This window comes from Ranitomeya imitator, chromosome 10 (genome assembly GCF_032444005.1).
Source record: "Ranitomeya imitator isolate aRanImi1 chromosome 10, aRanImi1.pri, whole genome shotgun sequence".
Taxonomy (NCBI): domain Eukaryota; kingdom Metazoa; phylum Chordata; class Amphibia; order Anura; family Dendrobatidae; genus Ranitomeya; species Ranitomeya imitator.
Genome location: NC_091291.1, coordinates 107,314,438 through 107,440,760, shown reverse-complemented (window position 1 = coordinate 107,440,760; position 126,323 = coordinate 107,314,438). Strand labels below are relative to the sequence as shown.

The following is a 126,323-nucleotide window of genomic DNA, read 5'->3' as shown; positions in this document are numbered from 1 at the left end:
AGCAAAACACACAAAAAGTAGTAAAATGCAGCAAAAACGCACCAAAAGCAGTAAAAATGCAGCAAAACACACACACAAAGTAGTAAATCTGCAGGAAAAAAAACACAAAACAGCAGTAAAAATGCAGCAAAACCGGCACTTTGAACACATTTTTACTGCCAAAAGAGCAGGTCTTTTATTCAGAAAAATATGCTATAAAACATGACACAGCCTTTTACAGTAAAAAGAAACCGCTACTAAGTTACTAAGCAGCTAAGTTACTTTTATACAAAAATATTTTCAGTCTGGTAGTTTTCTGTATGCACAACATACAAAAAAATGTCAGTGATTTACGGACTAGACGTACATGTAAGTGGCCAGCCGCTCCAGAACTCGCCCACTCACCTATACGGCTTGCATCAATACCTTGTTTCAGCACCCGAGCATGCTGAGATAACACCTTATCCGAGCATGTTCGTTCATCAATAGAAATAACCCTTTAAATTTCGAAAGACCTATGTTTATACATCACAGTACTTTTTTATCATTTCACTCGTTTTCAAGTTCTTTATTGTTTAGCAGATGCAGGCTTATATGTTCCATCAGAACGGAGAAGGTGGATTTACTTATTTTTTCTCTCCAAAACTGATGACACTCGGACCAAACTCTGATACAAATAATCAGTCCGAAAAATCAGACCTGTGAATGAGCCCACAAGCTGCGCATCCAAGATCCAGCTAAGTCATTGGCCTCATGCTAAGAAAGGCACAAGAGCGCCACCTGCTGGTCAAAAACTGCATGCAACTACTCTGAATTTTTATGAATTTTGCGCTGGATTGGTGCAGAGGGGAGACAAAAATGGTATCGTGTTTGCATGTGGATGTTACCATTGTTTGTACCAGCAATAACATACTGCCATGTGAGCCTACGTGGCTACAATTTCTGTTTCCACATTAGTATTTTTTGTTGATGATTGGTCAGACATAAGCTAATGACAGCAGAGAAGCACAGACACAAGGGTACACCATGACCTAAACAAGGGTACACCATGGCCTACACAAGGGTACACCATGGTCTTAAAAAGCGTACACCATGAGATACACAAGGGTACATTATGGCCTACACAAGGGTACACCATGGCCTACACAAGGTTACACAATGGCCTTCACAAGGGTACACCATGGCCTACACAAGGGTAAACCATAGCCTACACAAGGGTACAACATGGCCTACACAAGGGTACAACATGGCCTACACAAGGGTACACCATGGCCTACACAAGAGTACAACATGGCCTACACAAGGGTGCACCATGGCCTACACAAGGGTACACCATGGCCTACACAAGGGTAAACCATAGCCTACACAAGGGTACACCATGGCCTACACAAGGGTACACCATGGCCTACATAAGGGTACACCATGGCCTTCACAAGGGTACACCATGGCCTACACAAGGGTAAACCATAGCCTACACAAGGGTACACCATGGCCTACACAAGGGTACACCATGGCCTACATAAGGGTACACCATGGCCTAAACAAGGGTACACCATGGCCTACACAAGGGTAAACCATAGCCTACACAAGGGTACAACATGGCCTACACAAGGGTACACCATGGCCTACACAAGAGTACAACATGGCCTACACAAGGGTGCACCATGGCCTACACAAGGGTACACCATGGCCTACACAAGGGTAAACCATAGCCTACACAAGGGTACACCATGGCCTACACAAGGGTACACCATGGCCTACATAAGGGTACACCATGGCCTACACAAGGGTACACCATGGCCTACATAAGGGTACACCATGGTCTACACAAGGGTACACCATGGCCTACACAATGGTACACCATGGCCTACACAAGGGTAACACCATGCACCATGGTCTACACAAGGGTACACCATGGCCTACACAAGGGTAACACCATGGCCTACACAAGGGTAACACCATGGCCTACACAAGGGTAACACCATGGCCTACACAAGGGTACACCATGGCCTACACAAGGGTAACACCATGCACCATGGCCAACACAAGGGTAACACCATGGCCTACATAATGGTACCCCATGCGCTATGGCCTACACAAGGGTACACCATGGCCTTCACAAGGGTTCACCATGGCCTACACAAGGGTAACACCATGGCCTAATAAAGGGTACACCATGCACCATGGCCTACACAAGGGTAACACCATGGCCTACTTAACGGTACACCATGCACCATGGTCTGCACAAGGGAACACCATAGCCTGCGCCAAGGTTCATGGGAGAATAAATAGAAAAGCCTGACCAAATACCATGACACTTGGAAATTTGGGCATAGTATGTATATACTGTATATATATGATGATATATATATATATATATCTCATCATCATCATCATTATCTTAACAGTAGAAGTCCCAGAGAGGGGTCATTTAACATTTCTACCTTTGGAACCTTTGGAGCTCGAGATTTCTGGGACTTCTAGTGTTAAAGCATGCTCAAACAGGGGTAGGAAGGAACACAATATACATTTCTATCTCTCACATTCCAACCACAAGTTTCTAAATCTATTCTTCCAAGCTTGCATGGCCTTCGGCTAACGATATGTCGGACACCTGTCTGAGGAAGGTTTACAGATACATTGTCCTCTGACCTTATTCCTTGAAACTGGTTATTTCTCCAAATAGGTTTTTCTTTAAATAACAGCCAGAGGTTTGAGCAGAGCAAATCACGTTGGCCATCTTAGTCTATGTTCACATACAGCATTTTTTTGCAGTTTTTTTTTCCTTTTTAGTGAAAATTAAAAGCTGCTGTTGCAGTACCAGCAATAGCTGAGAGATTTCAGAAATCTCATGTACATTTTCTTTTCCTGACTGAATTGTACCCATGGAAAGTGAAAAATGCTGTAAAACACAACAAATGTTTTATGCGGTATTTCTGCTGCGTTTTTTGTTAATTAAACTTAACTTTATTAAACATGAACTGTCGACAAAGCAGACACGTAATTCACGCACAAAAAATGCTGTAAAAAATACTGTAAAACAGACAAGTGAGCAGGTTTTGGCTGTAGAAAAAAATGGAGCAAAAAACGCTGTGTGTGAACATAGCCTTAAGCGGTTTCTGCCTTTAAAGGGAATTTTTCACCAATTTTTCCCAATATAAACTACAGCCACTACCTTTAATGACTCTTTCATAGTAGCATCTTGTATATAAGCTCCCAACCCCCGCTGCATAGCCCCCCCAAAAATCTTTTTGCCTCCCCCCTATGACGTACTTATATGTGCATGCACCGAGAGAGGCAGAAGAGCACCAATGACCCATAAGTAAAGCCGGTGCCTTTACATTGTAGGACTTTGCTCTGCCCTCGATGTACGCCTGCACAGGAGTGCGATTGGGGCCGCTGTGTTGATGTAGGATATGTCATCCACATGTAGCAGGGCAGGAGGACGACAATTGCAGGGATAGAGGAGGCGCTGAGAAAGTCCAGCGACATTCATCGGACCGGACCGCACCATGTGGAGGGATCATAAAAGGTATTTTTGGGGCTATGCAGAAGCAGTTCGGGGCTTATATGGAGGTTTGCAGACTGCTGTAAAAGAGACAGCAAAGGTGGTAGGCGTAGTTTATAGTGGGAAATATATACATGCAATTAGTGCTGGATCCTACCTGCCCATTAAATTTATAGACTTTAGTCCCAGGAGAATCATGTTTGATGAATATTAGGTTTAGGGTCCCATCAAAGAAAGGTAGACCTTGTCACGACTGTTGGGCTAATATATATATAGAGAGAGAGAGATAGATATACAGTGCCTTGCGAAAGTATTCGGCCCCCTGGAACTTTTCAACCCTTTCCCACATATCATGCTTCAAACATAAAGATACCAAATGTAAATTTTTGGTGAACGAAATTTATTGGTTATTTTAAGTTTTTGGGGGAATTCAAAAACTGAAAAGTGGGGCGTGCAATATTATTCGGCCCCTTTACTTTCAGTGCAGCAAACTCACTCCAGAAGTTCATTGTGGATCTCTGAATGATCCAATGTTGTCCTAAATGCCTAATGATGATAAATATAATCCACCTGTGTGTAATCAAGTCTCCGTATAAATGCACCTGCTCTGTGATAGTCTCAGGGTTCTGTGTGAAGCACAAAGACCATCATGAAGACCAAGAAACAAAACAGGCAGGTCCGTGATACTGTTATGGAGAAGGTTAAAGCCGGATTTGGATACAAAATGTTTTCCAAAACTTTAAATATCCCAAGGAGAATTGTGCAAGCGATCATATTGAAATGGAAGGAATATAATGCCACTGCAAATCTACCAAGACCCGGCCGTCCTTCTAAACTTTCATCTCAAACAAGGAGAAGACTGATCAGAGATGCAACCAAGAGGCCCATGATCACTCTGGATGAACTGCAGAGATCTACAGCTGAGGTGGGACCGTCTGTCCATAGGACAACAATCAGTCGTACACTGCACAAATCTGGCCTTTATGGAAGAGTGGCAAGAAGAAAGCCATTTATCAAAGATATCCATAAAAAGTGTTTAAAGTTTGCAACAAGCTACCTGGGAGACACCAAACATGTGGAAGAAGGTGCTCTGCTCCGAAACAAAACAAAATCGAACTTTTTGGCAAAAATGCCAAACGATATGTCTGGTGTAAAGGCAGCACAGTTCATCACCCTGAACACACCATCCCCACTGTCAAACATGGTGGTGGCAGCATCATGGTTTGGGCCTGCTTTTCCTCAGCAGGGACAGGGAAGATGGTTAAAATTGATGGGAAGATGGATGGAGTGCAGGATAGCATAGGGGGTGGCAGAACCTAATGTCTCCCTTTTTGAGCACGTAGGCACTTATCTCTCTAAACAAGCAGGTCCCCTGATGATTGTCTTGGAGGAAATGCGTCGGGACTGACCACAGGGAGAGTGCAGGGCATGTTGATACAGGGGTAGCTGTGGACTGCCCTTGTAAGGGCAGGAGTTCTGGGGATAGGTTACTGATAGCCCCATAGGGAATGACAGGGCATTGTCATCTCTTCTCATCAAACTCCGGAGTATTCCCTTACCAGAGGTTTTTCGGTACTCCTGCTCATGCATCTTGGAATCGGTGAGATCGTTCCGTTTTCCATTTCTTATTTTATAAGTATTAGTGACACCGTGTCATAGGTGCCACGTCTTGTCATTCTGTGATAATTTTTTCACATGCAACCAACTGTATGGAGTATTGCTCTGCGACTCATATGTATTTGTTTCTGGCAGTTAGCGTTTGAACCATACTTTGGTCTGCTTTTCCTCCGCAAGTGCCTCTGCAGGCGGAGTGTTTTGAATCCTAATAGGGTTTTTTTGTGGGTTTCATAGTTGAGACCTTACCCCATGTGTTTTATATCACTTTTGGGTGACTTTGTTTTGACTTTTATCCATATTTAGTAAAAGTTATGTTTTATTTCCACTTGTGCTGTATTTATTGATATTCTTTAGTGGGTTTATCTGTTGAATATAATTGAAATACAGATTTTGCTATTTTTTGAAGATGGATGGAGCCAAATACTGGACCATTCTTGAAGAAAACCTGTTGGAGTCTGCAAAAGATCTGAGACTGGGACGGCGATTTGTCTTTCAACAAGACAATGATCCCAAACATAAAGCAAAATCTACAATGGAATGGTTCACAAATAAACGTATCCAGGTGTTAGAATGAATGACCATGTCAGAGTCCAGACCTCAATCCAATCGAGAATCTGTGGAAAGAGCTGAAAACTGCTGTTCACAAACGATCTCCATCAAACCTCACTGAGCTCGAGCTGTTTGCCAAAAAAGAATGGGAAAGAATGGTACAAAACTGATAGAGACATACCCCAAGTGACTTGCAGCTGGAATCGCAGCAAAAGGTGGCACAACAAAGTATTAAGATAAAGGGGCCGAATAATATTGCACGCCCCACTTTTCAGTTTTTGAATTTCCACAAAAATTTAAAATAACCAATAAATTTCGTTCAACTTCACAATTGTGTTCCACTTGTTGTTGATTCTTCACCAAAATTTACATTTGTTATCTTTATGTTTGAAGCATGATATGTGGGAAAAGGTTGAAAAGTTCCAGGGAGCCGAATACTTTCGCAAGGCACTGTATATATACATCTCTGGCAAAAATTAGGAGATCACCACATCAAAACCCTGTCATGGGCAGCCCAATCTCCAGACCTGAACCCCATTGAAAACCTCTGGAATGTAATCAAGAGGATGATGGATAGTCACAAGCCATCATTGGCTCGGTGGATAGCACTGCAGCACTGGAGTCCTGGGTTCTAATCCCACCTTGGACACCATCTGCAAGGAGTTTGTATGTTCTCCCCGTGTTTGCGTGGGTTTCCTCCGGGCACTCTGGTTTCCTTCGACATTCCAAAGACATACTGATAGGGAATTTAGATTGTGAGCCCCATCAGGGACAGTGATGATAATATGTGCAAACTGTAAAGCGCTGTGGAATATGTTAACGCTATATAAAGATTATTATTATTATCAAACAAAGAAGAACTGCTTACATTTTTGCACCAGAAGCAGTGTGAAAGACTGGTGGAAAGCATGCCAAGACACATGAAAGCTATATTTAAAAATCATGGTTATTCCACAAAATATTGATTTCTGAAGCCCTGTCAGGTTTAACAAGTGGGATTTCTTGCCTTATAAATGGGGTTGGGACATCAGTTGTGTTGTGCAGAAGTCTGATGGATACACAGCTGATAGTCCTACTGAATAGACTGTTAGCTGTTTTTTTCTTGCCATAATACAAATTCTAAGTAAAGAAGAACGAGTGGCTATCATTACTTTAAGAAACGAAGGTCAGTCAGTCCGAAAAATTGGGAAAACTTTGAAAGTGTCCCCAAGTGCAGTTGCAAAAACCATCAAGCGCTACAAAGAAACTGGCTCACATGAGGACCGCCCCAGGAAAGGAAGACCAAGAGTCACCTCTGCTTCTGAGGATAAGTTTAACCGAGTCACCAGCCTCAGAAATCGCAGGTTAACAGCAGCTCAGATTAGAAACCAGGTCAATGCCCCACAGAGTTCTAGCAGCAGGCACATCTCTACAACAACTGTTAAGAGGAGACTTTGTGCAGCAGGCCTTCATGGTAAAATAGCTGCTAGGAAACCACTGCTAAGGACAGGCAACAAGCAGAAGAGACTTGTTTGGGCTAAAAAACACAAAGAATGGACATTAGACCAGTGGAAATCTGTGCTTTGGTCTGATGAGTCCAAATTTTAGATCTTTGGTTCCAACCACCGTGTCTTTGTGCGACACAGAAAAGGTGAATGGATGGACTCTACATGTCTGGTTCCCACCGTGAAGCATGGAGGAGGAGGTGTGATGGTGTGGGGGTGCTTTGCTGGTGACACTGTTGGGGATTTATTCAAAATTGAAGGCATACTGAACCAGCATGGCTACCACAGCATCTTGCAGAGGCATGCCATTGCATCCGGTTTGCGTTTCGTTGGACCATCATTTATTTTTCAACAGGACAATGACCCCAAACACACCTCCAGGCTGTGTAAGGGCTATTTGACCAAGAAGGAGAGTGATGGGGTGCTACGCCAGATGACCTGGCCTCCACAGTCACCAGACCTGAACCCAATCGAGATGGTTTGGGGTGAGCTGGACCGCAGAGTGAAGGCAAAAGGGCCAACAAGTGCTAAGCATCTCTGGGAACTCCTTCAAGATTGTTGGAAGGCCAATCCCGGTGACTACCTCTTGAAGCTCATCAAGAGAATGCCAAGAGTGTGCAAAGCAGTCATCAAAGCAAAAGGCGGCTACTTTGAAGTACCTAGAATATAAGATATAATTTCAGTTGTTTCGCACTTTTTTGTTAAGTATATAATTCCACATGTGTTAATTCATAGTTTTGATGCCTTCAGTGTGAATGTACAATTTTCATAGTCATGAAAATACAGAATAATCTTTACATGAGAAGGTGTGTCCAAACTTTTGGTCTGTACTGTGTGTGTGTATATATATATATATATATATATATATATATATTTATATATATGTGTATATATATATATATATATATATATATACACATATATACATATATATATATATACACACACACACATTGCTCAAAAAAATAAAGGGAACACTAAAATACCACATCCGAGATATCACTGAATGAAACATTCCAGAGTTGCAAATCTTTGTTCAGTACATAGTGGAAAGCGCTGAGAACAATATAACATAAAAATGATCAATGTAACTCAAAATTAATATCCCATGGAGGTCTGGATTAGGAATGATACTCAAAATCAAAGTGAAAAATCAAATTACTGGCTGATCCAACTTCAGTGGAAAGGAAATGATGCTCAGTAGTGTGTGTGTCCTCCATGTGCCTGTATGATCTCCCTACAATGCCTGGGCATGCTCCTGATGAGGCGGTGGATGTTCTTCTGAGGGATCTCCTCCCAGACCTGGATTAAAGCATCAATCAACTCCTGGACAGTCTGTGGTGCAACATGGCGTTGGTAGATGGATCAAGATATGATGTCCCAGATGTGCTCGATTGGATTCAGGTCTGGGGAATGGGCAGGCCAGTCCATAGTATCAATGCCTTCATCATGCGGGAACTGCTGACACACTTCATCCACGTGAAGCCTAGCATTCTCATGCATCAGAAGGAACCCAGGGCCCAGTACACCTGCATATGGTCTCACAATGGGTAGGAGGATCTCATTCCGGAACCTAATGGCAGTCAGGGTACCTCTAGCTAGCACATGGAGGGTTGTGTCACACCATTACTGACTGACCCACCTACTGTAAAATCGGTCATGCTGGAGAATGTTGCAGGCAGCATAACGTTCTCCACGGCGTCTCCAGACTCTGTCATGTCTGTCACATGTGCTCAGTGTAAACCTGCTGTCATCCGTGAAGAGCACAGAGCGCCAATGTGGAATCTGTCAATCTTGGTGTTCTCTGAAAAATGCCAATTGACCTGCACAGTGCTGGACTGTAAGCATAACACCCACGTGGATGTCGGGCCCTCATACACCCTCAGTCTGTTTCTGACAGTTTGAGCAGACACATGGATGTTAGTGGCCTGCTGGGGGTCATTTTGCAGGGCTCTGGCACTGTTCCTCCTTGCACAAAGGAGGAGGTAACAGTCCTGCTGCTGTGTTGTTGCTCTCCTACTGCCCCTCCACATCTCCTGGTGTTCTGGCCTGTCTCCTGGTATGTGCTCCATGCTCTGGACATTGTGCTTACAGACACAGCTACCCTTCTTGCCACAGCTCGCATTGATGTTCCATCATGGATGAGCTGCGCTACCTGAGCAACTTCTGTGAGTTCTACACTGCCTCATGCTACTGTACAGTACCTCTATGGGTGAGAGCAATGACAAAATGCAAAATGACCGAAAAGTGACCAAAACAACAGCCAAAAAAGATGAAAAGAGAGAAATGGTCTGTGGTCACCCCCTGCAGAAGCACTTCTTAATAGAGGTTGTGTTGCTAATTGCCTATAATTTCCATCTGTTGTCTGTTCGATTTGCACAATAACAGGAGAAACTGATTCACAATCGGTGTTGCTTCATAACTGGACAGGTTTATTTCACAGAAGTGTGATTGACTCGTAGCTACATTGTATCGTTTAAGTGTTCCCTTTATTTTTTTGAGCAGTTAAATATATATGTACAGTATATATACATATATTACAGCAGCCGTCATGATATTTACTTGCTTTTTATATCTTATTGATGTAGAGCCTCTATCATTCATGCAGAAGGCGGAGTGTTCTACACTCAGTGCTTGGTCCCCACCAGCAAACAATCAGTCTCCTAGCAACCCGGTGCACAACCAATCACAGCTTCACCCTGACATTCCACAATGAAAGAATGTAACAAGTCTTATTGTGGAGGTGACAAGGCAAGTGGCACGTGGTCACCATTCTGCACGTACCAGATCGGCCCCGGGCCCCCTGCTCCGCTGCACCTGCTGCTCCTCAATGTTTCTACTAGTCCAGTGTTAGGGGGGCACACTTGATGCCAGCTGTAGATGCCTCCTGACTACAAGATGAGGTGAGACTTAAAGGGATATCACATTTTTGTTACTATAAAATTCCAAATTCATACAAAGAGGTTTCCTTATTCGATTAGCCAAAGCGGAGAATGACCTAGCATGCCGCATGTCCGTGCATTACATGAACATTACATTGATTTATTTGGGGACTGTGTAATGCTTTATTTCTCCTGAGGTGGCACTGTAGGAAAATTGAGCAGGTACTGCTGGATATCTTCACAGATCACAGCTGATCGCTTTGGATCCCAGCAGATTGCTGAACCCCTTAACAAAAAGAAAATATCCACGGTGCCAATATATATTGGGCGGCACGGTGGCGCAGTGGTTAGCACTGCAGCCTTGCAGCGCTGGAGTCCTGGGTTCAAACCCCACCAAATACAACATCTGCAAAGAGTTTGTATCTTCTCTCCGTGTTTGCGTGGGTTTCCTCCGGGCACTCCGGTTTCCTCCCACATTCCAAAGACATACTGATAGGGAATTTATATTGTGAGCCCCATCCGGGACAGTGATGATAATGTGTGCAACCTGTAAAGCGCTGCGGAATATGTTAGCGCTATATAAAAATGAAGATTATTTATTATTAGATTAGATTTGTCTGTTCTATGAGTTTAACAGCTTCGGACTCGTGTCCGGTTACATCTTGATTGCAGAGATGACTCCTCTGCAGATGTTTATGCTGTCGGCTTCGTTTTTGCATTTCTACAAAACTTTTTGTGGCAGTTGCAAAGTAACTTGTAATGTCGCAAGAGAGAAGAGAGATCGTGACGGTGTCAGACAAACCGATGGAAGAATAACATAATAACGGGGTTATGGTGTCTACATCAATGTATTACATAAGTTTTCCCACCTCGGATTTTACTTGTTTTTTTTTTTTGTTTTGTTTTTTTTTTGGGGGGGGGGAGGGGGCAAATAAAACAAAATCATAATGAATAATTAAGATGATACACAGACCTTATTATAGTAGTATATGGAGATTCTTAATGTCTAATGGAACAGAAACATTTTTGGAAATTCTAATGCGTCTCAAACCCAAGTTCTACGTGATAACATAATGTTATAAGATTACGCAACCTTTGGTTTGGAGAACATTAAAGTCTTAACCCTGCTGTTCTGTTCGGTCTGGGGAGACCTATTTTGAACTTTGGTATTTTTTGGGGTGTTCAAGATGCGGTTCTGAAACTTGTGGTTGATTGACTTAAATGAGGATGGGTCGGTCGGCCACGGGTTTCAGAGCCGCATCTTGAATATTTTAAAGAATATTGAAGTTCAAAGTCGGTCATTTTTGACCAACAGAACAGCAGGTAAAAGTGCCAGCCACAGTTCCCCAATAACAGTGCCAGCTACAGTTCCCCTATAACAGTGCCAGCCACAGTTCCCAATAACCGTGCCAGCCACATTTCCCAATAACAGTGTCAGCCACAGTTCCCCAATAACGGTGCCAGCTATAGTTCCCCAATACCAGTGCCAGCCACAGTTCCCCAATAACAGTGCCAGCCACAGTTCCCCAATACCAGTGCCAGCCACAGTTCCCCAATAACTGCCAGCCACAATTCCCCAATAACGGTGCCAGCTATAGTTCCCCAATACCAGTGCCAGCCACTGTTCCCCAATAACGGTGCCAGCTATAGTTCCCCAATAACAGTGCCAGCCACAGTTCCCCAATAACTGCCAGCCACAATTCCCCAATACCAGTGCCAGCCACTGTTCCCCAATAACGGTGCCAGCTATAGTTCCCCAATAACAGTGCCAGCCACAGTTCCCCAATAACTGCCAGCCACAATTCCCCAATAACTGTGCCAGCCACAGTTCCCCAATAACTGCCAGCCACAATTCCCCAATACCAGTGCCAGCCACAGTTCCCCAGTAACAGTGCCAGCCACACTTCCCCAATACCAGTGCCAGCCACAGTTCCCCAATAACAGTGCCAGCCACAGTTCCCCAATACCAGTGCCAGCCACACTTCCCCAATACCAGTGCCAGCCACACTTCCCCAATACCAGTGCCAGCCACAGTTCCCCAATAACAGTGCCAGCCACAGTTCTCCAATAACAGTGCCAGCCACAGTTCCCCAATACCAGTGCCAGCCACACTTCCCCAATACCAGTGCCAGCCACACTTCCCCAATACCAGTGCCAGCCACAGTTCCCCAATAACAGTGCCAGCCACAGTTCTCCAATAAGAGTGCCAGCCACAGTTCCCCAATACCAGTGCCAGCCACAGTTCCCCAATAACAGTGCCAGCCACAGTTCCCCAATACCAGTGCCAGCCACACTTCCCCAATACCAGTGCCAGCCACAGTTCCCCAATAACAGTGCCAGCCACAGTTCTCCAATAACAGTGCCAGCCACAGTTCCCCAATACCAGTGCCAGCCACACTTCCCCAATACCAGTGCCAGCCACAGTATCCCAATAACAGTGCCAGCCACAGTTCCCCAATACCAGTGACAGCCACAGTTCCCCAATAACTGCCAGCCACAGTTCCCCAATACCAGTGCCAGCCACAGTTCCCCAATAACAGTGCCAGCCACACTTCCCCAATACCAGTGCCAGCCACAGTTCCCCAATAACAGTGCCAGCCACAGTTCCCCAATACCAGTGTCAGCCACACTTCCCCAATACCAGTGCCAGCCACAGTTCCCCAATAACAGTGCCAGCCACACTTCCCCAATACCAGTGCCAGCCACAGTTCTCCAATAACAGTGCCAGCCACAGTTCCCCAATAACAGTGCCATCCACAGTTCCCCAATAACAGTGCCAGCCACAGTTCCCCAATAACAGTGCCAGCTATAGTTCCCCAATAACAGTGCCAGCCACAGTTCCCCAATAACAGTGCCAGCTATAGTTCCCCAATAACAGTGCCAGCCACACTTCCCCAATAACAGTGCCAGCCACACTTCCCCAATACCAGTGCCAGCCACCGTTCTTCAATACCAGTGCCAGCCATTCTTCAATACCAGTGCCAGCCACAGATCCCCAATAACAGTGCCAGCCACACTTCCCCAATAACAGTGCCAGCTATAGTTCCTCAATAACAGTGCCAGCCACAGTTCCCCAATAACAGTGCCAGCTATAGTTCCTCAATAACAGTGCCAGCCACAGTTCCCCAATAGCAGTGCCAGCCACAGTTCCCCAATAATGGTGCCAGCCACAGTTCCCAAAAAGCACTGCCAGCTATAGTTCCCCAATACCCGTGCCAGCCACAGTTCCCCAATACCAGTGCCAGCTATAGTTCTCCAATAACAGTGCCAGCCACAGTTCCCCAATAACAATGCCAGCCAGTTCCCCAATAACAGTGCAAGCCACACTTCCCCAACACCAGTGCCAGCCACAGTTCCCCAATAACAGTGCCAGCCACAGTTCCCCAATACCAGTGCCAGCTACAGTTCCCCAATAACAGTGCCAGCCACACTTCCCCAATACCAGTGCCAGCTATAGTTCCCCAATACCTGTGCCAGCCACACTTCCCCAATAACAGTGCCAGCCACAGTTCCCCAATAACAGTGCCAGCCACAGTTCCCCAATGGCAGTGCCAGCTATAGTTCCCCAATACCAGTGCCAGCCACACTTCCCCAATAACGGTGCCAGCCACAGTTCCCCTATAACAGTGCCAGCTATAGTTCCCCAATAACAATGCCAGCCACAGTTCCCCAATAGCAGTGCCAGCCACAGTTCCCCAATAATGCCAGCCAGTTCCCCAATAAAAGTGCCAGCCACAGTTCCCCTATAACAGTGCCAGCTATAGTTCTCCAATAACAGTGCCAGCCACAGTTCCCCAATAACAATGCCAGCCAGTTCCCCAATAACAGTGCCAGCCACACTTCCCCAACACCAGTGCCAGCCACAGTTCCCCAATAACAGTGCCAGCCACAGTTCCCCAATACCAGTGCCAGCTACAGTTCCCCAATAACAGTGCCAGCCACACTTCCCCAATACCAGTGCCAGCTATGGTTCCCCAATACCAGTGCCAGCCACAGTTCCCCAATAACAGTGCCAGCCACAGTTCCCCAATGGCAGTGCCAGCTATAGTTCCCCAATAACAGTGCCAGCCACACTTCCCCAATAACAGTGCCAGCCACAGTTCCCCAATAACAGTGCCAGCCACAGTTCCCCAATGGCAGTGCCAGCTATAGTTCCCCAATACCAGTGCCAGCCACACTTCCCCAATAACGGTGCCAGCCACAGTTCCCCTATAACAGTGCCAGCTATAGTTCCCCAATAACAATGCCAGCCACAGTTCCCCAATAATGCCAGCCAGTTCCCCAATAACAGTGCAAGCCACAGTTCCCCAATAACAGTGCCAGCGACAAATCCCCAATACCAGTGCCAGCCACAGTTCCCCAATACCAGTGCAAGCTATAGTTCCCCAATAACAGTGCCTGCCACAGTTCCCCATTAGCAGTGCCTGACACACTTCCACAATACCAGTGCCAGCCACAGTTCCCCAATAACAGTGACAGCCACAGTTCCCCAATACCAGTGCCAGCCACAGTTCCCCAATAACAGTGTGAGCTATAGTTCCCCAATAACAGTGCCAGCCACAGTTCCCCAATAACAGTGCCAGCCACAGTTCCCCAATAACAGTGCCAGCCACAGTTCCCCAATAACAGTGCCAGCCACAGTTCCCCAATAACAGTGCCAGCCACAGTTCTCCAATAACAGTGCCAGCCACAGTTCCCCAATAACAGTGCCATCCACAGTTCCCCAATAACAGTGCCAGCCATAGTTCCCCAATAACAGTGCCAGCCACACTTCCCCAATAACAGTGCCAGCCACACTTCCCCAATACCAGTGCCAGCCACCGTTCTTCAATACCAGTGCCAGCCATTCTTCAATACCAGTGCCAGCCACAGATCCCCAATAACAGTGCCAGCCATACTCCCCCAATAACAGTGCCAGCTATAGTTCCTCAATAACAGTGCCAGCCACAGTTCCCCAATAACGGTGCCAGCCACAGTTCCCCAATAACAGTGCCAGCTATAGTTCCTCAATAACAGTGCCAGCCACAGTTCCCCAATAACGGTGCCAGCCACAGTTCCCCAATAACAGTGCCAGCTATAGTTCCCCAATAACAGTGCCAGCCACAGTTCCCCAATAGCAGTGCCAGCCACAGTTCCCCAATAACAGTGCCAGCCACAGTTTCCCAATAGCAGTGCCAGCCACAGTTCCCCAATAATGGTGCCAGCCACAGTTCCCAAAAAGCAGTGCCAGCTATAGTTCCCCAATACCCGTGCCAGCCACAGTTCCCCAATAACAGTGCCAGCTATAGTTCTCCAATAACAGTGCCAGCCACAGTTCCCCAATAACAATGCCAGCCAGTTCCCCAATAACAGTGCAAGCCACACTTCCCCAACACCAGTGCCAGCCACAGTTCCCCAATAACAGTGCCAGCCACAGTTCCCCAATACCAGTGCCAGCTACAGTTCCCCAATAACAGTGCCAGCCACACTTCCCCAATACCAGTGCCAGCTATAGTTCCCCAATACCAGTGCCAGCCACAGTTCCCCAATACCAGTGCCAGCCACACTTCCCCAATAACGGTGCCAGCCACAGTTCCCCTATAACAGTGCCAGCTATAGTTCCCCAATAACAGTGCCAGCCACAGTTCCCCAATAACAGTGCCAGCCACAGTTCCCCAATACCAGTGCCAGCTACAGTTCCCCAATAACAGTGCCAGCCACACTTCCCCAATACCAGTGCCAGCTATAGTTCCCCAATACCAGTGCCAGCCACAGTTCCCCAATAACAGTGCCAGCCACAGTTCCCCAATGGCAGTGCCAGCTATAGTTCCCCAATACCAGTGCCAGCCACACTTCCCCAATAACGGTGCCAGCCACAGTTCCCCTATAACAGTGCCAGCTATAGTTCCCCAATAACAATGCCAGCCACAGTTCCCCAATAGCAGTGCCAGCCACAGTTCCCCAATAATGCAAGCCAGTTCCCCAATAACAGTGCCAGCCACAGTTCCCCAATAGCAGTGCCAGCTATAGTTCCCCAATACCCGTGCCAGCCACAGTTCCCCTATAACAGTGCCAGCTATAGTTCTCCAATAACAGTGCCAGCCACAGTTCCCCAATAACAATGCCAGCCAGTTCCCCAATAACAGTGCCAGCCACACTTCCCCAACACCAGTGCCAGCCACAGTTCCCCAATAACAGTGCCAGCCACAGTTCCCCAATACCAGTGCCAGCCACACTTCCCCAATACCAGTGCCAGCCACAGTTCCCCAATACCAGTGCCAGCTACAGTTCACCAATAACAGTGCCAGCTATAGTTCCCCAATACCAGTGCCAGCCACAGTTCCCCAATAACAGTGCCAGCCACAGTTCCCCAATGGCAGTGCCAGCTATAGTTCCCCAATAACAGTGCCAGCCACACTTCCCCAATAACAGTGCCAGCCACAGTTCTCCAATACCAGTGCCAGCCACAGTATCCCAATAACAGTGCCATCCACAGTTCCCCAATAACAGTGCCAGCCATAGTTCCCCAATAACAGTGCCAGCCACACTTCCCCAATAACAGTGCCAGCCACACTTCCCCAATACCAGTGCCAGCCACCGTTCTTCAATACCAGTGCCAGCCATTCTTCAATACCAGTGCCAGCCACATATCCCCAATAACAGTGCCAGCCACACTTCCCCAATAACAGTGCCAGCTATAGTTCCTCAATAACTGTGCCAGCCACAGTTCCCCAATAACGGTGCCAGCCACAGTTCCCCAATAGCAGTGCCAGCCACAGTTCCCCAATAACAGTGCCAGCCACAGTTCCCCAATAACAGTGCCAACCACAGTTTCCCAATAGCAGTGCCAGCCACAGTTCCCCAATAATGGTGCCAGCCACAGTTCCCAAAAAGCAGTGCCAGCTATAGTTCCCCAATACCCGTGCCAGCCACAGTTCCCCAATAACAGTGCCAGCTATAGTTCTCCAATAACAGTGCCAGCCACAGTTCCCCAATAACAATGCCAGCCAGTTCCCCAATAACAGTGCAAGCCACACTTCCCCAACACCAGTGCCAGCCACAGTTCCCCAATAACAGTGCCAGCCACAGTTCCCCAATACCAGTGCCAGCTACAGTTCCCCAATAACAGTGCCAGCCACACTTCCCCAATACCAGTGCCAGCTATAGTTCCCCAATACCAGTGCCAGCCACAGTTCCCCAATAACAGTGCCAGCCACAGTTCCCCAATGGCAGTGCCAGCTATAGTTTCCCAATAACAGTGCCAGCCACACTTCCCCAATAACAGTGCCAGCCACAGTTCCCCAATAACAGTGCCAGCCACAGTTCCCCAATGGCAGTGCCAGCTATAGTTCCCCAATACCAGTGCCAGCCACACTTCCCCAATAACGGTGCCAGCCACAGTTCCCCTATAACAGTGCCAGCTATAGTTCCCCAATAACAGTGCCAGCCACAGTTCCCCAATAGCAGTGCCAGCCACAGTTCCCCAATAATGCCAGCCAGTTCCCCAATAACAGTGCAAGCCACAGTTCCCCAATAACAGTGCCAGCGACAAATCCCCAATACCAGTGCCAGCCACAATTCCCCAATAACAATGCCAGCCACAGTTCCCCAATACCAGTGCCTGCCACAGTTCCCCAATACCAGTGCAAGCTATAGTTCCCCAATAACAGTGCCAGCCACAGTTCCCCATTAGCAGTGCCTGACACACTTCCCCAATAACAGTGCCAGCCACAGTTCCCCAATAACAGTGCCAGCCACAGTTCCCCATTAGCAGTGCCAGCCACAGTTCCCCAATAACAGTGCCAGCCACAGTTCCCCAATACCAGTGCCAGCCACAGTTCCCCAATAACAGTGTGAGCTATAGTTCCCCAATAACAGTGCCAGCCACAGTTCCCCAATACCAGTGCCTGCCACAGTTCCCCAATACCAGTGCAAGCTATAGTTCCCCAATAACAGTGCCTGCCACAGTTCCCCATTAGCAGTGCCTGACACACTTCCACAATACCAGTGCCAGCCACAGTTCCCCAATACCAGTGCCAGCCACAGTTCCCCAATACCAGTGTGAGCTATAGTTCCCCAATAACAGTGCCAGCCACAGTGACCATACAATTTGCATGACTTTCTCCACACTCTCCATGCTCAGGACTTGTCGTTTGTGCAATCAATAGCTTCTCTACATGTAGAAGTGACAGTTCAGAATAGACTAGATTGCTGCCATGTGATTCTGCTATTTCTAGTCACAAAAGACAGAAATTGCACACTGTGACAAAACACTCTGGGATCGCCTTTGCTGGGGTCAAAGGACACGTGGTTTGTGCATTGAATCTGAGGCGTACAGCAGGTTTCTGAGCAGGCTGACCTCAGGTCAGATTTATTAACGTGAAAGCAACACGAAAAACAAAACATAAAAATAAATCCTAGCCTGTCCGGCACTAACTAAACAAATACGTTGCTATCTCAACAACTGGGGGGGCTTCTCCCACCCAGCTAACATCACACAGATCTTGAGCAGAGCTCTTCACTCACGTTTGTCTCACACAGGCAGGCAATCTGTGTGCCCCAGGCAGACACTGGAAACACCCAGCTGGTCATCTTTTATTCCTGCAATCATTAACCCATTAGCACCCTGAAGATACTGAGTGGCCTAATTCACATAGGACAAACACCTGGGCGAGATATACCTGCCTCCATCTACCACACCAGCATGAGTCTTACATATCCCCCCCCCTGCTCAGACCACTCCGGTCGAGCAAGAACACTTTTGAAACAGTGCACTCGGGATAGGGCATCGGCGTTCCCCATCTGTACCCCAGGTCGGTGCTCCACCGTAAAAGAGTAAGCCTGCAGGGCAAGGAACCACCGGGTTACCCGACTATTACGGTCCTTGTGGAGGTGCATCCACTTGAGAGGGGCATGGTCTGTGACCAGCCTAAACTTCCTACCAGCCAGGTAATACTTGAGGGAGTCGAGAGCCCATTTAATGGCTAGGCACTCTTTTTCAACCACCGCATACCTCTGCTCATGTACATTCAGTTTCCGACTGAGATAGAGGACCGGGTGTTCGACTCCGTCCCTCACCTGGGAAAGTACAGCTCCGACACCAGTATCAGAGGCATCAGTTTGTACCACAAACTCGCTGCTGAAATCAGGTGTCACTAGTACGGGCTGAGAGCACAAAGCCCGTTTCAGGCTGTGGAAGGCCTCTTCAGCAGCTGAGGTCCATTTTACCATGACGGAACCCTTCCCCTTGGTAAGATCCGTCAAGGGAGTAGCCATGGCTGCAAAATTGGGTATGAACCGGCGATAATAGCCGGCAATCCCCAGGAAAGCCTGCACTTGTTTCTTGTTCACTGGTTGTGGCCAGCCCTGAATTGCCTGTATTTTGTCGATCTGGGGTTTAACCACTCCTCAGCCAATCACGTAGCCCAAGTATCGGGCTTCTTCAAGCCCGATGTGGCATTTCTTGGGGTTTGCCATTAAACCTGCATCTCGCAGGTCATCAATCACCGCTTGTACCTTCTGGAGATGAGTTTCCCAGTCCATGCTGTAAATTACGATGTCATCCAGGTAGGCAGAAGCGTACTGTCTGTGAGGCCTCAAGACTCGATCCATCAATCTCTGGAACGTTGCGGGAGCTCCGTGAAGTCCAAACGGCATATAGACATACTGGAACAGACCTTCCGGTGTAGCAAACGCCGTCTTCTCTCTGGCCGCCTCGGCCAGAGGAATCTGCCAGTACCCCTTTGTTAAATCCAGGGTCGTAATGTATCGGGCTTTACCAAGCCGGTCGATCAACTCATTGACCCGGGGCATAGGGTACGCATCAAATTTAGAAACTGCATTCAGTTTCCTAAAGTCATTACAAAACCGGATGGAGCCATCCGGTTTAGGTATCAACACAATTGGACTGGACCAGGCGCTGTGTGACTCCTCAATGACTCCTAAGTCCAACATTGCCATCACTTCCCGGGAGACGGCTTCACGGCGGGCTTCCGGAATCCGGTGGGGCTTCACATGAACAGTGACGCCAGGCTCTGTGACAATCTCATTTTTCACCAACTTAGTCCGGCCAGGTTTTTCGGAGAAAAACTGTCGGTTCTGTAACAAAAATTGCTTAACCTCAGATTTTTGTCGTTCTGAGAGAGCTCAGCAACCTGCACCTCTGGTACAGTAGGTGAACAAACCGGACGAGGCAGATCCGCCGTTAGGGCAGAGCGGTCTTTCCAGGATTTTATCAGATTCACATGATAAATCTGTTCCGGTTTTCTCTTACCCGGCTGGTACACTTTATAGTTCACTTCACCAACTCTTTCTCGGACCTCAAATGGGCCCTGCCATTTCGCCAGGAATTTACTATCCACCGTAGGGATTAGGACCAACACCCTATCGTCGGGTGCAAATGTACGGACCTTAGCGCCTCTATCATAACTTTGCCTCTGGGCTCCCTGGGCCTGTAACATATGGTCCCTAACAATGGGCATGACAGCGGCAATACGATCCTGCATTTGTGTTACATGGTCGATCACCGTTTTAAAGGGAGTGACTTGACCTTCCCAGGTTTCTTTTGCAACGTCCAGCAGTCCCCGGGGACGACGGGCGTACAACAGTTCGAAAGGCGAAAACCCTGTGGAAGACTGGGGAACTTCCCTAATGGCAAACAGCAAATAGGGTAACAAGTAATCCCAGTTCTTCCCATCTTTGTCTATCGCCTTCCGGAGCATCTGTTTTAAGGTTTTGTTGAAGCGCTCAACCAGGCCATCTGTTTGAGGGTGATAGACAGACGTACGCAACGGGTCTATTTGTAAGGGCCTGCAGAGCTCCTTCATTACCCTCGACATAAAGGGAGTCCCCTGGTCGGTGAGTATCTGTTTTGGAATTCCCACCCGACTAACCACTTGTACCAATTCCTTGGCGATCGTCTTGGTAGCTGTGTTACGCAAAGGGACGGCTTCCGGGTAACGAGTGGCATAGTCCAAGATGACGAGGATATGTTGGTGCCCACGTGCGGATCGGGGAAGGGGCCCAACCAAATCCATCCCAATTCTCTCAAAAGGGACCCCGATGATAGGAAGGGGTACCAAAGGGCTACGGAACTGAGATTTAGGGGCCGCGATTTGGCACTCTGGACAGGACTCACAATAATTACGCACATCACAATGTATTCCAGGCCACACAAAACAATGCAATATCCTTTCTGTGATTTTCTGTACCCCCAGATGTCCCCCCATTATATGTCCGTGGGCCAAATCCAGTACCTTCCGCCGATAAGGTTTGGGTACCACTAACCGTTGCACTGTGTCTTCCCCTTTTTTTTCTACCTGGTAGAGCAAATCATTTTCAAGAACCATATACGGGTACGCTAGCCTAGTGTCAGGTTCTACGGGTACCCCATCTATCATTTTTACATTTTTCCTAGCCGGAGTCAGGGTAGGATCTTTCATTTGCTCGCTGTGGAAGTCATCCACCTGGACTCCCAAATCTGGCAGGCAGGGTGCCGGATGGCTGTCTGCCTCCGCCTCTTGCTGAGGTTCCTCAGTTTCCTCTGTTTCCCCCGCCATGACGGAGAAGGGGTACTGAAGGTTAGATTCACTAACCTCCCCAGCAACATCTTCCTGTGGGGTCTCCTCTAGGGACTCGGGACCTCCAGATGGCATGGGAGAAGATTCACGGGTACAGCTACCGTGAAGGAGCAACTGATTCTCCCACAACTGCCAGAAATAGGGAAAATCCCTTCCCAGGATTACATCCTGTAACAATGCGGGGACGAGTCCCACTTTATGCTGCACTGACCCATAGGGAGTAGAAATCCATATGACCGCTGTTAAGTACGAGCGGGTGTCACCATGCACACACGTCACAGAAAACTTGTCAGACGGACCAGACGGAAGTGCCACCAGACTAGCTTTCACCAGAGTCACCACACTTCCAGAGTCTAGTAATGCCACAACATTTTTCCCATCAACAGATAATTCACACAGGTGTTTCACTATATCATTTTGACCTGCATTCACACTCCCTAGCTGTGTAACCAAAGACATGCGTTTTCTAGAGTCTATAACGTCGCACTGCATGGGTTCAGCGGTAACAGGACAGTTCGCAGAAACATGACCCTTCTCATGGCATCGGAAACACCTAACAGGTCCCCTACTGAGACCACCGTCCAATACTCTTGGTCTCGGAGTGCGAGCAGTCCCGGACTCCTCCCCCACAGTTTTAAGCGATTTTCCTTCACCCGTGGTCCCTGGAACAGTCTTACCAGTTCCACGAGGAGGAGGCACAGACCGGGGGTTGGCGGTGTCGTCGGGAAGTCCTTCTGCCACGGAATAACGCTCGACCAACTCCACAAGTTGGTCCGCTGTCGTGGGATTTCCTTGGCTTACCCACCTTTTCAGCGCTGGGGCTAGTACTCTCAGGTACTTGTCCAGGACAACCCGCTGGATTATTTCGGGTATTGTCAGTACCTCGGGTTGCAGCCATTTCTTTGTTAAGTAGATCAGGTCGAACATCTGAGACCGCGCCGGTTTATCTTGCAGGTATGTCCACTGATGTACCCTCTGTGCCCGGACAGCCGTCGTCACACCGAGCTGGGCCAGGATCTCAGCTTTCAGTTTCTCAAAATCCTGAGCGACCTCCGGGTCCAAATCATGGTAAGCTTTTTGGGCCTCGCCGGAGAGAAACGGTTCAATCAAGTCGGCCCATCGTGCCTTCGGCCACTTCTCTCTCAACGCCGTCCGCTCAAACGTTGTCAGGTATGCCTCGACGTCATCTTCTGCAGTCAGCTTTTGCCAGTATCGACTCACATGGATCCTTCTGGACTCTGCTTCCGGGTCAGCGTCAGGCATGCTCACCAGGCGCTGCCCCACCTGTTGGAGAAGTTGGCGGTCTGCAACCGTCATGTCCAGTAACTCCTTCAGCTGTGCGGCCATCAAGCGATTAGCTTCGTGCTGTGCGGCAGTGGCCTGCTGCTGTACGGCAGTGGACTGTACTAAGGCTTTCACCACGTCTTCCATGCTGTCGCCTGTGCCACGGTATGCCCGCATTCTCCACCACAATGTGACAAAACACTCTGGGATCGCCTTTGCTGGGGTCAAAGGACACGTGGTTTGTGCATTGAATCTGAGGCGTACAGCAGGTTTCTGAGCAGGCTGACCTCAGGTCAGATTTATTAACGTGAAAGCAACACGAAAAACAAAACATAAAAATAAATCCTAGCCTGTCCGGCACTAACTAAACAAATACGTTGCTATCTCAACAACTGGGGGGGCTTCTCCCACCCAGCTAACATCACACAGATCTTGAGCAGAGCTCTTCACTCACGTTTGTCTCACACAGGCAGGCAATCTGTGTGCCCCAGGCAGACACTGGAAACACCCAGCTGGTCATCTTTTATTCCTGCAATCATTAACCCATTAGCACCCTGAAGATACTGAGTGGCCTAATTCACATAGGACAAACACCTGGGTGAGATATACCTGCCTCCATCTACCACACCAGCATGAGTCTTACAACACAGACGAGCAAACAAGGCCGCCATTCTGTCTCCTGAATTACCCCAATTGTGAAACTCACCTGCCTTAAGGTACCGTCACATTAAGCGACGCTGCAGCGATATAGACAACGATGCCGATCGCTGCAGCGTCGCTGTTTAGTCGTTGTGTGGTCGCTGGGGAGCTGTCACACAGACAGCCAGCGACCAACGATGCCGAAGTCCCCTGGTAACCAGGGTAAACATCAGGTTACTAAACGCAGGGCTGGGCTTAGTAACCCGATGTTTACCCTGGTTACCATTGTAAATGTAAAAAATGTAAAAAAAAAAAAAACACTACATACTTACATTCCGGTGTCTGTCGCATCCCCCGGGGTCTGCTTCCCTGCACTGTGTAAGCGCCGGCCGTAAAGCAGAGCGGTGACGTCACCGCTGTGCTCTGCTTTATGGCCGGCCGGCGCTGACACAGTGCAGGGAAGCAGACCCCGGGGGACGCGACAGACACCGGAATGTAAGTATGTAGTGTTTTTTTTTTCTTACATTTACAATGGTAACCAGGGTAAATATCGGGTTACTAAGCGCAGCCCTGCGTTTAGTAACCCGATGTTTACCATGGTTACAAGTGAAGACATCGCTGAATTGGCGTCACACACGCCGATTCAGCGATGTCAGCGGGTGATCCAGCGACGAAATAAAGTTCTGGACTTTCTGCTCCGACCAACGATGTCACAGCAGGATCCTGATCGCTGCTGCCTGTCAAACACAACGATATCGCTATCCAGGACGCTGCAACGTCACGGATCGCTAGCGATATCGTTCTAATGTCGCTCAGTGTGAAGGTACCTTTAAACTGTCCACAGATAAAAATGAGCTCTTGACCAAACCATAGGTACCAGTCATAAGCTGTGATTGCCTCTAGTAGGCGAGAAACGCGTCAGCACCTCTGTGTATGAGCAGTACCGCTCACATTCTTATCAGCTGTGTATTTCGAAAACATTTAAAGTAATGTTTTGAAGTTTTTGTAACTTTTTAAAGTAATTTTTTGTAAGTTTTTTTTCCTCCTTCTACCTGACCTACTAGATGTTTCTTATTTTCCATAGTCATTGTCATTATAAATCTACAGTGAGTCACTGGATTGCCGTGATTACCCGTCATGGTCACAGGTTGATGTCATGGTGGTGAACATTAATCTAGGTTACTAGTTAGCATTCAGTAATGTTAGGTGCTACCGATTGTTAGAAGGCAGATCCCCATCGCTCGCTGTCTGGCTCTGCTCCAACTTTATTAATATGTTTGTTATTTGCCTCCATGGCAGCTCGATGACCCTGCCTGGAGAGGCTGGGGCTATACATTCTGCTTGGGGAGCGTTCTGGCTGATTTGTTTCTCTTCTTTTGTAAGGGCGACCTTTGTGGTCTCTATAGCACTGCTGGAGTTAGTGGAGCCGTGTTTGACAAGTTAGTGCATAGGGATAGACCGTCCATACATTACATCCGGAGAACCCCTTTAAATTATTTGTCTCTATGCGATCAGTAATCATGTGTATACGTTGAGCCCATTTCTGTCCACCACGAGGGACAATTTGTTTTCCCTTAAATGCATGTATTTTGGGACAAAAAAAAAATATTTTTACAGGCTCTTTGGCCGCAATTCATCATGGTGTTCACATCAAATTTGTGCCATAAATCATCTTCAAATGTCGCAGAATTCTGTGCAGCACAAAGTTGCAGAAACATTTAGCAACTTTTGGAATTTTCACGCCAGTTTTGTGCAGCTGCGAAACGAGAAAGAGCTGGGGAGGAGCAAGATGGCGCATGGCGATGCCTCCTTCTCAACCATGACAAATGTGGAGACACTGGGGTCAGTGGGTGCTCTCGTCCGCTGGCCTGGCTGTCTTTAGGAAGACTGCATGGACCTGGGCTCATACCGCTGAACTTAGAACACTACTCAGACAACACAGGGTGAGGGAAAAGCAGTGTGGCAATAATTTATTGAACCACCAACACACAATAGCATACAGAACGGTCTCAGCAAATAGCCAAATTACAGAGTCTCAACCGTCCGCTGACTCACCGAGATTAGAGCTCCTTCCAGTGCCGCATACCTCCACCAGTGGCTCCCCACTTTTGGCACGCCCCCACAGTGAAGACGTAACAACAAGCTTAGGATGCTAACCGAGACCAGTGAGGTATGTGGCCAGGTGACCTCATTGTCCCAACCTGGGTTCTTTAAGATGTCTCTGAGGTTTCAGTGGTGGTCAATGAAGCAGGCCTGTGTTCTTTCAGCCAGGGACGTAGTCCCCTAAGCTGATCTGTAGAGTTACCCGGACCAGAAGAAAAAGTCTCTTTGTATAGTTCACAACTGACCTTCAACCCGCATCCAGAGGTCAGAGAGAGATGTGAATGAGGCCAACCTGCATTGTTTGATTTTGTAAAGGCTACGTTCACATTTGCGTTGTTGTGTGTTGCGTCGGCAATGCAACGCACAACGCATGCAAAACGCATGCAAAAACGCCTTGTTTTGTGACGCATGCGTCCATTTTTGGCCGATTTTGGACGCAAAAAAAAATGCAACTTGCTGCGTCCTCTGCGCCCTGACGCTTGCGCCAAAAAAGACGCATACGTCACAAAACGCAAGACAACGCATGTCCATGTGCCCCCATGTTAAATATAGGGGCGCCCGACGCACCGCAAATGTGAACGTAGCCTAAGCTATTTAAAGGCTTTTAATGCAAGAAAGATACATAGCTTTGCACCATGTTAGCCAGTAGGTAGAAAAATATTAAGATTTCAGAGTCTTCATTAGTTGATGCCTTTTAATGGCTACCTGGAAAGTTGGTAACAAATAGCAGCTTTCGAGACTACTATGCCTGATGAAGAGATCTAGCGTTGTCCATGCTGGATATATTTTCTAGCATGGACAATGTATGTAATCAACATATCAGCCAACCTCATTGTTCAGTGGCCATGCATTACTGTTTTGCAAAAATAACAGAAAATAAACGATAGGAGATATTAGAGGTAAATATTCGTCCTACAAGAAGAGTCAATAGTTCAGACAACAGTTTTAAGATTCTGGGCCTACACAGTTTACGTCTGGCATAATTAATAAGAAATTCTGTGTCGTCACAGCTAATTACACCAGAAATGTTACTCCAGTCGTTGACGAATTGAACATGAAGAGTAAGTCAGGAATGAGCTGCTGCCTGGACTTACTCGTCATGCTCAATTCATGTGAAGGCAGGGACAGTGAGACCAGCGATGATTGGGTGCTGGGCTCACGTGTCATAACAACCGCACGGGGGTTCCGGGACCGCGAGTGATGACACCGCTGGATCGGCGCCAGCACAGGAGGTGAGTTTAGGCTTTTTTATTTTATCGGGGCTAAACATTTAGATCAAAAAGGTGTTGTCCTAGTAATGGACAACACCTTTAACCCCTTACCGGCATCGGACGTACTATACCGTCCGATGCCGGCTCCCCTGCTTTGATGCAGGGCTCCGCGGTGAGCCCGCATCAATGCCGGGACATGTCAGCTGTTTTGAACAGCTGACATGTGCCCGTAATAGGCGCGGGCAGAATCGCGATCTGCCCGCACCTATTAACTAGTTAAATGCCGCTGTCAAACGCAGACAGCGGCATTTAACTACCGCTTCCGGCCGGGCGGCCGGAAATGACGTCATCGCCGACCCCCGTCACATGATCGGGGGTCGGCGATGCTTGTGAATGGTAACCATAGAGGTCCTTGAGACCAATATGGTTACTGATTGCCCGTCGCTGTGAGCGCCACCCTGTGGTCGGCGCTCACAGCACACGTGCAATTCTGCTACATAGCAGCGATCAGCAGATCGCTGCTATGTAGCAGAGCCGATCGTGCTGTGCCTGCTTCTAGCCTCTCATGGAGGCTATTGAAGCATGGCAAAAGTTAAAAAAAAAAGTTTAAAAAAATGTGAAAAAAATAAAAAAAACATAAAAGTTTAAATCACCCCCCTTTCGCCCCAATCAAAATAAATCAATAAAAAAAATATCAAATCTACGCATATTTGGTATCGCCGCGCTCAGAATCGCCCGATCTATCAATTAAAAAAAAGTATTAACCTGATCGCTAAACAGCGTAGCGGGAAAAAAATTCGAAACGCCAGAATTACGTTTTTTTGGTCGCCGCGACATTGCATTAAAATGCAATAACGGGCGATCAAAAGAACGTATCTGTACCGAAATGCTATCATTAAAAACGTCATCTCGGCACGCAAAAAATAAGCCCTCAACTGACCCCAGATGATGAAAAATGGAGACGCTACGAGTATCGGAAAATGGCGCAACTTTTTTTTTTTTTTTTTTAGCAAAGTTTGGAATTTTTTTTCACCACTTAGATAAAAAAATAACCTAGTCATGTTTGGTGTCTATGAACTCGTAATGACCTGGAAAATCATAATGGCAGGTCATTTTTTAGCATTTAGTGAACCTAGCAAAAAAGCCAAACAAAAAACCAATGTGGGATTGCACTTTTTTTGCAATTTCACCGCACTTGGAATTTTTTTCCCGTTTTCTAGTACACGACATGCTAAAATCAATAATGTCGTTCAAAAGTACAACTCGTCCCGCAAAAAATAAGCCCTCACATGGCCAAATTGACGGAAAAATAAAAAAGTTATGGCTCTGGGAAGGAGGGGAGCGAAAAACGAACACGGAAAAACGAAAAATCCCCCGGTCATGAAGGGGTTAAGTGGTGTGCGCCTCTTAAAGAATTAGGCACGTCTTATTCCTGCATGGCTTCATTAAGACTAGTATACGAAATGCCAGTCTTAATGAAGCCTTTGTTTCTTTTCACATTGCTAAGTGTTGAATGAGTTATCTAAGAATCCGTCAGTGAGCTCATAATGACTGGAGAGTTAGTAACTGGTACAGTATGATCCTGTATCTCTGCAAGTCTAAAGGACAGTGGCTGTTCAGAGATGTAGTAGTTGAGTGAGAACCCCTATGGAAAATGGGGCCATATTGGTTGTCAAGAATCAAAAGGAAGTAATACTTAGCACCTTGACAGAAGAGGGCGACTCGTGGCCGGTATTCTAGGCAATGAGTTCAGTGCTTACAAGCTCTTTACAGTCCAGCTTGTAAGTGCTGCTCTGTAGCTGGCCGGATCGTGGTAGAGTGCTGTTAGCTCCCGATCCTGGCCAGCTTCAGTCCCACATCACTTCCAAATGCTACAGAGGCAAACCTTTCACGTGTAGCAGCATCAGACAGCACACAGATAAAGCTGATGGTGTGAATTGTTAATCAGGAGCACATCATCCCCCGGGACAGGAAGTGGGAAGGCAGGGGAGCGGTGTGCTCCTGCACAGGTTCGACCTCTACTGCAGAGGTTCTTGAGAAGAGAGAGGACTTGAAATGTCTAGAAAATTGCTTGTTTTTACAAACACTTTACAATTGTACTCATTTAAGATGATGAGACTTAACCTGCCATTAGGACAGACTTACAAATTGCCTTCCAATTTTGTTAGGAGGGAACGCTGCATACGTGTTCAAGCCCTGGTCAGTGCGAGGTGGAATATTGGACAAAGGTCTCAGGTGAAACGTGCGGAGTCAAAAGTCAGGGATTAACCAGACTAGAAAGGCGGCTTATTGTGACCCTCAGGCTCTTTACAACCTTCTGATTGAATTGCTTGCTCGTGTTTGCATCCTAGAGACTAGAAGCCAAAAGGCTGTTGACTCTGCAAGTCTCCATAACATTTATCTGTAGTAATAATGTATGGAGAGACGACAGATACACAACAAACACCTCAAGGTGACGGCTCATGAAGGCAAACTCCATTCTGGCCCTTTCCCTGCTCCATAGAGTACAGTTTTTCCCCCTAAAATTATCCTTGGATTATCCATGGGTAACAGATTTTGGGTCACAACCACTAACAGCAGCCATAGCAGTGCACACAGCAGTTACCTCCTAGGGTCCAAGGGCCAAAAAATGCAATATACGTGTGCATTGTTATACATGGATTCATTCTGCACTACAAGACGTTCTATATTTCATAGTGTTTATTCAACCATTTTATAGTGAAAAGTAGAAAAGTGAATGAAACAAGGATGTAAGACCTCAAGATAAGAAGAAAGTTGAGAACTGCTACCTATTTTTCTGCCAATAGAATTGTACTAGGGATTGTTTTTTTTAGTATAAGCTATAGTTTTTATTATTTTCATTTTGAGGTCCATATGACTTTCTGATTTTTTTATTCTCTGTTTGGGTGACGAAGTGAAAACAGTAAAAAAAAAAATACAGCGGTTCTGCCATTTTGATTTTTTTCCTTTCATTTTGCTGTTGGTCTAATTATTACGATATTTTATTCATTCACATAGATACACAGGCAGTGACACCAAATATGTTTAGTATTTTTTATATTATTTACGTTTGGGAAAAATGGGTGTAGAAATAAACTTTTATCAATTTAAAATATATACAGTACTGACTAAAAGTTTGGACACACCTTCTCATTTAAAGATTTTTCTGTATTTTCATGACTATGAAAATTGTACATTCACACTGAAGGCATCAAAACTATGAATTAACACATGTGGAATTATATACTTAAAGGGACACTGTCACCTGAATTTGGAGGGAACAATCTTCAGCCATGGAGGCAAGACTGCCTTCTACAGGCATGTACTACGGAGGACAGAGAATGAACTTCAATCCAATATTGCAGCCAGCATGCAGCCAGCGGGTAAGGAAAGGGTGAATCAAACACCCAAAAACCCCGCCTCCATGGCTGAAGATTGTTCCCTCCAAATTCAGGTGACAGAGTCCCTTTAACAAAAAAGTGTGAACCAACTGAAAATATGTCTTATATTCTAGATTCGTCAAAGTAGCCACCTTTTGCTTTGATGACTGCTTTGCACACTCTTGGCATTCTCTTGATGAGCTTCAAGAGGTATTCACCGGGAATGGTCTTCCAACAATCTTGAAGGAGTTCCCAGAGATGCTTAGCACTTGTTGGCCCTTTTGCCTTCACTCTGCGGTCCAACTCACCCCAAACAATCTCGATTGGGTTCTGGTGACTGTGGAGGCCAGGTCATCTGGTGTAGCACTCCATCACTCTCCTTCTTGGTCAAATAGCCCTTACACAGCCTGGAGGTGTGTTTGGGGTTATTGTCCTGTTGAAAAATAAATGATGGTCCAACTAAACACAAACCGGATGGAATAGCATGCCACTGCAAGATGCTGTGGTAGCCATGGTGGTTCAGTATGCCTTCAATTTTCAATAAATCCCCAACAGTGTCACCAGCAAAGCACCCGCGCACCATCACACCTCCTCCTCCATGCTTCACGGTGGGAACCAGGCATGTAGAGTCCATCCGGTCACCTTATCTGCGTCACACAAAGACACGGTGGTTGGAACCAAAGATCTCAAATTTGGACTCATCAGACCCAAGCAAAGAAATACACTGGTCTAATGTCCATTCCTTGTGTTCTTTAGCCCAAACAAGTCTCTTCTGCTTGTTGCCTGTCCTTAGCAGTGGTTTCCTAGCAGCTATTTTACCATGAAGGCCTGCTGCACAAAGTCTCCTCTTAACAGTTGTTGTAGAGATGTGTCTGCTGCTAGAACTCTGTGTGGCATTGACCTGGTCTCTAATCTGAGCTGCTGTTAACCTGCGATTTCTGAGGCTGGTGACTCAGATAAACTTATTCTCAGAAGCAGAGGTGACTCTTGGTCTTCCTTTCCTGGGGCGGTCCTCCTGTGAGCCAGTTTCTTTGAAGCACTTGATGGTTTTTGCCACTGCACTTGGGGACACTTTCAAAGTTTGCACACTAACTGACCTTCGTTTCTTAAAGTAATGATGGTCACTCGTTTTTCTTTACTTAGCTGCTTTTTTCTTGCCATAATACAAATTCTAACAGTCTATTCAGTAGAATTATCAGCTGTGTATCCACCAGACTTCTGCACAACACAACTGATGCTCCCAACCCCATTTATAAGGCAAGAAATCCCACTTATTAAACCTGACAGGGCACACCTGTGAATTGAAAACCATTCCCGGTGACTACCTCTTGAAGCTCATCAAGAGAATGCCAAGAGTGTGCAACGTTTCTCCTTATGGAGAGTGACATACCATCTCTGGCTTGTCAAGGTAAGGAGGCTTATTCGCCTCATGCATGACTCGTTAAAGAGTTGATTGTGACTTGTAGGATCGCTACTTCCAACAGGTGGCGCTATAGAGTTTAAGTCCTCTTTTTTTCAGAAGAGGCAATTTGCAAGAGTGTGCAAAGCAGTCATTAAAGCAAAAGGTGGCTACTTTGAAGAACCTAGAATATAAGACATAATTTCAGTTGTTTCACACTTTTTTGTTAAGTATATAATTACACATCTGTTAATTCATAGTTTTGATGCCTTCAGTGTGAATGTACAATTTTCATAGTCATGAAAATACAGAAAAATCTTTAAATGAGAAGGTGTGTCCAAACTTTTGGTCTGTACTGTATATATATATCGTATATATATATATATATACAGTGGGGCAAAAAAGTATTTAGTCAGGCAGCAATAGTGCAAGTTCCACCACTTAAAAAGATGAGAGGCATCTGTAATTTACATCATAGGTAGTCCTCAACTATGGGAGACAAACTGAGAAAAAAAATCCAGAAAATCACATTGTCTGTTTTTTTAACATTTTATTTGCATATTATGGTGGAAAATAAGTATTTGGTCAGAAACAAAATTTCATCTCAATACTTTGTAATATATCCTTTGTTGGCAATGACAGAGGTCAAACGTTTTCTGTAAGTCTTCACAAGGTTGCCACACACTGTTGTTGGTATGTTGGCCCATTCCTCCATGCAGATCTCCTCTAGAGCAGTGATGTTTTTGGCTTTTCGCTTGGCAACACGGACTTTCAACTCCCTCCAAAGGTTTTCTATAGGGTTGAGATCTGGAGACTGGCTAGGCCACTCCAGGACCTTGAAATGCTTCTTACGAAGCCACTCCTTCGTTGCCCTGGCGGTGTGCTTTGGATCATTGTCATGTTGAAAGACCCAGCCACGTTTCATCTTCAATGCCCTTGCTGATGGAAGGAGGTTTGCACTCAAAATCTCACGATACATGGCCCCATTCATTCTTTCATGTACCCGGATCAGTCGTCCTGGCCCCTTTGCAGAGAAACAGCCCCAAAGCATGATGATTCCACCACCATGCTTTACAGTAGGTATGGTGTTTGATGGATGCAACTCAGTATTCTTTTTCCTCCAAACACGACAAGTTGTGTTTCTACCAAACAGTTCCAGTTTGGTTTCATCAGACCATAGGGCATTCTCCCAAAACTCCTCTGGATCATCCAAATGCTCTCTAGCAAACTTCAGACGGGCCCGGACATGTACTGGCTTAAGCAGTGGGACACGTCTGGCACTGCAGGATCTGAGTCCATGGTGGCGTAGTGTGTTACTTATGGTAGGCCTTGTTACATTGGTCCCAGCTCTCTGCAGTTCATTCACTAGGCCCCCCCGAGTGGTTCTGGGATTTTTGCTCACCGTTCTTGTGATCATTCTGACCACACAGGGTGGGATTTTGCGTGGAGCCCCAGATCGAGGGAGATTATCAGTGGTCTTGTATGTCTTCCATTTTCTAATTATTGCTCCCACTGTTGATTCCTTCACTCCAAGCTGGTTGGCTATTGCAGATTCAGTCTTCCCAGCCTGGTGCAGGGCTACAATTTTGTTTCTGGTGTCCTTTGACAGCTCTTTGGTCTTCACCATAGTGGAGTTTGGAGTCAGACTGTTTGAGGGTGTGCACAGGTGTCTTTTTATACTGATAACAAGTTTAAACAGGTGCCATTACTACAGGTAATGAGTGGAGGAAAGAGGAGACTCTTAAAGAAGAAGTTACAGGTCTTTGAGAGCCAGAAATCTTGATTGTTTGTTTCTGACCAAATACTTATTTTCCACCATAATATGCAAATAAAATGTTAAAAAAACAGACAATGTGATTTTCTGGATTTTTTTTTCTCAGTTTGTCTCCCATAGTTGAGGTCTACCTATGATGTAAATTACAGACGCCTCTCATCTTTTTAAGTGGTGGAACTTGCACTATTGCTGACTGACTAAATACTTTTTTGCCCCACTGTATATATATATATATATATATATATATATATTTATATATATATATATATTCCTATTTTTTATTGGATTTCCGTGAACCTGTGATTACTTGATACAATGCATTTTAAAACCTATCTCCTACAAAACGCAATCACGGGTCATCGTCTTGTGTTGGTGGTCAATGGTTGTCAAAAGGGACATTCCCTACATTTCTGCAGTAAAGAATAGTAATAACGGTCCTAGGAGCTCTGGAAATTAGACCAAAACAAGGATTTTAGTGTTGAACCACAATGCGTCGTTTCAACGGTTAAACCGACTTCATCAGGTGAAACTTCCACCTGATGAAGTCGGTTTAACCGTTGAAACGCGTTGTGGTTCAACACTAAAATCCTTGTTTTGGTCTCATTTCCAGCGCTCCTAGGACCGTTATTACTATTCTTTATTGCATTTTGTATCCTCCTAGAAGGTTAACGGCTAGAGCTGCGGTGGACCTTTTGCTTTCAATTTTAACTGTGACCCTCACAGCGCTCCCTAGTGACCACTTTCTTTTCCCTTGAATTTCATTCCCTACATTTCTAACCCATTAAATGCCATTGTCGTAATTGAGAGGATACAGATTAGATGTTAGAAAAACCTTTTCGACAGTGAGGGTGATCAATAAGTGGAACAGGCTGCTATGAGAGGTGGTGAGTTCTCCTTCAATGGAAGTCTTCAAATAGAGGCTGTACAGACATCGTCTGATGGTTTAGTGAATCCTGCGTAGAGCAGGGGGGTTGGACACTATGACCCTGGAGGTCCCTTCCAACTCTAACATTCTATGATTTTATCTATGTAAGAGGATAATAGGCAGCAATCTGAGCTAGCTCCGTTCACAGCAGATAGACTCTGGTGCTGGATGTATGACTCAGGTAGCACCTGCGCTATAGATGCTCTTAGGACTGCTCCATACATGCAGAAGAAGGCTTTGGCTCTGAAACGCGCGTAGGGATACTTGGTTCTACACTCCTGTCTTGGTAAATAATTATGTTATCTCTTATCTTACATTTTTGGTCTAGGTAGTTTCTTATATGATGCCTTGATTGGGGACATATATATTTATATGGACCACTCTGTTCATTGATTATTTGTATTTCACTATTTGCTATTTATACTATGTTGTTCCTGTCATTCCTTATATGATGTCTATTATTTGATTATGTTCTTAGACCGAATGTGCTTTACCATGTATTACGGTATATTTGACCATTTCTGGTTTGTGAACCAATTTTGGTTAGTTGTATATGTACGGTACTTATTTATTATTATTTATTAATAAACTTCATTTACATAGTAACATAGTAACATAGTAACATAGTTAGTAAGGCCGAAAAAAGACATTTGTCCATCCAGTTCAGCCTTTGTACTTTCTAATTGATTTGGTTACTTACACCCTTCTTTTCTATATGATTTCAGATTTTAGGAATGCCTGTAGCACCCGCTGTTGCGATGGTGCAGCTTTTTTAGGGTCAGATGTAAGTTCTCAGAGTTGAGGATGACCTGACCCAGGATGGAAGGTAGTAAACACAATTTTTCAGGACTCGTTCCTATAATCTTACTGCCAGGTTCAACTTTCCCTAATTCTAGGTTGCACTTTCATTAATTTGTATCCAAGGATACATCCCAACACCAAAGCCTGGACGACCTCGTCTACCAACATGGAGCTGAACGCAGGAGATCTGCTTTCGTACCAGTCCTCTCTACCCTCCTCTGTGCCCCCATGGTCCTTTATAAATGGTGGATTTTGCTTTTCAGAACCTGCTGAAATGGTGACAGATGCGAAAGTAAAGATGAAAGAGAATCCTGGGATGAAAATTCGAACTTACAACGAGCTGCAATGGGCGGGATCCCGCAGACCCCAAACAGCCGTGTGGAAGATCCCTAAATCGGATATACGGCGGGACAACTACAGCAAGTCCGTGCAGGAACACGGCTACGAAATCCAAGTAATGTATATAGGGTCAGCCGAAATGGTGTCCGACCTGCGGGGTCATCCATCCTCGGTACAGGGAGCACCTCCGTCACTAATCCTAATATTTATAGCCATGACCCCATTGTCTTATGTGTTTCGTCATGTCGGCATTATTCGACACTAAATGGCGGCATATACTAAGGCTCTGTGTGCTGAATGTAGTTTTCACTGTCTGAACTAGCTTAGGGGCCTATATGTGAGCACCACTGATATACACAAAAAATAGATTAGTTTGTCATCGTTGCAGTTGTGGCATCTTTTTTCTAGTTTTTGGTTGCGGTTTTCGTTGATTTGATTTCATGTTCCCCAGAAACCCCAAAAAAATGGCCATGTGATCAAAATCAATGCATTCTTTTTACCTATATTCCATGAATGAGATAACAAAAAATAAACCAAAACACCAAAAATCGTGGCCCAGAATCTTTGCTTCTTAAAAAAAAAAGCAATATGACTGCAACATGTGAATAATCTCTGAAGGTACATTGCGCCTAGGGGAGAACACCTCTATACGTGCTGAGGATACAAAGGCTTTAGGACCCCTGTGAAGTATCGCCCCAAAATTAATGTGTAGACAAAGTTTTTTGGAGGCGTTTGATGGAACAAATTTGCTGTAAAACTGGCCCAAAAATCGCCTACAAAATGCTTGACTTTTTCTTTTCAATTCAGTACTAATACTTTTTACTGTTCATATGTAGATTTTTTTCTTCAGGTTTTGAAAAATACCTGTTGGGAAAAAACTTTCTGTCACTTCTTTAGAGCGGATCATGATGGATTGTGCTAAGCATTGTCCAATGAAAAGGCTGCAGGAAAAAAAAAAACATCCAAAACTAAAAAAAAAAACCTCATAAAAACTGCTTCAGGAAAGTGAAAAGCTCCTCTAAAAAACACTCAAAGAAGGTTGAGAAGCTTGTTTTTGACCGTGTCAGAAAACTCCGTCTGCATATAGCCTGAGGAGGTTTTGGAGCAGAAACTGAGTGGAAACTCAAAGTTTTTGAGGAGTTTTATTTTATTTATTTTTTTTTGGGGGGGGGGGAGATTCTGAAAGTTTCATCTTAGTTTCTGCAAAAAGAATCACAAACCTTTAGGCCTCTGAATTGTGCTCCAGTACGTGCAGTACATTGGATGACCTTTCCCACCCGTGTTCATTTCCTTGCAGTCTCCTACATTTTCTTTGACTCCAGCATCTTCACTGGAAAGCTACTCTTCCTCTCACGTCATTGACTTGCACACATCTTATGGACCATCACATGGATCCTCCAAACTTAGCATCTCTGCTTCCTCCACAGGTAACTGATGCCTTTTGTAAGGGGTAAATATATGTCTATGTATTATAAGGGAACTACCATAGTGTTGTGTTATCTTATTTAGACAGAAAACTTCCTCACATCCACACTTGTACTGATCTTCCCAAGAGTAATGTTTCCGTGGACGGCTCCTCAGGAAATCAACATTACAACGGGAATCCACACATTCAAACCTACCTGACCTCTGTAGAGATTAGGACCCCCTGGTACATCAGTGTCCTCAATGAGAAGGTATATCTATATCCATCTGCACCTACATCCCTTTCCATCCATCCAACCCTCCCTGTTCATTCATTCATTCCTCCCTCTCTGTCCATCCATACATCCATCCCTCCATCCCTCTCTCTCTCTGCCTCCCTCCCTGTCCATCCATACATCCATCCCTCTCTCTCTGCCTCCCTCCCTGTCCATCTATCCCTCACTCACTCCCTGTCCATCTATCCCTTTATCCATCCCTCTCTCCCTCCCTCCCTGTCCATCTATCCCTGCATTCCTCGCTCACTCCCTGTCCATCTATCCCTCCATCCATTACTCCCTCCTGTCCATTCCTCCCTCCTTATCCATCCATCCCTCCTGTCCATTCCTCCCTCCTTATCCATTCATCCCTCCCTTCCTGTCCATCTATCACTTCATCCCTCCCTCCCTCCATCCATCTCTCTCTCCCTCCCTGTCCATCTATCCCTCCATCCATCTCTCCCTCCATTACTCCCTCTTTGTCCATTCCTCCTATCCATCCATCCCTCTCTCCCTCCCTGTCCATCTATCCAACCTTCCCTCCCTCTTTATCCATCCCTCCATTCCTCCCTCCTTATCCATCCATCCATCTCTCCCTGTCCATCTATTCATCCTTCCCTCCCTCCTGTCCATTCCACCCTCCTTATCCATCCATCCCTCCCTTCCTGTCCATCTATCCCTTCATCCCTCGCTCCCTCCATCCATCTCTCTCTCCCTCCCTGTCCATCTATCCCTCCATCTCTCCCTCCTTTACTCTCTCCTTGTCCATTCCTCCTATCCATCCATCCCTCTCTCCCTCCCTGTCCATCTATCCAACCTTCCCTCCCTCCTGTCCATTCCTCCCTCCCTATCAATCCCTCCATTCCTCCCTCCTTATCCATCCATCCATCCATCCATCCCTCTCTCCCTGTCCATCTATCCATCCTTCCCTCCCTCCTGTCCATTCCCCCATCCTAATCCATCCATCCCTCCCTTCCTGTCCATCTATCACTTCATCCCTCGCTCCCTCCATCCATCTCTCTCTCCCTCCCTGTCCATCTATCCCTCCATCCATCTCTCCCTCCATTACTCCCTCCTTATCCATCCCTCTCTCCCTGTCCATCTATCCATCCTTCCCTCCCTCCTGTCCATTCCTCCATCCATATCCATCCATCCCTCCCTTCCTGTCCATCTATCCCTTCATCCCTCGCTCCCTCCCTCCATCCATCCATCCCCATGGGTTGCCTGATATTGCAGCTCAGCTGCATTGAAGAGCAATCAGATAATTATCCCATATGCTATAAGTAGGTGATAACCTGCTATTTGGTGAATAAGTTGTGTCTCGTTATGCATGTATGTGTTCTTAGGAGCGTTGTCTTCTTAAACTGGGAGAAGAGATAAACCGGCTTTCCAGATATGAGGTAGAATGCAAGAGGAAAGATCAGATCATCTCCAGCCTGAGGAACGAAGTGTCCCAGCTCCACAATGATGTCCACAGATCTGTCTCTGCTCCTATCAGGAGAGAAGAGGTGAGGTGTGAACGTCTTCACGTTGTGACCTTGAAGGTCTCGGGACAGAGAGTAATCATACACTGCATTGCACCTATTAAAAGCACAGGACTGAGAAGTGCGCGAGATTCCCGGTGTGCACCCTCTAGGTTACAATACCCCAAGGTGTGAGCTGAGACTAATGATTCTCGCTCTACTATAGTTCATCGATATTATTACAATGGCTTTACCCCTCCAGACTGACGCTTGGAGCTTAGAACACAAAGTATAAACTTCTTGCTGACAATCTATCTTTTGTTTCTACAGGACGAGACATCTGATCATCTAAACCCTTACCTAGAGAACGAATTACTGGTGTCTGAAGAAGAATACCCCGCAGGTGTACCAGACGGAAATTCGCAATCTGGATCAAGCCATAAGGATCCATCTACAAGTTTGGAAAGGAGTGGATCCACTGTATCCTCTGCGGAAAGTGTGTGTGAAAAGCGGGGAAAAAGCCAAGTGATACTCCTAGAAACAGAGGTAAAATTCATTTTTATGGACGGTCTATTGTCCCTGTTATCGGCATTTTCTAGACCGGGAAGAAAATGAAATTGAGTAACCCTTGGCATACATTACTTATTTTAGAACAATTCTGTGTTACCACCTGTTTTATAATCCAGGGAAGGATTCACATTTTTTTTCAGGCTTCAGAGCTGAAATCTCCTACTATTCCTTGCCAGCTCTGAACTTACTTGTTGTATCTTGGAGCAGGAATCTAATGTAGTGATAGGAGCTCAGCTAAACCGGTGTATGTCGGACGCCCAGCTTCCTGACTGTTTCCTTGAGTTCTGCTGGTTCTCATTAGAATGTTGTGTTCATTTTTGATCAGATTTTAATTGAAGACTTGACATCAAAAGAAACTAATGGACACCCTGTAGCCGCGAAAGAAGACGAGAAAACGTCTTGTGCGTCTATAGATCAACCTGAAGACAAAAGTCAGCTGATCCAGAAACTAAAGGAGGACATAGAGATCATCAGGAAGGACTATGAGATGTCTAAAGGTACTGATGTGTCTATGCCACCAGCACCCAGAACATATCACTAAATGGGCTATCTGTTAAATATATAGATAAATCTGGACAATGATCTTCACCATAGCACTATACACCATCGATTCCTATAAATCTTAAAGACAGGAGACTCCTTATAAGGTTTCCAGCCCTATAAAATATTTGTATTAGAAGGAATGTAGAAGGTTAAGAAAAGATGGCTGCTTGCTTCAAAAACAGCACCACACTTGACAGTTTCTCGTAGAATAGCACCTAGCCACATTCACTTTCACCCCAAAGCCAGTTTTCACCTTCCTGACCAAGCCAAATTTTACAATTCTGACCACTGTCACTTTATGTGGAAATAACTCTGGAACGCTTCAACGTCCCCCACTGATTCTGAGAATGTTTTCTCGTGACATATTGCGCTTCATGTTAGTGGTAAAATGTGTTTGATATGACTTGCATTTATTTGTGAAAAATAATGGAAATTTGGCAAAAATTTTGAAAAAGTTGCAGTTTTCAAATTTTTCTTTTTTTTTTTTTTTGCCCTTAAACCACAGAGAGTTACGTTACACAAAATAGGTAAGAAATAACATTTCCCACATCTCTACTTTACATCAGAACAATTTTGGTAATATAATTTTTTTGTTAGGAATTTAGAAGGGTTAAAAGTTGATCAGCAATTTCTCATTTTTCTAACAAAATTTACAAAACCATTTTATTTTTTTTGGGGGGGACCACTTCACATTTGAAGTGACTTTGAGGGGCCTGTAGGATAGAAAGTACAGTTCGCTCTGTACTGAGGCGGTCTCATTGCTGTACTGGGGCACGGTTACAGACACAATTCACTAGGCATATGTGGTAACTGAAGCTGAACCAGCCGCATCTCTATGGCTGAAATTCGGATTCTTTTGGCTGGAATAAAGTTCATTTCCTCCTGGCAGAGGGGCTCTCAGTGCGGCAGCCGCACTGCTTTAGAACACTATTAACCTGCAGTTTAAACCCCATATCTGCAAGTTAATAGCGTCAAATGACTGATTCCTTTTAAAGCCCCCTATACTTACTGTCAGCCAATGATTATTCAGATGATCGTTTGGCCGAAAGCCCCCTTGGCCATCTCTGCCATACACAGGACATACATCTCTGCTGGCGGCTTATGTCCGGGACAACAAAGTGATCAGGAGTCAGAATTGGACATGCCTGATGCTCCCACGATAATCAGTTGTCCAGTGCCCCTATACACATTAGCATGTCAGCTGAAACCTCTGATATCGACAGGTGCGACTGACATTAGTGTAATGGGTATGGGGGGCTGTAGTCACTAGGACCCCTCTCAGATTGCCCCTCTATACACGCAAAACTGTAATATGATTGATTGCATAACTTTGTGTTTTCTATATTTTCAGGAGCAATTTCCTCCCTGCAGAAAGAAGTTTCATCCAACGAGTCCAAACTCCGAAAATCTGCGTTTGAAAAGGAAGCTTTACAGAGAGAACTAAAGGAGCGGGAGATGCAGATACAGGCCATGTCCAAGAAGGTACAGACAGAACGACGTCAATCACCGCATTGAGTCCTGTACGGCCGCAGGTCGCAAGATCACGGGATACAGTGGCTCCACCATTGTTCTCAAGACAGTATCAATCCTTACGAGAGTAATCGGCACCGACTAGACCGGTCAGGTGGCTGAAAATCAGATTAATATTTTATATGTTGTGACATGTAACATTGGGTACCCGTGCCCCACCAAGCCATATTCCATGTAATCTGCGCACAAGCATATCGTATTAAAGGGGCTGTGCATTTACTTACTTGTTAAAGCCCCTGCCGTTCCAGTTCTGCCACTCGACAGCCCCAGCCGGTCACCCCCTTAAGTAGTTACAGCCATGATCTGTAACGCATCACATGTGAACAGTCCTGTACAACACAACGTGGATCAATAACAAGTTGCCCCATTAGACTGGGACCATAACACGTTTCCATTGATTCCTGGTCCCTGCTGGTGATTTCACCTTTTCTAAGAGCTGTGCATAAGTAATCATAGTCACATACCTTTATTTCACACAGATTTTATATATACAGTGTGTATATACAGTGGGGCAAAAAAGTATTTAGTCAGTCAGCAATAGTGCAAGTTCCACCACTTAAAAAGATGAGAGGCGTCTGTAATTTACATCATAGGTAGACCTCAACTATGGGAGACAAACTGAGAAAAAAAAATCCAGAAAATCACATTGTCTGTTTTTTTAACATTTTATTTGCATATTATGGTGGAAAATAAGTATTTGGTCAGAAACAAACAATCAAGATTTCTGGCACTCACAGACCTGTAACTTCTTCTTTAAGAGTCTCCTCTTTCCTCCACTCATTACCTGTAGTAATGGCACCTGTTTAAACTTGTTATCAGTATAAAAAGACACCTGTGCACACCCTCAAACAGTCTGACTCCAAACTCCACTATGGTGAAGACCAAAGAGCTGTCAAAGGACACCAGAAACAAAATTGTAGCCCTGCACCAGGCTGGGAAGACTGAATCTGCAATAGCCAACCAGCTTGGAGTGAAGAAATCAACAGTGGGAGCAATAATTAGAAAATGGAAGACATACAAGACCACTGATAATCTCCCTCGATCTGGGGCTCCACGCAAAATCCCACCCCGTGGGGTCAGAATGATCACAAGAACGGTGAGCCAAAATCCCAGAACCACGCGGGGGGACCTAGTGAATGAACTGCAGAGAGCTGGGACCAATGTAACAAGGCCTACCATAAGTAACACACTACGCCACCATGGACTCAGATCCTGCAGTGCCAGACGTGTCCCACTGCTTAAGCCAGTACATGTCCGGGCCCGTCTGAAGTTTGCTAGAGAGCATTTGGATGATCCAGAGGAGTTTTGGGAGAATGTCCTATGGTCTGATGAAACCAAACTGGAACTGTTTGGTAGAAACACAACTTGTCATGTTTGGAGGAAAAAGAATACTGAGTTGCATCCATCAAACACCATACCTACTGTAAAGCATGGTGGTGGAAACATCATGCTTTGGGGCTGTTTCTCTGCAAAGGGGCCAGGACGACTGATCCGGGTACATGAAAGAATGAATGGGGCCATGTATCGTGAGATTTTGAGTGCAAACCTCCTTCCATCAGCAAGGGCATTGAAGATGAAACGTGGCTGGGTCTTTCAACATGACAATGATCCAAAGCACACCACCAGGGCAACAAAGGAGTGGCTTCGTAAGAAGCATTTCAAGGTCCTGGAGTGGCCTAGCCAGTCTCCAGATCTCAACCCTATAGAAAACCTTTGGAGGGAGTTAAAAGTCCGTGTTGCCAAGCGAAAAGCCAAAAACATCACTGTTCTAGAGGAGATCTGCATGGAGGAATGGGCCAACATACCAACAACAGTGTGTGGCAACCTTGTGAAGACTTACTGAAAACGTTTGACCTCTGTCATTGCCAACAAAGGATATATTACAAAGTATTGAGATGAAATTTTGTTTCTGACCAAATACTTATTTTCCACCATAATATGCAAATAAAATGTTAAAAAAACAGACAATGTGATTTTCTGGATTTTTTTTTCTCAGTTTGTCTCCCATAGTTGAGGTCTACCTATGATGTAAATTACAGACGCCTCTCATCTTTTTAAGTGGTGGAACTTGCACTATTGCTGACTGACTAAATACTTTTTTGCCCCACTGTATATATATATATATATATATATATATATATATACACACACACACACACACACACAGTCATGGCAGAAAGTGTTGGCACCCTTGAAGTTATTCCAGAAAATGAAACATTTCTCCCGGAAAATTATTGCAATTACACATGTTTTGTTATACAGATTTATTTCATTTGTGTGTGTTGGAACAACACAAAATAAAACAAACAGGAAAAGAAAGGCAAATTGGACATAATTTCACACTAAGCCTCAAAAATGGGCCTGACAAAATTGTTGGCATCTTTCCAAAATTGTGGGTAAACAACTTTGTTTCAAGTGAAGCTCGTTCAAACTCACCTGTGGCAAGTAACAGGTGTGGGAAATATGAAAATAGCACCTTAAACCAGATAAAAAGGGAATAAGTTTTTGCATTGAGTGTCTGGGTGTGCCCCACTAAGCATGGAGAACAGAAAGAGAAGAGAATTGTCTGAGGACTTGAGAACCAAAATTGTTGAAAAATATTAACAATCACAAGGTTACAAGTCCATCTCCAGAGATCTTGATGATCCTTTGTCCATGGTGCAAAACATAATCAAGAAGTTTATAACCTATGGCACTGTAGCTAATCTCCCTGGAACTGGACAGCAGAGAAAAATTGCAATGCAAGATAGCCCGTATGGTGGATAAGCAGCCCCAATCAAGTTGCAAAGACATTCAAGCTGTCCTGCAGGCTCAGGGTCATCCGTGTCAGTATGAACTATCAATCAACATTTGAATTAAATGAAACACAATGGTAGGAGACCCAGGAGGACCACACTGCTGACACTGAGACATAAAACAGCTAGACTACAGTTTGCCAAAATGTTAATGAGTAAGCCAAAATCCCTCTGGAAGAGGGTCTTGTGGACAGACAAGATCCAGATAGAGCTTTTGGTAAAACACATCATTCTACTGTTTACCATAAACGGAATGATCTCTACAAAAAAAGGAACACAGTACAAATAGTCAAATATGGTGGAGGCTCAGACATGCTTGGGGATTGTTTTGCTGCCTCTGACTGTGTGCAAGGCATCATGAAATCTGAAGATTTCCTAAAGATTGTGGGTGGCAATGTAGTGCCCAGAGTCAAATCTGGGTTTGTGCCCTAGATCATGGGTCTACCAGCAGGACAATGACCACAAACATACTTCAAGAAGCCTTCAGATATGGATGGAAAGAACGCGCTGGAAATCTCTAAAGTGGCTGGCAATGGGTCCAGATCTAAATCTCATTGAACACCTGTGGAGAGATCTTAAAATTGCTGTCGGGAGAAGGCGCCTTCAGGTATGAGAGACTTGGAGCAGTTTGCAAAAGAAGAGAGATCTAAAATTCCAGCTGAGAGGTGTAAGAAGCTTGTTGATGGTTATAGGAAGCGATTGATTGCAGGTATTTATTCCAAAGGGCGTGCAACCAAATATTAAGTTGAGGATGACAACAATTTTGTCCAACCCATTTTTGGGGTTTTGTGTGAAATTTTGTCCAATTTGCCTTTCTTTTCCTGTTTTCTTGTGTTGCTACAATATGCACAAAGGAAATAAACGTATATAACAAAACATGTGCAAGTGCAATAATTTTCTTGGATAAATACTTCATTTTCTGGAACAATTTCAAGGGTGCCAACACTTTCAGTCATGACTGTGTGTATATATATATATCGACACATGGACTAAACACTGATGAAACTCAGATCCAAAACGCTTATGACACTTGGACTGTTGTATTCACATTTATAATGAAACACTGATGTCTGAACGAGGCCTTAGAGGCAAACTGTTCTGAACTTGATGAAAAGTGTCTGAAGTAAATTCGGGGGGCTGATACATATCTTGCCAGCAGTGATTTTCACCAATAAACCTCCATTCTCCTGTCTGCCATTAAGTGCTGTTAGAGTTGGTTCAAATTGATTGACAGGACCCAGTCCATCGGCCACGTCACTAATACGTGGTCGCTAGTCGGGAGCCCTTAGAGTAGAATCACCTCCTTCGTCCTGCTATTCACTTTGCCCCAGGCCGGCTAACAAAAGAGAAGCCATGGATGCCAAGAGCTAACTTAATTCATTGGACTCCTGTCCAGATTGCACCAACTCTCGGTGGCATCTATGGATCATGTCCATCAGGTACATAGATCAAGCACGGTCATGTCCACTACTGGGAAATCGATTACTGGTCCTTGATCCCACGACATATTGCAGCTGTACTGTTAAAAGTGTAAACCCCCTTTAATCCCCATGGAGGTGGGTGGGCTACCAGCATACACATGATTACTACTCCATGAATTATAAGTGTAGTTTTATACTATATAAATTTTCAGTATTATGATTCCCATCGCCGCCCCCTCTTCACAGTCACCCATATGGTGTAAGAGCAGAAAGTTGCATTTGTGCAAGAACTTATTCATCTTTCTTCATCTTCTTGTTCAAGTTTTCAAGTTTGCGAGAAGAAAGAAAACATGAAGAATTGATAGGGAATTTGGAGCTGGAAAACTGCAGTCTCAGACAGGTATAAGGGATAATGTGCCGGGCAATGCAGCCCAATAATTAATCTTGCCATCTTTTCTTAAAGGCATCCCTTATGCTTATAAATTGAGGCCCCCATGAAATAGTATAAAGTAATATATTGACTAGAAATGATGGTGACCGAGCAAATATAAGCTGAATGTCGGGAGGTCTCCAGCTATGAGTAACGTATCTGTGACATTGCAGATGATGGGCGAAGTGAAATCCGAGGTGATGAGGAGGAACGAAATGATTGCAGAATTAAAGAACGAGGTTCAGAGACTGCAGAAGGAAATAAGCAAATATCAGGCAGAGGCGATGAAGCAGGAGGGAGAGAGAAGTCAGATCAAGAGCCAAGCAGAGGACTTGGCATATTCTGAGCAACATGTCAAGGTGGCGCTGGAGGCCACGCAGACCAGGGTAAGTCATCATCTACCATCATTTGGCCAAGGAAAATCTTACAGCAGAAGGAGGTGATCTCCCCAAGAACCTTACATGTCGACTGTATTATTCTTAGTCAAGAAATGTAGGAGTCAAAGCCAAAGGGTCACTAAGATATTGTAAAAGGTTTTGATATTTGCACCCCTTGTTTGGTAGTTTTGATTCGTTGGGATCTCTGTCCTGAGTCCATTTAGAGCTGGAATCAGCACCCAACAGACACAGACAAATCAGTGCTCAAATATAAGATACCGTGATTGGAGGAAACAACTGTGACGCTAAGGAATAATCGGCAGAATTAAGCCCCTAAACCTAGTCGGTTGGTACCTTCCCTATTGGACAACACAATCCACATATGGCTCAGAGAGCACTACAGTCACTAGTCAGCCGTATCTAGTCCATATGTGACACTGTTGAATGCGGTAATGCTGCTTACCCCAGGTGATGTGGATGAATCGTCATGTCCTGCCATCTATCTCGGTTGGTCCGGCCACGTCGTGCTGGAGTGACTATAGGCGGTTGTGAACTGGCGGTACAGGGCTGGAGGTACACAGCGCCTCAGCTGTATGTTGACAGGGAGCCCCGGCCGTAGGCGTCCCTGGATACTGCTGAGAAAAAATGGCTGCCGGTACTCAGACACGCGTGCTCAAAAGTGACGTCACTAAAGCGACGGAGCGCTGCTTGGACCAAAAAGATACCAAGACCCAGACAAATGCTAGGATGTGATTCTGATTAATCCCATATAAAATTTAGCTGTTCTATTAGAATTTTCCTGACTTTTTCTTAGTCATTTTACAGCAAAAGGCATGGTCGAAAACAGCTTGGAACACAGCAAAGATATCTTATTGTTGAAAGTTATCAGTCAGGAGAAATGGTACAAAAATGGTTCCAAGGCATTAAATATACCGTGGAACACTGTGAAGATGTCATAAAGAAGTGGCTTAAATTTGGCACACCAGTGACATTACATAGAACTGGATGTCCCTCAAGAATGGATGAAAAATAAGAAGAAAATTAGTCCAGGAGGCTGCCAAGATGCCTACAGCAACATTAAAGGAGCTGCAGGAATTTCTAGCAAGTAATAGTTGTGTACTGCCTGTGACAACTATCTCCCTTATTCTTCATGTCTCTGGCCTGTGTGGTAGGGTGGCAAAATAAAAGCTTTTTATTGCAATGAAAAACATTCATGCCCAGCTATGTTTTACCAAAAACTACATCTAGTCTGCCAAAAGCACAAGAGAAAACGTGTTATGGTCTGATGTGACCAAGGTTGAACTTTTTGCCATAATTCCAAAAGGTATGTTTGGAGCAAAGCGAACACTGTGCATCATCAAAAAACACCATACCCACAGTGAAGGATGATGGAGGCAGCATTATGCTTTAGGGCTGTTATTCAGTAGCTGGAATTGCGCCTTTACTGAAGGTGAAGGGAATTATGAACAGCTCAAAATATCTTTCAGTTTTGCAACAAAACATTCAGGGCTCTGCTAAAAAGCTGGAGAGGAAGAGATATTTCACTTTTCAGCATGACAAAGACACTAAGCAAACCTCCAAATTAACGACAGAGCAGTTTCACCAGAAGATGATCACAGTTTTAGAGCCCAGACCTAATTCCAAGTGACAATCTGCGGGTGACCGGAAGAGGGCGCTGTACGCAGGACACAGGAGATGATGCCCTTGCAATCTGACTAATTTGAAGGGACTGCAAAGCAGAGTGGGCAAATATTGTCAATTCTAGATATACCACGCTGATAGACTCCTATCCAAAAAAGACTGAATGCTCTGATAAATTCAAAGGGGACTTCAACAAAGTATTAGGTTTAGAGCGTGTATAGTTATGCAACTACTTTATTTTAATTCTTTCTTTCTCTACTTGAAAAGATTACAGTTTATTTTTCAATTGAATTGTACAAATTATACGTGATTTTACAAAGTGGAAAAAGTTCTGAAATTATTATTCTTGGTGTAAAAAAACAGTGATTCTAACAGGGGTGTGTAGACTTATTTTATATGAACTGTATCAGTATAGATAGATATACATTTAAATCACACCCTTTACCCAGAAGGTAAATAACTAAATAAAAAAAAATATTTAGTATTGCCGCTTGTGTAACTGTCCAAACTAATATGGTATCGTAATATTCGACCTTTACAGTGAGAAACTTATCAAAACTTTTTTTTAAACTTTAGTTATCCTTTAACTCAATGGCTATGTTAAAGGGACGGTAAATCTCCAGATGTAATCTGGCGGGGTCGTGGCAGTAGGTTCCTCGTGCTGCCGATCATCTATATGAACACTGTGAACATTCCATTCATAGTATTTACCGCCAACTCGTGTGGCAGCAGCGGTGTAACCCGAAGCTCCTGCATAAACTACCATGGCTAGTTTTGCGCACTCAGACATCAGGACCAGGTTGGACCTCTGCTTCCGCTCTCCCTTTAATGCTACCTTTAGTGTTTTGTAGATTAATACTTGTAGTGCTGAGTGCAGACTTAATGCAGTTTACTGCAACTCCAATGTAAGCCAGAAGGTGGTGCCCCAAACGTGTTGTATAGCTGTCAGTCTACCGGTGCCCATACATAGAAGGTTGGACGTGGATCCAGAAATGTCGGGGAATAGACCAGTTTTAGAATTATTATTTCATGTTTGCCTTCCAGTTTGAGCGATTCCGCACTAAGATTATACAAGCTGCATACACCGCCCCCGGATTCAAGGGTCCGCAGGTTGAAATCTCAGATAATGAAATCCTGGAGACCATGCAGGTATGAGGGTGGTGGTCTGCACGTGTGACTCTGATAGACTGGCTTGGCAGAAAAAATACCTTATTGGCCACGTTGGCCAGTTTACTAAACAGGATGCCACACACGGCCTCCGAGACTGACACCCACTGCCAATATATTGAGTATTGTGTATCATTTAGGCATAGTGTAGCAATGACATCTAAATACTCTACCGTTGGAGGTGTTATTTGGTCACTGTGTGGCGATATTATTTGTGCATTCTTATTTAAAGAGTAGTTAAACTTTTTTTTTAATGAAACTTTACATATCCCTTTTTTTATTAGGGACTTCGTCGTCATTTGGAGTACAGATGATGGCGGTGATGGGACAGCTCGGCTCCTGTGACTCACTAACTCTGGCGATGAGCTGCCGCAGAGAGGAGAGAGGAGCTGACCCATCACTGCCATCATCGGTACTCCAAATGGGTACGTCCTGATATCGGTGCAGCTGAAACCTGGAAAATAAAAGCCACTTACATGTAATATCTGGGTGACTATGACAAAATCACAGCACAAAGCTAAAATCAGTGCCGTAAGATAGATACAAGAGATGTAGTGAAGAAAAACAGTTCACGAAAGTTGCCTTGTTTTATAGGTAGTTTTGTACACCATGCAGGTCTACAATTGTAGATTTTTCTGCAATACGCAAGGGTTAAGCGTCTCAATATCCATGTATTACAGGCCTGTTCAGTACTCACAGTGGATTACATCTCTCACGCAGGGTTTTATGCTTTTGTAACAATGGAAGTTATATCGATGATATCGGCTCGTGTTACCGCAGTGTATGGATTTCCGCCCGATCCTTCTTTTGCACTTCTTCTATTGTTTTTTTCTTTATCGTTTGCAGAAAATAATTACGGACCGGTCGGATTTTCATCAACAACTAAAGCAGAAAGGAGTGAAGGTCCCTCCACTCCATCTATCGGAAAGCTCTCCGCCCGTCAAGCAGGCATCATTTACTTCTAGGAAGAAAGCTTCGTAAAAGGACGCTGTCTCTTGTGATGTGATGCCCAAAATCCACTTTAAGTGTCTATAAAGTCGGAATAGTAGGGTCCTGACTCGTAAAAAATAAACTTGTATAACGTGGTTCATAGACGGCTTTGACCTGGGGATCCATAGAGCAAAAAAAAAAAAAAATCAAATGATCATTGGTTTACTGGCTTATGCCATCACAGCCCACCATACCTGGACCTGTTGCTGTTCACCTCCTTCAAAGGACAGAAGGGCCCATGGATCTCCCCCATCTCACCTTTTATAATTACAATTAGTACACGCCTCTATAGACCATATGAAATGGACACCTTACCCCCATCGACCCCAATTTTTTTTTTTGCAGATTGCCCCTTTTTGATTATTCCTATTCTATGGGAGGTACTGTATATAGAAAGGGATGGACACTTATACGGACCCTCATATATTGTGTAATTTATTAAAGGGGGGTTATATACTAGAAATCATTGTTCTGGGTCTTTGCGCCCTTCAAATTGGGGCAATTTACAAAACTTTTAACAGTTTTTTATTGTCCTTGTTGTATATTGTTTTCTATATGACGACTCCCTGTATCATTTGTACAGTGCCAATGCTTAATAAATGGATAACGATAACCTAGGGGCATCATTACAGCAAAGAAAAGAAGCAGAAATGTCAAATGACTTGGTGGGCCACGGTCTGATCAAAAAGAATCCTCTACAACATTATCTATATAAATAGGAACCAAAGTGATGAACTCTTCCAAGCAATTGTCATACTGAGGGAGGGGTTCCTAGTGTCTGGAAACCCCCCTCCGAGGAGGTAAAAGGGTTTGACTGCTGGAAGACCCAGCAAAGGATTCTGAGAATGGGGAGTCCAAAAGTCCCCCAGCTAAATGGCAAAGTAGTGCTCATGCTTGACAATGGACCCACTCCCTTCTATGTTACCAAAAGACTTGTGGTTTCCATAGGTGCCATGGAAGTGAACGGAGAGGTGGTCATCGGTGCCCACTACCACTCCGGCCAGTTTATCATCCGGAATTTTGGCTTCTCCTGGATTCTAATTTACATTAATTAGGACAGACTGGTCAAAATAGGTCATGTGTGTCATATAGGGATGAGCGGACCCGTGAAGTTTGGGTTCTGATACTCTACCCAAACTTTAGTCCAAAGCTCAGTTCGGGTACCAGAACTTGTACCCGAACCTCTCTCTCTGAACAATAAGACAGACTTCCGGGAGAAGTCCGTGTTCAGAGTTTAACAAAGGACACCGAGTGTCCAGTACGACTCCTGAACTTTAAAGTTCAAGTTCTCTGGTCTCTAGTGTCACATTTGGGTGGTCTCGGAGGTAAGGAGGACACTAAAGAATAGTTCAGCTGATTCCATGACACTGATGGACTATAGGGATAGTGGTTTCAAGAAATTCTGGATTGTCGAAAAGCTATGGGAGTGAAAAAGTCCATGTTTTTTCCATCCAATTGATCAAAATGCCAAAAATGGTCAGACGTAAGAAGGAATATATGTAAAAACGGCTGAGTGCTAGGGGCTGGTGAGGAATGCCGTGGGAGGATACCAGGAATCCTCTGTGTTTTCCTAAAGAGATGTTGAGGAATGTAGTAACAATCTTGCTCATCCCGAGTGAGGCCGCAGCAGCGGACACACACATAGGAGCCAGGGATGCCAACCACCTAGAAATTCTTTGTCCTGTCTATAAAAACACAGCATTTTTTTTTCCTCGGCCCATAATTTTTTTTTATGCATCTATGAATTTTGGGGGAGAAGCTTGTCTAAATTTTATTACGACTGTCATTCTAATTTTACAGGTCGCAGTGAATGCGCCTAATTTCATCAGATCAGAATCATTGGCTGTAGACATGCGTGACGCATGACAAGTGACTTACAATCTTTAAGGGAATCTGCCATCAGGTTTTTGCCATCTAATCTGAGAGTGGCATGATGTAGGGGCAGAAGCCCTGATTCGAGTGATGTGTCACTTACTGGGCTGCTGGCTGTAATTTTGAAAAATGTAACGATTTATTATCAAGAGATTATTACTAGCAGACCAGTAAGCCTGCAGCCATGTAGTCTTCCATATTCATCAGCTCTGTGTAATCCGGTCCCCATCTCTGATTGGCAGCTATCTGTCAATATACAGTGTACATAGAAAGCAGCCAATCAGTGGTGTGGGGGCTAGATCTGCAGCAGAAAAAAACAGTGATCTTATAAAAAATGTAGCATGCAGCCCAGTAAGTGATATATTGCTGGAATCCGGGTCTCTGTCCCTACATTATGTTGCTTTCATATCGAGTAGCAAAAACCTGGTGACAGAATCCCTTTAGTGGTTTATTATGGTTTTTCAATTTGTTTGTAAAAATGTTGGTGGTCTATACGTTTTGTCTGTCCAAAAAAACAAAATCAACTCAAACATTATCAGATTCATGCTGAGACTTGTAGTCTCACAAAAAGGCTGTCCGCATGTCTTGATGTGTGATGCATTGTCACAGCTTGTCTTTACTAATTACTATCCGCCATCGAGTGCACCATCGAGCCGCCATATCTACTCTGTGCTGATTGCCAGACCTTCGCTTCAGTCAGCTGTTAATGTTACATGAACGTGCAGACGAGCAGATGCCACCAGCCAGCGGTTATCTGCACCTTACCTAGGAGTTTAATCATTACATTTACAGTTAGACCCATCTGGGTCCAAGAGAGTAAAGTACACCATGTACATTAGATAACAGAAAGAAGCCTATAATCCAAAAAGTAATTCCAGTATAGATTACATAGATTAGCCATTACATAACAGTCTGTGAAAAAAAAAAATGGCTTGTATAGAGCGCTGGTCACACACAGGTAGTGCACAATGTCCGGCTTACAGCCTATAAGTGACGAACATGCTATTAGATTAGGTGGGCTGCCCAGCACTATACAAGTGCACCCCATGAGGATGACACCATAGTTTGCAAGGCCAACACTGATGAGCTTGCCTCCACTCTGAGTAAAAAATAATGTGCCAAAAAATATATGATATATACATGGTATTGGTCTATATTTTGATCTAAATATGCAAGGTCGCAACTCGTAGCAAGGGTCCTAGTACTTGGGAGTCCCTACACCAAAGTTAAAAGCAAAGGCACAAAAATTCCCCCCCCCCAAAATTCATGAATTTACACCTCAAAAAAGGAAATCAGTATTTGTCTGCCAATAGATTATTATTATTACTAGATGGTGGTCCGATTCTAACACATCGGGTATTCTAGAATATGTATGTAGTTTATTTATGAAGTTATCAGAATAATGCAATTTATACACAGGATTCGGCGCGACCAATTAGCGAAGCGTGGTTCAAATTCCGCGCCAATCAGTGAAGCCAGGGCCGGCTCCAGGTTTTTGAGGGCCCCGGGTGAAAGAGTCTCAGTGAGCCCCCTTCTTTAACACATACCACGATTCATGATGCACAGATACAGCAGAGAAATATAGCACAGCCAAGTAGCATACAGCCCACACAGTATATAACACAGCCCAAGTAGTGTATAACACAGCCCATGTAGTATATAACACAGCCCACGTAGTATATAACACAGCCCACGTAGTATATAACACAGCCCACGTAGTATATAGCACAGCCCACGTAGTATATTGCCCAGCCACGTAGTTTATAGCACAGCCCCCGTAGTATATAGCACAGACACATAGTATATTGCCCAGCCATGTAATATATTGCACAGCCACGTAGTATATTGCACAGCAACGTAGTATATAGCACAGCCAAGTAGTATATAGCACAGAGACATAGTATATAACACAGCCCATGCAGTATATAACACATGCCACGCAGTATAGAGCACAGCGATGTAGTATATTGCCCAGGCACGTAATATATACCATGGCCACATAGTATATAGCACAGAGACGTAGTATATGACACAGCCCACGCAGTATATAACACAGCCCATGCAGTATATAACACAGCCCACGTAGTATATTGCCCAGCCACGTAATATATTGCACAGCCACGTAATTTATTGCACAGCCACGTAGTATATAGCACAGCCATGTAGTATATAACACAGCCCATGCAGTATATAACACAGGCCACATAGTATAGAGCACAGCGATGTAGTATATTGCCCAGCCATGTAATATATACCACAGCCACGTAGTATAGAGCATAGAGACATAGTATATAAAACAGCCCATGCAGTATCTAACACAGCCCACGTAGTATATAGCAAAGTGGGCACCATATCCCTGTTAAAAAAGAAATTAAAATAAAAAATAGTTATATACTCACCTTCCGTCGGCCCCCGGATCCAGCCCAGGCGTTTACCGATGTTCCTCGCGACACTCCGGTCCCAAGAATGCATTACGGTCTCGCGAGATGATGACGTAGCGGTCTCGCGAGACCGCTACGTCATCATCTCACGAGTCCGCAATGCATGGCCCGGAGCGTCACGAGGAGCCGGAAAGGCGACGGAAGGTGAGAATCTAATGATTTTTTATTTTGTTTATTATTTTTAACATTATATCTTTTTACTATTGATGCTGCATAGGCAGCATCAATAGTAAAAAGTTGGTCACACAGGGTTAATAGCAGCGTTAACGGACTGTGTTACACCGCGGCATAATGCAGTGTAACGCAACCATTAACCCTGTGTCAGCGCTGACTGGAGGGGGCACTGACAGAGAGTATTAAGGGGCGAATTCGTGGCCGGACTGTGACCGTCGCTGATTGGTCACGGCCAGCAGCGACGCGGGATTTCCGTGACAGACAGACAAACAGACAGACAGAAAGACAGACAGATAAACAGATGGAAGTACCCCTTAGACGATTATATATATATAGATTAGCATCATAGGTGTCTACAGACTTGTAATCAGTCTGTAATAGGTCTGTTTGCCTATGTAGAGGGTGAAAAGTAGTCACTGTGCTGTTTGTAATCATGGTGTGTACACACTGAATATAGAGTAACGAAAGCTAAGGAGAGAGTTGTCTCAGGAGATTAGAAAGAAAATTATAAACAAACATGTCAAAGGTAAAGGCTATAAGATCATCACTCAGCTTGATGTTCCTGTTACTACAGATGCACATATTATTCAGAAGTTTAAGGTCTATGGAACTGTGGCCGACCTCCCTGGACATGGCTGCAAGAGGAGAATTGATGACAAATTAAAGAGACAAATAATACGAATGGGAATCAAAGATCAGAAAAAAATGGTGCAACAAAATGTTAAGTTAAGGCTACAATCATTTTTTGACGAGGCCAGTATCATTATTTTTATTTTTTTCGATTGAACCAAAATTCAAAAGCCATGTCTAATTTTTATTAATTGATAGTCAGTAAATTTAAATTGAAAATTAATTTTGTCAGTTTCAAGATATTTCAGTGACCATTGATTGTGAGTCTTTCTTACTTTAACAGGAGGTCCACACTTTTGATGGCGTTTTCAATGTCCACGCTACTCTTAGACCTCATCAATGCTGTGACACACTCTTTGGGAGCAATAAAGTCCACTCAACAACACCTCACTCACACTTAGATGTCAGGTGTGCCTCACCCTCCTTTGTGGATCCGTCTCTAATCCTCTCTAATATTTTCCTAGCATTAACTCTACAGGGTGGCACCGTACCGGGTGGCATTTCACATCCAATCTCTGAAAATGACCCAAGAAAGCAATCACCCCTTTATGAGCTTAGGATGATACTCTGAATTCGACTAACATGTCTAACATATATGTCCACCAACTACAAGTCACAGGCTCTATAGGACACAGGGCTAAAACCTGTTGTATATTACCTCTGCAACTGACCTCAAGTGGAAGAATCTGTTCCTAAAAGTGTAACTGTCATTTCAGAAGAACTTGCAGCAGAATGTCTGTGTCGGCCTCTTGCTCCTCCCTAAAATGTCTATGCCTGCCTCTAGCTCCTCTATAGAATGTCTGCCTGCCTCTAGCTCCTCCCTAGAATGTCTGTGTCTGCCTCTAGCTCCTCCCTAGAATGTCTGTGTCTGCCTCTAGCTCCTCCCTAGAATGTCTGTGTCTGCCTTTTACTCCTCTCTAGAAAATCTGTGTCTGCATCTAGCTCCTCCCCAGAATATCTGTGTCAGCCTTTTGCTTCTCCCTATAATGTATGTCTGCCTCTAGCTCCTCCCTAGAATGTCTGTCTCTGCCTCTAGGTCCTCCCTAGAATGTCTGTGTCTGCCTCTTGCTCCTCTCTAGAAAATCTGTGTCTGCCTCTAGCTCCTCCACAGAATATCTGTGCCGGCCTTTTCCTTCTCCCTAGAATGTCCGTCTCTGCCTCTAGCTCCTTCCTAGAATGTCTGTGTCGGCCTCTAGCTCCTCCCTAGAATGTCTGTGTCTGCCTCTTGCTCCTCCCTAAAATGTTTGTGTCTGCCTCTAGCTCCTTCCTAGAATGTCTGTGTCTGCCTCTAGCTCCTCCCTAAAATGTCTGTCTGCCTCTAGCTCCTCCCTAGAATGTCTGTGTCTGCCTCTAGCTCCTCCCTAGAATGTCTGTGTATGCCTCTAGCTCCTCCCCAGAATGTCTGTATCTGCATCTTGCTCCTCCCTAGAATGTCTGTGTCTGCCTCCAGCATCTCCCTAGAATGTCTGTGCCTGCCTCTAGCTCCTCCCCAGAATGTCTGTCTGCCTCTTGCTCCTTCCTAGAATTTCTGTGTCTGCCTCTAGCTCCTCCCTAGAATGTCTGTGTATGCCTCTAGCTCCTCCCCAGAATATCTGTCTGCCTCTTGCTCCTTCCTAGAATGTCTGTGTCTGCCTCTAACCCCTTCCTAGAATGTCTGTGTCTGCCTCTAGCTCCTCCCTAGAATGTCTGTGTATGCCTCTAGCTCGTCCCCAGAATGCCTGTGTCTGCCTCTAGCTCCTCCCTAGAATGTCTAAGTCTGCCTCTAGCTCCTCCCTAGAATGTCTGTGTCTGCCTCTAGCTCCACCCTAGAATATCTGTGTCTGCCTCTAGCTCCTCCCCAGAATGTCTGTGTGTGCCTCTAGCTCCTCCCTAGAATGTCTGTGTCTGCCTCTAGCTCTTCCCTAGAATGTCTGTCTGCCTCTAGCTCCTCCCTAGAATGTCTGTGTCTGCCTCTAGCTCCTTCCTAGAATATCTGTATCTGCCTCTAGCTCTTCCGTAGAATGTCTGTGTCTACCTCTAGCGCCTTCCTAGAATATCTGTGTCTGCCTCTAGCTCTTCCCTAGAATGTCTGTGTCTGCCTCTAGCGCTTTCCTAGAATATCTGTGTCTGCCTCTAGCTCCTCCCTAGAATGTCTGTGTCTGCCTCTTGCTCCTCCCTAGAATGTCTGTGTCTGCCTCTAGCTCATCCCTAGTATGTCGGTGTGTGCCTCTATCTCCTCCCTATAATGTCTGTGTCTGCCTCTAGCGCCTTCCAAGAATATCTCTGTCTGCCTCTAGCTCCTCCCTAGAATGTCTGTGTCTGCCTCTAGCTCATTCCTAGAATGTCTGTGTCTGCCTCTAGCTCCTCCCTAGAATGTCTGTTTCTGCCTCTAGCTCCTCCCCAGAATGTCTGTGTCTGCCTCTAGCTCCTCCCCAGAATGTCTGTGTATGCCTCTAGCTCTTCCCTAGAATGTCTGTGTCTGCCTCTAGCTCCTCCCTAGAATGTCTGTGTATGCCTCTAGCTCCTCCCTAGAATGTCTGTGTCTGCCTCTAGCTCCTCCCTAGAATGTCTGTGTCTGCCTCTAGCTCTTCCCCAGAATGTCTGTGTCTGCCTCTAGCTCTTCCCTAGAATGTCTGTGTCAGCCTCTAGCTCTTCCCTAGAATGTCTGTGTCTGCCTCTAGCTCTTCCCTAGAATGTCTGTGTCTGCCTCTAGCTCCTCCCTAGAATGTCTGTGTCTGCCTCTAGCTCCTACCTAGAATGTCTGTGTCTGCCTTTAGCTCCTCCCCAGAATGTCTATGTCTGCCTCTAGCTCCTCCCTAGAATGTCTGTGTCTGCCTTTAGCTCTTCCCTAGAATGTCTGTGTCTGCCTCTAGCTCCTCCCTAGAATGTCTGTTTGCCTCTAGCTCCTCCCTAGAATGTCTGTGTCTGCCTCTAGCTCCTCCCTAGAATGCATGTGTCGGCCTCTAGCTCCTCCCTAGAATGTCTGTGTCTGCCTCTAGCTCCTCCCCAGAATGTCTGTGTCTGCCTCTAGCTCCTCCCTAGAATGTCTGTGTCTGCCTCTAGCTCCTACCTAGAATGTCTGTGTCTGCCTTTAGCTCCTCACCAGAATGTCTGTGTCTGCCTCTAGCTCCTCCCTAGAATGTCTGTGTCTGCCTTTAGCTCTTCCCTAGAATGTCTGTGTCTGCCTCTAGCTCCTCCCTATAATGTCTCTGTCTGCCTCTAGCTCCTCCCTAGAATGTCTGTGTCTGCCTCTAGCTCCTCCCTAGAATGCATGTGTCTGCCTCTAGCTCCTCCATAGAATGTCTGTGTCTGCCTCTAGCTCCTCCCCAGAATGTCTGTGTCTGCCTCTAGCTCCTTCCTAGAATGTCTGTGTCTGCCTCTAGCTCCTCCCCAGAATGTCTGTGTCTGCCTCTAGCTCCTCCCCAGAATGTCTGTGTCTGCCTCTAGCTCCTTCCTAGAATGTCTGTGTCTGCCTCTAGCTTCTCCCCAGAATGTCTGTGTCTGCCTCTAGCTCCTCCCCAGAATGTCTGTGTCTGCCTCTAGCTCCTCCCCAGAATGTCTGTGTCTGCCTCTAGCTCCTCCCCAGAATGTCTGTGTCTGCCTCTAGCTCCTCCCAGAATGTCTGTATCTGCCTCTAGCTCCTCCTCAGATTGTCTGTGTCTGCCTCTAGCTCCTCCCTAGAATTTCTGTGTCTGCCTCTAGCTCCTCCCCAGAATGTCTGTGTCTGCCTCTTGCTCCTTCCTAGAATTTCTGTGTCTGCCTCTAGCTCCTCCCTAGAATGTTTGTGTCTGCCTCTAGCTCCTCCCCAGAATGTCTGTGTCTGCCTCTAGCTCCTTCCTAGAATGTCTGTGTCTGCCTCTAGCTCCTCCCCAGAATGTCTGTGTCTGCCTCTAGCTCCTTCCTAGAATGTCTGTGTCTACCTCTAGCTCCTTACTAGAATGTCTGTGTCTGCCTCTAGCTCCTCCCCAGAATGTCTGTGTCTGCCTCTAGCTCCTCCCCAGAATGTCTGTGTCTGCCTCTAGCTCCTTCCTAGAATGTCTGTGTCTACCTCTAGATCCTCCCCAGAATGCCTGTGTCTGCCTCTAGCTCCTCCCCAGAATGTCTGCGTCTGCCTCTAGCTCCTCCCCAGAATGTCTGTGTCTGCCTCTAGCTCCTCCCCAGAATGTCTGTGTCTGCCTCTAGCTCCTTCCTAGAATATCTGTGTCTGCCTCTAGCTCCTCCCCAGAATGTCTGTGTCTGCCTCTAGCTCCTCCTAGAATGTCTGTGTCTGCCTCTAGCTCCTCACTAGAATGTCTGTGTCTGCCTCTAGCTCCTCCCTAGAATGTCTGTGTCTGCCTCCAGCTCCTCCCCAGAATGTCTGTGTCTGCCTCTAGCTCCTCCCTAGAATGTCTGTGTCTGCCTCTAGCTCCTCCCTAGAATGTCTGTGTCTGCCTCTAGCTCCTCCCCAGAATGTCTGTGTCTGCCTCTAGTTCCTTCCCAGAATGTCTGTGTCTGCCTCTAGCTCCTCCCTAGAATGTCTGTGTCTGCCTTTAGCTCCTCCCCAGAATGTCTGTGTCTGCCTCTAGCTCCTCCCTAGAATGTCTGTGTCTGCCTTTAGCTCTTCCCTAGAATGTCTGTGTCTGCCTCTAGCTCCTCCCTATAATGTCTCTGTCTGCCTCTAGCTCCTCCCTAGAATGTCTGTGTCTGCCTCTAGCTCCTCCCTAGAATGCATGTGTCTGCCTCTAGCTCCTCCATAGAATGTCTGTGTCTGCCTCTAGCTCCTCCCCAGAATGTCTGTGTCTGCCTCTAGCTCCTTCCTAGAATGTCTGTGTCTGCCTCTAGCTCCTCCCCAGAATGTCTGTGTCTGCCTCTAGCTCCTCCCCAGAATGTCTGTGTCTGCCTCTAGCTCCTTCCTAGAATGTCTGTGTCTGCCTCTAGCTTCTCCCCAGAATGTCTGTGTCTGCCTCTAGCTCCTCCCCAGAATGTCTGTGTCTGCCTCTAGCTCCTCCCCAGAATGTCTGTGTCTGCCTCTAGCTCCTCCCCAGAATGTCTGTGTCTGCCTCTAGCTCCTCCCAGAATGTCTGTATCTGCCTCTAGCTCCTCCTCAGATTGTCTGTGTCTGCCTCTAGCTCCTCCCTAGAATTTCTGTGTCTGCCTCTAGCTCCTCCCCAGAATGTCTGTGTCTGCCTCTAGCTCCTCCCCAGAATGTCTGTGTCTGCCTCTTGCTCCTTCCTAGAATTTCTGTGTCTGCCTCTAGCTCCTCCCTAGAATGTTTGTGTCTGCCTCTAGCTCCTCCCCAGAATGTCTGTGTCTGCCTCTAGCTCCTTCCTAGAATGTCTGTGTCTGCCTCTAGCTCCTCCCCAGAATGTCTGTGTCTGCCTCTAGCTCCTTCCTAGAATGTCTGTGTCTACCTCTAGCTCCTTACTAGAATGTCTGTGTCTGCCTCTAGCTCCTCCCCAGAATGTCTGTGTCTGCCTCTAGCTCCTCCCCAGAATGTCTGTGTCTGCCTCTAGCTCCTTCCTAGAATGTCTGTGTCTACCTCTAGATCCTCCCCAGAATGCCTGTGTCTGCCTCTAGCTCCTCCCCAGAATGTCTGCGTCTGCATCTAGCTCCTCCCCAGAATGTCTGTGTCTGCCTCTAGCTCCTCCCCAGAATGTCTGTGTCTGCCTCTAGCTCCTTCCTAGAATATCTGTGTCTGCCTCTAGCTCCTCCCCAGAATGTCTGTGTCTGCCTCTAGCTCCTCCTAGAATGTCTGTGTCTGCCTCTAGCTCCTCACTAGAATGTCTGTGTCTGCCTCTAGCTCCTCCCTAGAATGTCTGTGTCTGCCTCCAGCTCCTCCCCAGAATGTCTGTGTCTGCCTCTAGCTCCTCCCTAGAATGTCTGTGTCTGCCTCTAGCTCCTCCCTAGAATGTCTGTGTCTGCCTCTAGCTCCTCCCCAGAATGTCTGTGTCTGCCTCTAGTTCCTTCCCAGAATGTCTGTGTCTGCCTCTAGCTCCTCCCTAGAATGTCTGTGTCTGCCTTTAGCTCTTCCCTAGAATGTCTGTGTCTGCCTCTAGCTCCTCCCTAGAATGCATGTGTCTGCCTCTAGCTCCTCCATAGAATGTCTGTGTCTGCCTCTAGCTCCTCCCTAGAATGCATGTGTCTGCCTCTAGCTCCTCCCAGAATGTCTGTGTCTGCCTCTAGCTCCTCCCCAGAATGTCTGTGTCTGCCTCTAGCTCCTCCCAGAACGTCTGTGTCTGCCTCTAGCTCCTCCTCAGATTGTCTGTGTCTGCCTCTAGCTCCTCCCCAGAATGTCTGTGTCTGCCTCTAGCTCCTCCCTAGAATGTCTGTGTCTGCCTCTAGCTCCTTCCTAGAATGTCTGTGTCTGCCTCTAGCTCCTCCCCAGAATGTCTGTGTCTGCCTCTAGCTCCTCCCCAGAATGTCTGTGTCTGCCTCTAGCTCCTTCCTAGAATGTCTGTGTCTGCCTCTAGCTCCTCCCCAGAATGTCTGTGTCTGCCTCTAGCTCCTCCCCAGAATGTCTGTGTCTGCCTCTAGCTCCTCCCCAGAATGTCTGTGTCTGCCTCTAGCTCCTCCCTAGAATGTCTGTGTCTGCCTCTAGCTCCTTCCTAGAATGTCTGTGTCTGCCTCTAGCTCCTTCCTAGAATGTCTGTGTCTGCCTCTAGCTCCTCCCCAGAATGTCTGTCTGCCTCTAGCTCCTCCCCAGAATGTCTGTGTCTGCCTCTAGCTCCTTCCTAGAATGTCTGTGTCTGCCTCTAGTTCCTTCCTAAAATGTCTGTGTCTGCCTCTAGGTCCTCCTCAGAATGTCTGTGTCTGCCTCTAGCTCCTCCCCAGAATGTCTGTGTCTGCCTCTTGCTCCTCCCCAGAATGTCTGTGTCTGCCTCTTGCTCCTCCCCAGAATGTCTGTGTCTGCCTCTAGCTCCTTCCTAGAATATCTGTGTCTGCCTCTAGCTCCTCCCCAAAATGTCTGTGTCTGCCTCTAGCTCCTCCTAGAATGTCTGTGTCTGCCTCTAGCTCCTTCCCAGAATGTCTGTGTCTGCCTCTAGCTCCTCCCTAGAATGTCTGTATCTGCCTCTAGCTCCTCCCCAGAATGTCTGTGTCTGCCTCTAGCTCTTCCCCAGAATGTCTGTGTCTGCCTCTAGCTCCTTCCTAGAATGTCTGTGTCTGCCTCTAGCTCCTCCCCAGAATGTCTGTGTCTGCCTCTAGCTCCTCCCTAGAATGTCTGTGTCGGCCTCTAGCTCCTCCCCAGAATGTCTGTGCCTGCCTCTAGCTTCTCCCTAGAATGTCTGTGTCGGCCTCTAGCTCCTCCCCAGAATGTCTGTGCCTGCCTCTAGCTCCTCCCTAGAATGTCTGTGTCTGCCTCTAGCTCCTCCTTAGAATGTCTGTGTCTGCCTCTAGCTCCTCCCTAGAATGTCTGTGTCTGCCTCTAGCTCCTCCCTAGAATGTCTGTGTCTTCCTCTAGCTCCTTCCTAGAATGTCTGTGTCTGCCTCTTGCTCCTCCCTAGAATGTCTGTGTCTGCCTCTAGCTCCTCCCTAGAATGTCTGTGTCTGCCTCTAGCTCCTTCCTAGAATGTCTGTGTCTGCCTCTAGCTCCTCCCTAGAATGTCTGTGTCTGCCTCTAGCTCCTCCCTAGAATGTCTGCGTCTGCCTTTAGCTCCTCCCTAGAATGTCTGTGTCTGCCTCTAGCTCCTCCCTAGAATGTCTGCGTCTGCCTCTAGCTCCTCCCTAGAATGTCTGCGTCTGTCTCTAGCTCCTCTCTAGAATGTATGTGTCTGCCTCTAGCTCCTCCCTAGAATGTCTGCGTCTGCCTCTAGCTCCTCCCTAGAATGTCTGCGTCTGCCTCTAGCTCCTCCCTAGAATGTCTGTGTCTGCCTCTAGCTCCTCCCTAGAATGTCTGTGTCTGCCTCTAGCTCCTCCCCAGAATGTCTGTCTCTGCCTCCAGCTCCTCCCTAGAATGTCTGTGTCTGCCTCTAGCTCCTCCCCAGAATGTCTGTTTCTGCCTCCAGCTCCTCCCTAGAATGTCTGTGTCTGCCTCTAGCTCCTCCCTAGAATGTCTGTGTCTGCCTCTAGCTCCTCCCTAGAATGTCTGTGTCTGCCTCTAGCTCCTCCCCAGAATGTCTGTGTCTGCCTCCAGCTCCTCCCTAGAATGTCTGTGTCTGCCTCTAGCTCCTCTCTAGAATGTCTGTGTCTGCCTCTAGCTCCTCCCTAGAATGTCTGTCTGCCTCTAGCTCCTCCCTAGAATGTCTGTGTCTGCCTCTAGCTCCTCTCTAGAATGTCTGTGTCTGCCTCTAGTTCCTCCCTAGAATGTCTGTGTCTGCCTCTAGTTCCTTCCTAGAATGTCTGTATCTGCCTCTAGCTCCTCCCTAGAATGTCTGTCTGCCTCTAGCTCCTCCCTAGAATGTCTGTGTCTGCCTCTAGCTCCTCTCTAGAATGTCTGTGTCTGCCTCTAGCTCCTCCCTAGAATGTCTGTGTCTGCCTCTAGCTCCTCTCTAGAATATCTGTGTCTGCCTCTAGTTCCTCCCTAGAATGTCTGTGTCTGCCTCTAGTTCCTTCCTAGAATGTCTGTGTCTGCCTCTAGCTCCTCCCCAGAATGTCTGTGTCTGCCTCTAGCTCCTCCCTAGAATGCCTGTCTCTGCCTCTAGCTCCTCTCTAGAATATCTGTATCTGCCTCTAGCTCCTCCCTAGAATGTCTGTGTCTGTCTCTAGCTCCTCCCTAGAATGCCTGTCTCTGCCTCTAGCTCCTCTCTAGAATATCTGTATCTGCCTCTAGCTCCTCCCTAGAATGTCTGTGTCTGCCTCTAGCTCCTCCCTAGAATGCCTGTCTCTGCCTCTAGCTCCTCTCTAGAATATCTGTATCTGCCTCTAGCTCCTCCCTAGAATGTCTGTGTCTGCCTCTAGCTCCTCCCTAGAATGTCTGTGTCTGCCTCTAGCTCCTCCCTAGAATGTCTGTGTCTGTCTCTAGCTCCTCCCTAGAATGTCTGTGTCTGCTTCTAGCTCCTCCCTAGAATGTCTGTCTGCCTCTAGCTCCTCCCTAGAATGTCTGTGTCTGCTTCTAGCTCCTCCCTAGAATGTCTGTCTGCCTCTAGCTCCTCCCCAGAATGTCTGTGTCTGCCTATTGCTTCACCCTCCTCCTTTATAGAATTTTATAAGCACCAACTCCGTCATCTCCTATCTCAATAATGTGAAAATCTGTCTTCACTGAATACAGATTTTACCCTTGAATTGAGAGGGAATGATCAGTTCAGTGGATTTTGCTTATAAGAGATATTACAAAGTAGCTTATTTTCATGTGCACTATTCATTTATGAAATTAAACTGAAGGTCCCTGCAGTGAGTCCCTTTGTTGACCCCAAAGCTCACTCCTCTGCTCAGTCACACATGAAATAAACAATCCCCTACAATTCGGTTCAGCTAGGGCCAAGCACCCCGGATCGCCCCCGTACCCGTGGAGCCCCTTCTACGTGATCTAGTAAAGAACAGTGACCATGTTGTGTGCCGGACCTCTGTATGGTTGGTCCGCCCGTGCATTCGAGGTTTTTGGAAGGCACTGCAATTAAAGTCATTAGTCGTTGTGACTCTGCATGTTACTGATTTAGAAGACCAAAAAAACGAAAAGAATAAAGAATCAAGACAAAGTAAAAAGTTTTGGTTTACTTTTGCAACTTTATTACTTAAAAAAAAAAGTTTTAATTACAGAATAAAAGTGACTTTTTATTTTTACTTTTGCGTAGACTTACCTATATGAGTTTTTTGTTTCGACCCAAATCTTCTCCCGTGCTGCACCTGTCCTCTAGAATACACCTCACTCAAACTCACCTTTATATCCTGATTTTCAATGGCGTTTCCTACAACTACAACCCCTCATAGTTACATGTGGCCTGTCCACAAGCACTTCTACTTTCTGTATCACAGCCTTTTTTCTTATTACGCAGAAAGTAAGTCGCTGTGGAATATGTTGGCACTATATAAATAGCGTACACTATATAATACTTCCATACACAGCTTAGTAACTCGGGAAACTTTTCTCCCTCCCTCCTCCCGAGCCACATATTCATCTCCCCCCTCCTCCGAATATCTTCCCATTCTTACACAACTCCTCCACTGCCGCTCTCAGGTTTACTATTGGCTTAAAGGCTGAAGTCTCTTTTTTTTCCCCTGTCTTTTTGAATTTGGATTCCTTCCAGAAAGGAACTAGCTGTAGTCAGCTGAGCGGTGCATGGAGTCTGTCATATGCATTGCAGCCCTTTGCTTTTGACCCAAATTACAGAAGTGGCACAATCCTCGCCTTTCCTGCCGGGAGATACAGTTATCGGACGACAAGGCCCAGGGTGGTGAGTTAGTATATGTTGTGTACGTGTCTCTACTAGGGTATGAGATGTGAAGGAAAGTCATCTGCTCCAGAAAGACGTCTCGCTCTAACGGTCAAGGAGCTCGACAACTTCTATGTAATGGGGGGTGGGGAGTTTAGCAAAGTTTCGTAAGCTGACTGTAGAAAGTGAGTACATATGGTATATATAGATGTAAAGGATGGCGCCTGGAGCCAAGAGAGGAACTGCAGGACTTGGTGAACCTACAAATACAAAGTAGGATGGTCAACTGAGGACGACACGTGTGGAAGACGTGGGGGGTAACACTGGGATGCGTCGAAACGAAAGTGACCATGCTCCAACCAAATGGGACGTATGTTGTAGACTTCCAATCTACGGGATATCCCAGTAATGTCTGATAGTTGGAGGTCCCATATTCCTTGTTCTGAAAGTTAAAGGGAACCTGTCACATTGTACATGCAGTCTGATCTGTGGACAGCACGGAACAAAGAAGGAGAAGCTGAGCGGAATGATATAGAGGTTTGTTGGAAAAGTGTCACAGGTTTACTGCGACAGAGAGGAGCCAGAAGACTGCAGCGTCTGATTTCTCCTACTCTTGCACTGGTTTGAAGCACTTTACCTTTATATTAAATGGTGCAAATTTTAGCAGTTTATGGGTTAATCTGCTCAGTTGAGAGCTCCTTGAAGCTTTCCTGCATTAAGACTCAGCTGTTCACTGTTAGCCACTCCCATCTTCTATATAATCTGGGCCCTGGCTAGCATTCACTGTCAGAACTAGCTTGTGCTGCATGGCTGGAGGTTGTTGTTGATTATTATTAGAGAAGGCTTTTGGTGGATTTATCTGTGACTGTTGCTAGGTTTTGAGTGTGTGATAATTCCCTTTCTTCTCCTACTTTGGTTAAAACTCATCCTCCACTCACCGATGTATTCCTCTGATATATGTGAGTGTATATTTGTAAGTTTGGTATTTTTCGTTATCCCTGTTCATGTTACCTTGTCTGGTTGGTGTATTACTACTACTCCCTTTTTCCCTGGGTGGGGAAAGGGTACAGACTCAGAGCGGATTTGGGAGCTAAGGCAAGGTACATGGCCCCGGTGTCTTCACCATCAGAATAGGAACAGGGCGAACTAGGGCACCCCCCTAGCTTTACAGACAGGCAAGGAGACCCTACTCTCGGGACACCCAACAACAGAGTCCTGACCGAAAGTTTCAGTATAACTTGTGTTATATTCATAGAAATCCCTGGTGTTTGTATGTAGGAGTCCAGTGGGCGGTCCTACTAGTGATTGACAGGTATCTATGCAGGCGCAGTCATAAAATGAAGACTGTCAATCACTAAATAGCACCACCCACTGGACTCATATGCAAACACCAGGGATTTAAATTAAGAAATTGTAGGTTTTACTAAATATTATCTTACAAACAAGTTTATTGATCTGATCAGCTCCTCCTGCTCTGTAACCTCCTGCCTGCAGATCAGAGACTATATCCAACATGACAGCATCAGTTTAAGACCAATTGCAGGAGGACATCAAATGGAGAGAAAGTTGGCTGTGCCCAAAACTCTGAGACATTAATGGAAAGAGCACCACCACCTAATATCATGATAGGGGTACGGCACCCACCTCTCAGAGATTTAAGTTTGTGGATAAATGTCTGTTGTAGGAAAACCCTAACATCACGTTCACACATGGAAGTTTTGTTTTAGCATTTCCTCTCCTAAATCCTCTTTAAATACGGCTTAGAAACCGCATGTAAAACACTTCCTATTAATTTCTATAGGAAAGCCACTTTGCTGTTCTTATTAGGATCTTTTTGAAATGTTTTTCCCAAAGAAGTTTTGATAAAAACTCCCCATGGAAAAAAGTACAAGTCATAAAAAGTGATTGTCACTTCTTCGATGCAGATTCTGATGGCATGTGCTTCAGAATAGGTGCTGTCCAATGAAAAGGCTGCTCAAAATGTTTCAGGAAAAGGAAAATCTTCCAAAGACTAGCCCCCCACCCACGCAAAAAAACAGCAAAAAAAACTTGAAAAACTTGTCGCTTCTAGCTGAATCTCCCATAATGAACAGTTTAGACTAGTGTTCCTCCAACCTGTGGCTCTTCAGCTGATGCAAAACTCCATCTCCCATCGTGCCCTTGCAATAGCTGAAGAGTCACAGGTGGGGAAACACTAATTTGAGGTGGACACAAATGGAGATAAACTGATGAACTGAGTTTTTTGTGGGGGGGTCTTTTTTTGGTCTCTGAAGCCAATGAAGGTTTCCTCCTCTGTTTATTGTTTTTTTCCCTTTATTTTGTTCCCAGAGTTGAGGAAATGTATTATGGTTTCCAGTAAATCTTTGAAGTCTGCACCAGTCATAATAATCTACCAAATCATCTATTGATCACAACTTTCACTTTGCTGTCACCTATGTTTTGATTTTATTGTTTGTATAGTGTGGGAGAAATGCCAACCATACAGGATATCATGGATGGAGGCTAAAACAATAGGGAGGTGTCTGACGGGAGAGGAAACCAGGCAAATGAAACATAGGCTATGTGGGAAAAAGTTTCACACCTCTTGATCACTGAATTCAGGTTTTTCGTTCAGGCTGTGTTCACACGTTGCAGCAATATTACAGACCAGGGGACCAAGTGCTGAGGAGTAGGGTGCAGAAAAGTCTCCAACGTTCTGCTGACTCCATAGCTGCAGAGTCCAGAACTTTTCTGGTATTAAACACTGTGCCCCGGTTGTGAGCTTCATGACTTAGTGACTTCTCACCAAGCACAATGCCAAGTGTTGGGTGGAGTGGTGTAGAACCCTGGACTCTGGTGGAGACGTGTTCTGTACAGTGACGGATCACACTTCTCTATCAGGTGTCTGATGGATCATTTTGGGTTTGGTGAATGTCAGGAGAACGTTACCCGCCTGACTGCATTGTGTATAGTTTGGTGGATTAGGCATGAAGGTGTTATTTCTTCAGCACAAGACATTTCAGACAATTGTAGCTTTGTGGGAGCAGTTTGGAGAAGGTCCTTTTCTGTTGACCATGAATGTGCCTAGTGCATAAGGTCAATAACGACATGGAGGCTGGTCATCAACATTACATGGCTAGCTGTTGTCTTAACTACTAATCAGCCGATATTTCCGGCCCGACAACCCTGAGTACACATGCACACTCTCTTTGGCTGAGTGTGTCTTCTAAATGGGGAAAGGATAGTGAGCCTCTACAGTGAACAGAAGGGTAGGACATGTGGACATCCAGCTGTCTGATTCATCTTTCTCCCGTCATCTATAGTGGAAAAGAAAGAAGGCTTCCCTACACTTGAGATGGCCGATCATGAGATTACATGGTGCACACCAAACACTCTATTCTAATGTAATATACAGTATATTATAAATATATATCATGGACAGTTATTAACAGTGGCGATAACTGGTCATGGCTTAGCTAAAGGCTTACATTAACAGAGCCTTCCCCACCTTCTAACAAAAAGGCCAAGCAGAAACAATTTAACCACAGCACTATAGAAAAAGGAGATAGTGAAGGCTGAGATCGGCCTCCAGCAAAGGTAGGCTGATGGCTCTTATCTCCCTACACACTCAACGACCCACTGTGACCAAGGCAGACCCCTGCAACAGCATCTTCCTAGGCCAAACTAATGACCCAATCACTAAGTTCCTTTTCTGACGTCCACGTCATAGATCATACCATGACCCAATGACTTTGTTATAAATATGTGTGGGTGATATCCACGCTGCTGTGATATCCAGATATAGTTGTGCGTCGCCCGCCAGGGCCGTGGGGTGCCCGGCACCAGGTCCGGTGTTCACAGGGGATGTCACGGTGGTGACCCGGTCCGTGGCCCTGGGCGCCCATGTAAAAAGGGGAAATTGAATAAAGTTTATGTTCGTGATACCATCTGTGGTATTCGGTCAGTGGGGACTGACGCTGCTTTAAGGGGTCCTCTGGGGTGATATTATGGCAGCTAAATGGTATAACTTCCCACAGGTGAAGTATATCCCCAGGGCTCCCGGTGTGTAGATGGTGGATGGTGAGAGGCGCAGTAAAGAACGAGGACACAAGGTTGCAGTCTCTTTACCTTTACTGAAGGCTTCAGCATCCACAGTCCAGAGCACCAGATCACAGGGCAGGCAGAGTCCGGCCGGTTTGGAGGCAAATCTAGAGTCCCCTTGTCCAGGTAGAAATCAGTAGCCTTCCTCTAGCGCCGTGGTGTTGTAGTACCTTACTGCTAAGCATCTCATAAGGTCCTCACAACTGTTGAAGATGTTACAGATGTTATGTCTCCCTCTGTCCCCCTGATGGATAGGACAAACCCGTATGACTGGTGGCTTGAGGCGTTTTACAGGGACTCTATCATGCCCCAGCCTCTAAGCGGTGCCACCTTGCCTCCTGGGTATAGGGGCGGACAGGTAACATGAAATTAGCTGTCCTGCCAGTCTCTGGAGCAAGGCATAAAGGATCGTTGCTCCCTCGGTGTTCCAGCTACCGGGATCCTGCACCTCAGAAGGAGGCAGCCTGTGTAGGGCAGAACTCCTCTGATATCCACTTCTTTGCTACAACTTCTTCACCCTTCAGTCTACAATACAGTTCTCCTTCAGTGTCTCTTTCTAGAAGCTGCCGCACTTAGGGCAGGCACAGCTCCGTGTCCTTCTGTCTCGGCCTCTACAGGATCCCACCCCTGTCTGGGACCAACTATCTGAGCAAAGCTCAGCCAGCAACTCACTAACTTCCTCCCCAGGTAACCAGTTTTATCTAAGTGTGAGGAGTGCCCTAATAAATAGGAGCATAGCTCCCCTGGTGGCCTGGAGTGCGAAATGTGTTGCATGTTTGTGATACCTGGATTCAGTTGTCCTTCTTAGCCTCCAAACGAAACATCACTCCCCCCTTAGAGGAGAACGATATTACTGCAACGACCAGGACCCTGGGGCGCTGAATAATCTTCAGGAATTCACCCTGCCTCTGGTATAATGTCCAGGAGCTTACCCTGCCTCAGGTGTAATCTTCAGGAGCTCGTCCTGCCTCAAGTGTAATCTTCAGGAGCTCACATTGCCTCAGGTGTAATCTTTGGGAGCTCGTCCTGCCTCATGTGTAATCTTCAGGAGTTCACCCTGCCTCAAGAGTAATCTTCAGGAGCTAACCCTGCCTCAGGTGTAATGTTCAGGAGCTTACCCTGCCTCAGGTGTAATCTTCAGGAGTTCGTCCTGTTTCAGGTGTAATCTTCAAGAGCTTGCACTGCGTCAGGTGTAATGTCCAGGAGCTCGCCCTGCCTCAGATGTAATCTCCAGGAGCTCTTCCTGCCTCAGGTGTAATCTCTAGTAGCTCACCCTGCCTCAGGTGTAATCTTCAGGAGCTCACCCTGCCTCAGGTGTAATGATCAAGAGCTCACCCTACCTCAGGTGTAATGTTCAGGAGCTTGCCCTGCCTCAGGTGTAATCTTCAGGAGCTCACGCTGCCTCAGGTGTAATCTTCAGGAGCTCGCCCTGCCTCAGGTGTAATCTTAAGGAGCTCACCCTGCCTCAGGTGTAATCTTCAGGAGCACACCCTGCCTCAGGTGTAATCTTCAGGAGCACGCCCTGCCTCAGGTGTAATCTTCAGGAGCTTGCCCATCCTCTGCCTTTGAATTCTGTGTAAAGGGAATGGTGTGCTCCTTAAGACTGATGGATCGGGACAATTGCAAAGCTGGTCCAAACTGTCAATTTTTTTACGGACATTGTTATGTGAGGACTTTTGTGGAGAATGCATGAGTTGTGTTTGCCAGTGACTTTATTTTGGGGTAGATATAACTTATTAAAAAACATTTATTAACTCTGAAATTCTTGCCTGTGTTTTTGCACCTTAAATTTTAAATTATTTGTCCTGCAGCACAAATAAAGTGTTAACTTTATTCTTCAGGTCAACACCAGTATAGCAATACCTACCTTTTTTTTAACACAATTTATACAATCATTTATTTTTAGTTGACCATATTTTGAAAGCCATACGTTTCACAATTTTCCATCAGCAGCATAATAAGGTTTATTTTAATGTTCTTTTTTGATTATCATGTTGTAGAATGCCTAAATTTATTTTTTTCTGTCTGCAGAGCTTTATCAGGCATTATTCTTTGCATGATTATCTGTCGTTTTAATGATACGATTTTGAAATGCATTTTGCTTTTCAGTATAGAATATAGTGTCTCTGATTTTTTTATGTTCTTTCCCATATGGAATGATAATATCGTCTGGTGGGATCTGGAAGACTTAGCTTTACCGAGAAAAAAGAGGCCACTGTTAGGACTCGAATTGCCAGAGCAATCCATCGGCACCGTGATCGCACTGTTTATGGACTGAGGAAAGGGGAGATATCCGTTTAGCTAACTGTTCACATGTTCACGGTCAATATTGTGGGTGGCATCGGAGGGGTGCTGGGATCAGTGCTATGTTTGATCCCTACACGAAGTAGGAGCTCAGCTGTGTCCAACAAACTGCTTCTGCTGTGGATGGCACAGGCACAACTTCTGAGCCCGTGCAATCCCTGAGATGTAATTGTTCCTCCGATTGCTGGCAATCACTTGTAATCTGAACGTACAGTTACACCGTTTTGTGAGAAGAGGATAAAATTCCAAAGTTATTGCTATTTCTAGTAGAACATTCCTTATTTGTGCAAAACTTTTTTTTACTTTTTTAGTCCTGTGGTCACTGATGGTAATTTAGAAGAAAAGTGGAGTTAGAGAGTCACAGTAAGGGCTCATGGAGCACCCACCAGGGCCGTAGGGGATACTCGGTACCGGGCTGGTTCTTAAACGGAACCTGTCACCTGAATTTGGCGGGACCGGTTTTCGGTCATATGGGCGGAGTTTTCGGGTGTTTGATTCACCCTTTCCTTACCCGCTGGCTGCATGCTGGCCGCAATATTGGATTGAAGTTCATTCTATGTCCTCCGTAGTACACGCCTGCGCAAGGCACTCGGTCATAGCTGCAGTCACTGGCCATTTTAATGACCGCACCGAATATGAATCTACAAAAGGACACCAGGGGAGCAGAGGAAGGTGAGAAGAATTTTTTCCCCCTTTGTGATTGGGCAGGGAGGTGGACATAGGGGCCCAGGATGGGGAGATTATTACTGGAAGGGGCCAGGCTGGGGACATTATTACTGGAAGGGCCACAGGATAGAGAATATTATTAAAGGGGCCCATGAAGGGGAAATTATTCCTATATGGGGTCAAAATGAGGAACATACATTATTGGCTTATGGTGACAAATGGGGACATAATTATTGTTGGGGCCAATCAGGGGACATTATTACTGCTGTAATTTGATTTACTTTTGAGGATACTGTCTTCCATGGGAAGGGGAACAAAAGGGGGTCCAGTTACTGTGCAGGACGGCACTATATCGCTTTTTTTTCTTCATCTGGCATAGTGTAGAAGTCAGGGACAAAGTGGGGAATGTGCTCTAGAAGCAATTAGCTATTGATCACTATGTCTCATTTTCTGCAGAGACGAGTCCTGGCTGGAAGAAGTGATGGCGGTCTACACAGGATGAAGAAGAAAAGCGAAGATGAATAACTTTAACTACAGACGTCACTGGTAAGTCAGAGTATTACCTGTACACTGCCCTGTATACAATATACAGAGCTCCTGTGTAAAATGTCACTGGTGGTATAATGTCACTGGTGGTCACTATATTACCTGTACACTAGAGTGGACCATTTGTATGGATACACCTAAATAAAATGGGAATGGTTGGCGATATCAAGTTCCTGTTCATGGCACATTAGTATATGGGAGGGGGAAAACTTTTCAAGATGGGTGGTGACCATGGCGGCCATTTTTAAGTCGGCCATTTTGGATCCAACTTTATTTTTTTCAATTGGAAGAGAGTCATGTGACACATCAAACTTATTGAGAATTTCACAAGAAAAAAATGGTGTGCTTGGTTTTAATGTAACTTTTTTTCTTTCATGAGTTATTTCCAAGTTTATGACCACTTATAAATGTGTTCAAAGTGCTGCCCATTGTGTTGGATTGTCAATGCAACCCTCTTCTCCCACTCTTGACATACTGATAGCAACACCGCAGAATGCTATCACAGGCTTCCAGTATTTTACACCAGTATTTGTAAGCCAAAAGCAGGAGTAGGTGATAAATACAGATGTGCGGACGTGTTTCCATGATTCTTTTCCTCTGTTTGTTCCTCTCCTGGTTTTGCCTTACAAATACTGATGCAAAATACTGAACATGAGAACATAACAAAGGATAAGTCATAAGTTATTGATTGGTGGGGGTCCGACTGCTGGGACCTGCACTGCTCTGCAGAATGTGAACTTTTATCCCCATTAGTATGAAGAGGCATGTACAGCTCGACTACTGATCCATTCATTCCCTACAGGGCTGCACTTGGCTTTTTCTGGAAGCCCCCAAAGAGGATGAATGGAGCTGCGGCCAGATATCCCATCTGCAGCTCCATTTTAAAATGGAGATAAAATGGGGATAAGTTCCACCATCAGTCTCATTAGCTCTATAAAAGGGCAAAATGTCTCTAAAGACACAAATGTCTCTTTAAATCAACAAATTGACAATCAAACAAATGCGGTCACATTTTTGGGTTTTTGCAAAAATAGTTTGCAAGAGGCAAAGAATTAGTCACAATCCAGTTTCTAGATTTCTTATTTGTGGCGCTTGTATTTCAGCTGCAGGTCGGCGGTCAGAGGATGCAGTCACAGGAGACCCCTGGCGTCCAGTACAGTCGATGGAACGACAGAAACCAAGATGAAGTCAGTGTAAACACGACTAACATAGAAGTATCTACATGGAGGAGGTGAGAACACTCAGGACAGCCCCAAGTAACCCTGCTGCAAACATGTCTCGGAAAGTGCATTTCTGAATATGTGAAAGATAATGGGGCAGATCTCATTTTGAGACCGTGTAAAGTTGGCTAAACTAGTAGAAGACGCTCCATAGAACAGCACCTGGTTTATTCACACCTCTCTGCTCAAAGCTGATCCCTTCCGAGTGACGGTATTTCAAACACATAAGGTCCACTTCATAATGGAGTCTTCACCAAAATTCTGACTTGAAATGTGGTAATATATTTTTACGCAACATAAAATTGAACAAACATTTTGCTACTTTTGGCCTTTTTTAAGCTAGTCCTGGACAGTTTTCCAAAAGTGGGTGGAGAAAGGGCAAAATAGAAAGGTGATAAATCCCACCCAACAAATTCGTCACCGGCTGGAGTAACATTTCTGGCTCTTGTAAGGTGCCACATTCGTTAAGGAGGTGTTCTCAAGTCAGAAGGTTATCTCCCATACCGTGGACAAGGAGTCCAACCCCTGTGGCTACCAGCGATCCCAAGCCCCGGTTGGATGGAGGGGAGGTCGATCTTGCACAATGTTGTTCTATTCATTCTTAATGGGAATTTTGGAGATAGGGGACCTTTGCTCTTAGCTGATCTTCAGCTCTCCAATTGGAATCAATGGAGCGGCAATGTGTAGGATCAACCGGGGTGAAAAGACCCTATTTTCAGGATTGCTAGAAGCCATGGTGCTGCCTTACTCATAATGACGGGAGATTTATGCAAATTGTTCATTTGTTTCCCCAGAGTCAACAATCTACTATGCACCGGGAAGATCGGGATCGCCATGAAGGTGGTGGCAGGACTTGCCTTGTTCTGGATTATTTTTATCATCGGCTACGTCACCGGTTATTATGTTCACAAATGCAAAAAGGAATAGAGTCCGCCATGCCGAAGAAGATATAGCATTTACCCTCTATAGCAAAAATGGCGCCCCCTGTCTGTGGGTGTGAGAAGCTACTGTATAACTCATCAAGAAAAGCTTTCAGAGAATTCTATGTTAAAAAAAGCAAACAAAATCCATAGCTATATTTATGTAATTCTTTTTTTTTTACACAATACCGAAGCTTTTCTAGAATTTTCTATAAGAATAATTCATAAGGCATGGGTTGTACTACGGTCCTAGAGTTTGATGATACCCCATACCAGTAACTTAAAATGAAACACTTGCACTATATTTTTCTCAGGAGGGGTTTTCTGCATATTTAGCAACTTTTTACAACCGTCTTACAAGAAATGGGGTTGCTAGATTTTTATCTGCATAGTCGCTCTCACCCCTTCCCAGAACACTGCGACTGATCCAGATCCCGATCTCCTGAATGCGCCTCCAAATGTCAGGGCTTGGCATCAGTGGAATGAATAAGCTTGATTGAGCGCTGCTTTTTGGGTGGTTCCAGGGGGCTTCTGCTGTACTCCAGAGATTTCCCCACTCTTCTGAGAGTCTATGGACCCTCCCTGACATTCCGGGAGAGATGGCAAGTATGGTCTCCTGAAAATCTTTCCGTATGGCGTCTATTCTGTGCATTAGTGATGGTGGTCGCCCGAGAAGTGCCGTCATCGTGACAAGCATTGTGCAAACAATCCAACTGGTTCCGACTTTTTGCGACTTGCTTGTCGTGGTGCCTTGTGCGTCGCTCACGAGACCTTCACTTACCTTGCACCTTTTTGCTGCCAAAATTCCCGTGTAGCCTCAGCCTAAAAATTGTCAGATTCAAATCCAGGTCGGTAGAAACGTCGGATCTGTAGAGTAGGTTTCCCAGAACATGTAGATGGAGTTACAAAAATCCTAAACAAACAGAAATTCTGCGCATACTGCACATTGTCTTGATTAATTGTGGAAATACTTTGGACTTTCATCAAAGGTTTCATCCTTTGCAAATTTATAGGATAAAATTTGCCTCAGAACATGTGGATTTGTGGAAAAATTAGCCTTGAAATAAGCTGTGTGTGGACAGTAGCCTTCATGGGGTTTTCCAACACCTAAAACTTGCTAAATATTTTAAAAGCATAATCACTTTTCTAATTTACTTGACAATTCCCTACTGTTCCCTCTATACACGAATCCCTGTCATTTTTTTTTTACATTCCAGTTACATTCTGTTTGAGTCTCCTAATATGTACTGGGAATTCAGTTGGGGAGCGCTATGGTCACCACTCACAGGCTTTCACCACCATTGCTTCAGGACATCAACAGGAGGCTGGCGCTGCAGTCACTCCCACAGCTTCTCTCGCCACCATTGATCTGGGACATCATCAGAGAGCTGGCGCTGCAGTCACTCCCACAGCTTCTCTCACCACCATTGATCTGGGACATCATCAGAGAGCTGGCGCTGCAGTCACTCCCACAGCTCTTTTCAATACCAGCCATTTGGGACATCACCAGGGGGCTGGAGCTGCAGTCACTCCCCTCAGTTTCTTTCACCAGCATTGATTAGGGACATTGTCAATGGGCTGGTGCCGAGTTCCCTCCCCACAGTTTCTTTCACGATCATTGATTTGGGACATCATCAGGGAGCTGGCGCTGTATTCACTTGCCAGAGCTTCTTTCACCATCATTGATTTGGGACATCAGGGGGCTGGTGCTGCTGCCACTCCCCACAGCATCTTACACCACCATGAAATGGAACATCATCATGGGATTGGTGGTGAAAGAAGATGTGGGGAGTGACCGAAGAACTGGCCCCCTGCTGATGTCCCGAATCATTGGTGGCCAAAGAAGCAGTGGGGAATGACATTAGCGCCAGCCCCCTGATGATGTACTGAATCAATGGTGGTGAAAGAAGTTGTGGGGAGTGACCACAGCACCAGCCCCCCTAATGATATCCCTAATCAATGGAGGTCAAAGAAGCTGTGGGCAGTGACCACATGGCCAGCCCACTGATGTCTCGAATCAATGGTGGGGAAACAAGCTGAGGGAAGCGACTGCAGCGCCAGCCCCCTGATGATGTCCCGATATGAGAATCCCCGATGATTGTCAGAAGACTCAATGACCAGAAATAAAGTAAAAAATAGAGGGATTTGGAGTATAAAGGGAATTTTCAAGTAAAGTAAATTACAAAGTGATTGTTTTAAAATAGATATTTAGAAAGTATTAGGTATCAGACAACTCCTTTAAACATTAAAACAAACACTAATTGTGCAGTGGGATTAAATCAGGATAACTTTCTCTGGACATCACGTAAATTAGAATTTTTTTATCTATTAACGGACGTGAAGTACTGATCTTGAAAACGCTAATCATTTTATTTTATTTAAGATAGGAGTAAACAGGTACTCCAGCACTAAACCAATAAGAGCCCCTGCTGGGGTCACTCTGCCCCCTCTAACATCTGAACACTTACCAGGATATCCTGATTCCAGCACTCGGGACCGTGGCCATGTCTTACGAACAGGAACCGAAGCAGTTCTGCAAAATCTCTACAGGTCTTTACTTGTATTTGTCTTCTCATATGGGCCAAAGGGTCTTTTTGGGCCCCCTAAGGCTTTAGGGTTCGGGTGCGACTGCACCTACTGCACTCGCAGGGGGTAGACGATGACAAGTGTTACCCCACACAATAAACAAGGATATAGCGCTACTCTTGATTTGTACGCCATGGGATGGAGTAATGACATCACCAAATCATTGTATTGTGAGATTACGTCAGCTTTTATATATATTGTTTTCCTTTACAAATCCTGTCATTTTATTTTCTAATTCACATTATATGGACAGATATCAATAAAGTTATTTTATTTCACATAAATGTCTATTGATATGACTTCTTTAAAGGGCCGGTCTATGAAAGAGACATTGATAAAAAAAAAGTCAATATTTTCTCCCTCTCAAATGATCTATTAGAAATCTTGGATTTGGGGTCTCACTCTGCAGGACCGGTCCTGTCCGGCAAGAGAAACAGCTGATCGAGTTCACTGGGAAGAGTGTAATGCTTTACTCCACCAGGTGGTGGTGCTGCAGGATTCCCTCCCAGGTTACTGCTGATCACTGCGATCACAGGAGATTTATTATGTAGCATTAGTTTTAAATTACTGATTATCTCCGGACAATCACCTGATTATAAGTAGAAACATTGGGGATCACTAGTTTTCATGGGAATCCCCCTTAATATCAGAAAATCGGTGCAAATAGCTTCTGTTCTCCCCTCAAAATGGTCCAAGTTTACATAGAAGAAGCAAATTCCAGATGTTGGCCCCATTCTTATGAAGGGTGCAGGAGCATATCCAAACTGCTACCTTGTGTTCATATCAAAGCAGGGCTGTGGGCATTTCTTAAAGGACATCTGTCACCAGGTTTTTGCCACTCCATCTGAAGTAGAGGAAGAGACCCTGATTCCAGCGATGTATCACTTACTGGGCTGCTTGCTGCAGTTTTGATACAATCCCTGTTTTCTCTGCTGCAGATCTAGCAGAGCTCTAAATACTGAGCCCTGTATAACCCCGCCCCCACCACGGATTGGATGCTTTTTGTGTACACTGTGTATAGGCAGAAAGCTGCCAATCAGTGGCAGGGCCGGGGTTATACAGAGCTCACTAATACGGAGGACTACATGGCAAAAGGTTTAATAGTCCTCTAGTGATAATCTCCTACTGATAAAGCTTTTTTTTTTTTTTTAATTTAAACTACACCAAGCAGCCCTGTGATACATCACTGGAATCAGGGTCTCTGCCCCTACATTATGTTGCTCTCAGATTACATTGAAAAAAAAAATCTGATGACAAATTCCGTTTAAGACCTCCATATTCACATCAGATTAAAGTTAGCAGAAATTGCAGTCTTAGGTGGGACCAGCTGATCGTCTACTGTGTATAAGGACCCTCTTGAGAAGGTTTGGAGTTCACAGCTGCCATAAAGAAAGCTGTAACTGATCTAAATGACTCCTCCCTGTTGGTAAATGTGATATCAGAGCACAGTCCTCCAGATAAAGCTAAGAACTCTGAGACGGTAGACAGAATCGACACTACAGACAGATGATAGAGCACATATGTCAACTCTGGCCCACGGGCCAAATGTGACCCGCAAGGTATGTTCGGCACCCGACGGTGAGCAGGTCCGCTGAGTATATTAGGCCCGGCATCACACTTTGTGCTATATTAGTACCTAAATGCAGATACAGTTGAAAGCAATGATGGAGGAGGGAATGTCAGCTGACGCTCCCTCTTCCATCATTCCCCCTCTGCGTCTGACGTCTCAGCACAGCGGGTGCGATGATTATTATAATGTGCCCACTGTACAGAGATGTGTAGAGGATCTGAAGACACCATGAAGAGACCGAAGCAGCGGGGGAACGGGCAGAAGGGAGTATATTTTTTAATGTGGGGCCTATTGTACTGTGTGGAGCACTATGTGAGGCCATTATACTGTATGAAGCACTTTGTAGGGCACATTATACTGAATGGAGCAGTATGTGGGGCACACTATACTGTATGGAGCACTATGGAGGTGCATTATTCTGTATGAAGCTGTATGTGTGAGGCCATTATACTGTATGGAGCATTATGGAGGTGCATTATACTGTATGAAGCACTATGTCTGAGGCCATTACACTGCATGGAGCATTATGTGGGGGCCATTACACTGTATGGAGCACTATGTGGGGTGCATTATACTGTATGGAGCACTATATGAGGCCATTACATTGTATGGAGCACAATGTGGGGCCTTTACATTGTAGGTAGCACTATATGGGGCCCCATTACACTGTATGGAGCCCTATGTGGGGCCCATTGAATTGTATGGAGCACTGTGTGATGCTATTATACTGAATAGAGCACTATGTGGGGCCTATTATACTGTATGGAGCATGATGAGGGCCATGATACTGTATGGAGCACTATGAGGTCATTATAATGTATGGTTAACTATGTGGGGGGTTTTATATTGTATGTAGTACTATATTGGACTCATTATACTATATGGAGCACTATGTGGGGCCCATAATATTGTAGGGCGCACTATGTGGGGCCATTATACTGTATGGAGGATTATGTGGGGCCCATTATATTGTATGGAGGACTGTGTGGAGCCCATTATATTGTATGGAGGACTGTGTGGGGCCCATTATACTGTATAGAGGGCGGGTGTGGGTATTACAGTTGGGGAATCATACTGTGATGGTGAGGGAGTGTACAGTAGGGTCACCAAGAAGACCATGGAGAAATCACCAACCACACAACTGAAGAACCGATATCAAATCTTTGTAGAGGATGAAGATGGCACACCTAAGAATGAAGCAATACCAGCAAGCAAAAAAGAAAAGGGCACACAGCAACAAGTGACAGCAAAAAGTACAGCCAAGAAGCAACGAAGAGTGGTGGTGGTGGGAGACTCACTACTGAGAGGCACAGAAGCAGCCATCTGCAGACCGGACATAACTGCAAGAGAAGTATGCTGCCTTCCAGGTGCGATGATCAAGGATGTGACCGATAGGATACCAAAGCTCTTCAGCTCCAAGGACGTCCACCCATTTCTTCTGATACATGTTGGCACCAATGACACGGCAAGGAAGGACCTACCGACAATCTGCAAGGACTTTGAAGAGTTGGGGAAGAAAGTAAAGGAACTGGATGCACAGGTAGTTTTTTCTTCTATCCTTCCAGTAGACGGGCATGGCACCAGGAGATGGAACAGGATCCTTGATGCAAACAACTGGCTAAGACGATGGTGCAGACAACAAGGATTTGGATTCCTAGACCACGGTGTGAATTATTGGTATGATGGACTCCTCGCCAGAGACGGACTACACCTCAACAAACCTGGGAAACACACATTCGCCAGAAGACTCGCTACACTCATCAGGAGGGCGTTAAACTAGAAGAAGAGGGGACGGGAAGAAAAACATTAGACTCGAACAAAGACGATCCAGGAAAACATACTCTGAAGGGAGGTAAGAACATTTCTAAAACAATCCACAGTGAGGAGATTGGAACAAAACAAAATCCTCTAAACTGCATGCTCGCAAACGCCAGAAGCCTGACAAACAAGATGGAAGAACTAGAAGCAGAAATATCTACAGGTAACTTTGACATAGTGGGAATAACCGAGACATGGTTAGATGAAAGCTATGACTGGGCAGTTAACTTACAGGGTTACAGTCTGTTTAGAAAGGATCGTAAAAATCGGAGAGGAGGAGGGGTTTGTCTCTATGTAAAGTCTTGTCTAAAGTCCACTTTAAGGGAGGATATTAGCGAAGGGAATGAGGATGTCGAGTCCATATGGGTTGAAATTCATGGAGGGAAAAATGGTAACAAAATTCTCATTGGGGTCTGTTACAAACCCCCAAATATAACAGAAAGCATGGAAAGTCTACTTCTAAAGCAGATAGATGAAGCTGCAACCCATAATGAGGTCCTGGTTATGGGGGACTTTAACTACCCGGATATTAACTGGGAAACAGAAACCTGTGAAACCCATAAAGGCAACAGGTTTCTGCTAATAACCAAGAAAAATTATCTTTCACAATTGGTGCAGAATCCAACCAGAGGAGCAGCACTTTTAGACCTAATACTATCTAATAGACCTGACAGAATAACAAATCTGCAGGTGGTCGGGCATCTAGGAAATAGCGACCACAATATTGTACAGTTTCACCTGTCTTTCACTAGGGGGACTTGTCAGGGAGTCACAAAAACATTGAACTTTAGGAAGGCAAAGTTTGAACAGCTTAGAGATGCCCTTAATCTGGTAGACTGGGACAATATCCTCAGAAATAAGAATACAGATAATAAATGGGAAATGTTTAAGAACATCCTAAATAGGCAGTGTAAGCGGTTTATACCTTGTGGGAATAAAAGGACTAGAAATAGGAAAAACCCAATGTGGCTAAACAAAGAAGTAAGACAGGCAATTAACAGTAAAAAGAAAGCATTTGCACTACTAAAGCAGGATGGCACCATTGAAGCTCTAAAAAACTATAGGGAGAAAAATACTTTATCTAAAAAACTAATTAAAGCTGCCAAAAAGGAAACAGAGAAGCACATTGCTAAGGAGAGTAAAACTAATCCCAAACTGTTCTTCAACTATATCAATAGTAAAAGAATAAAAACTGAAAATGTAGGCCCCTTAAAAAATAGTGAGGAAAGAATGGTTGTAGATGACGAGGAAAAAGCTAACATATTAAACACCTTCTTCTCCACGGTATTCACGGTGGAAAATGAAATGCTAGGTGAAATCCCAAGAAACAATGAAGACCCTATATTAAGGGTCACCAATCTAACCCAAGAAGAGGTGCGAAACCGGCTAAATAAGATTAAAATAGATAAATCTCCGGGTCCGGATGGCATACACCCACGAGTACTAAGAGAACTAAGTAATGTAATAGATAAACCATTATTTCTTATTTTTAGTGACTCTATAGCGACAGGGTCTGTTCCGCAGGACTGGCGCATAGCAAATGTGGTGCCAATATTCAAAAAGGGCTCTAAAAGTGAACCTGGAAATTATAGGCCAGTAAGTCTAACCTCTATTGTTGGTAAAATATTTGAAGGGTTTCTGAGGGATGTTATTCTGGATTATCTCAATGAGAATAACTGTTTAACTCCATATCAGCATGGGTTTATGAGAAATCGCTCCTGTCAAACCAATCTAATCAGTTTTTATGAAGAGGTAAGCTATAGGCTGGACCACGGTGAGTCATTGGACGTGGTATATCTCGATTTTTCCAAAGCGTTTGATACCGTGCCGCACAAGAGGTTGGTACACAAAATGAGAATGCTTGGTCTGGGGGAAAATGTGTGTAAATGGGTTAGTAACTGGCTTAGTGATAGAAAGCAGAGGGTGGTTATAAATGGTATAGTCTCTAACTGGGTCGCTGTGACCAGTGGGGTACCGCAGGGGTCAGTATTGGGACCTGTTCTCTTCAACATATTCATTAATGATCTGGTAGAAGGTTTACACAGTAAAATATCGATATTTGCAGATGATACAAAACTATGTAAAGCAGTTAATACAAGAGAAGATAGTATTCTGCTACAGATGGATCTGGATAAGTTGGAAACTTGGGCTGAAAGGTGGCAGATGAGGTTTAACAATGATAAATGTAAGGTTATACACATGGGAAGAGGGAATCAATATCACCATTACACACTGAACGGGAAACCACTGGGTAAATCTGACAGGGAGAAGGACTTGGGGATCCTAGTTAATGATAAACTTACCTGGAGCAGCCAGTGCCAGGCAGCAGCTGCCAAGGCAAACAGGATCATGGGGTGCATTAAAAGAGGTCTGGATACACATGATGAGAGCATTATACTGCCTCTGTACAAATCCCTAGTTAGACCGCACATGGAGTACTGTGTCCAGTTTTGGGCACCGGTGCTCAGGAAGGATATAATGGAACTAGAGAGAGTACAAAGGAGGGCAACAAAATTAATAAAGGGGATGGGAGAACTACAATACCCAGATAGATTAGCGAAATTAGGATTATTTAGTCTAGAAAAAAGACGAATGAGGGGCGATCTAATAACCATGTATAAGTATATAAGGGGACAATACAAATATCTCGCTGAGGATCTGTTTATACCAAGGAAGGTGACGGGCACAAGGGGGCATTCTTTGCGTCTGGAGGAGAGAAGGTTTTTCCACCAACATAGAAGAGGATTCTTTACTGTTAGGGCAGTGAGAATCTGGAATTGCTTGCCTGAGGAGGTGGTGATGGCGAACTCAGTCGAGGGGTTCAAGAGAGGCCTGGATGTCTTCCTGGAGCAGAACAATATTGTATCATACAATTATTAGGTTCTGTAGAAGGACGTAGATCTGGGTATTTATTATGATGGAATATAGGCTGAACTGGATGGACAAATGTCTTTTTTCGGCCTTACTAACTATGTTACTATGTATGTTACTATGTATCATGCTGTGAGTGTGAAGGGTACTGTGGAGGATTTCACTGTGGGGGTATCATACTGTGTTTGGGGGCACTTTGTTTGCGTCTTACTTTATTATCTGTATTATTCAAGGTTTTTAGGCCATATGCTTTTTACTGCTCTTACATAAGATATTATTCCAATATTTTATTCTAAGATTCCTTAATTAAAATGTCCTTTGTTCATGGTACAAACCCTTTTAAGTCGGTTTCCATATCAAAAAGTTCATCGTTCTATTTGGTGATAAGGAAAACGTCCACAATTGTAGTCATTTTTTTTTAATAAATATCAAGTTTGGCCCTCGACTTTGTCAAAGCTTTCAAATGTTGTCCCCTATGTACTGGAGTGTGACATCCCTGTGCTAGAGTATAATGGATGTATAGTAGCTTGTATGAAGGGCAGACAGATCATTTATAGCATTATCTGTACACACTGGCATTCATTTCACATTAAGAACAAAAACTGCTGACAATAAAACGATAGCACTCAGTAATGGGGTCTACGGCCATTTTTAATATGAATATAACAAAAATTGCAGATGAAGAACCCCATGCTCATTGCCGTGCTGGCACCTCACCTAGAACCAGGTAATGACTATTCATGGTCACATATAAATAAACAGCACTAAGAGGGGATGTCCAGTGTGGGGTCTTCCTCCATGATCACCTGGTATACTGGGAAGGGGCCCTGGTTCACTTGCTCAAAATACCCATTGAAATAAATAGGCGTTCAATACTCATTGGACCCGTGCAAACGTCTGGAGAAACGAGAGGACATGAATTTACCAGCAATGGGGAATAAAGCAAAGTTTCACCTATAATACGAGCCCTTCAATAAATACACATACAACTACAGTATATACATATATACAAGATCGTATCTACAGAATATAATTATCAGTGAGGAATATGACCCACTGCCCAGTTAAGGTGCTGCATTAAGGATGGTGGAAGCGTGGTGTAACGTAAGTCATCGGTATAGCTAATGGACTTACACAATGTTCTCCAAATTGTTCCTCGCCAGCTGTTGGAAACTGTAGCCTACAACAAGGGTATGCTGGGAGTTGTAGTATCAGCACAGATTGGAGAACAATCAAACCACATAATGTTCTTCACTCAGTAGGTCCACATTTTTGCCTATTAATCGCCATCATAAACAATCTTAATGGAGGTGTCCTGTTCGGTGAGGGGACATGTCAGGGTCTCGGACGTGTGAGGAGAGAATAAAGCAGCATTAACTTGTAAGATCCAGTTAATAATCCTCTGATGGGTGTAGTGGTCCATTTCTAGTGTATTCATTTCTAGTCCCAGTTCTATGTCCACCTCTGCGCTCTCGCTCCAGGTGTCAGTTCCAAAGGCAGAGTCTCCGGAAGACCGTTTCTCTACACCTTTCTTTCTAGCATTAGGTTCCTCAGAGCCCCTCCAGGTTGAGAGTCCTCTTCTGGTGGTCTTGTTCCAGTTAAGACATCTCTGTGACTGGCCAACTGCCCTCCTGGTGAGATTAGACATCTGTTGAGCTTTCAAGTCTTTTCCACCACAACTCCTCGAGGTAATAACCAGTAGACAAGATCCATGGAGGTCTGGGGTCTCAGTCTTCTTCATCGCTGGTCTAACCAAGTTCTCTAAACCGAAGGTCTTGTTTTCCCAGGAGCCAGTAATAAAACTGACGATACAACCTGGAGAAGAAATTGGAGTGAAGGAATCTAGTTGATTTCCAGACTCAAAGTTGTCCGGGTTCCTTGAAAATGTGCTTGACCTCCAGCCCTCTTCATCCACAGGTCCTCCGAATAGAGTCTCACCCAAGAGAAGACCGGACTGATTGGATAAGCAGCCATCTGTCCCCATTGATTTGATGGGTGGTAGGAACTGACTTTGGGACATAGCATTCTTCCTGAGATTCCTCCCAGCTCCTGAAGGTCCTCGTTTAGCCAGGCTTGAGCAGGTCACCTCACAGTAGGACATTTTCCTACTTTCATGTGGTCTATAGCCGGATGTTTTATGGAAACGATTTGCAGGATAAGAAGAATCTTTCCCATGGTTTAATCCACATTTTCCCAAAGCCATTTCACTTTTCGGTTTCTTCTTCTTATCAGACCAGGCCACTTTTCTCTGCGGCAGCATCTTGCCGTTTAGCAGCTCGTAAAAAAAAAGGATTTCACTTCTCCAGGGAACTGCAAACAAACTCTCAACCTGAGCTGCTGCTCATTGTGTGTGGTGGATGATCTGTGCTCATTACACAAAACGCCTATTCATTTTATAGCCTCCAGTGACGTCAGCAGGAAACTCAAGATCCTTTCTCTTCTTTCTGTGGAGGATCGCATGAGCTAGCACACATCATGATTAATGCAGGCCCGGTACTGTGGACATTCGGCACCTTACACCGGCAGATAATCCATCATCTTTTATAGGCATGCAGGTAAAGCCGCCGTTAAGCGGTTTTTACACACATGAACATGTGGACTCCAGGATATTCTTTCGTAATAATTTTAACTTTATGAGTGTTTATAGTTTTTTTTTTTAAATGCATCAATGAATCTAGAATTAATAGGCAACTTAGAAAACACATTATAAAAGGACAAAAGTATTGGGACACCTCCACATTACAACTACAGGAGCCATTCTCATCTTCCATTGTTTCATAGACATTACTATGGAGTTGATTTGTGTAGTTATAACAGCTTCCACTCTTCCGAGAAGCCTTTCTACAAGGCTTTGGAGGCTTCTGTGGGAACATTTACCCCCTTCATCCAGAAGAGCATTTATGAGGTCTGACACTGATGTTGGAGAAGTCGGGCTCACAATCTCAGTCAGTGATCGCTCACACTGATGTATAACATGGCCGATGTATGCACAGAGACAATGGAGAAATTAAGTTCTCCATCTTCTATGCCCCTGTGATACCAATCTCTCATGAGAGAGAATCAATGACACTCAGCCCAAACTCTGAACCGAGCGCCATTAGCATAATCGGCCCGAGTCTCTTGCATGTGAGAATATACGCTAGTGTGACTCCGACTTTATAGTTCATCGTAAAGGTGTTGGAAGAGGTTGAGGTCCGGGCTTGGGGCGGCCGGTCATACTCTTCCACCCATCGCCTCCAACCATGTCTGTGGGCCTTCCCTAAACTTCAAGGTTACAGTTGTCCAAAATGTTCAGTGCTGAAGTATTATGTTTTCTCTTGGAAGGGACTTAAACCAAACCCTGAAAAACATCCCCACAGTCCAGTAGTGGCGGCTTTACACCACGCCAAAGGACATTTGGCTTTGTGCTTGAGGATGAAGCACCCGATGGGGGTGCAGTTATGGAGTCAGCAGAGCGGGGGGGCACTTGTTATTTAAGCTCTGTTAAAACATGGGTCACAATATACACTGCTCAACAAAATTAAGGGAACACACACGACAATGTAACTCCAAGTCAATCACACTTCTGTGATATCAACCTGTCCAGTTATGAAGCAACACTGATTGTGAGTAAATTTCTCCTGCTGCTGTGCAAATGGGACAGACAACAGGTAAAAATGATAGGCAATTAGCAAGACAACCTCTATAAAGGACTGGTTTTGCAGGGGGGTGAACAGAGACTATTTCTCTGTTATCTTCCTTTTGGGCTGTTTTGGTCACTTTTGCATTTTGTTATTGCTCTCACCCCTAGAGGTCCTGTATAGTAACATGAGGCGGTGTCTAGAACCCACAGAAGTTGCTCAGGTAGCGCAGCTCATCCAGGATGGCACATCAATGTGAGCTGCTGTGGCAAGCGTAGCTGTGTCTGTCAGAACAGTGCCCAGAGCATGGAGCAGTTACCAGGAGGCAGGCCAGTACACCAGGAGACGTGGAAGCGGCCGTAGGAGGGCAACAACCCAGCAGCAGGACTACTATCTCCTCCTTTGTGCAAAGAGGAACAGGAGCAGTGCCAGAGCCCTGCAAAATTACCTCCAGCAGGCCACTAACATCCAAGTGTCTGCTCAAACTGTCAGAAAGACGTCACGAGGGTGGTATGAGAGCCCAACATCCACAAGTGGGTGTTTTGCTTACAGCCCAACACTGTATAGGGCGACTACCATTTGCCAGAGAACACAAAAAATTGGCAGATTTGACATGGGCACCCTGTGCTCTTGATGAATGAGAGCAGGTTGACCCTGAGAACGTGACAGACATGACAGAGTCTGGAGACGCTGTGGAGAAAGTTCTGCTGCCCGCAACCTCCCCATGCATGACTGGTTTGGTAGTGGGTTAGTAATGGTGTGAGGAGCCCTCCATGTGCTCGCCAGAGGAAGCCTGACTGCCCGGGTACCTGGATGAGATCCTCAGATCCACTGTGAGACCATATGCTGGTGCTCTGGGTTCCTTTGATACATGACAATGCTAGGTCTAATGTGGCTAAAGTGTATCAGCAGTTCCTGCATGATGAAAGCACTGATGCTATGGACTGGCCCGCCCGTTCCCCAGACCTGAATCCAGTTGGGCACATCTGGGACATCATGTCTCGCTCCATCCACCAACGTCACGTTGCACCACAGACTGTCCAGGAGTTGAATGATGCTTTAATCAAGGTCTGGGAGGAGATCCCTCAGAACAGCTGTCGCCTCATCAGGAGCATGTCCAGGCGTTGTAGGGAGGTCATACAGGCACATGGAGGCCACACACACTACTGAGCATCATTTCCTTGTCTTGAGACATTTCCACTGAAGTTGGATCAGCCTGTAATTTGATTTTCCACTTTGATTTTGAGTATCATTCCTAATCCAGACCTCCATGGGATATTAATTTTGATTTACATTGATCATTTTTATATTTTATTGTTCTCCGCGCATTCCACTATGTAACAAATAAAGATTTGCAACTGGAATATTTCATTCAGTGATATCTAGGATGTGGTATTTTAGCGTTCCCTTTATATTTTTGAGCATATATTTTGAGAGTACCTTGATGTATGCCACTGCACGGGGGCAGTCACAGACTAAACAGAGCCCTAGTACAATAACAGTATATGAATCCATAGCCATCATAAAAAAAATATCCCAGTTTGTGTGTGACAGAAGCCGCTTTTTGCTTTGGAGGTGGCAGAGGCTCTATGACCTCCCACTTCTTTCGTCTAGAACCCGCAATATTAGATAGAAACAAAGCTGCAATACCAGACCCACCTCATGCACAGGAGTGGCGCTGTTTCTGGTAGAAAGTGGCCATACTTGTGCAATTACTTTAAAAAATAAAATCTTAGCATCCCCAAATCTTGTTTGATTCAGTCACATATCACACAAAGAAAGAAAACAATATGGGACGTGTGTGCCATGTCCTGATAGAACGTCCCCCCGTACAGAAGCCGAGCCGGACAATAGCATCCTTTCCTTACTCATCCAAGTCACGTCTGACCAGCAGCCATTATTACAAGAGCAAATAGTTACTCAACAGGTGAGGATTAAAGGGGAGTTCCAGTTTTTATTTAACACATGGGCAGATAACTGGTAGAGGCCCAAACCCTGGGAAGGAAGGGGCTATAACGTTTTATGTGCCTTTTGGAAAACGTCCATCTTTCCCTGATGCCAAGGAACAAGGACACTTGGGATTTTTGCAATTGCAAAGTTGTTTGTGTTGCAGTCGAAACGAGGTAGTGAGAACATCACAATTTTGCCAAAATTTAGAATCTTTCCCATAAGGGGAAGGAGAAAAAAAAAAGAAAAGGTACATGTTCAATTGACAAAGCTGTGTGATTGCAGTGTTCATTTATAGCCCCACATGTACACAATGCACCGCAGCGATGATGCAGACCATTAAAGCCCAGAGAACGTTTTGCGCCCAATGCACCACTTTATGCCACGCCGATCTCTAAGGGCAGCAAACATTTGTACCCGGTCTTATAAGAAGAAAAAAAAAAAAAAAAAGAATAAACGGCTCTTGGAGATTAGAGAACACGATGCCTGGAACAGAGCAGAGACAAAACATATTCTGCTGCCAAGTCTCGCTCGCTCTTGCACAATCCGGTGCCAGGAACTACTGTTACCAAATGCCCAGGCCTTTGTTACACCCAGAAGTCAATAGCTCCGGTGTGTCGCTGCCTGGACAGCGCACCAGGAAATGCACAATTCTAGGATTACCCCGAGAGGTGACCTAGTGACCGGCTCAGCCTGGAAACGCCATGTGTATTGGGGGCAGAAGGACTGGTCGGTGGTCAACATTGCTGCCTTACAGGATTGGGAGGGCTCAGATTGGACCAATGACAACATATACAAGCAGCTTTAGGTTTTTCAGCTTCCTCCTACACTCCAGGATCCAAAGGGCTATCATTTCTCCTTGCGGAGAGGGACATGCCAAGGTGAGGAGACCTTTAAGCCGCAATGCCAATTGCTCCTACACTCCAGAAACATACTGACAAGTTACTGACTATCTGATGGCTGATAAAGAAATTAGGGAAAGGTTGCTGCTGCAGCAATCTGCCCCCCAGCCGGAGCCCTCACTCATTGGAGACAGATCTGCTTTCGGAGGGTTTTTTCCGTCAATGTGTTTTAGAAAACATAAAAATAAAAACACAACCTTTTTTTTTTTTTTTTTTTTTTTAAAGCAGATGCTACAGGAAACACTCCTGAAAGTACAAAAAAAGTAAAAGGAAAGTAAAAATGAAAGTGAAAAAATAGTTAAAGTACAAAAACAAAAAGTTAAAAGGCAAGAAAAAAAAAAAAAAGAAGAAGAAACTTGTATGAAAAATTTTCTGGATTTTCTATAAAAATTAATGGATGAATGTTCCCAGCAGTTTATGAGGATTTTTAGAGCGGATCTCTACGTGAACCTGTACGACTCCTCAGTATTCAGAATCCGTTTAAAGCATACACATGACCACTGCAGCCAATCAGCTCGGTATACAGACTCGTACTGGTGGTCACCCAAAGCAGGGAAGTGGTTGCTAGGCAACTTTGCCCCCCAAAGAAGAACTGTGAGAAATAATCAGGCTGCGCAGCGTTATTACCATGTATACAGTATGGATGTAATTACAGCAGGGTGGCAGCGCGAGGACAAGAGTAAAACATAAAAGGTTAATAAAAAATAAATACACTGATCGTAGTGAGCAGCGCTGCTAACGTACGACCGCGAACGATGAAGAACTCAGGTTCAGGTCGGTTTTTGAAGGGTATAAAACTTTGAGGTTTCCGTCCACATCAGCCACTCGCACCTGCTCCAACACAAGATGGCGGCTGCCCTCCGCGTCCGGGCACGGCGCAGCCGCCGGGTGGTCATGGCCGTCACCTCCTCTGTCAGCCTCCGAGTCTGAGGTGACTTCCTCCTCTTTGTTCTCCAGAGTGAATTTATTCAGTTCTGCCATTTTCTGTATAAGGAAAAACACCAATATCAGTACAATAATATATGACACACAGTCCTGACGCTGTGCTCCATGCTGCACCTTGCTCGGCTGCGAGTGGCCGCTTTGGGAGACGTGAACTGGCTCGACCAGAATGGACAATGGTGGTGATGAAACAATACAGTAATTTACTATCTTAAGAAGCTGCTCCCCTGAAGCTCCCGGGAGCCGTGCACCTGTACTTCGTGATGGACATTGCACGTCTGACGAGAATCTTCGTGTTACCATAGAACGGATTCCAAAGGAACGGCAAGATCCTCAATTAGTGGAACTAAGGAGTGAAGACGACACCGCGCTATCCGGGGAATTGTGCTCATTTCATGGACGACTGATGCTCACAACTTGCTTGGAACAAGGAGGCAGGTGGTTGGATTTTTATATTTATGGTTACATTTAACTAATGCAATTTACAGACTGAAGGGGGCACTACTGTCTAGCAATGTGCAGGGGATATGTGACTCAGATAGAAGAGGACCCTACTGTCTAGCAATGTGCAGGGGATATGTGACTCAGATAGAAGAGGACCCTACTGTGTAGCAATGTGCAGGGCATGTATGACTCAGATAGGAGGGGACCCTACTGTGTAGCAATGTGCAGGGCATGTGTGACTCAGATAGAAGGGGACCCTACTGTGTAGCAATGTGCAGGGCATGTGTGACTCAGATAGAAGAGGACCCTACTGTGTAGCAATGTGCAGGGCATGAGTGACTCAGATAGGAGGGGACCCTACTGTGTAGCAATGTGCAGGGCATGTGTGACTCAGATAGAAGAGGACCCTACTGTGTAGCAATGTGCAGGGGATGTGTGACTCAGATAGGAGGGGACCCTACTGTGTAGCAATGTGCAGGGCATGTGTGACTCAGATAGAAGGGGACCCTACTGTGTAGCAATGTGCAGGGCATGTGACTCAGATAGAAGAGGACCCTACTGTGTAGCAATGTGCAGGGCATGAGTGACTCAGAAGAGGACCCTACTGTGTAGCAATGTGCAGGGCATGAGTGACTCAGATAGAAGAGGACCCTACTGTGTAGCAATGTGCAGGGCATGAGTGACTCAGATAGAAGAGGACCCTACTGTGTAGCAATGTGCAGGGGATGTGTGACTCAGATAGGAGGGGACCCTACTGTGTAGCAATGTGCAGGGCATGAGTGACTCAGATAGGAGGGGACCCTACTGTGTAGCAATGTGCAGGGCATGAGTGACTCAGATAGAAGAGGACCCTATTGTGTAGCAATGTGCAGGGGATGTGTGACTCAGATAGAAGGGGACCCTACTGTGTAGCAATGTGCAGGGCATGTGTGACTCAGATAGAAGGGGACCCTACTGTGTAGCAATGTGCAGGGCATGTATGACTCAGATAGAAGAGGACCCTACTGTGCAGCAATGTGCAGGGCATGTGTGACTCATATAGAAGCGGACCCCAACTGTGTAGCAATGTGCAGGGGATGTGTGACTCAGATAGAAGGGGACCCTACTGTGTAGCAAAGTGCAGAATACGGGTGACTCAGATAGAAGGTGACCCTACTGTGTAGCAACATGCAGAATACGGGTGACTCTGCTATGAAGTGACCCTACTGTGTACCAACATGCAGGGGTAAGTGCAACTTGGATATAAGGGGGACCCTACTGCTTTCATTGTTAATTTTTTTTCTTCCAGAAATAGATTTTGATAGTTATATACACATACCTCCCCCTATAATACTACTATAAAAAAAAGTCCCATGCATTGTATAGATTGCGAACACGTGACCCATCAGTATGGGGATATGCAGATATTTGACCGTCTACTGTAAGTCTGTTCGGACCTGAATTTGGACAGCTTTCACATGATTTCAATGCTTTCTCCCCTCCATATCTCCAGGACATAACCGTTCTTCCTACATGTCACTTGAGAGTAGTCCAGCAAGATAACATTGGCTCTGCCTTCTGGGGAGCAGATGGGATTCCTAAAGCACCCCACCATAAATATTAATTATGGTTTGGCCAATTCTTCGGAAGGTAGACATCTCTCATGACTCTATACAAGAGCCACAGCCAATCAGGAAATGTCAAAACCAGGATACAAGTCTAATGACCAATATGCTTCTGAGAGACCCTGTCCCCCAACCTGGTTCTCCGCCTGTACCAGGCCCTCATATCTGCCCCCAATGACGCCCCCATCATTACTGCCCTAGTTAATATGTAGAGCACATTAGCAGATCTCTCCCAACACATCACAAGCCAAAGATGTTCCACTGCCGGCGGCACATCACTGTGCATATCAGAAGAGATGAAATTACAACCTGGCAATGTCCTATTTCCATTGAAGACACAGCACATCCAGAAACAGCACCCTGAGGTACCTCACTGTACAGAGAAACGGCACGAGTGAAAACTAGGACGGAAAGCAAAGACTCCTCCATACAGATCACTTTCTCCGAGATCCTGTTTGGACACAAGTGGGGGAAAAAAATTCTGGAAAAAGAATAACACTTGTGACTCAGAGGTGTTTTTTGAAGTTTCTCAGTTGTTGAAGACTGTATTGTGAAGTTCTGCAGCAGCTGAGGTGCAAATCGTAGGAGCTATATTGGTAGCACAAGGACTTCTAATCACTTAGGATGCAGATTCTCTGTAAAGCAAATGGTCAGGGGTCCTACAAGAAGTAGGTCAGAACTTCCCATTATTACCAGGCCCTATAAATCCTAACCGCTGCTGTGATGCTGGGATTCCTACAGACTGCAGAGCACGTACCATCTGTCATGGACCTGATCCATAAAGTACATTCTTACCCAAGAGTATTTTAGAAGACCAGAGAGTATAATACCAAAAAAAAAAAGCAACAGAACAGAGAGATGGTAAAAAGCAGGACTCACAGCAACCAGGGCGTCCATGACGTCTTTACAGATCTGCAAGCTGCTGGAACTGGTCACCTCGAGGAGAAGGTCCCGGGTGGACTTAATGATCTGGGAAAACATATAACATTGTAAGCACCCAAAACTAAGAATCAAAGTCTGCACTCACAGCAGGTTAAATCAGAGATACTGGGTGGAAAACCACAAAACATGCGTTTCTTCAGCCAGTATTATGGATTTGGGTGCTCCTTGTGAAAAAACAGGGTCCAAAATTCAGTACAACGAAGTAGAAGTAGAAAGGAGCACTCACCATCCAGAAGAAATGTTCAATCTTTATTGCGGCATAAAATGTATAGCAAGGTCTCACAGAAGAACGTGGGTGTCACGAGACGACGGCCGTTTCACGCTGCTGCGCTTCTACGGGACCCGTAGAAGCGCAGCAGTGTGAAACGGCCGTCGTCTCGTGACACCCACGTTCTCCTGTGAGACCTTGCTATACAATTTATCACGCAATAAAGATTGAACATTTCTTCTGGATGGTAAGTGCTCCTTTCTACTTCTACTTCGTTGTACTGAATATAACATTGTAAGTTGTGACAAATTTCACTGGTACCATAACTATTATCACTCATCAGTGGGAGGCGTTGGGGACAGACTGGGAATAAGTGTCAGTGGCTGGAATACCAGAACCATACACCCATCCTACAGAGGAAGTACAACAGAAATGTCAGCACCGTACCTTGGTCTTGTCGCTATTTGTGATCGGTGGGAAGGAGATGACGGCATTTTCGGCATCTACCAAGCACGGATAGTTCTCTTTGCCATCCAGTAAATGAAGGTATCTGGGGAGCAGAGGACCATCATCACCTCTATACACAGACATGTATGTAGCGCCATCTACCCCACCAGGAGACCCAATATAAGAGAAGCAATCCAATGGCCTCCCCCACCCGATACTCGGCATCTGACATTCATTAGTATAGGACACGTGTATCATACTGGCCAAGCATCCGATGGACGCCAAGTCAGGAGCATCTCTCAGATGCAAAAGTCAGAAGAGTTGGACAAACACTTGAGGACCTGAAGAAACTCAGAGATAAACTTTTGCTAGGGAAATGCCATCTGACAACCACAGCCATAATGTATTCATAGCAAGCAGCCCATCAGATATTAAAAGGCACTGTGCTGAAGAGGAGCAGTGTCTGGCACCAATCACATCCTGCCGTACCTCATTTGCTCTGGGGCCGCATTCCCCTTGCGCCACACCGGGCCTGGGGCCGCATTCCCCTGCGCCACACCGGGCCTGGGGCCGCATTCCCCTTGCACCACACCGGGCCTGGGGCCGCATTCCCCTTGCGCCACACCGGGCCTGGGGCCGCATTCCCCTTGCGCCACACCGGGCTTGGGGCTGCATTCCCCTGCGCCACACCGGGCCTGGGGCCGCATTCCCCTTGCGCCACACCGGGCCTGGGGCCGAATTCCCCTTGCGCCACACCGGGCCTGGGGCCACATTCCCCTTGCGCCACACCGGGCCTGGGGCCGCATTCCCCTTGCGCCACACCGGGCCTGGGGCCGCATTCCCCTTGCGCCACACCGGGCCTGGGGCCGCATTCCCCTTGCTCCACACCGGGCCTGGGGCCGCATTCCCCTTGCTCCACACCGGGCCTGGGGCCGCATTCCCCTTGCTCCACACCGGGCCTGGGGCCGCATTCCCCTTGCTCCACACCGGGCCTGGGGCCGCATTCCCCTTGCTCCACACCGGGCCTGGGGCCGCATTCCCTTTGCTCCACACCGGGCCTGGGGCCGCATTCCCCTTGCGCCACACCGGGCCTGGGGCCGCATTCCCCTGCGTCACACCAGGCCTGGGGCCGCATTCCCCTGCGCCACACCGGGCCTGGGGCCGCATTCCCCTGCGCCACACCGGGCCTGGGGCCGCATTCCCCTTGCGCCACACCGGGCTTGGGGCTGCATTCCCCTGCGTCACACCAGGCCTGGGGCCGCATTCCCCTGCGCCACACCGGGCCTGGGGCCGCATTCCCCTGCGCCACACCAGGCCCGGGGCCGCATTCCCCTGCGCCACACTGGGCCAGGCGCCGCATTCCCCTGCGCCACACCCACTTCCCAGCACAGTAAAAATATCTGAAGTGCTGATATTTGAGCAGCTTTTTTCTTCCCTGTAGACAGATATGAAATACTATACATGTCCGATCTACAGGCGGGTAAACACACCTTGGTACACACAATTGCAGCGTGTCGGCCGTGCCCTCCCTAAGTGCTGGGTAACCACTTGGGTGCTGGAATGCCGGATTCAGTGACGTCTTATTCTAGGAATCTAGTCCTTGAGAACAAAGATGGATTATGTAACTGAACACAACAGGGACACCTGCACTATTCAGAAAGAGCAAACTGAGCCGACTCATCCGCCTCTACCAAGTGGACAATTCACAACAGGCCCTCAGGTGGGTCGCCACCGACCATAATGCAGAAGCCGGGAAACGGAGCTTTACTACGGGCACAGTAAACACTTATGTGGCTGCACATCTCAAGAGGGTTTGTGGCCGAGACGCACAATTCCTTCCATTATCTTCCATAATGCAGAGTGAGAAATGCTTACTTCTCGGGATACACATGATGGAGGAGGCGCCAATACATTTCATCTTCCTAATGACCTACAACCCATGAGAGCCTGAACAGCGCGGCGCTTCCATGGTGCGGTGCAAGGCTGGTGCTGGCTAATGACAGCCGAGCTCCTGATGGTCGCAGTCAACAGTGAATGCAGCCCGATCAGAGGGGCTTCCCATCCTAGGCTCCAGTCACCAAGTTTCCCAGAGATCAGTGACCGGGGAACCCCTGGGCAGTTGGCATTGGGACTGAACAATGACCCCATGACTGTTCCCCTTGCCTGATGTTCGGGTACATTCAGTGTTACTCTAACAGCAGCCTATGTCAAGATGGTACTGTGCACCTATGTCTACAAAGGCATTATGCTTGAAACATTAATATAACCTGCGGCCGCCGGACAGGACCGTGGGAATTGTCATTAGCCAATGGCATCTCTGGCTCCTCTTATGATTAGCCAACTTGGTGCGATGTTATTGTTGTGGTGCGATGCATACGTGACCCTGTGCCGGGCCGAATAATCAAGAGAGGATTCAGCTCTCCCCTCAAACAGCCACAGATCACCAACATGACCGACGTACTGGGTCCTACCATTCTATTCTCACCAATTCTAATAGTTATCATCCCTTAAAGGGGTTGTCCAGGGCCAAATTATTTATTTAACATGAGCCAAAAAACTAACGTGCAGGTATTTGCTAACAGAGACAACTTTCTGCCTGTTCTGCTCGGCGCCGTCTCAGAACCGTCACTGACCGCTCCAGCCAGCGATTCAGCTGAGTCGACATCATGCTGATTAACAATAGGCTCCCCAGTTAAGGAGCAGCAAGCCAGCTGTCAATCAGCATGACGTCGTCAGTCACGCCCTGTCAACAGAGCACAGCGGAAGAAAAGCGGCTGCTTAGTTGACATGATGGAAGCCAAAGGATCGCCGGAACGAGCGGTCTGTGACCACTCTGTGCTGGCAGAGATTGGAGCTGGGTAGAACAGTCAGGTAGTTAACTATATATTTGTTAGTTTTTAGGCCAAAAGCAAATAATTAATATAGTCCTGGATAACCTGTTTAATCCCCTTTCAACCTTGGACATGTTGGTACGTTCAAGGTGGCCTCTCCACATTTTATGCAGGCTCCAGCGATGAGCCTGCAACTTTTCCAGCACATGTGCCCCTAACAGCCGCAGGTGGAATTGTGATCCACCTGTGGCTGTTTAACATGCTAAATGGCACTGTTAATCTCTGACATCAGCATTTAACATGATCGCGCTGGAAGCGCGTCACTAATCCTGCCCATGTCACATGACCGCGGGTCGCTTATGGGTTGGCATGACAACCCTGGGTCAGCAGGCCGGCACTCACAGCAAGTGAGCATTTTTAGCTACACATTGCAGGGCTGAAGCCATGCTGTGTGAGGCACAAGCAATCGGATGATTGCAGCTTCTAGTCTCCCATGGAGACTATTGAAGCAAGTGTAAAGAAAAAAAAAAATGTTTTTAAAAATATTTAAAAAATATAAAAAATAAAGCTCAACTCACCCCCATTTGCTCCATTCTAAATTAATAATAATAATTAAAACTAAAAAAATACACACATATTTGGTACCGACACGTTCAAAATTCCCAGATCAATATATAAAAATAATTAATTTGATCGCTAAACGGCATAATGAAAAAAATAAATAAATCAAAACTCCAGAATAGCATTTTTTGGGTTACCGCAACATTACATTAACGGGTGATCAAAAGTGTGTATCTGCACCAAAGTTGTATTATTAGAAACACAAGCTCGGCGCACAAAAAATAAACTTTCACCCAACCCCAGATGATGAAAAATGGAGACGCTGTGGGTCTCAGAAAAATGCAACTTTTAGTTAAAGTTTTTTTTTTTTCTTTTTCCACCAATTAAATGAAGAACTCCTAACGACCTGGAGAATCATAATCCTTTTCAGAAAGTGATAACAACAGTACGAAATTAAAAACTATTACAGAATTTATTTTTATATTGTCTCGTTGCCTCCTCCGTCCCCCACCAAAAAATAAAGTACTGTGCAGATCAGACTAAAAAAAGGAGATCCCTAACCACTGAGCTTAGACATTTAAATGGGTTGTCCACCTTTGAATTGTTTTTTTTTGTTTTTTTTAAAGCATCAAGGATGCCGTAAAATAAGTCCTATTCACCTAACTGATCGCTCACAGATCATCTTCACGGGTCCACTTTCGGTCTCCGCACTTTTTCAGTACCGAGAAGCCTGTGACCACTGCAGCCAATTACTGACTGCAGGGGTCATGATGAGTCTGGTAATCATTACACAATAATTTGCTGCTCTCTGTATGACCTGTGTGGTCCAAAACGGACTTGTGACAGCTGCAAACAATAGCTGGCCACGGCAGTGATAAATTGGCTGCAATGGCTACGTGTCCGAGACCGGCGGGGGACCCAAGCAGTGCTGGACGATGTTCTGCAGGGGATCAGTGAGGTAAATACACTTTATTATCTCAGTATTATAAAGGTGTTTCACAGAAAAAAAAACATTAAATAATTCTTGATCTCCCATCTGTGGCCCATCTCAGTAGGCGGAAGGAGCAGAACTTACTTGTGAAGTCCAGATACGTTCTGACGTTTCTTCTGCTTCCTCTGCTCCTCAGCCTCGAACTTCAGCTGGCGGAGGAGCTCCTTGGCATTTGTTTCTTTACGGTTCAGCGGTATGATCTATTATTCAGAAAATGTTGATATTGGTGATTAGACGGCGATAGATGAAGACGTGACCGAGGTGGCCTCCGTTCTGGGGCTTTCCAGAATGGAGAGACTATTGGTCCAATGTCGCTCGGGCCTCTATGAGAAGCTGGGTGCCCACCGATCAGACAGGACCGGCTTCCAGGTATATCTGACTACGTGCCTCTGATGACAAGGACTAAAGCCAGACAAATGTTTTACGTGTTTTCACTCCGCTTGTTAAATATTAACTACTAGGCCTACGGCTTAGGGTCGGACAATGCGGGATTAGCCTGAAATCATTAGGCGCTATACAAACAGGTCACTCTGGGTTCTGCATGAGTGGCGCGGTAAAGATGTACGCAGGGACCGCAGGGCAAACTACATGCGCTGTAAACAGGCGACGCTCACACTGTCAGTGTCCGGTACTGTACACAGCCGCAGTACTTCCATCAGGACCACGCCAGAGCCCCCAGAATTATTCCATTTCGAGCGCTCCCTGACCCTAGAAGTGTGCGAGTCACGGTAGGTGTAAGGAGTGACCGGCTTCCCATCTCACCAACATCAGACTTATGGGACCATTATGGTAAAACCAGTGCAGCCTTTTCCACCTAGATGAACAGACAAATGGTGGTCTTAGGATAAAACAGATACTAGCATCACTGACCATGTCCCGAGTCTCCCTGATGACGTCACCGCTGCAGCCAATCACTGTCTGAAGCATTCACATCCTCTCTGAGCCAGAAGAGACAGTCTCCTACCTTTCTTCTGGCTCAGGTGGAAAGATCACCACTGCAGCCAATCTCTGTGACTGAAGCAGTGGTCAGATGAAGTCCCATTGCCAAAAGAGGAAGCAAAGAGATCAGTGATCTGATTTTTTTACATTTTAAGAGCTCAATGGGTCGGGTATTTTTTTAAAATCATATAGATATGGGCCAAATGGTCACAGGACCGCTAAACCCACATCTGAAATTGGCTCGGCCGAGAGTGCATGTTTCCAATGCAGAGCGGGTTGGTGGTAAGCCGGCAGCTCCCCTCCCATGAGAACCAATATGTTGGGAGTCAGCCATGGCCGATCCTTCCGTTTCCCAGCATCTGTCATTTGGGGATAATGTAGACATTCCATAGACCAGACTCGCTGACGTTCATCTTGGTGAATGATCCGCTTAAGGCCCAAATTCACAAATCCGATTTTTGCTTACGGGTGCCATTTGTGGCTTTCAGGCATGGCACTCATACCTGCGATAGATAGTCTATGGGGCCATTCACGGGTCTGGGTCAAAATCGGCAATGAGAGTCTATGGGTCCGCGAAAAAAAAAAAAAAAAAAAAAAAAAATAGATGTCGATTTCAGGGTGCGGTGCGATTTTCAAGGACTGTCATAATGGGAGACAGGAGAGAATTTTTCTCCTTTTTATGCACACACAATAAAATCTGATTAACCGATTAAAAAAATAAATAAAATTTAAATATTAAAATGGTCCTTTTTTTTATTGTAAGCAGAAAACTCGGCCATGTGAACGAGGCCCAATAATGACTTCCCTCCACGCACACCTTATGTCCTCCGTCTCGTCACCACATCTTTAATTTCCCCGCAAGACAAATTCTGCGAAGACAAGAAAGGTTTCCACAACACATGGCGAGCGACAGCAGGGCCCCAGGCAGGACAGTGTTTCCTCCAGATTCCTTAGCTATGACAGCCGGGGTTAGCCAATCCGTCCAGTCGCTCCGGACAGGCCCCACTGACAATAGGACTGATAGCCCCCAGGTCCCAGTTTAGGGCCCATCCTTAACCCATTATCTATTTCCCGGAAAATTAACTCACCGTGAACTCTTTCGGTGGTCTGGCGTCATATAACAAGGGTCCCTTCACCCGCTGCAGGTCGTGGGTGGCAATGGTTGCCAATGTTCTCTTATCACACATGTCTTCATGAAGTTTAGTCTAAAAACGTCAAAATTTAATATTAAGAATATGAAAAACACAAGTTTTGGGCTTTCAACTGAATTTTGTGATGCACCCCAAGAAAACCGATCCTGTGCTGCCTGTCAGTCATTGCTGCAAACCATCTCCAAGCTGAGAAAAGAAAAACTGTACCCAACATGCAGTCAGGAAGCTATTGTTCCCTGCTGTCAGCCATTTAAACATCACTGTACTGTTCAGAAGTTCCTCTACCACGCGATCAATATTGGTTTTTCCGTATAAGAGGAAAGAGCCTACAGACAGGTTCAGCATTCCTCACACACACGTGTACTGCGGGCACGCACGGCGAGATCTCCGCACACACGCTGCGTGGACTGTACACGCCGGATACGTGGACGACATGTGTGCGAGGAGTACAGACACAGCAATGTAGTCACGTGCTGCCATCCAGTGGCCAACACGCTACATAACACGAGCAGAGTTCTCGATCCCAAGCCAGCCACATAACATACAATCCTTACTTCTTCCCTGCAGGTATCAAAATACAGCCCCCTCTGCTTGTCTAGTATGTCTCCATTTCTCTAGCTGCAGCAGTTCTCTGGAATGCACTACCACAGACAGTCACATTCATAACCCGAGTCCCATGGTATAAAATGACTCCTAAAAGTGACTTATTAAAGCAGGCCTATGCAATTCGCTATTCAGACTCCTTACCCCCACACACACACATTGATTTGTATAATTTAGCCAACCAATTTTTACTGTGTGACCCCCATCACCTAACAGAATGAAGGCCAAGTGTCACTTCACTGGCTTGAAATGTTTACTAATTACTGCTACCCTAGAGCACCCGGGACTGGAATATGGAGCCCTCCCGCTACCCTACAGCGCCCTGGACTGGAATATGGAGCCCTCCCGCTACCCTACAGCACCCGGGACTGGAATATGGAGCCCTCCCTCTACCCTACAGCACCCTGGACTGGAATATGGAGCCCTCCTGCTACCTTACTGCATCCGAGACTGGAATATGGAGCCCTCCCACTACCCTAGAGCACCCTGGACTGGAACATGGAGCCCTCCCACTACCCTAGAGCACCCTGAACTGGAACATGGAGCCCTCCCGCTACCCTACAGCACCCGAGACTGGAATATGGAGCCCTCCCGCTACCCTATAGCACCCGTGACTGGAATATGGAGCCCTCCCGCTACCCTAGAGCACCTTGGACTGGAATATGGAGCCCTCCCGCTACCCTACAGCACCCGAGACTGGAATATGGAGCCCTCCCGCTACCCTAGAGCACCCGGGACTGGAATATGGAGCCCTCCCGCTACCCTAGAGCACCCTGGACTGGAATATGGAGCCCTCCCGCTACCCTACAGCACCCAGGACTGGAATATGGAGCCCTCCCGCTACCCTACAGCAACCGAGACTGGAATATGGTGCCCTCCCGCTACCCTACAGCAACCGAGACTGGAATATGGAGCCCTCCAGCTACCCTACAGCAACCGAGACTGGAATATGGAGCCCTCCCGCTACCCTACAGCAACCGAGACTGGAATATGGAGCCCTCCCGCTACCCTACAGCACCCGAGACTGGAATATGGAGCCCTCCCGCTACCCTACAGCAACCGAGACTGGAATATGGAGCCCTCCCGCTACCCTAGAGCACCTGGGACTGGAATATGGAGCCCTCCCGCTACCCTAGAACACCCGGGACTGTAATATGGAGCCCTCCCGCTACCCTAGAGCACCCGGGACAGGAATATGGAGCCCTCCCCCTACCCTACAGCACCCGGGACAGGAATATGGAGCCCTCCCCCTACCCTACAGCACCCGGGACTGTAATATGGAGCCCTGCTGCTACCCTGCAGCACCCGGGACTGGAAAATGGAGCCCTCCCGCTACCATACAGCACCCGAGACTAGAATATGGAGCCCTCCCGCTACCCTACAGCACCCAGAACTGGAATATGGAGCCCTCCCGCTACCCTACAGCACCCTGGACTGGAATATGGAGCCCTCCCGCTACCCTACAGCAACCGAGACAGGAATATGAAGCCCTTCCGCTACCCTGGACTGGAATATGGAGCCCTCCCGCTACCCTAGAGCACCCGAGACTGGAATATGGAGCCCTCCCGCTACCCTACAGCACCCTGGACTGGAATATGGAGCCCGCCCGCTACCCTACAGCACCCTGGACTGGAATATGGAGCCCTCCCGCTACCCTACAGCAACCGAGACAGGAATATGGAGCCCTCCCGCTACCCTACAGCAACCGAGACTGGAATATGGAGCCCTCCCGCTACCCTACAGCAACCGAGACTGGAATATGGTGCCTTCCCGCTACCCTACAGCACCCGAGACTGGAATATGGAGCCCTCCCGCTACCCTACAGCAACCGAGACAGGAATATGAAGCCCTTCCGCTACCCTGGACTGGAATATGGAGCCCTCCCGCTACCCTAGAGCACCCGAGACTGGAATATGGAGCCCTCCCGCTACCCTACAGCACCCTGGACTGGAATATGGAGCCCGCCCGCTACCCTGCAGCACCCGGGACTGGAATATGGAGCCCTCCCGCTACCCTACAGCACCCGAGACTAGAATATGGAGCCCTCCCGCTACCCTACAGCACCCGGGACTGGAATATGAAGCCCTCCTGCTACCCTACAGCACCCGGGACTGGAATAACAGGATTTTTGGTTGCTTACCGTAAAATCTTTCTCTGAGCCTTCATTGGGGGACACAGGAAACCATGGGTGTATGCTGCTGCCACTAGGAGGCTGACACTATGCAAATAAAAAAAGTTAGCTCCTCCTCTGCAGTGTACACCCTACCGACTGGAAGTAGGATATTCAGTTAGTGAGAAAGCAGTAGGAGAAGCAACGAGAAAGAACAATATAATAATAATAATAATAATAATCTTTATTTATATAGCGCCAACAAACTCCGCAGCGCTCCACAGATTAACAGTTTCAAACGCTCAAAGAGTGTTCAAAGAACTCAAACGTTAACAGTATAACAATAAACAAAGCTGTTCAACATGGGAGGGTGCTGTGTCCCCCAATGAAGGCTCAGAGAAAAAGATTTTACGGTAAGCAACCAAAAAACAGGATTTTTGGTTGCTTACCGTAAAATCTGTTTCTTGGAGCCTCCATTGGGGGACACAGGAACCATGGGTGTATGCTGCTGCCACTAGGAGGCTGACACTATGCAAATAACAAAATTAGCTCCTCCTCTGCAGTGTACACCCCACCGACTGGCATTAAACTCTTCAGTTAGTGAGAAAGCAGTAGGAGAAAGAACAAGGTTGAAAAACCATAACCACAAACTTGAGAACTGTAAACGTGAGAACAGTCAGAGAACATATAACAAAAAACATTGGGAGGGTGCTGTGTCCCCCAATGGAGGCTCCAAGAAACAGATTTTACGGTAAGCAACCAAAAATCCTGTTTTCTTTATCGCCTCTCATTGGGGGACACAGGAACCATGGGACGTCCCAAAGCAGTCCCAAGGGCGGGAAAACAGACTTCCATCAGGTCAGAGGACTCACCACTGCCGCCTGCAGGATCCTTCTGCCTAGGCTGGCGTCCGCCGATGCGTAGGTATGGACCTTGTAAAATTTGGCGAACGTGTGGATGGAAGACCAAGTTGCCGCTTTGCAAAGCTGTAGGGCGGAAGCCCTGTGGTGCACCGCCCAGGAGGCGCCGACTGCCCGAGTAGAGTGAGCCTTAATCCCAGGAGGGGGCACTCTGTTCTTGACCCGGTAAGCCTCCAAAATTGCCGTTCTGATCCAGCGAGCAATAGTCGCTTTAGAAGCCGGCTGGCCTCTGCGCGTGCCATCAGGAATGACGAAAAATGAATCCGTCTTCCGGAAAGAGGATGTTCTATCCAGATAAATCCTCACTGCCCTGACTAGGTCCAGCTTGTTCAACGATCGCTCCAGAGGATGAGTCGGAGCTGGACAAAAGGAAGGTAGAACGATGTCCTCGTTGAGGTGGAAGGTGGAAACCACCTTAGGAAGAAAAGAAGGTGGAGGTCGGAAGACCACCTTGTCCTGGTGAATGACCAAAAACGGAGGGCGGCAAGACAGTGCCGCCAGCTCGGAAACGCGGCGAATGGACGTGATGGCCACAAGAAAGGCCACCTTCCAAGATAAAACTGATAGAGGAATCTCCCTAAGAGGTTCAAAGGGAGAAACCTTCAGAACGTCCAGTACCAGGTTTAGGTCCCATGCCTCCACAGGGGCCCTGTACGGCGGGACGGCGTGGGCTACCCCCTGAAAGAAGGTCTTAACCTGTGGCCGAGAGGCCAAGGTCTTCTGAAAGAGGATGGAAAGCGCAGAGACCTGACCCTTCAGGGAACTAAGAGCCAGGCCCGAATCCAGTCCTGCCTGAAGGAAGGCCAAAAGAGAAGGCAGGGAAAAAACCATAGGCGGCACGCGGTTGGACTCGCACCAACGGAAGTAGGCCTTCCAGGTGCGGTAGTAGATCCTGGAAGACGAAGGCTTCCGAGCCTGAATCATGGTGTGAATGACCCGGTCCGAAAGGCCGGACGCTCTTAGAACCGCGGTCTCAACAGCCACGCCGTTAAACTGAGCGACCGAGAATTCGGGTGGCAGATAGGACCCTGGGACAGCAGATCGGGCCTGTCTGGAAGGCGCCAGGGAGCGTCCGCGAGAAGGTTGACGAGCTCCGCGAACCAAGCTCTCCTGGGCCAATCCGGGGCGATCAGGATGACCGGCACCCCTTCCGCTTTGATCTTCTTCAACAGTTTGGGAAGTAATGGAAGGGGTGGGAACAGATAGGGCATCTCGAACTGTGACCAAGGAATGGCCAGAGCATCGACGCCCACTGCGAGAGGATCGCGTGACCTGGAGACGAATTGTGGAACCTTCCTGTTGATCCGAGACGCCGTGAGATCCACATCCGGAGTTCCCCATCGAAGACAAATCTGATGGAAGACCTCCGGATGCAGGGACCATTCCCCCGCCGCGAGACCCTCGCGGCTGAGGAAGTCGGCGGCCCAGTTTTCTACGCCGGGGATATGCACCGCGGATATCACCGGAACCGTTGCCTCTGCCCAAAGGAGGATCTTGGACACCTCGGCAAGGGCCAAGGAGCTCCGAGTCCCCCCCTGATGGTTGACATATGCCACAGCCGTGGCATTGTCCGTCTGGATCCGGACTGGAAGGCCCCTGAGAATCCTTTCCCAATGGCGGAGGGACAGAAAGATGGCCCGAATTTCGAGGACGTTGATCGGCAGCGCGGACTCCTGTAGCGACCAACGGCCCTGAACCGTCAGGTGGCGAAAAACCGCACCCCAGCCGATCAGGCTGGCATCCGTTGTCACCACCTGCCAGTGAACCGGAAGGAAGGACCTGCCCTGGGAGATGAGAGGAGACGTCAGCCACCAGTTGAGAGACCGCTTGACCCGAAAGGAGAGTCTGATCGGCCGATCCAGGGAGAAGACCGACCTGTCCCACTGAGACAGAATGGCTTGCTGAAGGGGTCGAGAATGGAATTGGGCGAAGGGAATCGCTTCCAAGGTAGCTACCATCCTCCCCAGAACCTTCATGGCCGATCGGAGGGAGGGAGGCCGAGGACCCTGGAGCAAGAGAATGTCCCGACAAAGGGTGGATCTCTTGTCCTTGGGAAGGAAGACTCTGGACTGACGAGTGTCGAAGAGCATGCCCAGAAAGATGATGCGCTGAGAAGGAATAAGGCAGGACTTCTTCCGGTTGACCAGCCATCCGAAACGGGATAAGGTGTCGAGAACAATGGACAAGCTTTCGTGGGCCTGAGCAAAGGACGGAGCCTTGATGAGGATGTCGTCGAGGTATGGAAACAGAACCAAGCCTCTGACTCTCAAAATGGCCATCAGCGCCGCCATGATTTTCGTGAACACCCTTGGCGCGGTTGCGAGACCGAACGGCAGGGCGACGAACTGAAAATGATCTTGTTGCACTGCGAAGCGCAGGAAACGGTGATGTCCGGGAAATATTGGAACATGTAGGTAGGCGTCCTGGATATCTATAGAGCAAAGAAATTCCTGAGCCTCCATGGAAGCAATTACTGAACGAAGGGATTCCATCCTGAAGTGTCTCAGGCGAACCCTCCTGTTCAACAATTTGAGGTCCAGAATGGGACGAACCTTGCCGTCTTTTTTCGGTACCACAAAGAGGTTCGAGTAGAAACCCGTGTACCGTTCCTTTTCTGGGACGGGAACGATTACCCCGGATTTGAGCAGAGAAGCGATGGCTGCGAAGAAGCCCGGAACCAAAGCGGGATCTTTTGGAGGACGAGATTGGAAGAAACGATCTCTGGGTCGGGAGGCGAACTCTATTTTGTATCCCGAAGACACAACTTCCCTGACCCATGCATCCTCTACTGCGGAAATCCAGACGTCCCTGAAACGGAGAAGACGGCCCCCCAACCTGGGAGTTGGGCTGGAGTCTTGCCGAGAGTCATGCGGAAGTGGATCTTCCAGTCCTGGGCCTGGACGATCTACCCTGGGAATAGCGAGGACGCCAGGACGGAGTGGGCCTGAAGGACACCGCCTTCTTCTCTTGACGTGCCTGTGGCCTCTGTTGCTGCTGGGAAAAGGAGTTTGACGCAGCGAAACGACGAAAAGGCCGGAACGAGCGAAACTGCCGTCTAGGAGGAGGGCGACGAGGTTTAGCCTGGGGGAGAAGGGAACTTGTGCCCCCAGTGGCGTCCTTAATGATCTGGTCCAGCTGGGAACCAAAGAGACGAGAGCCCTGGAAGGGCAGACTAGTGAGGGACTTTTTGGAGGACAAGTCCGCCTGCCAGGCCTTGAGCCAAACGGTCCGGCGGATGGCAACGGCATTGCTGGAAGCCTGAGCCGCACAAGACGCGACATCCAGGGAGGCGGAAACCAGGTATTCACCAGCGTGGGAAATCTGGTTGGCAAGTTCCGCTAATTGCGCGGGAGGAGCCCCGTCCAGGATACCTCGCCGCAGATCCTTGGCCCATTTTGAGATGGATTTTGAGGCCCAAGTGGAAGCAAAGGCCGGGCATAGCGCTGCTGAAGCCGCTTCGAAGGCAGATTTTGCGAAGGATTCTATAACTCTGTCGTTAGAGTCCTTCAGAGACGCTCCGCCGGACAGTGGGAGCACCGTGTTGGTGGACAGCCTGGACACAGGTGGATCCACCGAGGGAGAGACCGTCCAATTGGCGGTAAGATCTGGTGAAAAAGGATATAACACCCCCAGGCGTTTTCCCCTCTGAAAACGTCTGGTCGGATTCTCTCTCTCTCTGGTCAGGATTTCCTCGAATTCAGGATGAGGGGCAAAAAATCTTGAAGGTGGTTTGGCCCGTCTAAACGAAACCGCCTGATCTGCGGGTTCCGTAGAGGGATCCTTAATGCCGCAGGTTTGGTTTATAGCCCGAATGAGGTTCTGGACCGACTCACTCATGGTGGCGATTTGGCTAGGATCCAACTCCGACATCTCCTCTGAGGGCGCATCAGATAAAGCCTCGCCTGACTCAGGGGAGGAGGAACGGTGCGACACCAACCGCGGGGGAGGGCCGTGCGGCGAGATGGAACGCGAAGAGGACTCAGACCGACGTTGCTGTCTGGACCTTTTGTGGCTAATCAAGGAGGGCTCGGGCGGCGGTTCCTGCGACCCGCTGGCCACTGCAGGGGTCTGCAGGGGTAACCGATCCAGCGCGGACACCAGGGTTTGAGACACCCGTGTTAAATCGGCCACCGATTGTGACAGAGAAGCGGCCCAGCCTGGGATGGGGGGGATCACTCTCGGGCGGAACAGCCGGGGGATCCTGGGCGGTGGGAACAATCGGGTTGCTGCAGGACTGACACAGCGGGGAGGACTGACCTGAGGGAAGTTTGCTGTTACAGGACGAACATGCAAAGTACGTGACTAAGGCAGAAGATGAAGAGGTAGGGGGACGAGAGCGGCCCCCTTTAGAGGTAGACATTTTTAGGGACCCTGAAGATGCCAGTGGGTTAGGGGACAGTGGGCAGAGGGGGGTGTCAGTCTGCAGTGCAGCTACTCACGGACCCGGTCCTGGAAGATGTCCCACTTGTCCTCGGCGGAGAACTTCCCTGAGGTGCTGATTCTGCGATGCTGAGCCACAGAAGATGCGAGTGCTGCTGCTGTGAGAAGCGGTGCACACCGGCCGAGGGACCCACGAGGAAGGGGGTGGAGCCAGACGCAGAGGCGCCGGTGGGCAGGGCGCAGTATGTCGGGCGGGAAAGAAGCCCGCCCGCAGAACCGGAAGTGAGGAGCCGAGAAACCGGAAGTAGGCCCCGGCGTAAGCCGGGACCTAAATTAGAGACCGGCGCCGCCGGAGAAGGGAACCGCGGCGCCGGAGCAGCGCGCCGCAGAGTCCGAGAAGAGCGGCAGTCCGCCAAGGCTGCCCGAACGGAACCGGCGGGGCCGCGGCGCCAGAGGCAGGCCCCGGCAGAAGCCGGGACCCAAACTAGAGGCCGGCGCCGCCGGAAAATCGCGGCGCCGGAGAATCGCGGCGCCGGAGCGTCGCCAGAGGATCGCGGCGCCGGAGCGCCGCCTGAGAATAGCGGCGCCGGAGCGCCGCTGGAGAGTGGCGGCGTCGGAGCGCCGCAGAAAGCAAGCGGCACGGCACCCTGCCAAGGACGCCGTGCAGACACAGGACACACCGCGGCCGCCGAGAAGCGATGGGGGAGCGGCGCGGCAGCCCGCCAGGCCGAGACTCCACAAGGGAGACACCGTGGCTGTGCGGCCGCCAATGAAGGAGAGCCCCGGAGGAAAATGAGCCACAGCCCCCGTGGCTGTCCCTGGGATCCCCCCAAAACAACGCCATGAGGGAGGACCGGGGGACATCTGGAGAAAAGATCCCGGGGGAATGGAGAGCCCGCCAGGGGGAAATACTCACCTAAACATCCCACGCCGTTACTAACCTGAGGGGAATGAGACGTCCACGGAGCTGTGATGGACGTCCTCGTCTCCTCCGACCGACAGGCTCTGGTAGGCGAGTGGGTGGGGGACGGAGCCAGGACCGGACTTCTGAGCACGCTTCTGTGCTAGGATCTTGGTCCTGGAGAGGGATCTATGAGGATACGGGGTGGCAGTACACGCCGTACTCATAGTCCGTATTGTGGGACTACAGGCGTGACTGCTCACCCTGTATCCCTCTGGAAGAAAACCTGAAAAGAAACGACGCACATTGAGGTAGATAAGGGTCTAATGAAAGACCCGTGTCCACCTCCTACTGACACTAAGCTAAACTGAAGAGTTTAATGCCAGTCGGTGGGGTGTACACTGCAGAGGAGGAGCTAATTTTGTTATTTGCATAGTGTCAGCCTCCTAGTGGCAGCAGCATACACCCATGGTTCCTGTGTCCCCCAATGAGAGGCGATAAAGAAATCCTGTTTTCTCTATCGCCTCATTGGGGGACACAGGAAACCATGGGACGTCCCAAAGCAGTCCCTGGGGCGGGAACAGCAGTCAACTCCAATCTAGGTCAGAGGAACTCACCACCGTCGCCTGCAAGGTCTTCCTACCTAAGCCGGCATACGCTTAAGCTAGGCATCGAAGTTTCGCAAACATGTGGAGGACCGATCATCGGTCTGTAGAGGTGCAAGGTAGAGGCCTTATATGTGCACCGCCGGGAGACGCCCACTGCCCGGGTAGAGTGCGCCTTAAACCTGGAGGGAGGAGCACTGCTCTGACCTGGCAAATCTAAACATTGCTGACCGGATTTTGCGGGCATACGTTGATGAGGAGGCCGGAGGGCCTCTCTACGCCGAGCCCTTATACTGAAAAGGGGGCCTTAGCTGGATAGACCCGGTAGCGTGATGAGAAAACGCTACAAAGGACGAGTCCGAGCAGGACAAAGGGAAGGGAATCAAGAATGATGAACAGAACCATGGAGAACCTCGGCAAGATAAGGGCAGAGCACTGAACCTGTAATCCACAGAATGTACAAAACTGCTGCCACAGACTCTGGAAGTGGTTGAGAGCCTGAAAGGAAGGTATAAAATTAAAATGGACCCACCCCTCGCAAAAATGCAGGAGTGTCCGATGTCTGAAGAAAGGGAGGACCTGGATGAAGGCTTTCATGAAATAAAGGCAAGCACACGCGGTCCCAGGAGAACTCTGTCCCTCCGAGGACCTCCTTAATAATTGGTTCACGTTGGAGACAAACTGACGGAAACCCTCGGAAGGCAAGCTGTCAGGGACTTCCTAGAGGATAAGTCCTGTCACGCCATAAGCAAGTGGTCCTTCGGAAGGGCACCATATTGCTGAATGTCCAAGTAGCACCTGCGGTGGCATCCGCGGGGACGGATACCATGCACTTCCTGCAGGATTAAATTAGTCCGCAAGGACAGTGATTTTCTCCGATCGGACTCCATGAAGGGGGCCCTGATGGAGCGGCTTAGCCCATGCGTCTATAAACCTGCTGTCTAGGTGGAGACAAAGGCAGGGCACAATGTAGCTGCGGACACTTCAATGGCCGACTTTGCCGTGGACTATTAGTTCGTCGTTGGTATCCTTGAGGGATGCTCTCTGTGGGAGAGGAGGACTGGAAAAGCTGGAAAACCGGAGGGTCCAGAGACGGAGAAGGGGTCCAGCGCGTAGTAAGTTCAGGGGAGAGGGAATATAGGAAAACCGAGAAGCTTCCCTCTTTGGAACGGCTGGACTAAGGATTTTAAGAGAAAAACCCAAAAAAGACCATTAAATTGAAATGACAAGGAAAAGCTTGAGAGTAGGGTACTGGGAGCCTGCTAGAAAGCATGACAAGATGGGCATTGATAAGCACAATCGGACATGAGCAGTCAAGGGAGAAGAGTCCATGAAAAACTGGAGTATGTCAATTCCATGGGAAGTTGGCCCTATGAAGGAGTACATAGGCCCCGGAAAAAAACTTGACTGCCAAAAGGAAGATCCGTACCTATGACGACCTGAGTGACCCTATCCGTCCCGGACCCTCTGGAATGGGAGATGATTGTAGTGTGTGGATCTACTTACCTAAGTATAAGACACCACACAAACGAGGATAACAATGAAAGGGATACGAATCCTGCTGAAGGAAGGAACGTATTATCCCAAAAACCCATCATTGGATCCAGGCGTGGAGCAGCCCTGTACACTGGACGATGCTTGTACAGTGTAAGATCCAATTCCTATCCGAGGTGGGAAACCTGTTCCTGCCACAGTCGGAAATAAAATCCCGGCGCTGCTCGAGGTTGAATCCAGTGTCTGTAAGAAAGAAGAGGTAAGAACTGATGCATAAATAGGAAGCTCTGTATAGAGGTAGTTCAAAGGCCCCTAGAATAGTGCCGTGAACAATCATGAGTCAAGGTATTATATGGGCTCTGACTTCGTAAGAGACAGCCAGACGTATAATACTGTAAATCATATAAGATGGAGTAACGCACTGGATCGTGCAGATAAATCTAGGACAGCACTGTAAACTTACCTACTGGATAGTTAGTGGTAGGACCGAATAACCAAACAGAGTGGAGAGGCTCCTGGGGAGCAACCCGCAATTAAGGCCCAGTGCGTGGCTGAAGGAAAACTGCAACCAGTTGGTACCTGACACCGGCGAGTTCGACCTACCTGAAAGTGGACTGGCCACTTATGCTGCCACTGAGGTCCACCCTGTGGCACTGAGATCCGCCTTGTGGTACGTGCTAGATGTTCTGTTTAGCTGTTAATAGACCACAGACGTTATTGACCGTGAAATACACGGTAAAGTTGCGGCTCTGACTCACCTGAATGCGGTTGTAACTGCTGCGGCAGTCAACCAGAAGTGATAAATACCGGGCACCTCTCTCTGAGTGGTGATTAAAGGGTAGCCTAGGCAGATGCTGCAAAAGAACCTTAGGAGAGTGATAGAGGGCGTTTCTGACGTACCTGACTCTGGAGCAAAAGAGCAGGACCAGTGCAGCAATCGATCTCGGGCACGTCTAAACCACTGGAACGATGGCAGGTATTGACTTAATGTGTCTGGAAGATGATATCTAAAGCCTGGATAGCAGACAGTGCTGCTGCAATCGACAGGAGGAATAGGGGAGTGCACCTGACTTACCTGAATATAGTACAGAACGCCGGTACCCCTGCGGTGGTCAATCCAAGACATGACTGATCCGCTGAAGATACGACAGTTTCAAATAACGTACTGTACCTGGAAGGTGGTGCGTGTGAAACCTGGGTGTCGGATAGAGTACTGCTGCAATCGGCTCTTGGTATCCTGCAACTATGGCAGATATAGTACTGGTGCGATCAGCTCTCGGTATCTTGCAACTATGGCAGATATAGTACTGGTGCGATCAGCTCTCGGTATCTTGCGACTATGGCAGATAGAGTACTGCTGCGATCAGCTCTCGGTATCATGCGACTAAGGCGGATAGAGTACTGCTGCGATTGGCTCAGTATCCTTCGACTATGGCAGATAGAGTACTGCTGCGTTCGGCACCCGATATCCTGCAACTATGGCAGATAGAGTACTGCTGCGATCGGCTCTCGGTATCCTGTGACTAATCAGCCTGGAGAGAACCCTGGAGAAGGGTATAGGAGAGAGTTGATTCTGTGTTGCGGTCTAGGTCGTGATACCTGACGGCATTAGACAGAATAACAGCTTCCGTGTAGTAAGCCGCACCACGAAGTCTGTCTTGAAGTATGTCCTGCCGTGCTCATTCTCCTGAAGGTAGGACAGTAGGCTTCTCAACAGGGAGCCTAAACTCTACTCTCTGTTGTGCACCTGAGTTCAAACCTTTGCGCCTGCGATCTGTGGTCAGATTCTTTATCCACTGAGCCACAGCAGACGTTGCTGGGAAATACAGACTCTTAACCGGCTGGAAGTCAGGTCTGAACACTGCAGTCGTGAAGTGAGTAGGAGCAGCTCCCTTCTCTGCTTAGAGCAGTGTAATGGTTGCATCCGGAGGAGGCTGCAGGGAGATGGAGGGCAAGTGCCTGAGAGCAGGAGATATGGAAACATTTGATATGCCAGGGCTCTAGCATCGCTGTGTGTAGAGAAATAGCCGAGCACCGCTGAAAATCAAGGCACAGGTCTGCAATAGCAGAAATCACAACAGCAGTGTGAAAACGTAGAACTCTGAGGCAACTGAAACCTTCTACGAAGTGAACGTCATATGGCAGGTCTTATAATGGTCCATCTCCCCGTGGAAGGTGAGGCGCGGACAGTGGCCCAGATGACGGCAGCGTGGGGCATACTGCCATACCCCGCTGGAAACTGCATGGCTCTAGGGCACTTATTACACCGGTGACTGCACGGCTCTTGCTACTACGCCAGTGACTGTACGGCTCTAGAGTGCTACTTTGCCAGTGATTGCGCGGCTCCAGAGTACTACTACGCATTATGCCGGTGACTGCACGGGTCTAGAGTACTACTACGTATTGCGCCAGTGACTGCACGGGTCTAGAGTAGTGATACACCATCGACTGCACGGCTTTAGAGTACTAATACGTATCACACCAGTGACTGCATTACACCAGTGGCTGCACGGTTGACCGGCTTGCATGAAAGGACGACGAGAACACTTTCCTATAGGATTGGGCATGATAAGCATACCTACTAAGGAATGCCAGAAGGTTAGGGGAACAGGAGAGATGCAGAGAGGAGGGCCAAACTGCTAAGCAGCGCTACTCACAGCAGTTGTAGTGTCCTGTAGTCTGCTCCAAGGTTGTAACTGTGACAGGCATCAGGACACAGGTCCAGGGCACCAGTATGAAGATGGAGGTGGGGAACCCGGCCATTGCAGATGCACGCTGGTGGCAAGCACACAGATCGGAAGAGGGGGGGGGGGGGGGGGGCGCGAATAGCCATCAGTTCCGGAGGAGAACGGTTCCCAACAAGATAGTGGCGATCCCAGGCCGAATGGTGCGGCTGGGAGAAGTGGGCGGAGCTAGCCGCTCTGAACAGGAATGGGTACTAAACCGCCTGTAGGGGAGCACCAAGATGGCGCCGGTGGGCGGAGCTTGCCGAAGATGGTCGGGCGGGAGAAAAGCCCGCCCGATGAAAAAGGAAGGGGGCGGAGCGCGGCACCGGAAGTAGGCCCCGGGAGAAGCCGGGGCCTAAATTAGAAGCCGGTGACCGCTGAAAGGTGTGCGCGGGCGTAAAGGAAAAGGTGCGGGCGTCCCGCTGACAGGCGCGGCAGCTGCCGCATGCAAAGAGGCGCCGGTGCCGGAAGTAGGCCCCGGGAAGAGCCGGGACCTATATTAAAAGCCGGCGGCCGCAGGAGACTACCGCGGCCGCTGGGAAGGACCGCGGGTCACCTAAAAGGTACGACCGCTGTGGAATTTCAGCGCGGCTGCCAGTAGGGGGGCCGCGCCGCAGAAGGCAGAGTGATCGCGGCCGTGGGGACATCAGAGCCGCGGCGCAAAAAGATAGGCCCCGATTTCTTGTCCCTAATAGCCCCAGTGCAGAAAAGGTGCGGCCGCAGGGATAGTAGTGCGGCCGCAGAAATAGTAGTGCGGCTGCCAGTAAGGCACCGCACAAAGTAGCAGGGGAGGTAGGGAATCCAAGACTCGGAGCACCAATACTCACCTAACATCCCACGCAGTCGTACTAACCTTAAAAAAACATGGAAGATATTAGACGTCCTTAGAGCTGGTGGACGTCCTCGTCTCCTCCGACCGACAGGCTCTGGAAGGCGAGTGGGTGGGGGACGGATCCAGGACCGGACTTCTAAGCACGCTGGTGTGCTAGGATCTTGGTCCTGGAGAAGGATCTATGAGGATACGGGGTGGCAGTACACGCCGTACTCATAGTCCATAATGTGGGAGTACAGGTGTGACTGCTCACCCTGTATCCCTTCCGGAAAACCTGAAAAGAAACGACGCACATTGAGGTAGATAAGGGTCTAATGAAAGACCCGTGTCCACCTCCTACTGACACTAAGCTAAACTAAATATCCTACTTCCAGTCGGTGGGGTGTACACTGCAGAGGAGGAGCTAACTTTTTTTATTTGCATAGTGTCAGCCTCCTAGTGGCAGCAGCATACACCCATGGTTCCTGTGTCCCCCAATGAGGCGATAGAGAAATGGAGCCCTCCCGCTACCCTAGAGCACCCGGGACTGGAATATGGAGCCCTCCCGCTACCCTAGAGCACCCTGGACTGGAATATGGAGCCCTCCCGCTACCCTAGAGCACCGGGGACTGGAATATTGAGCCCTCCCGCTACCCTACAGCACCCTGGACTGTAATATGGAGCCCTCCTGCTACCCTAGAGCTCCCAGGACTGGAATATAAAGCCCTCCTGCTACCCTAGAGCACCCGGGACTAGAATATGGAGCCCTCCCGCTACCCTAGATCACCCGGGACTGGAATATGGAGCCCTCCCGCTACCCTACAGCACCCGAGACAGGAATATGGAGCCCTCCCGCTACCCTAGAGCACCAGAGACTGGAATATGAAGCCCTCCCGCTACCCTAGAGCACCCGGGACTGGAATATGGAGCCCTCCCGCTACCCTAGAGCACCCGGGACAGGAATATGGAGCCCTCCCGCTACCCTAGAGCACCCAAGACTGGAATATGAAGCCCTCCCGCTACCCTAGAGCACCCGAGACTGGAATATGAAGCCTTCCTGCAGTAATCCTTTATAATGGGGTTGTGCCAAGTGTGACAGTTATTCCCCATCCTCAGGACAGGCAATAACTTCCTGAGTGCTTGGGGTCAGACCGCTAGCAAGAACCAGGATCCCAAAAATGGAGTGGAGGATGAGCTTTGCCATCTCTGTCGGTCTCATTGACAACGAGAGATGTAATGGTGCGCATGCTCAGCCTCCTCTCCAGCCCTGGTACTTGGGCTGTTGGGGGTCTCAGCGGTCGGACCCCTATTGATTAGGAAGTTATACCTTACCCTATGGATGAGGGATAATGTGGATCCTCGGCACAACCCCTGCAATCCAGTCTCCACATTTACCTGTGCCGTTAGGAAGCGTTTCAGGGCGTTTCCAGGCTTCAGGTTCATCCCTCTGACCACGCAGCACACGATATACGGCCGCACATCCTTGGCGCTGGCCGCGACGCTGACTGTGAGGGCGGCAGGGTTCTCAGATATGTGGAGGACCCTCAGCATCATCTTATTCACGTCCTCCACCTCTGCTTCGTCATCCTCCTCCTCTCCTCCGCTGTCCCTCTTCGGCTTCCGCTGTTTCTTCTTCTTCTCCTCTTTCACCGCGTTCTCCGGCTTGGACTTCCCCTTGCCCCCTCCTCGGCCCCCGGCCCTCAGGTACTCCAGGATGGACTTGGTCTGGCAGCCGTTCACCATCTTCTCCAGTCGTTTGTCCTTCAGTTTGTTGCCCTTGAAGTTGATGTCCTTCAGCTTGGTGCAGTCCGCCAGCTCATGCGGGATCTCCGTCAGCTGGTTGTCCGAGAGGTCCAGGCTCTGGAAAACGACAGATAATAAGTTACGCCAAGACTAAGACGCACTGTAGAACCAGACTTCACGCATCTGATTGCAGTCAGTGAATGGAAATCTGCCTTATATTCAGGGGCAGAAATCCCCTCCAGACTTGGCTCTGTGCAAGGTACTGTATAGTCAGCCCATAGACCAACATGGCCAGTCATGTGCCAGGAAGGGGAGAGATTTGTGCTTCTGCCGAGTATTCCCTGCACTAACACACTGCAACAAACAGCAGCTGTGCAGGACTAAGAAGGTTGAGACTTGCTTAGCTGGATCCATAACTCCATAGAATACAATGGAAAAGGCGATTAGAGGGGTTGTCCGGCCTTAGGCAGCCTATGTGACTGCAGACTTGTGAATCCTCACATTGCGCACACTGCATTACCAGGATTCTCCGGTGTCATGTGACTTGCCTACTTCTGGCCACATTCCGAGTAGACGTGTCCAACCTCATAATACATTTCCATTGAGCGAGGCCGCACACGTCTAGTTGGCAAGTGTCTGCAGATCACATACTCGCCGCCAGCACCAGAGAATCCTGACAACACACTGTGTGCGCAATGTGAGGATCCTTGATTGGAGTGTAACAGCCACCCCCCCACCACCACCTCCCGGTCGAGAAGAACACCCCCCCCACCCCCGGTCGAGAAGAACACCCCCCCCCCCACGGTCGAGAACACCCCCCCCGGTCGAGAAGAACACCCTCCCCACCCCCCGGTCGAGAAGAACACCCCCCCACCCCCCGGTCGAGAACACCCCCCCCACCCCCCGGTCGAGAAGAACACCCCCCCCACCCCCCGGTCGAGAAGAACACCCCCCCCACCCCCCGGTCGAGAAGAACACCCCCCCCACCCCCCGGTCGAGAAGAACACCCCCCCCCACCCCCCGGTCGAGAAGAACACCCCCCCACCCCCCGGTCGAGAAGAACACCCCCCCCACCCCCCGGTCGAGAAGAACACCCCCCCCAGCCCCCGGTCGAGATGAACACCCCCCCAGCCCCCGGTCGAGATGAACACCCCCCCAGCCCCCGGTCGAGATGAACACCCCCCCAGCCCCCGGTCGAGATGAACACCCCCCCCTCCCCCGGTCGAGATGAACACCCCCCCCTCCCAGTCGAGATGAACACCCCCCCTCCCAGTCGAGATGAACACCCCCCCTCCCAGTCGAGAAGAACACCCCCCCCCCCACCTCCCGGTCGAGAACACCCCCCCCTCCCAGTCGAGAAGAACACCCCCCCTCCCAGTCGAGAAGAACACCCCCCCAGCCCCCAGTCGAGAAGAACACCCCCCCCCCCTCCAGTCGAGAAGAACACCCCCCCCCAGTCGAGATGAACACCCCCCCAGCCCCCGGTCGAGATGAACACCCTCCCCCCTCCCAGTCGAGATGAACACCCCCCCAGCCCCCGGTCGAGATGAACACCCCCCGGTCGAGATGAACACCCCCCCACCCCCCGATCGAGATGAACACCCCCCCACCCCCCGGTCGAGATAAACACCCCCCCAGCCCCCGGTCGAGATGAACACCCTCCCCCCTCCCAGTCGAGATGAACACCCCCCCAGCCCCCGGTCGAGATGAACACCCCCCGGTCGAGATGAACACCCCCCCACCCCCCGGTCGAGATGAACACCCCCCCACCCCCCGATCGAGATGAACACCCCCCCACCCCCCGATCGAGATGAACACCTCCCGGTCGAGATGAACACCCCCCGGTCGAGATGAACACCCCCCCTCCCAGTCGAGATGAACACCCCCACAGCCCCCGGTCGAGATGAACACCCCCCCACCCCCCGGTCGAGAAGAACACCCCCCTCGATCCCAGTGGGCGAGATGCGCATGCCCAACGACCCCTGGGCGAGGATAACAGCCCCTGAATGAGGGCCGGTGGCCGCTCCGCACCTTGAGCGCCGGCAGCAGGCGGATGTCCGGCCCCAGCTCCTGGATGTGGTTGTCGGCGGCGGAGATGGCGGCCAGCAGGCTGAGGCGCGGGCTGAGCAGGCCGGCGGGGAGGCTGCGGACGGCGTTGCGGGCCAGGTTGAGGGCGGCCAGCTTGGGGCAGCGCTCCAGCCCCGGGGGCAGCTCCCGCAGCCGGTTCCAGCTGACGTTCAGGGTGCACAGCTCGGGCAGCTCGCACAGCTCGGCCGGCAGCTCCTCCAGCTCATTGCCCGACACGTCCAGCACCCGCAGGCCGCGCAGCCGCTCCAGGCTCCGGGGCAGGCTCTGCAGCTTGTTCCGGCACAGGATCAGGCTCTGCAGGTGCTGGAGGCGGCCCAGGTCGGCCGGCAGCTCCCGCAGCTCCGAGCAGCCGCTCACCTCCAGGTAATTCAGGAGGGAGAGCGAGAAGAGCGCGGCCGGTAGGCGGCCATCACACTGCCGGAGCCGCTCGTCCGCCCCCTGCAGCACCAGCTCCCGCCGCTTCTCCGTCTCCGCCCGCTCCACCTCCGGCCACTGCGCCGCCATGTTGTCTGCCAAACACAATACACGTGCAGGCTCGGAAATACAGCGGAGCCAATCAGGGAGCGAGGCGTCACTAGCCATCGAGGAAACGAACCAATGAGACAGCAAGACGTCATCAACCCGGAAGTAACAGGTAGTGAGCTGTCAGGGGATGTGACGTCATTTATTGGTAAGAGGCCTCATTGCCTACTGTGCTTACACACTAGAGGTCGCAACGGAGCCACAGCATAGAGCTCCACTGTCAGAGAGGGAGAGGACGTGAACTCTAGCGCCACCTATGGGGGAGGGGTAGAAGTCATAAAAGTCAATAGCGAGTCTACTATATGACTTACCACAGAGCACACAAAGCAGAATATACGGCAGGGGACAGATTATTATTATTTATATAGCACCATTGATTCCATGGTGCTGTACATGAGAAGGGGTTACATCAACATACAAATATCACAGTAAACTAACAATGACAGACTGGTACAGAGGGGCGAGGACCCTGCCCTTGCGGGCTTACATTCTACAGGATGGTGGGGGAGGAGACAGGAGGTCGGGGGTTGCAGTAGCTCCGATGGTGTTGAGGTGGCCATGTGGTCATTACAGGCTGTAAGCTTCTTTGAAGAGGTGGGTTTTCAGGTTTCTTTTGAAGGATCCAAATGTGGTGGATAACCGGACGTGTTGGGGCACAGAATTCCAGAGGATGGGGGATAGTCGGGAGAAGTCCTGGAGGCGGTTGGGTGAGGAGCGAATAAGTGTGGAGGAGAGGAGGAGAACTTGGGAGGATCGGAGATTATGTGAGGGAAGATATTGAGAGATTAGTGTGGAAATATTCGGAGGAGAAAGGTTATGGATGGCTTTGTAGGTCAGTGTTAGTAATATAAACTGGATACGCTGGGAAATTGGGAGCCAGTGAAGGGATTTGCGAAGAGGTGAAGCAGGAGTAGCGAGGAGAGAGATTAATTAGTCGGGCAGCAGAGTAAAGGTACCTTCACACACAACGATATTGTTAACGATATCGTTGCTATTTGTGACGTAGCAACGATATCGTTAATGAAATCGTTATGTGTGACAGCGACCAACGATCAGGCCCCTGCTGGGAGATCGTTGGTCGCTGAATAAAGTCCAGAACTTTATTTCGTCGCTGGATCTCCCGCGGACATCGCTGGATCGGCGTGTGTGACACCGATCCAGCGATGTCTTCACTGATAACCAGGGTAAACATCGGGTAACTAAGCGCAGGGCCGCGCTTAGTAACCCGATGTTTACCCTGGTTACCATGCTAAAAGTAAAAAAAAACAAACAGTACATACTTACCTACCGCCGTCTGTCCTCCAGCGCTGTGCTCTGCTCTCCTCCTGTACTGGCTGTGAGCCGGAAAGCAGAGCGGTGACGTCACCGCTCTGCTTTCCGGCTCCCAGACAGTACAGGAGGAGAGCAGAGAAGCAGAGCGCAGCGCTGGAGGACGGACGGCTGTAGGTAAGTATGTACTGTTTGTTTTTTTTTACTTTTAGCATGGTAACCAGGGTAAACATCGGGTTACTAAGCGCGGCCCTGCGCTTAGTTACCCGATGTTTACCCTGGTTACCGGCATCGTTGGTTGCTGGAGAGCGGTCTGTGTGACAGCTCTCCAGCGACCAAACAGCGACGCTGCAGCGATCCGGATCGTTGTCGGTATCGCTGCAGCGTCGCTTAATGTGAAGGGGCCTTTAAGGACGGACTGGAGAGGTGCGAGAGTGTTAGAAAGTAGGTCACAGAGGAGGATGTTGCAGTAGTCCAGGCAGGAGATGATTAGGGCATGCACAAGCATTTTGGTAGATTGACGGTTGAATAAAGGACTGATTCTGGAAATATTTTTGAGCTGGAGGCGACAGGAGATGGCGAGAGCTTGGATGTGTGGTTTGAAGGACAGGGCAGAGTCAAGGGTTACTCCGAGGCAGCGGATTTTGGGGACAGGGGAAAGTGTGATTTCATTTATTTTGATAGATAGATCAGGTAGGGAAGATATGCGAGATGGAGGAAAGATAATGAGTTCAGATTTGTCCACATTGAGCTTGAGGAAGCGAGAGGAGAAGAAGGAGGATATGGCAGATAGACACTCTGGGATTCTGGAGAGCAGAGAGGTGACATCTGGGCCAGAAAGGTAGATCTAAGTGTCATCAGCATATAGATGTACTGGAAGCCATAGGACCTTATGAGTTGTCCCAGGCCGAGTGCATAGATTGAGAGGAGTAAGGGTCCTAGGACAGAGCCTTGGGGGACTCCAACAGAGAGAGGGCGAGATGAAGAGGTAGTGTGGAAATAGGAAACGCTACACGATAAAAAGCAGGTGCTCCTATACTATACTGTGATGTCACAGTCCAGGGATATTAAACACTGATGGCATGGGTAATACAGAGATAATAATGATGTCATGATACAGGGATAATAAGCAGTGATATCACAATACAGAGATAACACAGTGATCTCACAATACAGAGACAAACATGGGGATGTTACAGTAAAGGGATAATACACAGTGATGTCACAGTACAGGGGTAATACACACAGTGATGTCACAGTACAGGGATAATACACACAGTGATGTCACAGTACAGGGATAATACACAGTGATGTCATAGTACAGGGGTAATACACACAGTGATGTCACAGTACAGGGATAATACACACAGTGATGTCACAGTACAGAGATAATACATACAGCGATGTCACAGTACAGAGATAATACACACAGTGATGTCACAGTACAGAGATAATACACACAGTGGTGTCACAGTACAGAGATAATACACACAGCGATGTCACAGTACAGAGATAATACACACAGTGATGTCACAGTACAGAGATAATACACACAGTGATGTCACAATACAGGGATAATACACACAGTGGTGTCACAGTACAGAGATAATAAACAGTGATGTCACAGTACAGAGATAATACACAGTGATGTCATAGTACAGGGGTAATACACACAGTGATGTCACAGTACAGGGGTAATACACACAGTGATGTCACAGTACAGAGATAATACACACAGTGATGTCACAATACAGAGATAATACACACAGTGGTGTCACAGTACAGAGATAATACACACAGTGATGTCACAGTACAGAGATAATACACACAGTGATGTCACAGTACAGAGATAATACACACAGTGGTGTCACAGTACAGAGATAATACACACAGTGATGTCACAGTACAGAGATAATACACACAGTGATGTCACAGTACAGAGATAATACACACAGTGATGTCACAGTACAAGATAATACACACAGTGATGTCACAGTACAGAGATAATACACACAGTGATGTCACAGTACAGAGATAATACACACAGTGATGTCACAGTACAGAGATAATACACACAGTGATGTCACAGTACAGAGATAATACACACAGTGATGTCACAATACAATGGTAATGGGGTTACATAACACAAATATTCTTTCCTGTGCTGTTTTTTTCCTGCCTCTCGGACCCCGGAGCAGTTCTATAATCCTTCTTGACCAATCAGCTGGCAGGGAGCTCACACAATCTTGCAGGCTATCACTGGGCGTCCGCGGAGATTTATTGGGATATTTACTCATGACTGTTGTGATTTGGTGTTAGCGGAGGTGGGGACGTGTGATCTTTGTCTGGTTCCTGCCTATAATTTCTGGTTATTTTTATTATGAGTGAGAACATTTTCAGCAAATCTCCCAGTGGTCGGCGACGCAGCGAACAGTGATAATTTGTATGTATATTCGGGGAATATAGCAATTATGCTATAAGCGTCTTTTGATGGGATTTATTTTTACCCCCTGTAAATGACCGGTTTCCTGAGTCACATTCCTAAAACCAGAGCAAATAATTTACACCATAGGATAAAACTTATACATTAGAGGAAAAACAACGGAGAGCTGTCATCCATAAGACTCCATAGTACCGTGGACTATATCAGTGCCTAAATATTGTATGACACTACCAATCCCGACCCTGGGTACACACCATGGCGGCACATTTCTCCATGTTCCAGCAGATGCCTTCTGTATACTACTACTATTCAGTAAATGTCTCAGTAGTACAGCCTCAGGCTTTGGCCCCCATGTTATAGACTCAGTGTACTGATCATTTTTTACAGGAGCAGCGGCTACAGGGAGAAAATCAAGTTATATCCTACCTGCAGCTGCTACCAATCAAAGTGCTGGGGAGTGATGACAGCCGGGCTCAGTGTACCGTGATAGGTGACTATAACCGCTACCTACGCCGCCATAATGACTGGAAGCAAGTGGCTGCAGGGAAGATATGAGTTCATTTTTTCCCTGCAGCCGCTGCTCTAGTCCAGGCAGGATTTTAACACTTTTTACCTGTAGATTACCCTATATGTGCTGGTAAATAGTATTTTTCGACTGGGATAAAAAAAAAAAAGTGAAAAGTTTAAAATATTGTTCAAAAGGGCACATTTTCTTTTAACCCTTTAACGACCTTCATTTTTATCAGAGATCGATAAGGAATGTGTGAAGCCTGTTGAAAAAACAAGCAGTCACCCAGCTCAATGGACAAAAAAATAAAAAGCTATGGGTCTATGAAAATGGTGCCAAAAAAACATTTTGTTTTTAAATTTTAGAAAAATTTACTACTAAAATTGCACAAAAAAAAGCAAAACAACAACTGTACAAGCTTGGTATCACCATAATCGTGTTGACCTGGACTACTATGTTGCCAAGTCATTTTTACTGCAAAGTGAATGCCGTAAAAACAAACACCCAAAAAGAATGGCAGGATTGTTGCATTTTTTCAGCTATTTTAAAGTACTTGGAATTTTTTTTTTCCATTATTCATTACAGTATATGGTAAAATGAATTATGTCATTTTAAGATCTATTTCAAGTGTTTATTTCTGTTAATGTTGATGATTATGGCTTGCAGCCAATGAAAACACAAAAAGGACACCGAAACAAATATCAGTGTTTATTATTCCTGTACTATGTCATCATAATAAAGAAAGAAAAAGAAACGATCAAACAGCCCAAAAATTATCTAAAACATATAAACACTTTATTGTCATAACATTAAAGGAACAGGTTTGGAAGGAGAGAACAAGAAAGTGCGTATGTGCAATATACAGTGCAGGATGCACAGTGCAAGCTGAAGGTCAACGGAGTACAATGATCATATGTGACCACCAGCCATCATATTGTAATGCCAATAATAAAGACCTAATGCCCGAGGTAGATGTCACAGTGATAGGATGAACATAAACGAACAGAGCACAGAATGCATTAAGGCATTCAAGATTTAGACAGGTACACAGAGTATACACATAAAAGTTCAAAGAAGCATACCTATTACCCAGCAATAAAGTGTTTGTATTGTTTACATCATTTTTAGGCTGTTTGATCGTTTCTTTTCCTTTCTTTGCTTTAATCCCAATTTGACGGTCAGTCCACTATACTGTCCTATATGTAGAGATGGCTCGCCCCACGGGCTAGGGGTCACTCGGTACCGGGTCCGGTGTTCACAGGGGGATGTCATGGTGGCTGTGACCCGGTCCGTGGCCCTGGGCGCCCATGTAAAAGGGAAAGGTCTTTAAAGGGATAAAGTTTATGTTCGTGACACCACCTTTGGTATTCGGTCAGTGGGGACCGACGCTGCTTTAAGGGGTCCGCTGGGGTGATGTTATGGCAGCTAGATGGTATATCTTCCCACAGGTGAAGTATATCCCCAGGGCTCCCGGGGTGTAGATGGTATAGTGAGAGGTGCAGAGAAGAACGAGGACACAAGGTTGCAGTCTCTTTACCTTTACTGAAGACCTCAGCATCCACAGTCCAGGGCACCAGACCACAGGGCAGGCAGAGAAGTCCAGGCAGTCCAGAGACAAGCAAGTTCCCCTGGGTAAGTCAGGTGTGAGCCTACCACTCTGCGCTTTCTGT

At 47.2% G+C, this 126,323-nt stretch overlaps 3 protein-coding genes across 4 annotated transcripts; 2 read left to right on the top strand and 1 right to left on the bottom strand.

Moving 5' to 3' along the window:
• Positions 1-9,869: 9,869 nt before the first annotated feature.
• CCDC27 (coiled-coil domain containing 27) lies at positions 9,870-50,651 on the top strand. The gene is made up of 12 exons (XM_069741182.1): positions 9,870-10,040; positions 35,357-35,547; positions 36,730-36,859; positions 36,942-37,108; positions 38,458-38,619; positions 38,905-39,120; positions 39,470-39,641; positions 41,039-41,169; positions 45,756-45,833; positions 46,037-46,249; positions 48,926-49,030; positions 49,895-50,651. The coding sequence occupies exons 2-12, from the start codon at positions 35,368-35,370 to the stop codon at positions 50,027-50,029; spliced, it is 1,689 nt and encodes a 562-aa protein (XP_069597283.1). The 5' UTR covers positions 9,870-10,040; positions 35,357-35,367; the 3' UTR covers positions 50,030-50,651.
• A 14,655-nt stretch (positions 50,652-65,306) lies between these two features.
• On the top strand, positions 65,307-78,026 carry SMIM1 (small integral membrane protein 1 (Vel blood group)). Of its 2 annotated transcripts, XM_069742070.1 has the most exons (4): positions 65,313-65,441; positions 72,927-73,016; positions 74,120-74,247; positions 75,031-75,308. In XM_069742070.1, the coding sequence occupies exons 3-4, from the start codon at positions 74,141-74,143 to the stop codon at positions 75,161-75,163; spliced, it is 240 nt and encodes a 79-aa protein (XP_069598171.1). In that variant the 5' UTR covers positions 65,313-65,441; positions 72,927-73,016; positions 74,120-74,140; the 3' UTR covers positions 75,164-75,308. The 2 variants fall into 2 exon arrangements, with proteins under 2 accessions (XP_069598170.1, XP_069598171.1); XM_069742069.1 differs by lacking the exon at positions 72,927-73,016 and having other exon boundaries at positions 65,307-65,441; positions 75,031-78,026.
• A 13,064-nt stretch (positions 78,027-91,090) lies between these two features.
• Positions 91,091-120,433, bottom strand: LRRC47 (leucine rich repeat containing 47). Its single transcript, XM_069742552.1, has 7 exons — positions 119,855-120,433; positions 117,476-117,940; positions 101,468-101,584; positions 99,525-99,640; positions 95,058-95,160; positions 94,340-94,429; positions 91,091-91,454 (listed from the first exon to the last, which is right to left on the bottom strand). Exons 1-7 carry the CDS (start codon positions 120,413-120,415, stop codon positions 91,206-91,208), a joined length of 1,701 nt encoding a protein of 566 aa, XP_069598653.1. The 5' UTR covers positions 120,416-120,433; the 3' UTR covers positions 91,091-91,205.
• Positions 120,434-126,323: the final 5,890 nt, after the last annotated feature.

Bases quoted from the DNA above. Each gene is read 5' to 3' on its own strand.
- CCDC27 (XM_069741182.1), top strand. From the start codon at position 35,368: ATGGTGACAGATGCGAAAGTAAAGATGAAAGAGAATCCTGGGATGAAA. The intron at 41,170-45,755 runs GTACAGACAGAA...TTCTTGTTCAAG, and splicing joins TACAGGCCATGTCCAAGAAG to TTTTCAAGTTTGCGAGAAGA. The intron at 49,031-49,894 runs GTATGAGGGTGG...TATCGTTTGCAG, and splicing joins AAATCCTGGAGACCATGCAG to AAAATAATTACGGACCGGTC.
- SMIM1 (XM_069742069.1), top strand. From the start codon at position 74,141: ATGCAGTCACAGGAGACCCCTGGCGTCCAGTACAGTCGATGGAACGAC. The intron at 74,248-75,030 runs GTGAGAACACTC...TTGTTTCCCCAG, and splicing joins GAAGTATCTACATGGAGGAG to AGTCAACAATCTACTATGCA.
- LRRC47 (XM_069742552.1), bottom strand. From the start codon at position 120,415: ATGGCGGCGCAGTGGCCGGAGGTGGAGCGGGCGGAGACGGAGAAGCGG. The intron at 99,641-101,467 runs GTGAGTTAATTT...TCTGAATAATAG, and splicing joins GACCACCGAAAGAGTTCACG to ATCATACCGCTGAACCGTAA. The intron at 91,455-94,339 runs GTGAGTCCTGCT...TTCCTTATACAG, and splicing joins TCATGGACGCCCTGGTTGCT to AAAATGGCAGAACTGAATAA.